Source organism: Amblyomma maculatum, chromosome 3, assembly GCF_055883805.1.
Source record: "Amblyomma maculatum isolate TAMU_Amacu chromosome 3, ASM5588380v1, whole genome shotgun sequence".
Classification (NCBI taxonomy): Eukaryota; Metazoa; Arthropoda; class Arachnida; order Ixodida; family Ixodidae; genus Amblyomma; species Amblyomma maculatum.
Genome location: NC_139346.1, coordinates 82,197,086 through 82,341,264, shown reverse-complemented (window position 1 = coordinate 82,341,264; position 144,179 = coordinate 82,197,086). Strand labels below are relative to the sequence as shown.

The window sequence follows — 144,179 nt, the reverse complement described above, 5'->3', positions numbered from 1 at the left end:
GATTTGTTTATGAAATGCCAAAGTACAAAAGCCTCCAATCCAACAGACAAAAGAAAACAGGCAGATCTACCAAATCTAATCTATAAGTGCCAAGTGTCTGACATACGGAAGTATAATATAGACAGGGGTCTTAAAACGGTGAAGAGAAAACTAGGCACCGGCAAAAATCAGATTTTTGAACTAAGGGACAAGCCGCGCAATGTCGTACCTGATATGGCTAACACAGTATCTGAGGGGTAATCTGCGATTCGCTGACAACTTTGACTTGCTAAGTAATCCAGGGGATGAACTACACGGATTGTTGACCTAGGCAGCAAAAGCAGAAAGGTAAGCCTAGCATTATCTGCAGAAGGCTTAGGCAACAACACTGAAGTTGGTAGGCAAATACGTCTACTTAGGACAGGTAGTGATTGCAGATCCGAACTATGAAAGGGAAACAACTAGGAGAATAATATAAAAATGGGGGACATTAGTTAGGTACTCGCCGAATAAAAATAGTGGCTTACCAGTATCGCTCGGGAGTAAGCTATATAAAGTTACATCGTACCTGTACTCACGTGTGGACCTGAAACGCAGGGGCTACGAAAATGGGTCGACATAAGCTGAGTACAATGGAGAGAGCTATGGAAAGGAAAATGGTACGTGCAACGTTGCCCCGCCGGGGTGGTGCAGTGGTAAGACGCCCGACTACTGTGCCGGAGTTCCCGGGTTCGAACCCGACCGCGGCGGCTGCGTTTCGATGGAGGCGAAACGAAGAGGCGTCGTGTGCTGTGCGATGTCAGCGCACGTTAAAGATCCCCAGGTGGTCGAAATTACACCGTAGCCCTCCACTACGGCTCCTCTTTCTCTCTTTCCACTTTCATTCCCACCTTCCTCCCTTCCCTTACGGCGCGGTTCGGGTGTCCACAGAGCAAGTGTGACAGTTACTGCGCCTTTCCCTTCCTGTGAACCAATTTAACTTTTAACTTTACGTGCAACGTTAACTGATAAGAAGCTTGCATATTGAGTCCGAAACATAACAGGAGCTTATGACATTCTAGCGGAAATCGAGACGTATTGGGCATGGGCAAGGCATGTAATGGAAGACAAAATAACCAATCGTTGCTAAGGGTAACAAATTGGGTTCCAAGGAAGGGAAAGCGCAGCAGGGGGCGGCAGAAAGTTGTCTGGGCGGATGAGGCTAAATGAGCTATGAAATTTCCAGAAAGGCCACTGATAACCGTTCTGATTGGGTAGAACGTGTGCTTCCGAGCGTTCTCTTGAGATAAATTCCCTTGAAATAGAGACAGCGATTTATTATTATTTTTAAAAACTGCGTTTTTAGAAATTCACGGGCTGCTTGGTTCCCGCGTGGCTGTTAGATTTGGAACTATTTTACTGTGAGTACATACGTCACAACTACAAAGAGCAACAGGCTGCCATTGGCTGCAGGCACGACGTCAACTACGTCACGGACACACTTCCCGTAGCCGCGAAAGTCGTCTGCTCGAGTGCTGCATGCACTTTATGCACTAACCCCTGAGCTTGGCGCTTCGGTCGGCGTCGGAGTGCGAAAAGAGATCCAGGTGGTCCGATTCAGCATAGTACCGATTGTACACTTCTGCTTCAGATCATATTTCAATAGCAACATATAAATTAGGCGGCGTCAACCTTCGTGTACCGACCGACGGCGCAGGAACAGCGTACTGTAGTTCCGTTTCGTCTTTGCAGCACGGATCATTTGTACAGGGTGTTCATAATTAAATACAATTTGCGTCAAAAAAGGCCTGACTTCTCCTGCATCGGGAAAGTACACAAATTCGCTTGAGTAAGATGTGTTCTCGGCCTAGTTTGTGCAGCACTTCAAACACCTTAAGTTGCGCGAACAAAGACACACACAAGACAGGGACGAGCGCTCGTCCTGTACCCTCTCTTGTGTATGTCTTTGTTCGCGCAACTTAAGATATCTAAAGTACAAATTCGCACCGGTTAGGTGAAGCACCGGGCGCCGCCAGGTTAGCGCAGAGATGCCGTTCGCGAGAGCTGCGGCCGACGGCACTCCGGTCATGCGCTGCTCCCTGGTCGTCACTGGGCCTTATTTGTTTGGCATCGAAGCCACGGCGAACGGCGTTTTGTAATCGCCTGCTTCCCTGCCTCTCTAGCGTTGCCGGTCGCTTGCTCCACGCCTGCATGTTACGCATTGGCACTTTGTAAACGATATGCGAAAAGACTTAAAAAAGGCCTGCAGTACCCTTTTTATGAATCCCAATTCTTAAAATACGCGGTCGAGTAATTCGTGCTCACCTGTAATCCGACATACAAATGTAGCGACCTTTAGAAATAACAGTCCGTGCTCACGCCGAAGATACGTGCGTATTCCATTCGTTGTGCACCACAATAGGTACCTCCCCTGACTGAAAACGACGATAACAACTGGCACGCTTGTCTACCAGCATACATGCAGAGTCGTTTTTATCGCGTCAACTCCGCGAAGAGACCGACCGCCGTTGGTTAAACCGCTGACGACGGTACCAAATCTACAGACACCGGAGACTCACCGGCAGTGCGAGAGAAGAAATGGGTCTTGTTGAAAGCCGTAATAGGCAGGAGCGCAGGCTAATTTGCGCTCAATTGGACAGGGATATGAAGGGAAGTGCTGCTCCGCGACAGCCGCCGGTGTGTGTGTGGACAGCAGCCTGCCCACCCGTAGGCATGCGCTCGCGAACTACCCGGATCGTTCGGGCTACTGTCGCACACAATTCCGAGTGGTAAAGAAACCGCAAAACTCGGCGGCCAATGAAGACACGTGACAAGGTTGAAAGCTATGCAAGCGCAGACGGGACGGGAAAGGCAGAGACCGATCGATCTTTGGGAGACGCTCGGGAAAACAGGCGCGACAACCAGAAGTCTCAGAACACAGCATCACAGGATGACTTTTCATGGGCGAGGCGGAGTTCCCGAGGTGTTTTCTTCGGTTTTTTGTCTTCTTGTGTCTCAGAAGGTTGAGTTGAGGAGTGAAGGAAGGAGCGCCATTTTAATCGGCGATATCTCAGATGGTAATGAAGCGAGATGGAAAATGCTTGCATTGTATTGACTTATGAGGAAGTGCCTATTTCTCGAGCAATTTGCTTTACCTCATTTTAGGCATTTCATACTCCCTTTAAGAAGTTTGTAGGGATCAAGTGGATTCAGCTCGCACAGGGCCGGGATGAGTAGAAATATGAGATATTTCTTCGACCTGTAGTGGGTATGCGTCTGGCTGATGATGAATGACGCTTCATGTATCTTCTGTGTGTACTTTCCGTTCTATCATTTCAGAACCTTCATGTTGGTGGGGGCTGGTACGCAAAAGCATTTGCTGCAGTATATGTGCAGGTTGCTGCCTATGTCTGGGTTGACTGACATCGAGTTTACAGAAATGGTCATTCTTCTGATCAATAGGACTTTTATTCCACGAATGTTTACCAACATATTGCATAAGTCTGCCACCATGATAATTTTTTGTAATGGGGTGAGGGTGAAGTTTTCTTGTGCATGGTAATGAGCTATTAAATAAGATCGCAAGAAATAGATGATTGCTTCTAATTATGCTGCATGTGCAACGAGTATTTGCAATGTTCTGCATATTATGCAAAGATAATAAATTGACACGGATAAACAAAGGCCGACTATTCATTATCGTAGTTGCTGGTGTTTTGCAATTGTCTGGTAGGGTTAAGGTAGGTAGCATAAGTCCAGCCCCAGGGTTCGAAACAGTACGAAAAAATGGGTGCAGATAAATTCAGAACAGGACGTGCGCGCTTTGTTACTGTCACTGCAAACACGAACTTGTGAAAAGGCGGGACAACCAAAGGCTAGCTTGGAACGAAGCGCTGTAGTTTGGTAAATGCAAGCGGGTACTGCCCTCAGACAGGGACGGGAATTTAATACAAGAAGGGTAGACTCGCGACTGATTTTATTTGAATAGTGAGGCACCATTTAATGCTTCAAGCGATGATATCACACATTATGCGCAGTCCGAAAACTGACCTTCATTCCAAAGTTTTACTGATGGGTCGCTTACACATTATTTACTAAGGCCTTCTTATACAGTACGATTCAGCTCAGTCAAATTACGTGCCATCTGGTTACGGCTCCTCCTCAAAGTTTGGTATCCGTCAGCAAAACAGACATGGCTTATCGCGTGTAGTATACGGGCATGCGCCACAGTGGAGAGGTAAATTCGACTCAGTTCCTGATTTCAACAAAAGCTGATGTTCTTTTAAGCGCTCATTTAAACATCGGCCCGTCTGACAGATGTGTACTCTGATACAGGTGAGGAGGAGCTCATACACAACAGCAGTCGGGGACATGACGAAACCAGTGGCATGGCGCTTTACACCGTCCGCCTAATGTTCCCTCCGGTCATGTTCTGAGGGCACTATGAGACCAACTAAACGGGTAGAAAAAACTAACTGTACAACTTAACGTTGGCCACACTCTTGAAATTGTGGGAAAGTGTGTGCAATTAGGAAAAATGGGCCTCCTTTCTTTAGTCATGTCATATCTTTCACATTGTGCAGAAGTTTCACTACCACTGTAACTATGATAACAGGTAAGCCAGCCTTCCTCATCCTATCGCCTTGATTATTGAAGCTCTCATGAACATGTGTGTTCCAGATTCGGACATAGCGCCCTGCAAGTAAGACGTTCCAATGGCTCGTTTAAACTACAATATTAGAATGTGTTGACCTGAACGTCAACAGGCTTCTTGTGGCGTTGAAGAGTACATGCAGCACACCTGATCTGGTGTAAAGTCAGTTAATGTCTAAACTCTGTAGCTTGTCATAGTCCGGTAATTCGTTAGTAAAGATTAGACCCTTCCCATGTCATCTGAAAACCGATACGGCCTCTTCCAAGTTAGAGTGTACGTTCCACCTGATTGATAGTTAAGGAGCACAAAATAGTCGTTAACGTACCTAAATATTTTCAAAGTTATCTCGTCGTCCAAAAAGTACAGCGGATCATAGTCAATATTGGACAAGGTGATGTCAGCCAGTACAAGTCTCGCTCACAAATACCTTGACCCTGAACAATAACCCAATCGTCATAAAATATAAAGGTTGGACGAATATAAAATTCAATTATTGACAAGAAAGTGTTAGCATTACCACGCAGGTGTTCTGACATGCTATTATACCGCTATCTTTAATACAAGACATGGCGGCGCAAAACAGGGCATCATGGTTCATGGTAAAAACAGGTTTTCGATGTCAATTCAAAAAGCAGAGCCTATAGGCGGAGCACCCAGTTGGTTACATCTCTCAAGCTCCTAGTCAAGAATTAGCCTTCCACGACCATCACCTTTAGACACTTTTGAAGAAACCCGCTTATTTCCCACTGCCATTTTCCACTTAATTACTATGCACCCAAAGGGCTTGCTTCCTCATGGGTTTTTACAGTAATAACCACTTCTAAGCTATCACGCTTGCTGTTAAAAACTGCTCAAGAACGTTTATCTAAGCAAGGTCCTTGCATAGCCCAAAAATGTGGGTTTTTACTTTGGATGGTGGTACCTTCTTTTTCATAGCCCGCGATGCCCTGTTTCGCGCCGTCAGGTCTTAAATACACTAGCATTTATATGCATCAAAGAGAAGAATTTATCTACCAATTGTTATGAAAAGAAGCGAGGAGAAGTTGCAGTAACTGCACAAACGGTGGACAGTGAGAAAATCGACTATGAAGTTGATTCCCGCATTTTACTCATTTATTTCCTCGTTATTTGTTACTGCTTTCTGTCAGAAAAATTCTAACCAACGGAAGCACTGCTCTTCTGAACTCTCCTCTAGATGGCGATGTCTTCGGAAGCCCTCGAAATTCTCCATGCGCCATAGGAAGCGGGATTCGCTACTAATATAGATATGTAAACAAAAAGAAGTATGATGCTGGAGCGTTGATGGCGCTCTTTCGGATTCTCGTTTAATTCCCCTTAAAATCACCCGACGTATCCCAGCCTAAAGGAAGCCCTACTTACATAACAGTAACGTTGCTTTGTTCGATGGTAGTGTCGCCCATCTCGAGGTCACACCAATACCAATACGAGTGAGGTCGCACCAATACTAGAGCCGCGCACATCAATTTTCGCTCAGAACAAAAGCATGTTTTCTGAAAGAGTCATTTAGCGCTTTGCCGTTAAAAGTCCTTTTTGTAACTTGTATAATATACTTTGTTATAATATTTCGTCATAATACGCACCTAGCCTCGAGGATAGTGAAAAAAACATGATACGTGTAGAATCTTACTTGACCATTGGCCAATTTATTTTCTACGTCCTCAGCTGCACATAATCGATATGAATGCCAAAACCACTAATGCGAGAATAGAAACAAGGCTTATTTAAACGAGGCGCCTAATTCATCCTCTATCATTGCTTTTTTTATTGTTTAGCAATTTTATTCTAGCTAATAATTTTTATTACCATCGTCATTGATATTGTTTAGAGATGCATAGACGCAAGCCGTACGACTAAATTAACCAACCATTGTAACTAATCCAAAACGCCGCCGCTGTCTTTGACGTCATATCCTTGCTTGCTTCGCAGCTGTGTCGCCAACACAGCAGCAGTCACTGTCAAGCTTCGCCGGCACCTCCCGCTCCCCCGTACGTAGCCTGATGCCACATCTTGGTCCTCCGAGTGGGAAAGAGTCACGCGTGCACCAACGCCAAGGCATGGTTAGCAGTCCAAGTGGTTCGTCGCTGTCTTCGGGAAGCCTTTCCCAGCTGTCACCGTCGTCGGGACTCTCAACAGTGCGAGTGTTTGGGGACCCTGCAGCGTCGCGCCTCAAGAGGCCCGCGCGGTCTGAAGATAGCCCGGGAGTGTCTGCCGCTCAATCCTTACTCAAGTCTTTCGGTGGAGTGAGTCCCGTTTTCTCCAAAAAGCCGGTCATGTCACCTAAGGTTAGCCCGACCCTGTGGCGTCCTCCTCTATCGACACCCTCGCCTAGGAGTGTTGTCCCGAAGTTCGTGGTGAGTTTAGGAAGCATGCTTCTTTTCATTACCTCTCACGAAATATGCAGTGACCTCGGGTTTTGCAAGAGTTCAGTGCTTTTGCTCAAAAAATCTTCATCATCATCATCAGCGTGACTATACCCACTGCAAGGCGAAGGCCTCTCCCATAGTTCTCGAATTAACTCGGTTTTGGGCTAGCTGCATCCACTTGACCCCTGCGAACTTCTTATCCTCATCCGCTAATCTCATAGTCTGCCGCCCCCAGCTACGCACAAAATTTTAGATTAACTTAAATGATGTTTGCCACTGGATATCATGATACCAGTTGCCAACTCTGCTCCAGTGCACTCCATCATAAATGCTATGTAATATATTGATGATAGCACCTGGTCTTCCATGACGACCAAAGCGGTAGCAGCAGAGCTTGTGAATCGGCTTGGGGGTGCAGTAAGTGGCATGGTATCATCGCATTCACACACTGTGGACATATTCTGGGAAGGAGTCCTTGAGGTAATTTTTAGCCCCTTGTATCACATTCATCCATCCATCCGGGCCATGAAAGGGGAATAACAATGAGAATAAGATTGCGATGAAGCGCATTTTGTAAGCACTCCCAGATTGACTACCAGCTTACCGGTATCACTCAATAGGAAAGTACACAACAGTTCCACCTTACCTGTACTCACCTATATATGGGGCTCAAACGTGAAGGCTAACAAAGAGGGTTCTACCTAATTTGAGGACACCTCAGAGGGCCGTGGAAAGAGAAATGGTAGGGATAACGTTAAGAGTTAGGAAACGTTACTTTTCTGCTTTGCTGTCTAGGTCATCAATCATTATTTGCAGTCCATCCCCTGAGGTTCTTATCAAGCCTATGTCATCAGCTAATCTCAGATTACTGATGCATTCTCCATCAACACTCATCCCTAACTGTTCCCATTTCAAGTTTCTGAATACTTCTCTAAGCAAGGTGTGAATAGTTCTGGGAAGATCTTGGCTCCTTGCCTAACACCTTTCTTTATGGAAATTTTGTTGGGTCAATTATGCAAAACTATGGTTACTGTGGAGCTATTATAGATATCTTTCAGCAGTTCGACATACGGGTTGTCTACACTCTGATTTCGCAATTCCTGGAAGACTGCCAAGGTTTCTACTGAGCATTCAAAACTGGCCTGATTCTGTTAGCAATTACCTTAGTAAACGCCTTATGCGCAGCAGACAGTAAGCTGGTTGGTCTGTAAGCTTTCAAGTCCTTAGCGTCTCCTTATGAATTAAGATGATGTTAGGGTTCTATGATTGCGGTACCGTCGGTGATACCAAACATTGCATATCCTCCTGAGACCCGGCTATGGGGATTTGTCCAATATATTGGACACTAAGTAACCAGACAGTACTCCTATGCCAAGGCATTCATCCTCATAAAAGCCTGCAGTCCAATATATTGGACAGCTGCTAGCGCCATCTATGCAACATAGATGAAAACGCATTGTTCAAATTCCCGCCAATACTTTTCGAAATGGCGTCATTCAGCGGCGCGGCGTTTTATGGCACCTGTCGGCGAAGTAAGTACTGTTTCTCGTATTTATACCCACTTTCAGAGCATGTCTTTAATTTTACATTAAAGGTAATACAACAGTGAATGCGCAGAATCAGAAATTTAAACTATTCAAGCGCTTACGTTTATTCATGCGTCCTCTGATTTCGAGTGTCCACTGTGTTGTGCGCTGGGACTCAATCCGGTCATTTTGACCGCGCTTTTGCCGCTTCCTTATTATGAATAGCAGACGAGTATTGTTGGTATTTTGTGGCTTGCGGTCGAAATCGCCTCTCTTTGTTGTGTAGCAGACCGTCCTCGCGTGTCTGCTGAGGCAGCTGACGCAATTTTATAATTTTATAATTTATAACTTTAATTAAAAATAAAATTTATAAATTATAACATCATAAATTATAAATTTAAAATTTTATAATTTTATAACATAAAACAATGTTCCTTTGTATCAAATGCCGGCTCTCATTCTGCATCACAAAGGACAGAAGATGTTTTGAAATTGCCCACAGAAAGTGAAGAAGCGAGCGAAAGTCCTTTTTTTTGGGGGGGGGGGGGGGCAGAGGAAGGCTCGCTTTTACGTTCTTTTCACCACTTTATCTTTGAAGTTAATAAAAAAAAATTGCACACGAGTTTGAGAGCAATACCTGCGGCATGTAAATACATGCGCGCTTGATGAAAAAGAACGGGTAGTATCCCAGTGTCCAATATATTGGACATCGCACTGAGTCGATACTATCAGGGCTATTGAAAAAAACGTTTAATACTTTTCACCGTCATAACCATACTGACTTATTCTGAAAGTTAAAGAAAAATCTGTGCACCCAATGTATTCCCGGTCCCAGGAGGATATACAGGGTTTCTAATTTTCTAGTGCGATATACCCCCATCCTTCAACAAATTTGTAGTTTCCTAATTCCAGCTGATTTCCCCCTTTTTTAAATTTCTAAAGCTTTCTTAACCTCATCATTGGTCACTACAAGAACGTCTGACTGCTTTCCACTACTGCCAATCTCATTATTATCCTGACTACTTCGGCTACTGTATAAATCAGTATAGAAGTCCTCGGCTAGTTTGAATATTTTGTTTATATTCGTGATGACATTGCCAGCTTTGGAACAAAAAATTATACCAGTATCAAAAGCACACAAAAACTGGTACAAAAAATAAATGTGTGATTAAAACAGAAATAATTACGAGAAAATCCGGTCGCTAGCGTGTGGTGTCGATGATACCCAAAAGCGACTTCAGTTGCCCACAGAAACAGGTTCGGAGTCTGGACTAGGTGGAGGTTGGCTACTCCTTGCATACGGGGCTGGGAAAGGTAGGCCCCCGCTGTTTGCGGCAGGGGCTCGCCTACCACGGTCGATTTGTACCCGTTGTAGGCCGTTAATGCACCTGCCACCGACCTGTGACCGCTCACCACCACCTAGACTAACTAGTCTAGGCGGTGTTGGACCGTTGCGGTGGTGGACGACGGCTGCTTCGACGTGAGTCTTTCTCTCTCCCTCTTTATTGCGAAAGCAATACTGCTAGCATTTCGAGCCTTTGGCGTGTCGTGGCGTCTCCATACATGACATTTCACGTGACCGTGTGACGTCATGACAAACCGAGGGACGGGGCCCCAGCTCGCGCCATCGGATGGGGGCGGCGAGTCCATACACGGCGCTGTGTCGCAGCCGAGAGAGGGCACTTGCTCTTTGTGGCGTCACTCTAGGAGGATAAATGGGGCTGTGGCTCGGCTTCTCGCAGTAGTCGGGGCGCAGTAAGGGCAGAGTCGTTCAAAAGCATTGAAGGACTCTGGTAATGGTAAGGCGCAGTATCTGTCAGACTTGCTTCTGTTGTCGTTCTTGTTGTTGCGACTGTAGAAAAAAGAAAAAGGAAAGGAAAATGCACGGGCCTGCTGACTTAGCCACCTCCGCTGCCTCATGCGGACAGAGCAGAACTGATTTATTTATAGGAAGGGAAAGGCGCGGTAACTGTCTTACTTGTTTTCTGTGGACACCTCAACCGCGCCGTAAGGAAAGGGAGGAAGGTGGGAGTGGAAGTGTAAAGAGAGAAAGAGGAGCCGTAGTCGAGGGCTACGGAGCAATTTCGACCACCTTGGGGATCTTTTACGTGCGGCTGGGAGAGTTAGGTAAGATGGAGGCGAAAAGCAAGGCGCCCGTGTGCTGTGCGAAGTCAGTGCACGTTAAAGAACCCCAGGTGGTCGAAGTTTCCAGAGTCCTCTACTACGGCGTCTCTCATAGCCAGAGTTGCTTCGGGACGTTAAACCCCACAAACCAAACCATGTTGTGCGATGTCAGCACACGTTAAAAATCCCCAGGTGGTCAAAATTATTCTTGAATCCGTAACTACGGCACCCCTTCCTCTTGTTCCACTTACTCCCACCTTCTTCTCTTCCGTTTGGGCGCGGTACAGGCATGATCAGAAAAAGTGACAGATACCGCACCTTTCCTTTCCTATGAACCAGTTAAAAAAAGGAAGGAAGGAAGGAAGGAAGGAAGGAAGGAAGGAAGGAAGGAAGGAAGGAAGGAAGGAAGGAAGGAAGGAAGGAAGGAAGGAAGGAAGGAAGGAAGGAAGGAAGGAAGGAAGGAAGGAAGGAAGGAAGGAAGGAAGGAAGGAAGGAAGGAAGGAAGGAAGGAAGGAAGGAAGGAAGGAAAAACTTTATTGAGCCCTATATTATTGTGGCAGTTATTGGGACGCCTTCAGAGATGTCTGCTTGTTGCATATACAAGAATCTTCTCGGTCGACCTCGTCCAACTTCTGCACAATGGTCGGTTGTCGGCCGCCCGTTGAGCTCGCTGTACCAGACCTTGCTGGTCTGCAGCGGTCGCTGGACAGCAGAGTCATATTGCTCCGCACTCCGGTTTCGAATTTTGGGGACCACGTCTGTATTTCAGCAGGCCCATGTAAAATGTGATATAGTGTTGGTTTTTTATCGCACCACGGACATCTGTCAGCGTATATGGTAGGGTGCATGTTGCTTAGTATGTGTAGGTGTGAACCCATCTGTAATGGTCTCCAAATGACAGCTTCCGCTTCTTTGAGAGAACTGTGAGATGGGGGATTTCGCATTATTCTTCCTCTATAGTTTTCTAGTACGACCGAGTATGCCTTGGGTGTTGGCAAAAGTTCCGGGGACTTGTCGAATGCTCGGAAAGTAGTGTATGCTCGAGCTGTCCTATCGGCCTCTTGGTTCCCTGCCACCCCCATGTGCCCCGGTACCCACATAAATAAAAAACATGTGGATTTAAAAGTTGGTGTGGAAGAGGCTATCGCTGAACACACAACTTTCGCTCTATCACTAGGTTCAAGCCATGCTTAAACACTCTACGATTGTATTTTACATACATGCATGTTTTTTCAATTTTCTTTTGTCTCAGATCTCCATGCCAAAGGACAATGGCTAGATGAGGAAACTTGAGTCCTAAATTAACACCGTGAATTTACGCGGGAGTAAGTTGCGACTGCGGCGTATGAAATCTTACACTCAGGACACTTTTTCGGCCGGGTAATTGATAGGTACACACCAAGAACAATTTTTCTTGAAAACAATGCTCAGTAGGGCGCAATTCCGACTGAGGTAGAATTTAAGTATATAGTTTCTTGTCTTTTCGTAATTTCGCCTTTTCCTTTGAACAAGTTGCACTTAGTCTTAGGCACGTTGATCCTAACAATGTTCTTGTTAGTCCATTCTTCGAGCGCAGCCATTACTAAATTCGCGGTGCCAAATAGGTCTACAGAATTATCTCCCGTTAAAAAAGTAGTGTCGTCTGCGTAAGTGAAGGATTACTCAGTGGGAGAAATGTTAGTTATGTCATTGATATACACATTGCGCAGGAATAATTCCAGAATGCTACCTCACGGAACGCCTCCAGAAATATATAGTGAATCGAATGGGTAGCCATAAATTTCAGCTATTTGGCTGCAGTTCTGTAGATAAGGTTTTATCAATCTTGCCACCTTGCCGCGAAAATCATACCGTTCCATTTCTAGAACCAATAAGGGATGATTTAGTTAATCTTCGAAAGCGTTCGATAGTTAAAGAAACATTCCGAGTACTAGTTTGCCTCGTTCTGAGGACAACAAAATGTTTTTTTTTCGTTCTCAAAGTGTTTCCTCTGCTGAATATGTACCAAGTGTCAGTTGAGAAATTATACATTTATTCAAAATTTAATAAAACGATTCAGCAACATTTTCTCAGACCTTTGGGAGAATGGAAAGTAGTGATATTGTTCTGTAGTTGCCCAAATCATTTTATCCGATTTCTAAACACCACGGTTGCACGCGCAACTTGCTTATTATAGAAAATGCTTAACGTATGGACAAATTAAGATATATATATATATATATATATATATATATATATATATATATATATATATATCCTATGAACGGGAAAAAGTGAACAACATAGTAGGTTTCACCTGGCAGTCATGAATGCCTACAGTGCTCCTGCTCTTTAGTACTAATATTATTTCGTTTACTTTATTTTCATTAGTAGGATTCATAGCCCGTTCGATAGCCTATTCTTTATTTTAGAGGGATGACTGCACAGGTTTGGAGAAAGACATCTACAAAATATTTATTATTGGCTACAACCTTCTAAATTCTTAAGTTAAAGCTCAGCTACTTTGGTCATCTGATGAGAAGAGATTGTCACTGGAGAAAGATTTGATGTTGGGAAAGGTTGAGGGTCACTGGAGAAGGGGTAGGCAGCGAACGCGATGGTTAGATGGCATCCTCGAGGCGCTGCAGATGAAGTTATGTGATGTTAGGAAGATAGTGAGAGAACGGAAAACGTGGCGTGATATGGTCCATAGGGTCACGAAGAGTCGGACACGACTGAATGACTGAACTGAACTGAATTGAACTGACTAGCTTGTCAGTCAACTGTATATTATTTATCTGTACTTTACGAATGGCGATTCTCGGAACGTTGCATATCTTATAAGGGAGTTAAGTATTTTCTATGTTTCGGTATACCAATGAATGTTAGTTTGATTTAGTGTGCAACGTTCATTAAAATCTTCGTAAAACATCTGCCGCACGGGCAATTTTTTTTTTTCAGGTGGTCTATGTGACTGCCCTAGAGGATGTGTATATTAAAGTACATGCTTAGAGGTTTAACTGTCTAAGCAACTACTTTTCTGTTACAATAAAGGGTACTGGAAATGTAATAGGTATATTGATAATCCTTTGTCCTAAATGTACCGCCTTTGTTTTATTGGTGCTTAGTACTAACACGGACCTTATTGACCAGTGATGCAGTTTATTTGAAATCAGATTATCCTTCCAGATTAGTTCTTTAGCGTCGGTGCCTGCCTGATACAAACATATAGATTTCGTCTATATTATTATGCACTAGATACTCCCCGCACTCCCAACCTCCAAGCCTGGAAAATCTACGACCCATTTCATTACCGTCACGTTTGGGAAATGTATACGAAAGAATTGTGCTTCAGAAGTTGCAGACCCACCTGGAGGACAAAGAGCTCATGTTGTACGCTATGTTCGGATTCCGAAAACACCTCTCAGCACTGGACGTCTTCCTGCAGATCGAGAAGGTTCCGAACACTGTCCCGAAATATGGAGAAAACAACTTGCTGGCGCTCGACCTTAAAGCAGCATTTGATAATGTCAGTAACAGGGCAGTGCTAGACGGGCTCTGCTACTTACACTGCGGGCAGAGAATACAAAGCCACGTGAAAGCCTTCCGAGTAACAGAACAGCCACCAATAGAATAGGAGGCATGAGGACAGACACCTCCCACACCCCCAAAAAGGAACACCGCAAGCGTCAGCGATATCCTCTATGCTCTTTAACATTGCTCTGATCGGCTTAGCAAAGAAACTCGAAGAAATTGAAAGAGCCAGGCCCGCAATCTACGCTGATGACATCACGATCTGGGTGACCAGGGGATCTCTAGGAGAAAAACAAGACTGTCTGCAGAGAGCAGCAGATACTGTCAACGCATACACCCGATATTGTGGACTTGATTGTTTCCCGGGGAACTCTGAGGTGCTCAGAGTCCATATAAGATGGTACGATCTGCACACCTCTATACACGTCTTCATAGGGGCAAAGAAGATCCCGGAAGTGTCGCAAATCAAAATCCTAGGCATGCGGTTACAAAACAACTGCCGTATAGATCAAATAATCAGGCATCTAGCAAATACCAGAGCCCAGATCACGCGAATGATCGCAAGTCTCCAACCGAAGGCGAGGATTGTCCGAGGAAGACACATGTAGTCTGGTACAGGCCCTAGTTGTAAGTCGCTTTGTACATTGTGTCCCCTACCAAATTACGCTCGAACAGGAAAAATAACAACTGTAGCCAATCCTAAGGAAACTACAAATGCGCTCTTGCACTACCGGCCAACACCTTGACTGAAAATTTCTCTAAACTGGGCATAAACAACACAGGGCAAGAGCACATTCATAAACGTTACCCCAGTTGAATATTAAGACGGCATTATAAAAGCAATGTGTCATTGGGCAAGTGATCTGCGTTGTCGTAGATGTAGCGTTGCTATTATTTCTTGATAGATTGTTGTTATCGCACGCAATATAGACAAGGAGATGATCACTGATGAAATATGCTAAGAGTCATCCATGCTAGAATGGAAAGTAGAGTTTGTCATGAGTAAGTCGAAAACTGATGCTGATTCAAATGTCACACGTGTAGGTAGAGTTATAATATTTGATAAGGAATACGACTGAAGTAGGAGCTGTGACCTATTACTATAATGTTATTCTTGCTTAATGTTAGTGTTAAAGTAACTACCAAAAACAAATAGTAGTTGTTTCCATTACAGAAACAAAGTATTTTTTTCTAAACGCTCGAAACATTACAAAGTCGATTCTCCCTTTCATAATGTTGGTTTTCACGAACAAAGCTGCACACACCACCCCCTCTCCGGCCCTGGCGGTTCAGAAAGAAAGAGTTGTGTTTTCAAGAAGAAAAGCATCACTGTTGCCAAAAATACATGTTGCCGTGAAGATTAGCGCAGCGAAACAAAAATTGAACTCTTGCAAAACCGCTTAAAAAATCTACTGTTTTCCCCGAATCGATTGAATTATTAGATGCAACAACGATAAACAGGACAATGTGTCAAATACTAAAGAATTCACATCACTAGGACAATATTTACAAACGGTTGGCAGAGTTTTGAAGCAACGACAGTACACAGGTAGCCCGATCAAATCTGCAAAATGTTTGATCAACTGAGCGGTAGCACCGGTTGCTTATGCAGACGGTGAATTTAAATGTTATAGCTGTGTGTTGTTGTTTTTTTGAACCCTCGATCCCTCGCACATTGGTTTATAAAACTCAGTATATTACCAACATCATTTCTAGGTTTCACGGGAAGCCTGTGCATCGCAGCAACATCAGTTGACCAGAGTTCAGGAAGTGCTACAGTTTGCGCGATGTCTTTCACTTTATCGAGTAGATTTCCCCGTCAGGAACTGGAATTCTATGCATCACCATGTTCCGCTGCTTGTTTCCTCATTCTAGTTCCTTGATATTGTCACGCCTCTCGAGCCAACCAACGCTTCGTCGTCGTCGGCACCAAACACGGCAGTCGCGCGGCGCTAGGCACGTGGCAATATTAAACCTTAGCTCATAACTGATTACTTGGAATCACGCGCCTCAACACACTCAAGACCCCTTATAAAATCTTTCAACGGAGAATAATGGTTTGCCGGCACCTTCAGGATTTAATCGTATTTATCGGACGTCGTACTGATCGACTCTCTGATGTTACCCACTTAGCAAATCCATCTCGTTTCTTCAATATTTCATCTATTAGGTTCACATTTACGTATATATCAATGTATGGCCATTCCTGGGCATTTTGTGACCTTCTCCCTTGAGATAAGTATACAGGTTTGGCATTTGCAAGCATCGTTAAAACCCTTTTCTTTGTTCTTAGCCATGATTTCGGTTACGCCCGACCTTTTCTATATTATACTCATATAACTCAGCACATTCATTCAGAACACTTCATGGCCTAATTCTCCACTGATAGTATAATGAAACTCGCTGGACACTGTTAATCTTTCCCAGCCGTTCCGCAGCAATCGTCACCAAAAATATGAATCGGATTCCTTAGCACAAAACACCTTGGCAGCACAAGTTGCATAAATAAAACAAGAGTAAAGAACAAAATATTTCATGAGGAACCAACATTTTTATAAACCAAATGAAGGGCGCGCGTTAGGCACCAGCCCTCGCTGCCACCGCCACTGCCAAAGTGATCCGAAGTGAGCTTCACGGGACATGGCGGACTTGATAACGGTACAGGGAGATTGTTGACGTTAAGCAGAGCCTGAGCGCCGATACTGACGGAGCAGCCAGCGACATGGTATCGCAGATAGCCGCCGCAAGTAGAGCAGATCAAGGGAAAAGCTGCCTGAGTGATCGCCCGCAATGAAACCGGTCAATCTGCCGGCAGGAACATATGTCATGAAAACTGCAAGAAGGACGCTTTTGGCGCCAGCCCTCGCGGCCGCCTCCGCTGCCGAAGCATTGCAACGTTATACAAGTTAACCTCTATAAGCCTAACGTAACGAAACCTGGTCATCTCAAAATCTTGCTTCTAAAGTCTGCCATTTCTGTCTCATGGTTGTGTAGTCAAATATGAGATAAAAAACCGACGAGATATGTTCATGTTAGTAGACAACAAAAAGGCAAAATCCTGCCAAGAGAAAGTGCATTCTTTGGTTTGGTGCAGTTTTACGATATATGAATATACGGTCATTTCCAAGCAACTTGCCAGAACTTGTCCAGAATTCCAGGTTACGGAACGACTCCAATAAAGAGAAGCTAAGAAAGTGTGAAACGCATGTGCATTGCGTGCGTACTAGTAGTGCTCAGACCAACTTGTGTAAGAAGAGTGAGATCGGTTAAAGAATTTGAAATTCAAAACCCTAGCTTTGGATGCTTTTTTCTATTTCTAATTAAATTTCTTGTGTGTGAGACAGCGCGTTACGTCGCAGTCCATGAAAGTGAACACACGCACTATATGCGTATGCAAGCAATTTAGTGTCATGTGAGGCGAAGGTGATGGAGCGATCTGGCCAGCAAAGAGCGGCAAATGCTTTTAACCTTAAGCATTATGCATGGCATGCATCTTGTGCCATAAAAACGTGCCATACAGATACTTATAGTAGCTGCACAGCAACCTTAGTTCTGCATAATCCACTTGTCGAAACGTTGGCTCATCTGCGAACTGAGGCGTACCCCATTTACCTTTGCTCAGTTCTTCTTCATACCATAAAGAATCGTGTTAGACAAGGAGACAGATCCCACAGTACTATTCACAGCTTGCTTAGAGGAAGTATTTAGAGACTTGTAATGGAGCAGTTAGAGAAAAAGGTTGATGGATAATACCTCAGTAATCTGCGATTCGCTGATAACATTGCCTTACTACGTAACCCAGGGGATGAACTTTTGTAAAGCATGATTGAGGACCTAGACAGGACAAGCAGAATGTTATGCTTGAAAATCAAAATGCACAAATGCTCAACAGCCTCGGGAAAAACAGCAGTTTACAATACTTAACGAAGCACTGGAAATGGTAGGGGAGTACGTGTACTTTGGACAGGTAGTAACCGCAGATTCGGACCATGAAAAGGAAATAACAAGAAGAATAAGATTGGGATATAGCGCACTTGGCAAGCACTCGCAGATGATGACTAGCAGCTTACCGGTATCGCTCAAGAGGAAAGTATACAACAGTTGCATCTTATCTGTATTTTCATATGGGCCTGAAACGTGGATGCTAACCAAGAGGGTTTTACTTAAGTTCAGGACAACGCAGAGAGGTACGGAAGAAAAAATGATGGGGGTTACATTAAGAGATAGAAAGCGTGCAGAGTGGGTCAGAGAAGTAACTCAAGTTACTGATATTCTAGTGGAAATAATAAGACATGGGCATGGGCAGGACATGTAGTGCGAAAAGAGGATAACTGATGGTCTTTTAGGGTAACAAAATGGATTCCAAGGGAAGGAAAGCGTAGCAGGGGGCGGCAGAAAGTTGGGTGGGCGTATGGGCTTAAGAAGTTTGCAAGGGTCAAATGCATGCAGCTAGCACAGGACCGTATTATTGGGAGGAAAATGGGAGAGGCCTTCGCCTTGCAGTGGATAATCGGCTTATGATAATGGTTATCCTTGTGTTATTTCAAGTTCAATATGCTCTTTGTTTGATCGAAAACCTTTACTGGAATATCTCCAGTTTTGCGAAGGAATGTTCGAGGTTTTTCTTGCACTAAGCACCGCAACTGGTTTATGTGCATTTAATGTCATCTGCCATTTTCAGCACCTGTTTAATGTTAATTCAAGCCCTCTGTTTACTATTTCATATTGCGACGTATATGAGTTGTTTTATGCTGATTATCTCCATCACAGCGATGGATGTAAACGTGTTATCACATTGCAACTATTGCATTATCATCACAGGTCAGGCAGAGGGGTACCAGTGCGCGAATCCTATTATGTTATCTGTGCGAGCAAGAGTGCCAGAATTGAGAGCCCTTTCTTCCGAAGCCCAGTGCATTGATGCGTTTAGCGTCTGGCATCTTGTATGTAATCAGTATAAAGAGTGCCTCATTTCTCTAGCATTTGTAGCTTAATGACTGTCTCGGCTTTGGCTGTCTTCATGACACAGGTAGGCTACCTCAGTCGAGAGAGTATCATAAGCGACTTGTGGAGGTTGTGTTGATTCCACTGGTGGGATATGACTGTCGTACCTGCTTTCTATTGAAATATTTTTCATTCATGAAATGGTTTTCGTTGCATTTTTTCAATTTCTCGCGCATTACCATAAAAACGCCTCTAAATCTTTTCTTGGTTTAGGCGACTCTGCTTTTTTCACGCGTCTCTCTTTACCACAACCTTGCCTACTCAGCTGAAATAACATGTTAGCCTTGTCGATTTAACACACTGTTAAATCCACTATGCATGGTTAGTACTCGTTGCATGAATTCTGTACTAGCAATTATTTGTCGTGACGAGCATGCATTCTGTATATTCACTTGCAGCGGGGACCTTCTTCAGCTAGGAGAAACGGGATGGTTGCTGCGTTCGTCGTCATCGCGACATTGCTCCTGCTTGCGGCCGTCATCACTACTCTCGTGGTGACTTTGAGGAACTACGTGCCGCCTACAAGAGGGAGCAAGCTGTGCGACACTATGCACTGCCGGCTGCATGCCTCTCTGCTCACGACCCGGCTAAACACGAGCATTGACCCGTGCGAGGATTTCAGCGCGTACGTATGCTCCGCGTGGACGCCGTCGGGGGACCTCAGGGAGCACGCCAAGACGCCCGTCGATGGCGTCGCTCTCTCCCGGCTGGAAGGAATGGGCACCATGCTTGTGCAGGGTACGCTGAAGCTCCCCGCGGGAGTCAAGGCGCTGGTCATGCACGAGTCGTGCCTGAGCGCAGATGATCATGACGGGCTGCAGCAGTTCCGTGCTCTCATGCTCGAGATGGGCCTCAGCTGGCCGGAGCCTCCTCAAGAGAGCAAGGACGCCCTCAACGTCCTGCTGGCGCTTTGGTACAAGTGGCAGGTGCCCATGTGGCTCGAAGTGCACGTGCTACGGGGAAAGTGGCGCCTAGCCTTCCGGCCTGCTTCTGTCTTGCCCGTCATCTTGGACCACTACGAATCCGTAAGAGACATATATGCGTCATACTGGACCGGCTTCTACGAAGGCTTGGGCCTGAATACCACGGAACTGATCAACGCGTCCATGCTCGAAGCTTCCGTCAAGGAGATTCACGATATGGAAGGCGTCATACTGACCAACCTAAGCAGATTTATATTTGCTAAGGTGAAAGCGCCAGCCGTTTTCCCTCTGGGAAGCATTGGTGATCGCTCTTATCCGATCACTTCCACTTCCTGGATGGACGCGCTTAAAGAAAATATTGCGTTGAGTCCTCGACTAAGTACCAACGACGATGTCATCCTCAGCGACGAGAACCTTCTGGCAACTATCGGAAGCTTCTTTCTAAATTACACTGATCAGCAAATTCTCAGCCACTACGCTTGGTTGTTTGTTCAGATGTACGCACCTCTCGCTGACTCAAGGATGCTGTGGCGGCTTTTCGGCGACATGCACAAGGTGAACGCTTACCGCACCATATTTTGCGGCGCACAGGTGGAATCCGTCTACAAGGTTCTCATCCTCTCGCTGAATGTCGCCAGCCGCATCACGAAACACGACGTGGTGTCCATTGGCGCCGGATTCGAGCAGCTTGTCTCGGCGGCGGTCGAGAAGGTCAACAAATCCAAGTGGCTAGATAGCCACAGCAAACGCGTCGCCTATGACAAGTTAATGTCAGTAAAAATGCGAGTGTGGCCCGATCAGCAATTGATGAAGAACGAGGAGCTCGAAAAAATATACAAGGCATACCCGAGCACTGGACACTGCTTCGCGGAGATCTGGATGGAAGCGCGTCGCAGTATACGTCACTCTAATGAAAAGACGCGCCACATGGACTCGTACTATGAGGCGTTAGGGCTCCCACCCAACATTGCGCCTTCGTATCCAGCATACGACTATGTTTCGGGCAACCTCTCCGTGCCCATATATTTGCTGGACCAGCCGCTGTACTACAGCCGAGGAACAGACGCTATGTTTTACGGTGGTTTGGGATACTTGCTGGCGGTGAACTTGGTTAAGGCAATAGATACTGTAGGCATTCGTTGGCTCACAAACGGCACACAGGTGGATTCTATTTTTTCTGAGGAAGCGACAAGAGCATTTCTTGAAAGAGACAGCTGCCTCAAAGCCGACGGGATTCAAAGCGCGTTTCCTGAGCTGTCGGGCTTTGAAATTGCCTACTCTGCTCTAGAAGCCGCAGACAAAAGTGGCGCTGTGAATCGTCCCCTTGAAAAAAATCTTTCGCCAGCCAAGGTTTTTTTCATGACTGTTTGCTACATGGCCTGCACCATATCAGGATACAAAAATCCCTTCACGGCAGACTGCAATAACATGGCACGCAATTCCGCTGCCTTTGCAAACACGTTCAAGTGTTCTCGCGGAGCTAAGATGAATCCGGAAAAAAAGTGCCGTGTGTTTGACTGACAGCGTACACTATTTTGACAACCTAACCTTATATTGCATTCCAAAACATCGCTTATTTTATTCAACGTTCTCTCTTTTACGGACCTCTTTTGGTGATTTTTGTGCATCGTGGTCTCGGCTTTGTACGCATGGTTAGTTCTGTGTAGTTAATGCTGCGTCCTTTGCTTGTTTAGGTTAGATACCGTTCAAAGATTGTGGAAAATCTTTGCTTCATATATTTTTATGGGCAGGTTGTGACATACACCACATCTAGATGACTGGCACCGCTCACACTGTACGCAAATTTGGACCCATACTAATGCAGCGCGTTTAGGGACCGCTCGCGTCTCTTTATCGAAGCAGAGCCTTATATTTTGGAAAGGACACGTTTTCTGTGCGTGTACGAAGTGTGATAGCAAATATTGTGGCAGATAATTACAAATAATTGTCGTTTGCATTTCTGTACGTTCTGACAGCGCCGCAGCTTGTGACAGCCGTTAAAACTGACTCATTGCCAGTGCGCATTTTTTTGCCTCGATACTCAGCTGTAGTACATAAGTATCTGTTGCCGTAAATATCTATAAATGGATATTATGTTTCCAGAAAGCATGTTGAATGATCTCGTGAGCTTTGTCTGCTTGGAGACTTCTTGCGCGCCTTGATGGAAACAGGCCTCCTAGACATCTGTGACTCATGAATAAATTGGGAGCGCAAGTATTGAAGACTCTTAATGATTTCCGTACCACGATGCTTTGAACTTCCTGAACGTTTTCATGCTATGCTCTCAGCCAGCAACAAATTTTCTTGCTGCCGATTCACAGTTCTCAAAGCGGGAAGCAAACCGTTCATAACCAGGATCCAGTATTTTTCGTTTTGTTTACTTAATTTAGGCTTTCGGTGTCCTTAGCTGAAAGGCAGACGGAAACTCCTATTCAGCCTCTCTCTATTTGTTAGGGCAGAGACGGAAGCGCAAATGCAGAAGCTGTTAATTGTTTTGACCACAGGGGTATATACGAGTTCTAAATATAAATAGGGGTACTATATTGCAATTCCTGTAAACAAAAATTGCAACGTGAAGAAGTAAATATGTCCGTCTGACTATGTGAAGCAATCCTTTGTCGTTGTCCAAAAAATAAAAAAACAAATCAGTGCTATTCTTAACACGTCGTCACCACAAAAGCTACAAGAACCAGCGGCGCACGACAAGTTCGCAAGAGGAAGGCGAAAATTTGGTCACTCAGTACTCTTGCCACAACCGACGGCGCCCAGAGAGATTGCAACCACTCCCTCCACGTTTCGTAACGTTGTCGGTAACGTACCTCGACAATGCAAGTTTTGCATGTGAGCCAATCCTGTCAACGTTAAGGAGCGCGTATTTAAACACCACGTTGTAGAAATAAAATACTGATCAATTGACTCTGCATCTAAACCGCAGTGTGAATTTAAAGGTGACAACTGCAGCCGACCATTCCGATTGATGCGGTGAGGTCTACGGTAACACTGAGTCAAATCTTGCGTGCAGAACTGGACTGATGAGTTCACTTGATTCAAAATTAGTTTGGGCTTGCAAACTGCGTTGTTTGCGTTATGCATTTAAAAATTCTTAACCTTAGTGACATTGCCAGTCGAGACTAGCGGCGTGACAGTTTGGAGAGATCTATACTCGACGCAGAGCTGTAGTAAGCCACCGTTCTGTCTCTAAAGGGTTTACCCGGTTTACTGGTTTACCCGGAAGATGCACAGCATATTGAACACATTCAGTTGAAGTTTACCTGAGGTGATTCATAGTTTTGCCAGCCCCTACCATGATTACCAATGCCCACCATACTGGAAGTGACATTTCATTTTGACCATACAGCTTCTGTTAAAATAGCGTGGCGGGGCGTCAATGTGTGCCTTCTGCATAAATAACTGTCGGAAGCCGCGCCTAGCCAGTCATGTGAGAGGAGCCAGCACAGCCCGGTTGTCTTCATCGTTACCGCCGGATGGCGTAATCCGGTTTCCGTGGCGACACTGATCGCAGAGACACGCAATTGGATGCAGAAACGACCAAAGGAAGCGCGATCAGAAGCGCCAGCTTCCAGACGTGAAAAGGCCGGAGGCAATGAGTTTCTAAGCGCGTCGCCGAAGCCGCTGCATTGAATGACGGTTTGGCTTACGCGGTGTAATGTTCCAAAGTGACTAAGGTTAGAGGGCTTAGGAAATTTCGACCATCCTAGGGTTGTATGACATGCACTGATATCGCACAGCCCGCGGGCGCCTTGCCTTTCGCCTCCATCGAAAAGCGGCCGCTGCAACCGGGATTCGAACCGGCCTCAGCTGAGTTCCCTTATATGAATAGGTGGAAATGGACGAGTGGCTTGCACACCAAGCTGAACCGTTAAAAACAGGGCTGTTGCAACTAGATCCAACTGTGGTTAAACACCGCCTAACATTTCGTCACATAACAACACTGGGGACAACAGGCGTGCAGTTTCTGTTGTGCTGTTTCGTGGCCAATCACAATTAACTAAAGAGAGCGGTGACTACTGGAACAAACATGCCCGGTAGTCGTCGCAGAAAGATCATTGTCGCTCGCGGCCACGCAGAATTAAAGCTTACGAAGAACGTACGAGATAAGACATAATCTAGTGACATCACAAATAAATCTGCTAGAACCAATTAAATAAATCTGATAGCGTGCCCTCGGGTACGAACATGTAAATATTACACATGTTTCCTACATTACCATGATCATAATGCAACGCACCGATCCTTAAACTGAAACGAAAGGCGCTCAAAGCATTGAGCATGTTCTCAAGTGCCCTTAAATGCACACAATGCGGCTTTAGGCAACTAACATGATTAGCTTCTGAGCAGGCCTGCTCATCGCTGGGATGCAGTCTTTCCGGTTGGTCCACCAAGACTGGCTTGAAATTCACCTAGTCGACGTTGTATTTCCAGATCCACACACGGCCGCCCAGCTTCTCTTCTGTGTGGGCGAGCGTGTCGATTGTGGCTTCGGTTACAACCCACGAGACGAGCTGAAGAGCTGCTTCTGTGCTGTATGTATAGGCACCAACGGCTGGGTAGTCTTTAGTTTTAGAGCGCAGCTCTTCGGCGTCCGTTCCTGCGTTTCGAGTCGTCGCTGCCGTAGGCGTGGCCATCGCCGTTTCGTAACCAGCTCTGCAGCCTCATATTTCACATGCCACACTATTCGGAAAGTGATCAGTGTCCTCTACCCGGACTCCAGGATTGCTGCTGATAGCAAGGTGCATCGCCTCCCATAGAAACTGCCACGTGCTGATAAACGCCTCCTGCTCCGTCTCCGCCATAGCTGTTCTTGGACGTGCGCTCCTCTTGCAGCGCCAATGAAACCGTGAATCATCTCTGTTTCTGTCTATCCCTGGTCTTGGTCCGGCTGGCTTTTGGGGCCAATTTTTTTCAACGGACTTTCCCTGCTCCGCAACTTCCCATGTCCTGTTTCTTGCCCGATCCTAGCTGGCCACCCTTCGTCATCTCCTGGCGTTGCTGAGCGCCAGTAGACTACATGGTAGGCTCTGAGCCGCGACCCATCCCTGGAGCACTGCCACGCCCCTTAAGCGTCTGAGGTCATTCTTTCCCAAGTCATACCTGCCTCTCCATTGAACCAAGAGTAGGTGGCAGTTTATTTCGTCCTCGCCATGGCTTCTACTCCAACTCGGTCTTCTCCGCCCGGACTACCCTATTCCCCCAACGGCTCTAAGCAATGTTGACATGACAATGGACGGTAGAAATCGAACCTTTCTCCTCAAGTAACAGACAGGGAGGCAGAAACTGAACTGGGCAGCGGGGTATCGGTACCATGCCTCTGCTCCTGCTGCTTGCCCGAGATAGGCTTGTTTGCTGCCCTCTGTGGGGCTAAAGAGAATGCGAACTAGAGATGTCCGCCGAAACACCGAGGCTTTCCTTAGCACCTGAACGCTCGTGTTTAAGAAAGGACGGAATGCGTGCTTGTCATGTCTCTGGCCAATCGCCCCATTTGTGACTCAAAAGTTTGTTTTATTTATGTTAACGAGTGCGTCTCTGTTGCCGGCGCTCCTTATTGAGATTCATGGGCGCACGATTCAACTGACCATATATGGAGCTGTTCGTAGACTGCGCAAGCGGAAAACCACACCTCGCACGTCGTGGCAGCTCCAGCTTATGTCAGAAACCCAGAAAATTTTCCCCTAGTACCCTTTATCTGAGTCACATCTCGCTTTCGTCGTTTTAGGTTGTCAGATGTTTGTTCTTGTTCGGTAGGAACAGAGACTGAGAAAAGAGGTAAAGATTTTTTAACAACTCTGTGCGAAATGTCTAGTTAGACGTCACACGCAAAACAGTGCGGAGCAAGTGATAAAAATTCTTTCGTCTTTCTTAATATTTATCTTCCATGCTTTGAACACTTTGCCATGTCTGAGTCATCTCTTGTGTTAGGAAACACGTTGGTTATCTACAGTTCGTTCACGAGAGAAATCACAATAGCTTTCTCTTCTAATCCAGCAAGTCAGTAATGTCTAGTTTACAGGCAATTTACCAAATTTCTCCACAACCTGCAGCAATGCAGTGAAATATTTAAATATTGTTGGAATCCAATCGTTTTTCCCACTTGAGCCACTGCAACCAGTCGGAATACCTTTTTGCGGCATAGCGGCAGAAATGGCTAGCGTGTTCATTTGCATTTGAAATAGCCTTGTAGAAGTGTGCGATGTTTTCATACTGTTCTTTTTGCATGCCGATGTTTTGCGCATATAAATTACTTCAGGTGTGCAATGTCTGGTTCTAGGTCATTCTGCCAATGTTTTCTTTCCATCTTCTCCTGGTTGTATTGTTTTATCCCACGGTGCATAATGCGGAGGGACATAGAATTACTGCTTACTTTCAAGATTTACTTTAAAAACAAGGCTGCTCTAAACTCATGCGTTCAGCGTATGTAGAAACCTATGCTAGCGTATTTTCATAGAATTACAAAAAATGTCCAAAGAAGCTCAAACGTGCTGTATATCATATATGTGGTAAAAAAGTTCCCTAATTTAGAGAATCAAACTTTTGCATTGATTTTGAATCTGTTTATTTCGGTGTGCGACCCGGCAAATTCAGATTTAAAATGGGAGCGATTATGTACAATGCAAAGGTATATTTTCTTTTGCTTAGGTATGATTCCAGATACCACGAAATATTCACTTTTTATGGCACTTCATATATCTTGCTGCAAGGTGTTTTTCTTCTCTCTCATTATGCCATAACGTTTTGTAAGGAGTGAGAACTGTGACCTTGGTGTAACACCAAGAAATATTCACTTTCATGGCATTTCATATATCTTGCTGCAAGGTGTTTTTCTTTCTCTTTCATTTGTCACAAGACTCATTATTTGTAAGCAGTGAGAACTCTGACCTTGGTGTAATTACACAGTTATCCGAGATTTTACGGCTGGATACAATTCAACTGTGAAGGCCAGATACCCTTCAAGCAGAGCAGAGGTCCTCAAAACATTCGAGCCCCCTGCTGTCAACGTGCTGTAGACAATCGCTTTGCACCAGCCGGCAGCCTGCAATGTAACCTCGACCAGCATACCTAACTAGGGCAACAATCTACATCATTCATGGTCACCGCGACGCAATAGCGATAGGTTCACACAGTTTGAACCCCAGGTGGTCGAAATTTCAGGAGTCCTCCACTACGGCGTCTCTCATAGCCTGAGTTGCTTTGGGACGTTAAACCCCACAAACCAACCAACCAGTTTGTTAGATGATCTGTGAAACCTTTTAAAATGTACTGGTCGATGCTTGCAGTATCATTATTATGCTGCTGCTTTTGTTTTGTTTCTATGATTTGAACAATCAACCTGATATCTGCTTGCTACACTGAGGCCTGTGGTTTGTTTGGCTTTTATACAGATGCCATTCGTGACAGCAGGAAGGGAAGTTGTTGATTCCCAGGATTTCATCCGCAAATGGTTACTGGGTTCGTTACACTGACATCGTTAATCGGCTATAAAAAGCGGTTTGATATGCCAGTCCGCTCTTTCCATCCAGGCATTGTTCTCACCTTAGCAGAACCTCTGAACATCTTGCTGCGTCATAGCAGCGTAGCTACAGCTATCTGGACAACCCGAGCTGTCCCCCAATAACTCTTCCTCTCCATTTTATATATATCCAAGGACTGCTTATCAGTATTAGGCTACTTTAAAATACAGGCAGCTGGTTAATTTGTACAAGAGGGGTATATTGGTTAAATAAATATACATAGAATATTGAGAGGATGTTTTCTTCTGTCTGAATTGCTAATAGTTGAACTTAATAGTTGAACCTTCATACCTCTTGGTATTTTCCTAGCAAAGCATCTATCTGAAGGCATGTATCTAAGAGTCAAGCACATAATAAGGTAAAAGCCTTTCTACGCTCATTTTACGTCGGCAGAAAGTGACCAACGAACGTGCTATCAGAACTTTTGCGCCGTATTAGGACAAATTAAATAAGAAAAATGATTGATAATGAGAGTCAGTAATTAATAGACATAAAGATTTTTAGAGCTTATAACTAATAATGACTTGTAATGGCCCATACATCTGACAACTTGTACCGACTATGATTGATTAGAAATGGCAAAAATTCTTAGTAATGAGTAGGTAGTGATGATTAATGAGAAGAGAGGAATCGCTGGAGAAAGATGTGATGTTGGGAATGGTTGAGGGTCACCGGAAAAGGGGTAGGCAGCGAACGCGATGATTAGATGGCATCCTCAAGGCGCTGCAGATGAATTTACGTGATGTTAGGAAGATAGTAGGGGGTCCGAAAGCATGGCGTGATGTGGTCCATAGGGTCACGAAGAGTCGGACACGACTGAACGACTGAACTGAACTGATGATAAAAATTACCAATAACGTTTAATGACCAATATGTCTAACAACGACTTCTATCGGCAAGTAGAAATGATAATTAATGCTCGGTAAAAAGTAGTGATGGGTAAATGACTACTAATGACTTGTAATGACTGTACTTCGTTTCACACATAGAAAGTCAATGCACCCAAGCATGCGGTACCAGTTCGCGCTACTCGTTAAAATCCTAATGTAGTGCGTAGAAATATGAAATTGCAATGAAAAAAAAAACTGAATATTGGCCAATATTGTAATAGAACGATGCATGTGTTCTATATCGCAAATAGATTACTTTTTCTTTCATGTCCATTAAACATAGCGACTTAGTTTCCTGGTTGTCTCAGGCTTTAGATTTTACGTCGGCCAAAGCCTGCCAGCGAGCTTCGTCAACCTTTTCGTTCACCTTCTTCACAAACCACAGTAGCTCGTACCAGACAAGAACTTGCCTGGCATACAAAATGTGCCAGGCAAGCATTCAAGCTCTGCATACGGACGCAGTGTAAAGAGTGGCAAAGCTCTGTGGATTAGGATCGTCAAAGTTAAAACACGGAAAAGAGCCCTGTGCAACAGAAATGCATTGAAGAAGGATGGACAATTGGGCAAGTTGGTATTGGTTCATATTGGAAGGGCACACAGTAAAAATACAAAAGACAAAAAGGAAGAAGATGAACAGACGTGCGCTGATTTGCAACTAGAGTTTATTGGAAACACACATATTTATGCAATTATTTTAAGTGATAACAAAGACTCTAGAGTACTTGAGCGAAGCACATTGCAAGGTGTTCAAAACATAACAGAAATCAACCATCACTGGATGTTAACTTACTCAGAATGATGCCCCCCTCTCCCTTGAAAATTAAGAACATAATTATGAATTATCAAGAAACACCACCTCTTTATCGACTAGTATAACAGAAGGCTGGCTTACAAGTTACGACTGCCGCTTTCAGATGAAGTAGGCCTCCATCAACTCTCTTGTTTTATACCGATGCCGAAATGTGCTCACAACTGAAATGCGGCAGTTGTTTTGTTGTTCTTCTTTTCATCTTTTTCACGAAAGAAGTTTCAGTGTTATTAATGCACTCGGCTAATTAAGCGGACATGTTAATTCTTGTTTCGATGCCAGTCCTATCATTCATTTTGCGGTTAGGAGCTTTGTACCTTTTAGTTCTGTGAGATACAACTCGGAAGAGCCAACTGGGTAGAGCGGCTTAAGTCGACCATCCTTTCGATCCATTGAGTCCAAGTTAGCGGCTGCTGATTACTGTTCAAATTCTTCCGCTTTCCGTCACGCGGCGCTTAGGACGGTGCTCTTTTCCATAAACGCGGAGCGGAGGTTTGCCGACAGGTAGAGTAGGCGAGTATAATAGAAGGAGGCTCCAGAATACAGTATCAATCATATCTGGCAGGTGTTTCAAAAGAGACGATTCTTTGGATAACAGCAATTATTGATGCAAATGACCACAAAGCCATCACATAAAGATTTCTCAAGTTCATAACAAATTTTTAATAAGGTTCTTTATCGAACGACCCAGAAAAATGTAATGCAAAGTGTCCACCATAAATATTTTACGTATTTTTAGAGAACCGTGCTCATTGAAGAAAGTCGGAGATGGCCCAATGTCCGCTCCGGATCGAATGTTAGGCTCTCAGGGCATGACCATATATCAGTGATCATATATGATCATATATATGTTAGCCTCCCAGTGCATGATCATATATGAGTGAGCACCGGTATTTCGTTAGTTTACATTACTTTACCAGCAACCACATATGACAAGCAACACAAGCCCGAAACACCGTTTGTATATTATTGCAGTAACAGTATAGCCCACTAAAATAATATGGCTTCATGCAGCTAGATGGAAAATCATTCATTTGTTATTTACTTGGCCGGATGCCCTAACTTGCGTTTGTGACACCAGGATTCAAGTTTTACTTTCAAGGTTTCTGTTAATTGAAATGATTGGTGGATGGAAGGATGGATGGTGAGATGGAGATGGTTAGATTGTTCTTTCGTAAATTCTGAACGCGGACGCTAGGATGGAAGTAAGTAATTTTGTTCTCGCTGAGCGGTACTTTATTCACTCACACTGATCTACATGCAACTGCAAATGAAGAGGACGTATTTTTACATTTTATATACTAAGATGAAGGGACGTGTGAGGGCGGTAACTAGAAGGCGAGATGAACGGAACATTTGGCTTTTCACTAATGTCTGTTGTTTCCAGGTAAGTTGGAAATATATAGCTCCAGAAATGCAACACAGTAAACTATTCCGATATGAAATGATTCTATATATATATAATCTAAAATATTCTGCGAAACTACCACTACAAGTTTAATAATATTAAGTCGAAGCCGAACTAATATTTGCGCAAGTAAACCATGCTGGTGCAAATAAAAAATCTTTGTTTAATAGTACTGACGAACTAGCCTTTTTCTTGAATATTAGAATATTTGAGGCGTTATTATGGTTATTGCTACAATTTATGGCTGCTTGTTTTTTTGTCACCTGATTAACAAACCCTCCTTCTACATAAACATAGGTGCAAACTTATCTGCAAACAAATAGGCAATGCATATATTATCATCAAAATAAAAGTCGCTAAAATATATGTATACAGTTAGCTAACACATGTAAAAGCGATGTCATCCGGGCAGCGAGGTGTCCTGAATTTCTCTTTTCACATAAAACCTTCATAGCACTCCTATCATTTTCTGTTCAAAATGGAAATCATGAGTGAAAAAGTATAAAATCAAGGAGCAAGAAAAAATAAGTAGAAAACAAAAGACATGCGCCGATTTCTATATATATGTTCAGCGAGCTCTCCAGAGCGTGCACACGCATAGTCCGCTTATTACATATCTTGATAAAACTTGCGCTATCAATGATCGCTTTCGGGCGAGTACGCATAGGCGTTAAAACATGTTCTTTCCGAAAGGCGTTTTCGCCAGCGTCACCGCGTCGTCGCCGCCACTCAACCCAGCCGCGGACGACTGCTGCTGCTGCTTCGTGGACGATGGAGCCTTGGTTGTGGTTCTCGGGAGGTCACTTTCGAAAAAGCCGCATCGCCTTTCGGGGTTCATCGCCGTGCTGACGGGGCACTGAAAGGCGCCGGCGAACGTGCGGTAGTTCTTGAGCGGCAACGTACAGGACAGGCGCTGCCGCTCGTTGCGCTCGCGAGCGCAGTACGCTTGGCAGAACGAGACGAAAAAGGCCTGGTCCTCGGAGAGGCCCAGGAAGTCCCGCCGTTTCCACCAGCGCGTCCGGTCACTCATAGACCGGATAGCGTTGAAGGCCGCGTAAGCTGTGACAGAGGCGGCACCGGTCAACTTTGTTAGTGCAGTCTCGTAGAGCGAACAAACGATAAGGCATCGAGAAAGAACAAGGCGGTCAGGGAATGAAATGTATATAGAAGTGCCCGCAGCGACCATAGTTGTCATGTGTTCTGAGAGCGTTATCTCTATCTGCTTATATGTCCCGGTTTCTCGCCCGTTTCTCTGTCGCTCATAGATTCAAGATGAGATGTTTGCCTAGTCATGTGATCATAGCTACAGCATTGTAAATACTTTCTTAAATACCACTCGACCACCCATGCAATGGAGGCCACCACTTGGTCCAGCATGTGTGGCGTCATAATTCCCAAAGCCTCATGAACGAGGCTCCCCCTCCCACCCCTGCAGCATTGCCTACTATACACAGAGCAGCCTTGCAGACTCAACCTGGGAATGGATGTGTAAAATCACTTAACATCACCATTGGTAGCAAAATTGTGGTTCAGTAGTTTGGGGCACAGGTTTCTGAATGTTGTCAAATAAATTGGCACCATATGGCGCGCAGAATTGTTTTTCGAGCTAAGTCCTAACATGTGCGAAGGATTCGCACTGACGTCCTTTGTTCTTTGAAATCCTAATGGACTGCGTCCTTCGAGGGCCGCGGCGGAAGAACCAGTGCACGTAGTGTGCTGCAGGCGGTGCCAAACGAATCTACGTTTCGTGACGTACCCGATGATAACAGAACTGACGACGCAGGTTCAAATGCTGTAAATGCTTAGTGGGCTCGGCGGCTTAGTGGGCTCGGCGGCACCACGGAAATGGAGCGCCCTAACTGTCTTCACTTCGTTACGCAGTTCACCCCACTTTCCTGGTCCTGGCTGCTTTCTGTCCTCGGAGTGCTGTCCACCTGCACACCATCCACTGTCAACGCTTTGCCTGTGCTTCCGTCTGCGCATGCCTTTGCGGGTACGGAACAGCAGCTGCCATATCATGTTCCGAGAGCCAAGTGCGAGCCATTGCCTGCAAGCGCGGATACCTGGTTTCCGCATCAGTATCTACAAAGTCCCTGGCCATCATCACTGCTATCTGAGACAATCGCCGCACCCTCCCCTAGATTCAGCCATATAAAGCCCGACCAAACCATCGCGGCGCTTAGTGGGCTCGGCGGCACCACGGAAATGGAGCGCCCTAACTGTCTTCACTTCGTTACGCAGGTAATGAATTGCCATAGCCTTTACGCTAAGCGCTCCAGTGACCGCTGTCTCTTTGTGCTGCCGGGCCCACGGCGATCTTTAACAATATTTTATGAGTGTTCATACATGCTGTTGAAACTACTTCTGCTGGCCGGTGATGTAGAAACGAACCCTGGTCCTGACCCTACCGACAGCTCAACTGAAATACTTGCCGCGCTTACAGCTTTACAATGCGGGCAGTCAACTATACTTGAGCAATTAGGCTCTATCAAGTCAACCCTTGCAGTCCACGAGAAAGCTTTCGCGGACCTAACCACTAGGCTTTCGAAGATTGAGTGTGACTTCCAGTCTATTTCAGATGCAAAGTCTCAGATTGACAACATTCAAAGTGCTACCGCTAATTGCTCAGCTCAGGTATCTGCTCTGACTGCTCGCATTGACGACCTTGAAAACATGTCCCGTCGAAGCAATTTAGTGTTCTATGGGCTCAAGGATGCAAAAAACGAAACTTGGAGTGAATCCGAAAAACTCGTAACAGATCTTTGTATAGAGCGGCTCAGCATAACCCTTGAAAGTGAGGATATTGAGCGAGCGCATCGTATAGGCACATTCAGTGACGGAAAACAGCGCCCGATCATAGTAAAATTCTTGCATTTCAAAGACAAAGAACGCATTTTATCTTCAGCCTATAAGCTAAAATCCACCGATTACGCAATTAGTGAAGATTTCTCTGCTAACACCCGTCTCGCCCGTAAACGCCTTATTGAATTTGCGAAAGCTAACCACATGTCTTACAAGCTGCGTCACAACAAACTAATTTCTAATGGTAAAACCTACATCTTTGACCACGCAGCCGGGAATGTTCTTGAACGTAAGTCATAGCAGTTACCAGTTCTCAGGGAACCCAAAAATGATCATCTATCACTTCTTTACACAAACATTCGCAGTATAGTACCCAAACGTGAATCCTTGTGTAGTCTTATCAGTTCTTCGTCTAGTAACATCGTTTTACTAACTGAAACATGGTTAAAGTCCTCTATATCGGATTCTGAAATCATGCCTGATTTACCCGAGTTTCATATATTCAGGAAGGACAGACCTGACGGCTGCCGTGGCGGTGGTGTTCTGATCGCTGCCAAACGCTCCCTAAATTGTTCTATTATTAACATAGTCACCTCGTTGGAAATGGTTTGGGTGTGCTGCCATGCTTCGTCTCCCCGCGTACTCATAGGTGTATGTTATCGACCACCTGATATGGACAGTTCCTTTATAACGTTGTTTCATGAAGCGCTTGAGTCGCTTATCTCTTCTTACCCCAACACCCCTATCTTACTCTTCGGCGATTTCAATTTTCCGTCCATAGATTGGAACGATATTGCCCAAACCCTAATGAAAAGTCACGTATCTAGCGAATTCCTGAACACATGCCTAACGTTCGGCCTGACTCAAATGGTTTCTGAGCCGACCCGCACTACTAATCATTCAGCTAGCATTCTCGACCTTGTGTTGACTACTCACCCTGAGGCAATCTGCACTCCTTCGTATATTACGGGCATTAGTGACCACGTTGTAGTTCATACTACTTTCTCTGCCAGCTTTCCCAAAATCCCTAAATCCAAAAAAATACTAATACTACGACAAAGGTGACTACATTAGCATGAATCGTGACCTCCTTGCATTCTATAACGACTTCGCTTCTACGTATCCCTCACGTACTGTTGAGTCGAACTGGTCTCTCTTCAAATCGGAAATGTTGCGCTTGATAAGACTTTACATCCCTACCATCAGTATAACAGAACGAACACGCTCGCCTTGGTTTAATACAACATTAAAACGTTTAAATAACAAGAAAAAACGCCTTTTCCGTTCTGCCAAGTTATCTAATACTAAATGTGCATGGGACAAATACCACACCATTGCTAAGCAATACTCCGATCTTACTGCCGAAACTAAACGCCAGTTCTTCTCCAATACCCTCCCTGAAATGTTACGAGCCAACCCAAAGCGCTTCTGGAAAACAATTATCCCTGACAAAAATACTAATATTTCACTATGTGACAGTAGCGGCTCGTCAGTAGGCGTATCTGACGTGTCCCGTGTATTAAACTACACATTCTGTTCAGTTTTTACTAACGAAGAGTCTCATAATGTTCCCAGCCTCCCACCATTGCCACATCCACCAATGGACAGCATCGCATTCAACCCGCATGGTATTGTTAATATTATTGATTCGTTAAAATGTTCATCTTCCTGTGGTATTGATGGAATTACTTCCAAAGTATTGAAAAACACTAAACATGTTTCCAGTCTTATTCTTTCACTCATTTTTCAGCAATCTTTTGATACTGGCTCCGTTCCACTTGACTGGCGAATAGGGAAGGTCATTCCAATCTTCAAAAAAGATGACCGATCATCGCCAGGTAATTATCGACCCATTTCACTAACCAGTGTATGCTCTAAAATCATGGAGCACATCATATGCTCTAATGTCGCTACATTTCTAACTTCAGTTAACTTCTTCCATCCAAACCAGCATGGATTCCGGAAAGGCCACTCATGTGAAACCCAACTAGCTTTGTTCCTGCATGATATTCATTCCAATCTAGACCGCAATATCCCAACCGATGCCTTATTTTTGGACTTTGAGAAAGCATTTGATAAAGTACCCCATTCCCGCCTCTTACTCAAACTGTCAGTTTTAAATCTTCACCCGCTTGTCTTCAACTGGATCCGAAGCTTTTTAACAGACCGCATGCAATTCGTTTTCGCTAACGGCTTCTCGTCTACTTACTCGCATGTTCTTTCAGGAGTACCTCAAGGCACAGTCCTGGGCCCATTACTTTTCTTAATATACATTAACGACTTGCCTTCCACAGTAATGTCTACCATACGCCTTTTCGCGGACGATTGTGTAATATACCGCCCTATAACTAACACCGACGACACTGCTGTCCTTCAAAATGACCTTACTAGCATACACCAATGGTGCTCAACGTGGCTAATGTCTCTAAACACTACAAAGACAGTACTACTTTCCTTCCATCGCCGCCGAAATTATACTCCGCATGCTTATAAAATTAATGATTCTGCCGTTACTTCCACTAACTCTTTTAAATACCTTGGTATTAACCTCACTAGCGATTTATCATGGACGTACCACGTCAACCACATAATAAATTCATCTAACCGAACAATTGGCTACCTTCGTCGTAATCTACGCATGGCTCCTTCTTCCTTAAAACTGTTAACTTACAAAGCACTTGTGCGACCGAAACTTGAATACGCTAGTGCTATCTTTGATCCTCATCAAACTAACCTTATCACAGCTCTTGAATCTGTACAGAACCGTGCTACTCGCTTTATCCTATCAAACTACTCAAGATATTCTAGCATATCTGCATTAAAGCTTCAACTTCAACTTCCTTCTCTTGCTTCCCGTCGCCAAATTTCACGCCTCTGCCTTTATCACAAGTTCTTTCATAGTTCACCTCGTGACAGCCAGCTCATCCAACCTGTACGTCGAACATCCCGCACAGGCCATTCTAACAGCGTCATCCCGCATCGTGCCCACACTACTACATTCCAGAAGTCTTTTTTCGTATACACAGCTCGCGACTGGAATGACCTTCCCAGCAGCCTTGCCCTAATCTCCGACCCTGCTCATTTCAAGACTGCCATCGAAGAAGCCTCATCATCTTTGTAATCACTTCACAAAAACTATTGTTAACCGCCGTTCAAGCGCCCACCCCTCATGTAATGTCCCATCGGGGGGCCCTTGAGGTTGTAATAAATAAAATAAATAAAATCGATCTAACGCTCTTAATCGTACAGCTGTGGCGGCCGAGCTCGTTTTGTAAAATTAACCAAGATAGTTTCAAGTAGTTTGAAATTGTTTTCTAATGTGTTGAAATTTAAATACAATATTTTACTCTGGAAGAGCTAAATCTCAAGACTAGCACTGGCTTCGGGGGCCACCAAAGTTTGACCTACCTTTAAATGGTAGACTAGCCAGACGTTTTATCTGACTCTCTGGATGATACTTCTTTGCAAAACTAGCTAACTGCTCAGTAGAGCCCAACATAAAGTGAATATTGTAGGCCTATTTTGTTGAACAGCCATTTCACAATTCACTTTTCTGTCAATACGATAGTTAGTTTTCCCCACGGTGCTGAATATTGCTATCGACAACAGTCACCCCTGATATTACCGGCAGAAACTACGAAGCATTTTCTAAGAATTAGTCCTAAATAAAACATTTCCGGAACCTTGCCTGAATAGTTTACCTCATAAATCCTATAGTAGAATCTACTAATGTTTATCAAACGAATAACGAGCATCAACTGAATCACGCGCTCAGTTTACTTGCAAAAGGTGCCCGTGTAAATGAGCTTTTCTGACAGGCACTTTAAAGGCCCGCTGAAGACACTACATAGGGTTGGACATAAGCCACTATATAATTGTTTGTTAAACAAACAATCAATCAAACAAACGAACAAACAAAGCAATGCTGATGGTGAAGTTGCACTCATTAGCAAAACAACCAGAGATACCATAGCATTTTAAACCTTGAATTGAGTACAATAAAATTGCGGTGAAATTCATGCAAACGAAAAAACACAGCGGTAGGAAATGAGTCGACAGAGTGAGTCTGCATATTTACAGAAAGTGTGGCGATTCAAAGTAAGTTTATGATGCTGACAGAAATAAAGATGATTCTGTCATCGTGGCGATTCTGGGCTGCAGTTCATTCCATTATTTTATTGACGAGATTAATGGTGAACATTTTTACGTTTCCATACTGGCGAAAATTGGGGTTAACTTTAGGGGCATTATCAACACGATGTGACGTATGAGGGGATGGAAAAATATGCGACCGGGTGAACAGAGTGCTACTATGAAAAGTGTATGAAAATACAATAAACGAATAAATTTTATGCGCGCTGATAGGCATGTCATGCTGAGTGTTTCCATCAGAGAGGAAACGCTTTGATATCGCGAATAGGATGACACGATGAATCGAGCAGGTCTATTTTGAACGGATTCAAGAATGGTATGGTGCTTTAATAAGAGTATTAATTTATTGATGCATATTCCTGGGAAGTACGTACAAGGAAATAAGAAACCATAAGCCATGGGAGGATATTTGTCGGGGTTAAACTACTAGCTAACATGATCATCTTGTCACCAATCAGAAGAAAGCATGACAGCGTCATCCTGCAAACTAAACTGTGTCTAATTTGCTTTTTGGTACTTATCTGTCTGTGAGTCAGGCGGATCTATTTTATTGCGAGGACAAATGATGGATTATGGCTCTGGCGCTCTCGCGACGTTTTCGCCCAAAATAACTTTTGGAGGTCTCTGAATTTTATAGCAGCACTTGATCTGGTCCACATATTTGATTTTCCTAGCAATGAAAACAGACTCACAACTGGTGTGGAAAAATATGCAAAACCCACAAAACACAAAGAAAGGGAAGACTAGGCACAGACACTCTTTCTTGTGTCCCTTTCATTGTCCGTTGGGGTACTGCGCCCTTTTTGAGCGCAGAAAACACCCAAATAGCACAAATGTATAATAAAGACAATGCTTAAATGGAGAATCTAGCTCTTCTGGTATGTTTTTTTTTCGTGCGCTATGGTGAACACGCACCTATCTCTATGGCGGCGACACCTTCAAAGTGCTCCAAGGTACCGCTAGAGCCATTAGAGGGGGAAGCTGTTGCACAGGCGGTGGTTCTTCGCTCGTACTCGTGGTAAGAGGCCCTGCCCCACCAGAGACCGGATGCCGATCCGCGACCTTCCAGCAGGATGCCTCGAGGGTCGAACGCCCGCGCTAAGGCAGCCGCGTACTGGGCTCCCAGTCCGGCCAGGTTGACGGCCGCGCCGCTCCCATACACGAAAAGTGGGCTCTGGAGGGCTTGCAGGGAGACAGCTAGCTCGTTGGCATAGTAGTGGTACCTGCCACCGCATCGTGTGCAGCGTGATTCAAGCGGTCCTTGTACTTAAAAGGAAATGACACACGGGAATAACTATCATTTTCGTAATGCCATTAACTTTAATATTTTAGATAAAAACAAGGGTGTAGACTCAAAACGTATAGAAGAGCGGCAGCCCCGCTTTCGTCACTGTGGCATCGCTGGTTCTAATGGCTTAGAATCAACACTGAAGGAAATTTTAGAACGGTTGCGCTGCACATAGTGGCACCACGTTTGTGGTTGGCTCCCGCTTCACATTAGCCATCAGTATCATAATCACTATTCGCAGCATTATTATCACTGCTACTATCACTGTCATCATTATCACTAAATGCATCGTCACTGGAATCACTACCATAATCCTCACGCAAACATGAATTACGATGTGTTTCTCAAGAGCCTGGAGTGGTGTAGTGGTTTGCGCGCTCGGCTGGGGATCGAAGGGATAGTGGTTCGGTACCCACTGAAGACAGTTTTCAAGTGTCCATATGGGCTTTGTTTTAACCAATTTTCCAATCAATAGACAAAGCTCATAGTTGGTGCGACTCCCCACGGATGGTGCATGTTCTTTGCTTATAGCCACAGCTTGCCCTCGGGCTGATTTAGGGTAAAACGTGAACGGCGGCTTACGTTGGCTCGAGGTGGAGTAGTGAACTTTCGCTTGAGTATGTTGTTTCGGCAAATTTTCTACTATGTCGGCAATGTTAGCACCAGTTTCAAACTGCAAACAAACACCAGCTACTGGCACACTCCCTGGCATTCCGGTGAATTAGAAGCTGGCGCTCTCAGGGGTGTGGAAAAGGCACTGATAAAAAGACTCGCAGGCTTCGAGGTGTCATTGTGTGATTACATTGGCATCGCAACATATCATGTACTTCGTAGTGCTTTCACTTGTGATCATCCCGCCCAGTGTCGAGCAATACTGAGACAACGCTGGAGGTCATAGGTACGGAAACGCCACATATAACCTGCATATGAACCCTTTATTCACGGTGATGCTTTAATACACTGAAACATCGCTACCGGGATACGGATTAAAGTGTCCCTATAACTAGAATCCCGAACGACGAGGAACTCACCGGTCCTTCAGCACGTGTACAAAACAATGTATCTTACCTGCCTATTTTTTTAAGTATATATGTGCAAAAGGTTTGGTTTTCGCAAGCTGAAGTTTGGTCCCACACATGCACTATCGAGAAAAGAATAATAAATATTGGTGAAAAAGAGATTACCTTTATTTAAATCTGGGCTTATTGCGCTGGCAAATCGCAAGAATAAAATTTGTCGCCGAATGAAGCTTACAAAAAAAAATGCCCGGTGCGAACTATACACATAGAAAATCAAAAAGTGGGTTCTGACTTTCAGGCCAAAGGACTGCTGCGGAAATAAGCATAGACAACTAGAGGAGCACCACATCTATGAGGTAAATAGGACAAATAAGAAATAAAAATACTAATATGCAATGCTGGGAACGCCGATTTAAGTGTGAGGGTAAAGGTTAAACCCCGGAGAAGAAATATTCTCCGAGAAGTTGCTCGCTCAATTAACTAACTCGATATAAAAAGTAGCAACTATCGCCGCCCTACCACTACGCTCCTGTTGAGTCAGTTCAGTTCAGTCGTTCAGTCGTGTCTGACTCTTTGTGACCCTATGGACCATGTCACGCCACGCTTTCCGGTCTCTCACTATCTTCCTAACATCACATAACTTCATCGGCAGTGCCTCGAGGATGCCATCTAACCATCGAGTTCGCTACCTACCCCTTCTCCGGAGACCCTCAACCTTTCCCAACATCAAATCTTTCTCCAGCGACTCCTCTCTTCTCATCAGATGACCAAAGTAGCTGAGCATTAACTTTAGAATTTAACCCTCCAATGATCAATCAGGGTTTATGGTCGACAATATCGACTGATTTGATCTTCTGGCCGTCCAAAGAACTCTCAAGAGTCTCCGCCAGCACCACAATTCAAATGCGTCAATTCTGCGGCGGTCAGCCTTTTTCACAGTCCAACTCTCGCATCCATACATCACAACTGGAAAGACCATAGCACGAGTTATACGGATCTTGGTTGGCAGACTAATGTCTCTGCTGACTAGGCGGTCAAGGCTAACCATTGCTCTCCTTCCCAGAAGCAGGCGTCTCCTAATTTCATGGCTGCAGTCTCCTTCCGAGGTAATCTTGGAGCCCAAGAAGAGAAAATCTGTCACAGCTTCCACTTCTTGTCCATTGATGCTCCAGGACTTGATAGGACAAGACGCCATGATCTTTGTCTTTTTAATGTTCAGTTTAAGCCCAAACTTCTCACTCTCTTCTTGTACGCGCATCAGAAGTCTCTTGAGTTCCACTTCACTTTCTGCTATTAAAGTGGTATCATCCGCTTATCTAAGGTTGTTGATACGTTTTCCAGCAATCTTCACTCCAGCTGAAAACTCGTCCAGACCGGCCTTCCTCATGATGCACTCTGCATGTAGGTTAAATAGGCAGGGCGACAGTATGCAGACTTGCCTCACTCCTTTCTCAATCGGAAACCAATCAGTAAGACCATGCCCAGTTCTCACTGTGGCCTCTTGCCCTTCATAACTGGCCATAGGGTTTTCTTGGCAGTAAATACTGGAGTGGGTTGCCATTACCTTCTCCAGTGAATCACATTTTGTCAGAACTCTCTGCCGTGACCTGTCTATCTTGGGCGGCCCTACACAGCACAGCTCACGACTTCATCGAGTTTCGCAAGCCCCTCCGCCACGACAAGGCAGTGATCTATGAAGTGGAAGAAGAGTTTAGCTCGCCAAATAGTATCCCCCGGGCTTACATGGGATCGCCCAGGCCGAGCCCCTTCCCAAGAGCTAAGTCCCACAAAATGGCGGAAACTCACGCCGGGGACCACTCTTGTCCCAGTTGACGCCTGGTCATCGTCGAGCTGAAAACAAATCCTGCAGCTCTCCCAGCGCGCGTGGCGGACTTGTCGACTACTGCCACCGCGTTGGTCGCGTTGTGGGTCGCACCCACGTGCTCGGGCAGGCGGGATCGCAACACCCGTGGTGCACTCCCATGACGTGCACCCCTGCCAGACGCCTTCGCGCCCCCGACTTCGGTAACTCTCTTCGTGCTGCGCTCCACGCGAGAGCCCGATTCTACCAAATTTTGTGAAGCGTCTTGGATTGGACGCCGGCCCCGTTGCGAAACTCTTTAGGACCTACCGCCTACGTACCGAAAGCGCCAGTGGAGGCTTCATCCTCCACCCCTCTGGTCTCACAGCGGTACTACTGACAGACTCTCAAAGGGTGCTTGCACCAGTTCTGCTTTCGCTTCTTCTTCACTCTCTTAGCTTGCTGAGACGCCCGCAGGCCTCAGTGTTTCCCAGGACGTCCCTGGCGTACGCCGGTGGGGAGTGAAGACAGTCTCTTACAGCGCCCCAATGCCTCCTCGCGGGCAGGGTTACACAGGGTTGCCCCTACCCCTGATGACATTAGTCAGCGGGGATTCCCCTGCGGCGTCCTTACATAGAGACTTAGCCGGCACAGCCCATCCCCGGATTGCACCGGCAGGTGAAGAGACTCCCGCTACGAGGAGTGGTCACCTCCAACTCCAGCGGCTTCCACCTTGGATTACAGGGAGTTGGGAGCTCCCCAGCCTTATCCCTAGTCCCGTTTATCAATAGGGTACATCATCGGTAAAGGCTGTCATTTTCGGTGGGCCCCAACGTAGCAGTTCCTAAGCCCGAGAATCTACCCCACTTTAGTGGGATAGACTTCCTCAGAGTGCACAAGGCTCCGAGGTTCCAGTCGGCCGTCTGAGCATTCACCGGCGGGGCCTCTCAGGATTACAGGAGCGCGCCATAGCTCCCAGCCTTATTCCTCAGGGCTTCATCGCCAATGGTAGCACCCCTCTCGGTTACAGGAGGACGCAGCCCCTCCCAGTGACCAACCAAAAGTCAATCCACCCATCATCGGAAAAACTGCCTTAGTTTGCTCGATGACAAATCAATGCCACCAGGCTGACCTGTCCCTGTTCATCAGGTCACAGCTGAGTCCTCTCCGCTTCCGCGGAGGGCTCTTGAGTGTCTGTTCACCCGTGTTGTAGTCCCGCTCCAGCCACCCAGAAGCTTGGATTTACGGGCGCTCACCAGTACCTATCACTAAAATCACAACCGTGTTTAAGGACTGACGCTGGACTATAACGGCACGTCAAGGGTGTGCGCGATCATCAAGATAATCTCGGGAAACTGTACTATTGTTAGAGGCGGTCTTACATTACTTCCTGCTGCCTCAGTGCTGGGTAGAACGCTAAATCCTTCACGTGCAGTAGAACGCATTTCTGCTCAACGTTTTGCCCCATCGATTATCGCGAGAATAGCATTACGTGCTCACGGCAAAAGCAAAAATTAGCAGCACAGGGGAAGATTAGCTCATGGTTTTTAATAGCGCCGGAAGCATCGAGCAAGGTATAGAATAAAAAAAATTCAAGAATATTGGACGAACTCAAATGATCAGCTAGGGAGTCTATTATAATACTTTTACACACAAAAAAAACTTTGCTTCAGAAAGAAGAAAATAACTAAAAAGTAATCATAAGCAATAAATATTAACATGCCAAAAACGGGGACGTGTGATTAGACACAGGGTAGAAAGGTAAAAGGTATGAAGCCGAACACGTCGACTAAAAAAATGTATTTTTTCTTGTGCAGGAAAATGTAAAATGAGGGTCAGAATGATTTGTTGTACCATAATTCAAAAGGAAGCACTCTACTGTATGATGTAAGATCAGGGACAGTAAGGCCAGATCAAGCAGCAACAACAGCTCATTGCAGATAAATACAAGACGTTGTAAGTGTACGCGCGGAAGACTAGCAAAGTAGTCCAGTGTGGATGCTGAACGAGAGGCCGAGACATGAAGGTGTCAACACGGGGAAATTGATAGCTATGATTCAAATGACCACGCTTCGATCATTGCAGGTATTAAACGCTTGATGATTGGCATATGGCTCTGTCCTTGCATTCATTGCCGAACTTAGAGGACAAAAAGGACAGCGATTGTCTGTCCCTGCTTTAAATACAAACGTGGGACACTATCAAGCCTAATATTCTAAAAACATCTCCTCTTAATATAAAATTTCCAATTTTGATGTTTATTAATTTCTGTGGCTTTCAAGCGACGTCTGTCATATTTTAAAAATTTAATGTTAATTATAAGTGTTTAGCCTTTGGCAGTGAGCGCAGCTCACTAAAAAAGCTGTCATCTAAGAAAGGTACGAAATTTATATATTTTTATTCACAATCTCAACAAAGAAAAGGCTTCCTGGAAGTTCATGCTGTCAAAACTATTTTCCTGCCGGGCTTATGGTATTGGAATTGAATATTATGAAAGTTCCAATGTCTATTTCGACATTTCTGATCCTCCTCCCTCCCTCCGTCCAACTGTGTACGTAAGAACATTCCTGTATCATGGAATTAGCGACTATGATCAGTTTGCGGTTCCATCCTCAATGTTTCGAAATAAGATCAGAATAAGACGTAATGTCATCATGGCATTCCGGCTTTGCCTTCAGTGTAAGTAGTTTTCATCCCGAGAAACTCAGCGATTAACATTGCGTTTATTGTTTCTGGCATTTAATTTATTCCTTTCGTTCATTTATTTATTTAAATAAAATTGCAGATATGAGCTCAAACATAAAAGGCGTACATTGCAAATGAAGCTGCACAAATCGTCCCAAACCTTTTTTGTGCAAGTGGAATATCTGGCTTGCAGAAACTATACATTAATGATCACGCCAAGAAGCATGAGGAGGGATGCATAACAAGTAATGAAAGAAAATGAAAGTATTAATTACCAGCGGCGTAAGAAAACAAACATGGCGTGGGTGCCACCCGCTGTCTAGATTTGCGCATCATATTTAAAGGTTGAATCCAGATATCAAGTAAAATGTTCCAGGTTTAAAAGAGTGACAAAAAAAGGACCACATAAATGAATTGGTCCCTGCAACGCAATCTGTTAATGGACGTGGATTTCACAAGCCGGTAGGATTGAGTAAGCAGAATTACTAACATCAACACAGAGGCATTGGCGAACGAAGACACGGCTGGGCTAACCGGCTCGCGAGTGACTCCTCCGACCGAAGACTAGCGCGAGCTGCTGTCTCCCGAGATTGACAACATGGCGGCGTCATTGAGTATTTAACAATGCGGCAATATGTCAGATCTGCTCAGTATTGAACGGTATAGCGGGGAACTGAACTTCTCGCCTTCTTAGCATAGAGAAATCGCTACTTGGAAATTCATGGGCGCACCTGAAGAGGGCGCGCTGCGACTGCACGTCCTCGGTGAAGAAGGCGCCCTCCAGGTCTCGCCTGCCAAGCAGCCCACGGCGCGCTGTCAGCGCATCGAGCCAGTAGCGGAAGAGCTCGTCCCTGGGCTCCGGGAAGTTCTCCAGCAGGGCGTCGGTTTCGGAAGCGTTCAGCATGACGTCGGACGGCCATAGCACTGTGCTCACGCGTCGCAGCTTGTCGACAGCCACCTCGCGGCTATCGGCGTCTATCCAGGTCGCCTTGAGGAACAGGTCGATGGTCGTCTGAGTGACTTTGGCAATGACGCTGTCGGCAGCAGAACGGACGGGCTCCGGATACCTTGCGTTGATGTAGCTGCAAAGCGACGTAGTGCTCAGGCGTGATAAGTTGAGCGCACATTCCAACACGAAGCGAGATTGGCCCTGCACTGCTGTGCCGTAAAGTGCTGGCACAGAATAAATAGTAATAGATGTCACGATGCTTCGAAGATAAAGTAATTGTACAAAACTATAGTGTTGAAGTACTTTCCAGCTTTGCTGTGCTTAGTCAGAGGTGCACCCAATCGAAAAACTAGAGAAACATTTGCAGTGTCACATCAAAATTTTCATGTTTTTGACCATGAATCCCTTGTGAGAACAAGCATTTCTGTAGTAACATCAGAATTTCATGTAGCTGCAGCAAAAAGTACTACGAAACTGCAGAGTACAAAAGTACTGCAGAAAAAATACGAAACTAAAAAGAAAACTACGGAAAACACCACAGAAAGTTTGCCGTTTACGAGAAAACTACAAACTACTTTGTCGTATTTTTGAGCTAGTTTTACTTTTTCTTTCGCTGGACAATACAATTCCTCTGGATTAAAGCCAGCTATTATTCTGAATGCATAGGGCATAAATAACGACTTCCAAATACCTAAATGCAAGTATGCGGGCTGACCTACAAAGTCCCTTGTATCTATTACTGATACTTTCAGTTCTTTGCATTTAGCAATTACTTTTCTCTTAACTACTTCCGAAACGTTGGCAGCGGAGCCTAGTCTTCTTCGCCGTTTCACTTTTTTTCATTGGACCACCACTGCAAGTTCTTCGCTTCGAAGCAAACCACGCTCGGGAACGAGTGCGCAGAAAGTGGCCTTGCAATCCGCCTTCGGACATTGCACCTCGAAAGGAAGGCTGTCCCGAATGCCCTGTGGGAGGCCCAGAAGCAGTCGGCGTGGCGGCTTTCCACCAAGCGCACAGCAGCAGGTCTGCCGGGTAACATCGGGTCCACCATCCAGCCAAGAAGTTGCACGAGTGTCCAGCCCAATTGGTGCAGGACCCTTTCCGCAGGAAGAGAACTCAACAGGCTATCCACCGCCTGCAGAAGCTTCACATTTGTCGCCAGCACACGATCGTTGTCGGTCACCCTGCAAATTAAATGCGGTTATACTGACTGCAGTTCAGTAAGAGCATGACGCTCAAGAAGAAACCTTCAGAATTAAGATCCGCAGTCCGTCAGTTTGCTGGAACTGGTTATTCCAAACACGCAGAAGAAAATAAATAAACGACCCGTCTTTACGACTAGTGTTATATTAACATAAGTGTTCGGCAAAACCACCTGTCATGCATGTTTATATCAAGTGTATTGGCAGACACTTTATCTGCTAGGAACTCTGCAGAAGGACCTATGTATTTTTTTACTCCATGTCTCAAACGCATTAACTGAAATATGGAGAAACACAGGAAAAGAGCAAGGCGGGTGAGCCTTTACGCTTACCACACATTCCAAGCAGACCCATAATTGAACTAAAGCACTGCGCGAGCTCTGTTCGGGCCTTCGATTAAAGGTGGGTAAAGCGCGGCGAGGAGGTTGTACTGCACTTGTGTAGCACCATGATCTTACTGCTATAATTCTTTTTGCTCTACGCGCGGAGAAGACTCTTCAAAGTATATCCATGAAACATTAGATTTCATAAAAAATGTTTTCAAGTTTTACTTTTTTCACAGTTGTAAATTGTAAGTGATATATAGGTTTATAAAAGCTCCCTTGCAATAGTTTGGCATCGTTTTTTCTGCTGTATCTAAAGCTTGAGGGCGCTAGCTGTACACAGCTGTAGCATGCGAAGAATAACATCATGGCTGTGAACACGATTAGCCAAGGGGTGGAGAGGGTTTAAAGGGAGTGCCGCCGGCGCTTTCGCTCTAGTCTTAGTAGTAATAACTCTATGTTTATTAGGTGTTCCTGAGGCGGACAAGGGCTTACATTGGCGGGCCGGACGGGAATCGAGACTAGAAGCTAGACGCCTGGAGTGCTCTACCCCATAAAAAATGGTATATGTGCGTTAATGCAAAAGTTTATGGTTAGCTATGTCTGTGTGCGCAGACAAAGCTAACCATGGATCACTGCCTTGGGTCACTGCCTTGTCGTGGCGGAGGGGCTTGCGAAACTCGATGAAGTCGTGAGCTCTGCTGTGTAGGGCCACCCATGATAGACAGGTCACGGCAGAGGGTTCTGACAAAATGTGATTCACCGGAGAAGGTAATGGCAACCCACTCCAGTATTTTCTGCCAAGAAAACCCTATTTCCAGTCAGAATAGCATTAATGATATGACGCCGGAACATGAGCCCCCAGGTTGGAAGGCGTCCCACATGTTACTGGGGTTGAACAAGGGGCGATTCCTAGTAGCTCCAGGACGAATGAAGCGGCTGGGCTGAAGCCAAAAGGACGCTCAGTTGTGGATGTGTCGGGAAGCGACCGGAAAATCCGATGTTGCAAGGAGATATATCACGTAGCAACATGGAGTGTCAGATCTATGATGCAAGGCAAACTGGATGTCGTCAAGCGAGAAATGGACAGACTGAACATTGATATCTGGGGTATCAGCGAGCTCAAGTGGACCTGAATGGGAGAATTTAACTCCGGCGACCATTATGTCTTTTACAGTGGGCACGAATTCAAGAGAAGGAACGGGGTCGCTCTCATAGTAAACAGAAGAATGGGCAGAACAGTGCTAGGGTACAACCCCAAAAACGACCGAATGATTTCACTTCGGACCCAAGGTCACCCTTTCAACATAACAGTTATCCAAGTCTACGCACCAACCACTACTGCTGAAGAAGCTGACGTTGAGAGATTTTATGCGGACCTGCAATGCCTTTTAGACCGCACTCCATCATCAGACGTCGTTTTTCTCATAGGAGACTGGAATGCTAAGGTCGGGAGTGAAGAAATATCCGGAATTATAGGCAAGTTCGGTCTTGGCAAGCCAAATGAAGCTGGGCAGAGGCTAGTAGAGTTTTGTCAAGAAAACAACCTGACCATAGCGAATATACATTTTCAACAGCCCAAGAGGCGCCTGTGCACATGGACTTCACCGGACGGTCTGTACAGGAATCAGGTCGATTATATTCTTTGCCGGCCGAGATGGAGAAGCGCTATACAAGCAGTAAAAACAAGGCCTGGGGCCGATTGCGGCACCGATCATCAGCTTCTTGTCGCCAAAATTAACCTTCGATTGAGAAAAAACGCAGAAAACAAGAAGGCCTTTCAGGTATGATCTCGATCAAATTCCATCAGAATATGCTGTGGAAGTGAGGAATCGTTTTCAAGAATTTGATCTAGATGACAGAGAGCCTGAAGAGATATGAACTGATCTTCGTGATATAATACAAGAAGTAGCTACTAAGGTAGTTCAAAAGCAAAAGAAATGCAAGAAAGCAAACTGGTTATCTGAAGAGGCTTTGCAAATAGCTTGCGAAAGGAGGATGGCAAACGTTATGGGGGAAAGAGAAAGATACAAGGTTCTCAATGCGGATTTTCAGAAAATAGCAAGGAGAGATAAGAATGACTTCCTGAACATACAGTGCCAAGCAGTTGAGGACAACAGTCAATTAAGGAACACAAGAGCTCTGTATAAGACAATCAAAGATATCAAACGAAGCTTCTGTGCTAAGCTGGGCGTGATGAAGGACAAACGAGGCAAGGACCTCACTGAAGCCTATGAGATAAACAAGAGGTGGTAGGAATACACAGAAGAACTGTACAAGAAGGACCCGGATGTGCAAACCCAACATAAGACTGTTGTGAGTACTGATCTCGAGCCGGGAATCCTGAAGAGTGAAGCTGAATGGGCCTTAACCAGCATTGCTAAGAACAAAGCTAGCGGAATTGATGGTATTCCAGCTGAATTGCTTCAAAACCTCAACACGACGCTGTTAACATTCTGCATAGAATATGTCAGAAGATTTGGACAACTCTGCAGTGAAGGAGGTCGGTTTACATCCCCATTCCAAAGAAAGGCAATGCCAAAGATTGTTCCAACTACCGCACGATTGCGCTTATTTCGCATGCTAGCAAGGTGATGTTGAAAATCCTCCAAGGTAGGCTGCAGCAGTATGTGGATCGGGAGCTTCCAGACGTACAAGCTGGGTTTCGCAAGGGCAGGGGAACTAGAGACCCAATTGCCAACCTTCGCTGGACCATGGAAAAAGCAAGAGAGTTCCAGAAACCCATCTACTTCTGCTTTATTGATTATGCGAACGTGTTTGACTGCGTAGATCACAGCAGATTGTGGCAAGCTCTCCAAGAGATGGGAGTTCCAATTCACCTCATCTGTCTCCTCAGGAAGCTTTATGAAGGGCAAGAGGCCACAGTCAGAACTGGGCATGGTCTTACTGATTGGTTTCCGATTGAGAAAGGAGTGAGGCAAGGCTGCATACTGTCGCCCTGCCTATTGTAGGGCTCGTGGCGCGCCGCGCATTCGAAGGCCGCGCCACTTCCCAATGCTCCCTGCGCGCGTGCCTGTTTCCCTCTCCCCGCTCGCGCGGGGATAACCGGTCCCGCGCGAGGGGGCTATAAAAGAAGGCACGCGCCGCCGTCGCGCGCTCTTCTTGGTCCCTGGCGCTTCCTGGCCCCTGGCTCGTCGCTCCCGCTTCCCTCCCGGCTCTCCACGGAAACGACCCGCAGCCACCCGGACGACAAGATCCCTGTGAGATTAAATATGTTTGTTATACGGCCCACTGTGTGTTTGTCGTGCGCATCCCTCGGGCAGAGGAATCGCCCACAACTGGCACCCAACTGGGGCTGAATTAGCACCCATGTGGACGATTTTTCTGCCAACGTGGCAGCGCACGGCAACACGACGGGCCGGTCCTTTGTATGTTAGGCGCGACGCCATTTTGAGTTTAGGGCTATCGTGTGTACAGATGACACGGAGTGTAGTATAGTAGTGTTTGTACAGTGTTTTATTTAGTTTTGGGTTATGTGCGTGTTTGTTAGTGTCGGGCGGTTTGTGTTTTAATTTTTTTTTGTGCATATGTTAGTTTTATGAAGTGTTTAGCCTTTGTGACTAGCCTCTTGATGCGGGCTAGGTGGTAGTCGTGCGCGTTTAGGCTCCCGACCGGCCTTAGTTGTTGAGTGAAATGCCTCCGAGAAAAGACGTGCCAGATAGGGCCGCCGCTTCGGACGCCAGTGCGTCCGGAAGTGAGGTAAAGGACGCGGTAGAGTCTGTGCAGGTTACCGATGCGGCCGCCTTGATGAGGCAGATGAACGAGGTGTTGTCGGTGTTCGCCCTTCAGCTCGGTTCGGTGGCTAGCGCCAACCAAGCCACAGCTGCGGCGGCAGTCTCGCGTCCGCGGATAAATGTAGAGGTTCCCTCCTTCTCCGGTTATACGGACGTAAAGTCAGTCCACGAGTTCCTGCAAGAACTCGAGGATTATCAGACGGCACTGGGTTCCCCAGACGACGTGGTGCTAGCGCAGGTAATCCCCGTGGCACTTGTTGAGAGCGCGGCGCGGTGGAGACGCTGCCAGCCGGCCTTCCAGTCGATGGCAGACTTCACAGATCGCTTCCGCGCCGAGTTCTTGCCGCCCGATTACGAACGCCGGATGCTTGAGGAGCTAGCGTTGCGCACACAGCACCCAGAGGAGAGCCTCCTCGAGTATGTACGCGCAATGCAGGAGCTCTACAAGAGGGCAGATCCCACGGCAACCGATCTTGAACAGGTCGCGCGCGTGATGAGGCAATGCCATCCGCGCTTCAAGCCGTATTTGCGGGGACGTGGTTTTGCAAACCTCGAGGCCCTAGCACAGGAAGCGAAGGTAGTACAGGCGGATTTACTCGCTGAATTGCGCTACCAGCCACCCCCCAGGCCAGCCGAATCGCTAGAGCCGCAATGCGCCTGGGCCGGAGGCCATGACTCCGCGCCGCGCGCCAGGGGCGCAGACGTAATGACGGTAGGGCAGGAAAGGCCAGCGGAAGGCTCCGATATTCCTCGCGCTCTTGACCCGTACGCGTTCGAGCAGCGGCGTCGAGCTGGGCTCGCCAGCGACGTACGCACAGGCGCGGAGAGAGGGGAAAGACGTCCCCAACAGCTTCGTGGAACGCGGCATCCCCCGTCCGCGCGGCAGGTGAACGACCGGCTTTGCTGGAATTGCAACCAGCCGGGCCACGTGGCACGAGAGTGTCAAGCAAGGCGTATGCAGGGAAACGCGGACCGCCGGCGGCCATAATTGGTAACACCAGCCTGTCGCCGTCGGCGGGAGAATTTCGTGGTAGCCACGGCGGAAAATGGGAAATGTACTCCCACGCCGCGTCACCGGGCGCTGAGGCTTTTGTCCCCCTCGCCTGTAGAGCGCAAGGAATGTTGTCGCGCTCGAGCCCTTTTATGCTAGTGCGGTTAGCTGGTCAAAGCTACTCGGCACTCATTGACACGGGCTCAACTCTGTCACTGGTCGGTGATGATGTGTTCGAGGCCTGCCGTAGATGTAACATCTGTGTCAGGCCAGCAGAAACCCCTTTGAGCTTAGCAGCAGGGACGACAAAAGCGGAAGGAGCGGTGCGTCTGGTCCTGCGTTTTGACGGCAGGAAGCGGAGGCATCGCTTCGTCTATCTGCCCGGCTTAACCATACCAGTTATTCTGGGAAGAGATTTTCTTTCGAGCGAAGGCATTGTGCTTGACATGGGGGAGAATGGCTATCGCTACAGCCCCTTCACCCCCCTCATTCCCTTTGTTAGCGCACCCAAGCAGGAATGCGTCGCTGAGCGAGCGAGCGTTCACGCTTTTGTCGCAGAGGGCTCCCCCGCGACACTGAATGGTAGCCCATTAGAAGCAATTATCGCGTCCTTCTCGGGAACCGGTAGTCAGCGCCGAAGGCTCGTAGAAACTTTACTCCCGTTTTCGGATTGTTTCACAGAGAAACCAGGCAGGACCGACTTGCTTCAGCACGAGATCGAAACGGGTGATGCGCGCCCTTTCAGATGTAACCCGCGGCCGTTAAGCGCGCATAAGAGACAACTTCTCGACAGCGCCCTTGACGAGATGATAGATACCGGCGCGGTGAGACCCTCACAAAGTCCCTGGGCGTCCCCAGTGGTTCTAGCGCCAAAGAAAGATGGTTCGGTCAGGCTGTGTGTTGATTATCGAAAGCTCAACTCACTGACGCCTACGGTTGCGTACCCTTTCCAGTCGATCGAGGCTGTGATGTACGCGTTAGGGAACGCAAGGTTCTTCACAGTCCTGGATGCAAGCAGAGGGTACCTGCAGATTGAGGTGGCGGAAGGTGACATTCAGAAAACCGCATTCACCTGTCACCGCGGGCTCTTCGAATTTACTCGACTCCCGTTTGGCTTGTCTAATGCACCGAGCACGTTCATGCGATTGATGGACATCGTGCTGGGCGATGCAAGGTTCAACTACGCGATGGCGTACCTCGACGACGTCGTGATATTCTCACAGTCGTTCGAAGAGCATCTCATTCACTTGAATTCCGTTCTTGAAAGAATGAGACGTGCGGGTATAACGATCAACCCAAAGAAAGTGCAGTTGGCATCGAAGAGAGTTAACCTCTTGGGATTTGTGGTTGATGATGGCACTTTGAGACCGAACGATGACAAACTGCAGGCAATTCTGAACTACCCCTGCCCGACGGACGTGAAAAGCTTGCAGAGGTTTTTGGGAATGGTTGCCTTCTACAGACAATTCATCCCTAGTTGTTCAGAGCTCGCTAGGCCGTTGAACCAGCTGTTGCGGAAAGGCTCGAAGTGGGTCGGGGGCAAGGAACAGAACGACGCTTTTGTTGCCTTGGCTCGCGCGATAGCGAACACCGCTAGTTTGCGCCTCCCCGACCTGAACAAGCCGTTTGTCTTGCAGACAGATGCTAGTGATGCCGGTGTAGGAGCTGTTTTGTTGCAGGAACACGAGGGCAAACTGCGCCCTGTCGCGTTCGCTAGCCGCACGCTCACATCGGCGGAGCGGAATTACTCCGTGACCGAAAAGGAATGCCTGGCGATAATGTTCGCATTGTCAAAGTTCGACATGTACCTAGACGGAGCGGTTTTCACCGTGCAGACAGATCACCAGGCACTTTCGTGGTTAAAGAGGCTGAAAAACCCCGCAGGCAGACTCGCGAGATGGGCGCTGACGTTGCAACGTTACGCGTACGCCATTGAGTACCGCCGGGGCAGCATGAATAAGGTGGCCGATGCTTTATCGCGCGCACCGTTGAAGGCAGGCAGATGCGCAGAAGAGGCGCAGACCAGCATTGCTGAAAGCGGCGTCGCCGCCAGTGGAGAGGAGGAGAGGGCGGACGCGAGTGTCGCGCCCTGCGTAGGTAAAAAGAGAAAGGAGGCGGACAGAGTTGCCGCGCGGTGCTGCGAGAGAGAGAAGGCGCAGCAGCTGGTGGCGGCGACTACTCGCCTGCCAAGAAGTGAGGCAGAGAGAAATCTGTCTTGGAGAGTAGCGGTCAGTAGGGAAGAGCTAATTGAGGCCCAGAAAGCAGATGGTCTATGCCAGCGGGTGCTGACAGAGCTTGCGAGTAGTGCAGCTTGCACCGGGAACGCTGAGGGCAAGTACGACGCGTATCTGCTGGGCGAGGATGGCTTACTGCTCCGCTACATCCCCCAACTTGACGAGGAAGAGGCGATTGCATCCCCCTTCCGAGTCGTGGTCCCGAGGAAGTTGCGGAAACGATTCCTCCAGTACTTCCATGACTCAGCGCTGGCAGGCCATGGCAGCGGCAGTAAGACTTACGATAAGTTATGCCGTGTCGCGACCTGGCCAGGTATGAGAAAGGATGTGCTGGGTTACGCCCGTACATGTCCTGTTTGCCAGGTAGCCAAGCCTCGGGCGGGGAAACCCGCTGGCATGATGAAGCCGGTAGTTAGCAACTATCCGTGGCAAGTGGTCGCGTGCGATATCATGGGACCCCTCCCTCGCTCCGCGCGCGGACACCAATATATCCTGGTAATAACGGACCACTATTCCAAGTGGGTTGAGGTTTTCCCCCTTAGGAAGCTTGTGTCAGAACGGATTTGGGAGAAACTGTTGGAGACATTCACTCGTTTCGGTTTCCCTTCCGACCTCATTACAGACAATGCTTCGTATTTCACAAGCAAAGTCTTTGCTGATTCCTGTCGGGCGCTTCAAATCCGCCACAGGAAAACGAGTCCCTACCACGCTCAGAGCAACATAACCGAGAGAGTGAATCGGAATGTTAAGAGTATGCTGGTCGCGACGACCGAGCAGCACAGAGATTGGGACGCACGGCTGTCCGAACTGGCTTTCGCCACTAGAACAACCGTGAACAGGTCGGTAGGTATGACACCTGCTTACTTGAATTTTGGGAAAGAGATCGCTTTTCCGCTAGAGAACGCCCTACTTGACGCGGCGGGGCCCGCGCCCCCTCCGCTTACACAGTACGCGGCAAAGCTCCGCGAGCGCCTTGAGGCAGCGCAGCGCGCGGCTCGTGAAAACCTCGATGTCGCGCGCATGGAGCAAGCGGATCAGTACAACAAAGGTCGTCGTCACGTCGTTTTCAACACGGGCGACTTGGTACTGAAAAGAACGCACCCGCTTAGTAACGCAGCGCGTGGTTTCGCCGCGTCGCTAGCGCACAAGTGGGTTGGGCCGTTCGAAGTTACGGCACGGACTACGCCACTCACCTACCAGCTGCGGTTGTTGGCGAGCGGTGAAACCGCTGGTCCGGTGCACGTCGCAGACTTGAAAGCTTACCACCTTCGCAAGGACGATAACTGCGAAGCGGGGGAAGCTCAAAACGATGCAGGTAGCAACCCGGTTCGCAACCGGCGCTATAACCTAAGGCCAAGGTAGTGCACTACTTTGTCTAACGTCTTTGCTTCTTTCAGAATGCATTCTGATAAGATTTTGCAGCAGCCAGATGAACCACCGTCGCTGGGGCGGGAAACCGCACCCAGCGCTTGGTTCAAGGAGGGGCCACTTAAACAGGGGGTACCCCCCTAGTTTGTGGCCCATTATTGTGACCAGCGCGGCCATGCTGGCCGTCTTCAACGCGTCTGGAGTGGAGCCCGCTGCCCAGGCCTGGAGTACGGGCCTCAGGAAGCCAGGTGTGCCCGGGGCGAAAACGCCTGCTGCAATGTAAATCCAGCACGGCGCCACGTGGAAAGGGGTCAACGATGTAGAGCAGCAGCTCAGGGCCGCTGCCAGGCGTATCCAGGGCCAAGCCCAGCTGCGCTGTGACCCCGAGGATGTGGCCGCTGCTGGAGAGGGACCAGCCGGAACAGCCCCGCCATGCCTGCTGCTTCTCCCGTCCCACGGACCAGCTGAGATGGCATCCCGCCAGAGCCAGGCGACAAGCTTTCATATTTTACGCTGACCCGGGCTCGGACATGGACATGGCCCGGCTGTTGGCGGAGCCCGGGTCGGACGCTGAGGGGGGGGGGGAGATGTAGGGCTCGTGGCGCGCCGCGCATTCGAAGGCCGCGCCACTTCCCAATGCTCCCTGCGCGCGTGCCTGTTTCCCTCTCCCCGCTCGCGCGGGGATAACCGGTCCCGCGCGAGGGGGCTATAAAAGAAGGCACGCGCCGCCGTCGCGCGCTCTTCTTGGTCCCTGGCGCTTCCTGGCCCCTGGCTCGTCGCTCCCGCTTCCCTCCCGGCTCTCCACGGAAACGACCCGCAGCCACCCGGACGACAAGATCCCTGTGAGATTAAATATGTTTGTTATACGGCCCACTGTGTGTTTGTCGTGCGCATCCCTCGGGCAGAGGAATCGCCCACACTATTTAACTTATATGCAGAGTGCATCATGAGGAAGGCCGGTCTGGACGAGTCTTCAGCTGGAGTGAAGATTGCTGGAAAACGTATCAACAACCTTAAGTATGCGGATGATACCATTTTAATGGCTGAAAGTGAAGTGGAACTCAAGAGACTTCTGATGCACGTACAATAAGAGAGTGAGAAGTTTGGGCTTAAACTGAACATTAAAAGACGAAGATCATGGCGTCTTACCCTATCAAGTCCTGGAGCATCAAGGGACAAGAAGTGGAAGCTGTGACAGATTTTCTCTTCTTGGGCTACAAGATTACCCTGTAAGGAGACTGCAGCCATGAAATTAGGAGACGCCTGCTTTTGGGAAAGAGAGCCATGGTTAGCCTTGACCGCCTAGTAAAGAGCAGAGACATTAGTCTGTCAACCAAGATCCGTATAACTCGTGCTATGATCTTTCCAGTTGTGACGTATGGATGCGAGAGTTGGACTGTGAAGAAGGCTGACCGCCGAAGAATTAACGCGTTTGAATTGTGGTGCTGGCAGAGACTCTTGAGAGTTCCTTGGACTGCCAGAAGATCAAATTAGTCGACATTGTCTATCATAAACCCTGACTGCTCATTGGAGGGTCAAATTCTAAAGTTAAAGCTCAGATACTTTGGTCATCTGACGAGAAGAGAGGAGTTGCTGGAGAAAGATTTGATGTTGGGAAAGGATGAGGGTCGCCGGAGAAGGGGTAGGCAGCGAACGCGATGGTTAGATGGCATCCTCGAGGCGCTACAGATGAAGTTATGTGATGTTAGGAAGATAGTGAGAGACCGGAAAGCGTGGCGTGACATGGTCTATATAGTCACGAAGAGTCGGACACGACTGAACGACTGAACTGAACTGATGTCTATGTATTGACTTTGATAGTCAGCCACAAAGTGTCATAGGAATAGCGATAAGCAGTTATAGAAAAGTCTATACCACTTTGTCTATAGCTTCTGAACCATACAAAATCATTTCGCTCTCTATAGAAAACTGTATGCTATTATACCTATAGACTGTTTTATCTTGGTACAGGAACGTGTGCTCCGGAATCTTTAGACTAGTTTCCATACAGCAACCTTTAGCTGTCCATAGAGATGTTAATGGCCCTAAAGCGGCAGACTGGAAGCCATGTAAGCGGTTTTAGCTGGCTATAAAAAACTGTATACTCACGTAGTTCTAGACTAGTAGTCATGCATTTATCGTTAGCTGTCTATAGTAAGGTGAATAAAGATGCGAATGCCTATAAAGCTATACACTGAAAGCCATAGAGACAATTTTACCTGTGTATAAAAATATATGTTCCTGACACTACACCTGCATTCATAAAGCTACCTTTAGCCGCCTACAGAGGCGGAAATGCTTTTAAAGCAACACACTGGAAGCCATACAAACTGTTTTAGCTGGCTGTAGAATATTGTATATACCAAAAGTTATAGACCAGTAGCCAAACACCTTTCTAGGAGGGTACATATATTGTCGGTTTGATTCCAGTACGGGACTTGTCCTCTAACTTGACTAAGAGTTGTGTGCTGTATGCAACGAGAAACCGTTTGACATCAACCGCACGACAGACGGATTGTGCAACAGTGTTGGTATAACTAATAGGAGCTCTGTCGCTGCATGGAAGTCCGCCTGCGGTGAGTACCTCTACCTATGGTGTCTTTAGTCGTGGGGACTACTGACCAATTTTCAGTTTTTAGGCATCGAACTGAAAATAAACATCGAAAGATGTAGAACTGAACCACACACATGCACACATATGCAGGCACGCGCGAACTTCTATAGCTGACCATAAAAAATGCTAAAGACTGCAGAACATTAGGAAACCAGAAGTCCATAAATTATGACTTCTATAGCAGGTTTTAGCTTTTTGGGCCAAATATATATAGCCGCCCATACAAGTTTTTTCAGTTGCTTGCTAGAAACGTTTACACGTGACCATAGAAAATGCTGAGTACTACAGTACATAGGCAACCGCAATTATATAGAAACGGTTAAACACTTCTATAGCACAGGCTATAGCAAAACCTAACAATTACAATAGGAATGGCTATAGCTTTTTGGGCTAAATATCTAAAACCAACCGTAGAAAGCATTTTCTATAGCCGACCACAAAAGATGCCTGACCACAAAAAGTGCTAAAAACCACAGTAAATAGGGAACCATAGGTGTATAAAATAGGTTAAACACTTCTATAGAACAGACCATAGCAAAACATAAAGACTGCCATAGGAGCGGGTATAGATTTCGGCCAAATATCTATAGTCGGCCATGCAAAGAAGTTTCTCTAGCTGACCATAGTAAATTTTTGTATGGGATAAGCGAGTTGAAAGAAAGAAGGTAACAGTGGTAAGTGAGAAATATAATATTTAGGGACCGTCATCTCATACTTTGATGTCAGTTATTCGTTGATGGTGCTCGTTGTAACGGCGTTATCGTACGCCCTAAAATAATAATAGAAAATCGATGGGAACTTCCCATCGATGTTCTATTAGCATTTGAGGGCGTACGATAACCCCCCCGCTCCCTTGAAGGGGGGGGGGGGGTGTTACACTTCAGGTCTGTCTTTAATGGCTTGGCTCCACAGCATCAATGACTACTTTCTGTAACTCCCTTTGTGGAGCGTCATCCGCGTACATCCGCGTACATCCGCTTTTCTAATAGCTCGACCACAAATCCCTTCTTTCTGCTTTTATTATCGCACACATATTCATTAGCATTCAATCCTACGCTGCTAGAGTATGTGTGAGACCACAGGATAAAATACAAAGCCCCGTTTTGATGAAATCATAAGAACATCCTTGATATGGCAACAATAGGAGAAACATCTCTGACTCGGGATCCCCGGGAGATGTAGTTTCCATCTCACCCCTCCTTCAAAAATGAGCTACCCGAGCTAACAGCTCTGCGAAATCAGCCGCAAACTGGCCATTCTATGTGTCTCGTGAAATCACGGGACCCGCACTCAGTGCCCGGCCATGTATATGCGGCCCACCACTTGCAGGGGGCGTACTCGCGGTTTCTCGCTAACTACGCGAAAATATTTCATAAGAATGGGCTCTTAAACGACGTTTCACTTAAATGTAATAGTTTGGTATCCCGCTCACAACACATCGTAGATCAAAGAATCCCGGCACTAAAATAGCTCCAGAGATGCCTTCATTGCAGTGGAATAAGAGAAAGACTGCATCTCTAAACTCAGTTGAAATATGCATCATCATTCACACAGCAAAATTTAAGCGAGCTCGACATCGTACGGCCGATCAGGTTGAATTCAGGAGGGGAATTTAGTTTGTATTTTTCAGTGCTTGAACTCCAGAAATGAAGGGCTGCACTTAACGGTTTAAAGTGCAAAGTCCACCAGAGCGAAATACTGCAGCCTTTCAGTCTATCATTAAAAGGCCTCAACAGGCTTCTTTAAGCGAGCTTTCTTCCGTAATTAAGTGCACAGGACTACCGGTTCGGCTGTTTAACCTGTCAGAGAGCACAGACTGATTCAAGAAAAGCGTTCTGAGCCTACTCGCTTTTGTGCTACCACTCGCACTCAATATTCACAGCCTGCAAGAACCGCAGGGGAAGGGCGTTCGGTCGACTGCTCGGCAGGCAGCCGTCAGTTTCAAGATCGCCCTTGACTGCCTCACCTTTATGTTCCAGCACGACCTCTGTACTTTAATAGAAACGTCATTGAGTAAGTTCTTAATTGTTTAGACTGCTTCGGTTGCTTTAAGACACTGCGCACCAAAAGCAGACATTTGCTTTTCGCTTGGGTCAAAACGCAGCCGATGCAGCCGATAAGTCAACCTGCAAAACTCTGCAAATTTAAAAAAAAAAGAAATGCCATTGCTAATGTAAACAATATGTTTTATCATTTCGCCATTATAGGTCGTAAGAAAAAGTGTGTGAGTAATTTACGGCAACAGAAAACACAATACGTTTTTGCTCGCGTGTAAGTACAAGAGCTCTGTATAAGACAATCAAAGATATCAAAGGAAGCTTCTGTGCTAAGCTAGGCGTGATAAAGGACCCAAGAGGCAAGGACCTCACTGAAGCCTCAGAGATAAAGAAGAGGTGGCAGGAATACACAGAAGAACTGTACAAGAAGGACCCGAATGTCCAAACCCAACATAAGACGGTTGTGATCACTGATCTCGAGCCGGGAATCATGAAGAGTGAAGTTGAATGGGCCTTAGCCAGCCTTGCTAAGAACAAAGCTAGCGGAATTGATGGCATTCCAGCTGAGTTGCTTCAAAACCTCAACCATGACGCTGTTAACATTCTGCATACATTATGTCAGAAGATTTGGACAACCCTGTAGTGGCCACAGGATTGGAGGAGGTCAGTTTACATCCCCATTCCAAAGAAAGGCAGTGCCAAAGATTGTTCCAACTACCGCACGATCGCGCTTATTTCACATGCTAGCAAGGTGATGTTGAAAATCCTCCAAGGTAGGCTGCAGCAGTATGTGGATCGGGAGCTTCCGGACGTGCAAGCTGGGTTTCGCAAGGGCAGAGGAACTAGAGACCAAATTGCCAACCTTCGCTGGATCATGGAAAAAGCAAGAGAGTTCCAGAAACCCATCTACCTCTGCTTTATTGATTATGCGAAAGCGTTTGACTGCGTAGATCATAGCATGTTGTGGCTAGCTCTCCAAGAGATGGGAGTTCCAATTCACCTCATCTGTCTCCTCAGGAACCTGTATGAAGGGCAAGAGGCCACAGTCAGAACTGGGCATGGTCTTACTGTTTGGTTTCCGATTGAGAAAGGAGTGAGGCAAGGCTGCATATTGTCGCCCTGTCTGTTTAACCTATATGCACAGTGCATCATTATGAAGGCCGGTCTGGACGAGTCTTCAGCTGGAGTGAAGATTGCTGGAAAACGTATCAACAACCTTAGATATGCGGATGATACCACTTTAATGGCAGAAAGTGAAGTGGAACTAAAGAGACTTCTGATGCGCGTACAAGAAGAGAGTGACAAGTTTGGGCTTAAACTGAACATTAAAAAGACAAAGATCATGGCGTCTTGCCCTATCAAGTCCTGGAGCATCAAGGGACAAGAAGTGGAAGCTGTGACAGATTTTCTCTTCTTGGGCTCGAAGATTACCTCGGAAGGAGACTGCAGCCATGAAATTAGGAGACGCCTGCTTCTGGGAAAGAGAGCAATGGTTAGCCTTGACCGCCTTGTAAAGAGCAGAGACATTAGTCTGCCAACCAAGATCCGTATAACTCGTGCTATGGTCTTTCCAGTTGTGATGTATGGATGCGAGAGTTGGACTGTGAAGAAGGCTGACCGCCGAAGAATTGACGCATTTGAATTGTGGTGCTGGCGGAGACTCTTGAGAGTTCCTTGGATGGCCAGAAGATCAAATCAGTCGATATTGTCGACCATAAACCCTGACTGCTCATTGGAGGGTCAAATTTTAAAGTTAAAGCTCAGCTACTTTGGTCATCTGATGAGAAGAGAGGAGTCGCTGGAGAAAGATTTGATGTTGGGAAAGGTTGAGGGTTGCCGGAGAAGGGGTAGGCAGCGAACGCGATGGTTAGATGGCATCCTCGAGGCACTGCAGATGAAGTTATGTGATGTTAGGAAGATAGTGAGAGACCAGAAAGCGTGGCGTGACATGGTCCATAGGGTCACGAAGAGTCGGACACGACTGAACGCCTGAACTGAACTGAACTGAATTATTTGATTCCACCGATCTCTCCATCTTGTTTTAGAAACTTGAGTCGTACGGCATATCAGGACCTCCACTAATGCTTTTGAAGAGCTTTCTTCGTGACCGAGAGCACATAGTCTGTATTAATAACCATTCATCTAATAAAGCTCTAACTAACATTGGGGTTCCACAGGGTTCTATTCTAGGCCCTGTATTGTTTCTACTCTACATTAACGATTTACCATCCTGTTTTAGGCATTGTAATAGTATATTATACGCAGATACCTCTACTATGATAACATCGCATCATGACATTTACCAGCTCTATATCTAACCTTCAAAATGACAATAATGTGCTTGGGCATTGGTGCCATATTAACCGCCTTACTGTGAATGTTACTAAGACTTGCTTTCAAATTTTCCATCCCCCTCAGAAGTCATTGCCCGTCTCAGCACTGCTATACTTCAATTCCACTGCCATCGTGTCGTAAGACCGAATTTCTTTTCTAGGTTTGTTATTGATTCTCACCTAAAATTCCGTTATCATGTAGCGAAAACTTGCAAGAAAATTTCATTTGGGTTACGCGCACTAATCAAAGCCCGCTCCTTTTTTACAATCCACACGTTACTATCACTTTACTACGCTTTCGTCCACAGTCACTTAAACTACGGAATTTCATCCTGGGGTAACGCCTATCATGTTCAGCTTTGGCCAATAATAAAACTGCAAAAGCAAGGCATACGCATCATAACTTCCTATCCTCGAATGTCACAGTCGCAGATTTTGTTCATAAATTTAAATGCTCTACACCTCTCGGCTCTTTATCTTTTAATATCGCTGTTCTATTCTTTAAGATTCTACACCATCAGCTCCTGCTTATCATTTTTCCTCCTGGCACGATCAAAAACAACAGCGTTACACGGTTCGCTCTACGTAATAATTTTCTACTACCTAAGGTCAGTACCTACTACGGGAAACAAGGCCTTCGATTTTCGTCCATATCATTTTATAATTCTTAGAATTTCGACATTAAGCAAAGTAATACACTTTCTTTGTTCAAGTTGAAATTTTAAAATCTTAATTTGTGATTTCTTTATTTATCTTGTGTGTCGCGGATTTCGTAAGTGTTTTTGTACTTTTTTCTGTATTCTATTTTTGTATCTAAATCTGTCGGCAATGCACTCTTTACTATGTATTTCGTTTGTGAAGAAGAAGCGCACGAGAAACATTTCAGTCAGTGGCATCGTGATCGCTGCGCGTGCTGGACCTGTCTGTGTTCGCTGCCGCTGTGTTCGCCGCTGATCTGCCCAGTCCTGCTGATCTGCTGAATGAACCCCCCATTCTTACATTTGGTGGAGCTGCCGGTCAAGATCTATCCTCTCGCCCTAGAACTCTGCAGCCGTACATTACCACCTCCTGCGATGCCTGTGGACGTTAACCACCAAGCTGTACGAGTTGGCTCGGCCATTATCTGTCCCGGCTCCCTCCGCCAGCGAGACCCCGCCATCTACAGAGGCACTGACGACCACGACGTCGAGGACTGGCTCACATTCTATGAGCGAGTGAGCGTTTACAACAAATGGGACGCGGAAACGAAGTTAAGCAACGTGATTTTCTATCTCACCGGCTTAGCAAACCTATGGTTTCGAAACCATGAAGCGGACATTTCATCATGGTCTGCATTTAAAGCCAGCTTCTCTGAAGTTTTCGGCCGACCAGCTGTGAGGAAATTCCGCGCTGAACAGCGCTTGCGTGCGCGGTCTCAGCAGGTTGGCGAAAATTTCACGAGTTATATCGAGGACGTCGTCGACTTGTGCAAGCGCGTTAACGCACAGATGTCAGAGGCCGAGAAGATTAAGCACATTCTGCAAGGCATCGATGACGATGCCTTTCAGATGCTGTCGGCTCGAGATATTCACACCGTCGCGGAAGTGGTCACACTGTGTCAAAGGTATGATGAACTGCGGAAACAAAGGGTCATAACTCACGCGAACACCATGCACTCGGAGTACCTTGCTGGCCTGACAGATGCAAGCGAACATTCTGCGCTCCTGCTATAAATTAAGAGCCTCATTCGGGAAGAAGTTGCTCGACAGCTCTCCCTTATGTCCTGCCATCAAGAACCTTCCTCACACCTAGCTCTCAGTTTGCGCCACATTATTCAAGAACAGGTAGCTAAATCTCTTCCTCCAGCCCCTCAATCCATGCCTGTTGAAGCACCGTTAACATATGCGGCTGTTTCGGCCCCACCGCCACCTACATATGCTCCACCGCCACCTGCCTACGTTCAGCCGCCTCCTGTGCCTGCGCGAGAACCTGCGCAGTTTATGCGACCGGCTCCAAGACCACGTAATCCCTGGCGCACGACGGATAACCGGCCAATTTGTTACACTTGCGGGCTTGCTGGACACATTTCTCGTTATTGCCGCAACCGTCTCCCGGTGTCGGCACCACCTACTTGTGGTTCTGCATACTGGTCTCCGACGCCTCAGTATTCCGCGCCTACTGAGCCTCCAGCCCGCCGTAATTTCTCCCCAGACCGCTTAGCCATGTCCGACCACCGTTCACCGTCGCCGCGACGTCGACAGAACGCTTCACATGAGGAAATCTAGAGGCGTCAGTTCCTGAGGCGAGAACTGCAACCCCGTCGAACTTCCCAAGTCCTCATCTGTCACCGACAAACCTAATTGAAGTTTTCGTCGAGGGTGTTGCTGTTATGGCTCTAATTGGCATTGGTGCGGCGATTTCGGTAATGGACGCAAAACTATGTAGCACTTTAAAGAAAGTGAAGATGCCAATTGCGGGACTTTCGTTGCGAACGGCCAGGGCTCAGCATATCAAGCCTTTAGCAGCGTGCACCGCTCGAGTAGTTATCCAGAATTACCTTTATACGATTGAGTTCGTTGTGCTGCCAAGTTGCTCGCACGCTGTAATTTTAGGCTGGGATTTCCTGTCGCGTCAGGCTGCTATTATCTATTGTGCTCGAGCTGAAGTGGGGTTCTCGACTGTGCCCGATGCCTTACTAGACGCTGATCAATCAAACTCCAGTGCTAAAGCCCTCGTCGCCGAAGATATCGACCTTCCTCCCTGCTCTTCAGTGCTTGTTTGTGTCGCTTGTGCCTCTATTAGCGACGACACCGTTCTCTTCACACCAGCCCATACTTTCCTGGGCCGCAGGTGCCTTCAAATGCCCTCCGCAGTGCTCGCTATTTCCACTGTCCTTTCCATGTTATGGGTCTCTAACCCATTTAACTCCCCTACTGCTTTGCGCCATGACGAATGTCTCAGAAGTATCCAGCCAATCGCATCTCTTCTGATCTCTGAGGAACCTGACGACTCGCGCACAGTGCAGTGACTACGTCAGCCCCCCTTCACCTGCGCCCGCTCCCCCCTCTACAGACTTGTTCCTCCGCTCCATCGACGCCGATCTTCCTCCAGAGCCGTGCACTAAGCTTTTGAACCTACTACATCACCTTCACTCTTCCTTCGACTCTCATCAAAGTTCTTGGGGTCAAACTTCTACAGTCACTCATCGCATCGACACCGACACCCACGCACCACTGCGACAGCGCCCCTATCATGTGTCTGCAACCGAAAATGGCGTGATTCAGCCCTCAAGATTCCCTTGGGCCTCACCTGTTGTCCTCGTAAAAAAGAAAAATGGTTTTATCCGCTTCTGTATCCGCTTCTGTGTCGATTATCGCCGCCTTAATAAGATTACGCGAAAGGACGTCTATCGTCTCCCACGCATCGACGACGCTCTCGATTGTTTGCAAAGCGCCGAGCTCTTTTCTTCCCTAGATTTACGTTCCGGGTACTGGCAAGCCCCTTGGAAGCGGCTGATCGCCCCAAAACTGCCTTTGTAACTCCCGACGGCTTGTACGAATTTACAGTTATGCCGTTTGGCCTTTGTAATGCTCCGGCAACATTTGAGCGGATGATGGACACCATTTTGCGTGGCCTAAAGTGGAAGACGTGCCTCTGCTACCTCGATGACATTGTCGTCTTTTCTCCTGACTTTGACACACACCTCTACCGTCTGAAGCACGTTTTGACCTGCCTATCTGATGCGGGACTGCAGCTGAATTTGAAAAAATGTCGTTTTGCCGCCCGCCAGCTCACCATTCTCAGCTACGTTGTTTCCAAAGAATGTGTATCTCAAGACCTTGCCAAACTTTGTACTGTAGCAGCCTTTCCCAAACCGACTTCCATCAAATATCTACGTAGCTTCCTCGGGCTGTGCTCTTACTTTCGCCGCTTTATTAGGAATTTTACTTCCATTGCTGCTCCCTTGACAGAACTTCTGTCCGGCAGTTCCGACCTTTCGTCGTAGTCGCCAGCGTGCGACGATGCCTTCAATGCTTTATGAAGCATCCTCACGGCACCGCCTGTCCTACGTCACTTCGACCCCACAGCGCCTACTGAGGTCCACACAGACGCCAGTTGTATTGGTGTCGGCGCTGTGCTCGCTCAGCGCAAAGCAGGTTATACAGAATTCGTGGTCGCCTATGCTAGCCGTACACTCACGAAGGCTGAATCCAATTACTCTGTCACTGAAAAAGAGTGCTTAGCGATTATTTGGGCTCTTACTAAATTCCGCCCTTACCTCTATGGTCGCCCTTTTGACGTAGTGACGGACCACCATGCGCTATGCTGGTTTTCCTCACTGAAAGACCCGTCCCGCAGACTGGCAAGATGGGCTCTTCGCCTTCAGGAATATGATGTCCGCGTTGTTTACCGCTCTGGCCGCAAACATCACGACACCCATGCGCTTTCCCGCGGCCCCCTTACAACTGAGGTCGCGAGCCTTTCCTCTTCCGACGATTCCCCGCCATCGCTTCACATCAATGACATGCCGTCAGCGCAGCCGCAAGATCCTTGGATAAACTCTATCCTCGATTTTATCTCCAATCCTACAGCTGCTTCTCCATCGCGTGCTCTCCGCCGCCATGCTTCCCACTTCGCCATTCGTGATAACCTCCTCTACCACCGCAACTACTGCGCAGATGGCCGCAAGTAGTTGCTAGTTATTCCCCGGCAGCTCGATCGCAAATTTGTGACTATTTCCACGCTGACCCGCAATCCGGTCACGCGGGCGTCTTCAAGACATACACTCGTCTCCGGCTGCGTTACTACTGGCGGGGTATGTACACCTTCGTACTCAAGTACGTTCGCTCATGCCTCACCTGTCAACGTCGCAAGCCATCTCCTCAGCGTTCTGCTGGAGAGTTGCTGCCGTTACCCAGCCCACCACGCCCTTTCGACCGCGTCGGCATTGATTTGTACGGGCCGCTTCCCTACACTGCGGCCGGCAACCGCTGGACTATCGTAGCCGTTGATCATCTGACGAGGTATGCAGAAACCGCCGCACTTCCATCTGCCACAGCGTCAGAAGTAGCTTTCTTCATTTTGCAGCGATTTGTTCTTCGCCATGGCGCACCTTGAGAGCTGCTTAACGACAGAGGACGCGTTTTCTTGAGTGACGTTGTGAAAGCCTTGCTCACCAAGTGCAACATTATTCATAGAACCACATCCGCCTATCGTCCCCAGACTAATGGCCTCACTGAGCGTTTCAATCGTACCCTTGGCGACATGCTCTCTATGTACGTCTCCTCCAACCACTCAAACTGGGACCTCGTCCTTCCGTATGTCACGTACGCATACTATACCGCAACGCAGTCTACTACTGGCTTCTCTCCTTTTTTTCTCCTCTACGGCCGTCACCCCTCTGCTACAATCGACACCATACTCCCGTATCAGCCAGACATATCAGAGTATACACCTGCGTCTCAAGCAGCCCAGCATGCGGAAGACTGTCGACAAATCGCCCGCGCATTCACGGCTAGCACCCAGCACTGCCATAAATCCAACCATGACAGCCAACACTCGACACCGGTCTTCTCGTCTGGCACTCTTGTGTGGCTATGGATACCTTCCAATGCCCCTGCACTGTCTTCAAAATTTCTTGCTAAATACCATGGCCCATACCGAGTTCTGGAGCGCACCTCTCCGGTTAATTATGTGGTGGAACCTGTTACGCCGTCCCATGATCTACGCCGGCGCGGACGCGAGATTGTTCACGTCCAGCGCCTCAAACCCTATTACGACCCTGCCGTCTTGCTCACGCCGTAAGTCGCCAGGATGTCTCCTCTTTGTCCTGCGGGTAATTGTGAAGAGGACGAAGTGCACGAGGAACATTCCAGTCAGTGGCATCGTGATCGCTGCGCGTGCTAGACCTGACTGTGTTCGCCGCTGATCTTCCCAGTCCTGCTGATCAAGTCCTGCTGATCTGCTGAATAAACCTCCCATTCTTACACGTTATTTATTTTCAGTGTTGCTTCATAAAGTTTCTTAGAATAATATGATTTTTTATGTTGCTTATCGAAATCTATTACCATGGGAGGTCCCACCTGCGGTCTTGTACCATGGGCCCTCTCGCTGTATATTTGTGTACGTTGTTTTTTTTATTCGAAAATAAACTTCAACTTCAACTTCAACCACTAATTGTAACCACGAAATTACCGAACAACTAAGGGAGAATATTAGTGGCCAAAATGCAAGCGTCAAAGCTCGCCTTGTGTTCACTGCTGGTTTGTAATTATCAAGGCAAATGTATTCCGATTATTGAGCTATTGCTATTAAAGTGCCTTTATGAGCCATTTCTTTTCTTGCGTGGTAGGAGTTGACTTGTACACGTTGAGGAGTTTACATATTGGATTCCTGCGGGAATTGGGCGAGGAAGGCATGAGCCATTCGTCATACCGAGCTTACGCTGCCGGTCTCTGTACAGCAGTAAAGTATCAACAAGACCAGGGAATGTGTGGGATATTACCATGAGCTTCAGACTAGCGTCGAAAGGGGGTCTCAAACTGAGGACTGTGAGGCGCTTTGAAATGAATAATATCTTGCAAATTTCTTCTCAGATCAGGCTCCTGCATAGTAAGAACGTATCAGTCGCGATAAAATTACTTGAAATTCATACTGTCACAGCCACCTAACGATTCAACATGTCTACAATAGAGCTATGACGTTCTCTTAGAGGGCTCAAAGACTGTGCGGGCCCTTCACTGGAAGGGCGCTGATGATTTTCGGGTGGCTTGAATGGCGCTGTTTGCTAAAGAAACTTTGAATGCCCTGCTTAGGCACTCGCTCATACCGGTGATGCATCTTGAGGTACCGGTTCAGTAGCGTGGTCCACAGGGTGGCGCTAAGACCAGGCGTCGCTAGCTTATGCATCTGCTTCAAAGCGAATGCCAACTCCCGTTGGCCGCCACTGGCAGCCTCGGAAAGGGCCCCGGCGACAGCGTACTCGTCATGGCGCAGCTCTTCCATGTCCCTGCAACAAAGTTGTTCTTACGGAGCGCAAGATATAACCATCTGTTCATTGTGTATCTTTATATAATCAACCTCATGCTTTTGTACGTTCTTTATCTAAAAAAAAAAAAAACCGCCGTGTTTGCTTTTACTTTCCTTGCACGGTAAAATATATCTCGACAACCATCGTTTGCCTCAGAGACAGAGCTAAAAGTTCCGAAGCTGTAGTGAAACACCTTGTTCCTTTTGTCCACCCTTGCAAGTATTCATGTTTCGAGAATTCATATGAAGTAAGTAATGATTGAGAAACCACCAATGGCTCATGAACATTCAGTTGCACGACGACTGCTCGCAATGATTCCTGATGGGCGCAGCGTCCTTCTAACAAAGCGGCTTGCCGACGCTTGGTGTACCGTTTTTGCAGAGGGAAACGGTTTTGCAGCTGCAGTGGGAGGTAGTTACGGCAGTGAGAAGCATAATTATTTGAAGCGTTATTAGGCCATTTGTACCTACGAGGGATAGAAAGAATATGAATGAAGACAGCAAAGGCACATTCAAGGATGGTGAACGCGAAATCGTGTGGTCACTGCGCTGAACGTGATCCTCGTGTCATCATTTATTGAGGGATTGACACTTCAGAAGTAGAGGATTTGAGACTGACTTTGAATTCAGAATCCTTTGTTATAATTACCTGCACTCAGCTTATACTTTTCTGTCCAAATAGAGGCCCCCCTGGTATGTTACAACAATCTTCTAGTGAATTTGACCTTGAAGATTTTATGTGGAAAGTAACGAGAACATTTGGTTTAGCGCGTGGTTGATTCACAAAATAAAATACACAATACCTCTTACGAAGAGGACAGCCCAAATTTGTCATCACGCCAAACTATGTTAGGTTTTGAGGATTATGTACTTAAATATAAACAGCGTGTGATAGAAGAACCAGAACTACGAACGCAGGACCGAGATTTCAGACTGAATGCCCACGGTACCGAAAATACTCGCAAAATCAGTTCAAGTTTATTTATGCTTGCTGTTACCATCGCTTCAAAAAGGCACCATTATGTTTTGAATGCGCGTAATTGCTTTGGTCTGAGCTTGCGTGAACCTGAACAAGCATCAGTTCGCAACAGGTGACTTCATGACGAAGGCAGCTGATATTCTGGTTAAATACAACTAAGATAGTTCCTGAAACGCAAGACAGTGTACAAGCCTACACCTGAGTGAGACTATCACAAAAATTGTAGTCACGAATACGGGCTTCTCACGATTCGTGATAATATTTTACGTGGATTGTGTTGTTTGTCCCGTCCAATTAACGCTTGCCTCCTTTACATCCAAGATTTGAGCTTGAGCAGTGACCACAAGCGAGATTTATGATGCGGCATAAATTGCCGCCATAAGTTAAACTGAAGTTTTTGATGTTCCATATCGGCAGAAGCCTCAGCGGTTTTAGTTGTTAAGTACCTTTCCTGACCAATTATTCAGTCGTTCTGGGAATGAACAACAGCAGTTTTGCTGCCAAAGTCCACAAAAGTGACTTTCTTTTTTGGGGTAACCATTACGCTACAGGTGGCACCTACCTATGCTAAAGAACCAAAGTGATGAACATTACAAATATGGCCTCGGAATAAAGTTATGGCTCTTTCAATTTATTGTAGAGCAAGGAATCAGAGCGCAGTGAATGCTGTCATATGCATTGTACACCTGAACCAAATGGCTACTTTCTCTACATAGAGCAGCGCTCCACATAGATCCGACATAGAGCCCCTATGGATGTTGGTCGAATATATAGAGGAATCCCCCAAGATGAAGTAGATCTGTAATAAGGGAGTAATTACTCATTGACACCCACCTAAGCGCAGATACGGCTACAAAGGAAAGCTTTACAGGTTTCTCAGAAACCTCATAGTTAAAGAAATATTTGTCCTGGTCCTGGGATCGAACCCGTCAACACGAAGTTCAATGAATAAGTTTCTGAGAACTTAGCCGGAGAACTAGAACCGGACGAGGACGAATTTCTCTTTAACTACGAATTTTCTGAAAAAGCTGTGCAGCTTTTCTTTGTAGCCGCACGGCTGTGCTTGGGTGGATGTCAATGAGCAATTACACCCATATTAGAGAGGTGCTGCAGAGGACGGCTTGCGAAGTCACCATTAGTAGAAGCCTGCTCGTTTTATAACTTCACTGTACATTCTCACTTGTTTTAGGTATTTATAACCTATTTGGACCGAATACTGTAAAGAAATAAGCGATAGACAAACAGCCAACCTGTGTTTGGCCTTCGAAAGCGGCCAGTGCCAAAGAAGTAGAGGTAATGTTACATACGCACTGTGAAAAAGACTTTAAAACCAGTAATATTATTAGTGATGACCTTTGCTGAAGTGGTGATTGAAGAACCAGGATCAGGTAAGCTAGGTCTACCAAATATTTATTTATAATGCTAACTCATACAAATGAAGCGCGAAAAGTTTGTATTCGTTGAAGAAAATTAACTGCTGAAGCTGAGCCCCTTTTCCTAGCTTTGTTTCTATATTTTGTTGCCTGGCGTATACATTTAATAGAAATACAGCGCCTAGAGAAGCAGCTGAGTAGCAGCTCCCACTTTCGTCGCAGCAGCTTTCAGAAAATAATCACGGAACAAGCCTGAACCAAAATGGAGGGTCGCGCCTTGTTCAGTTTGGAGTTTTTTGTGGATTCTATTATTAATTAGGTACCACACAGATCAAGGTAGTAAATAATTAGTGCGCATAGCAGTTCACAACTCCTGAAAAGTTCGAACGAAAGCCAAAAAGAAAGTCATCGTTTGCTATGCCCGTGCTGTCGCATCCCAGTCGAAAAACTACAGAACTGCGTTAACATATAAAACAATATTATGTAGGTCTGTCATAAGCATCAGCATTTGCTGTAGTTTTGTAGTGCTTTCTGATGTAACCAAACAAAATCCTTACGTTACCAAAGAAATGTCTGTTGTGACATGTTCCTGTCGTTTCTTTTGGAATGGGAATTCCGCAAACTAGTATCGTATTCGCTTACTTGTCGCTGATGGACACGAAGTTGTTGGTGCGCATAACGTCGTAGAAGCGGCGCACCCGGGCGTTGTAAACGCCGCGTAGAACGACGGCGTCCAGGGCCTTCATCCAGGCGCCAGACACGATGCCCGGCCCCACACGTAGCAGCCGCCGCCCGTGGTGGCTTCCGGAGAGGCGCACCGAAAACCAGAGACCTAGGTTACAAACGATGCAAAAAACAGGGTTCATCAGAAACATGTGCAACCACCACTGAACATGCGCCCATATCTGGGATGCACCGCTGTCAAGACTGTATAACGTGCTCATTCGGCCGCACAGTTGTAAGGCACCATCCAGTTAATGTGGCCTGTGGCTCAACTGTGAACTGCATGCATCAAGACGGAGCACGCTGAATCCACTTCGGGGATTCCAAGGAGTTTCAACCTCCACGAAAGCGGTAAATAAGAAGCACTAATGCACACGCGGATGATGCTTAGCGGACGCTTTCTGTAAAGACAGGATAACAGTGAACTTGTGAATTCAATTTATTTCAATACGTTATTGTCCGCTTTTTTTGCCGCATCGGTATCTAAATATAGCAACCAACACCACAAGTGGAATCTTGTAAAAAACGTAGTCTAACATTAAAGTGACCCCTTTCGACGGTTCCGCATTTTCGTTTAGCAAAGTACGACTCTCTAACTGTTGAACTTTTCCTGAGATTTCCCAGTCCCCTAAGAGAAAAAATCTGATTACTTAGTAAATGTATTTCCAGCTGGGTCATAATTCAGTATTTCAATAAAAAGTTCAGTATTGAGCAAAAAACAGGTAAGGTGTGGCTGACGCAATCAGATTTTTAGGAAGAATGCTCCTCGAAACCTTCGTTTTGTTAGGCGAACAGAAATTGATTCATTTCTAGAACGAAGCCCCTCTTTCGAAACATCTTTTTAGGCCCACAACAACTAATATTTTTCTCTCCTGGGAAGCGTGTAATAGCTGTGAAAAGTATTTTTCGTGTCTCCAACACTTCAAACTAATTAATGTCTTTTTAATGTGTACCATTTGGAGACGATTTCATATTTTCTGCATGGTTTGCATTCAGTTGTGCATCAATATTTGAATATTTCGAGCTTCAAAATTTTATAGTTGCATATGCATGTTTCATTTGAGAGATAATACTTACTATGTTTATTCTTGATCACAATAAAATGTAACGTATTGTTAACAAGAATCGCATATATACCTGTCCGAAAAACGTATAAAAAGATCCTGTGAAGAGCTCTCTTTTATTGGAAAGAAAATAATTAATTACCATAATTACTACTTGGAAGGTTCAAGCGGCGCCGCCTACATCCTGGTTGAGGAGGAAAAGCATAAGCCTGCCGGGATGCTCAAGTCGTATTTCGGGCGAAGTCGTATTTTGACACGTAATGTGCTTAAAAGGGGTCGGATCTGCAACTCTATGAAGCGCCGGGAGTGGTTTAACAATGCTTTTATATAATTTCCCGATTATATCTAGCTGTTATTTTAATGTCTCAAAGAAGAATGGTGAGTGTTGCTCGCACGGTAAGAATAACAAAGCATAATTTTTTGAAGGAGTACTGCTTTTTGGATGCCCGTGACCATTTATACTGAGTTTAAGAAGAGGTTTTCGATAACGGAGCATCTGAGTCACAACCTTAAAAGGTAACTTTGCCGACATTTCGACATTATGCTAATAAAATGTTTACAGCAGGTATTACTTCCATTAAATATGCTATTTACATAAATAGCGCACCGTGCAGTGATTCATTCGTGCCCTACTCGATTTCTAAATGTGAAGCTCTCGTCGCCTCAGTTCAGACGATTTCTGCATCACTGCACTGCGTCACTGCATTTCACTTCAGCACAGCAACACTGACGTTTCACGTACTGCGTCATGATGTCCAAAACTTTATTTCCACCACCCAACGCGCGTGCGTGCGAGTGTTTTTCCAACACTGTATGTGACATCGTTTCATCGTCAGCTGGAGCGTCGTTTCTTGCCATGAAACCTGTTTCGGTTTCAGTTTGCTGGTCGTTCATTTTAAATATAATTCTACTTTGAATTTCTAAAAACAGTTTTTTCTGTCGCTGTCAGGGCAGATCAAGGAATGCAGTGCAATCAATAATTCAAAACGATGAAAAAAGTTCACGGCGTTGCCCTTTAAGCTCAGCCGCTGAGAGTATGACGAGTCTTAAACACTCCCGTTTGCCGGATCCCCTTTAGATCCTCGATCTCGTCCGTTCGCTTTGGTACTCGACTATTTAGTAATCTCATGTGTGCCTCTATTATCCCACTCATGTCCAGTAATATACAGTAATAGAATACCGCCCTATTTCGAACGAAGACCATCGGATATAAGTAAATATCTGCGCTTGAACCGAGCTGCGCCAAATTTGGTGCATGGCCTAAGAGCGCAGTTTGTCTGAATCGGGATTCATGGTACCTAGACGGCAGGAATCCCATTTCACCCTCCCATATGAAAGCAGCTATTCAAGTTAGATCCACATCCAATTCGTCCATGTAATTTGGTCTCGTTACATGAACAACCCGGCGGCCATCACTGACCATCCATGTCACCTGCCAGAGGGATGCATACTCTTAATTTCTCGCTCAAAAAGCCGCTTTTTCTGAAGAAAGATGGTTTTAACGCTGTGACGTCAAAATACCACGCCTGCCAGAATAGAACTCGTAGGAGGTACAGCCGATGCCGGATACATGGGACCAGGACGAATCCAATTATTGCTTACAATGGAGCTCTCGAAATATGACGTTGACAGTACCAATCAAGCGTATAGGAGGGGTGTTCACCTTTGTCAAACTCCATTTCAGCGGAACATTCGATATATCGAACGCGCCGGGCCCCTGCAATGGGCGCTTTTCCTAATGGTATTACACGGTCATTGTTTTGCTCGCGGAGTCCGGACAGGTGCGCATGCTTGGCTGCTTGCCGGCAGCGGTAACGCTGTAACACTGCTGGACGAAGGGAAAATAGATTCCCATTCAAAGTGGACTTCGGTCTGCATGGCAGTTTTCAACGCGACCCTGCTGTCACGCGGAGAAGCCAGGGCACGGCGCACTGGTTGTTCGGCGGTGAAGACAGCCTTACTGACCGATGGCTTTTGAGTGGCCTGCTTCGTTGCTCAAAGAGAACAAAAAATGAACTGAAACGTGTTTCAACAGAGTGATTGTTGCGTTTATAGTGTACCAGTACTTATAATTAGACCTCTTATGCAGAGCAGTTGCTTTTCTAGAAAACCCACCTGCAGTAGCTTTGGTGTCACATTAACACCAAAGGCATTTATACCACTGAGCTCAAGACGCGAGCCCTGAAACTCCAATAGGTTCCTATAAAACACAGAACACGCGATCGAGCGCATGGTATGGCCCGCATAGCTGCCCCCTTTTTCATCCCCTGTCGCTACGTGACGCTCGACCAGACGTGCACATGGTACAGAAACTAAGTACCCGATTGCAACTGCAATTACTCCGTCTGGAAGTTAACTAGTTACAACACTGAACTGCAACCCAGAAAATAACTGGAAACTTCAAACCAGCAGTCAATTACAATTGCGTTAATTTCCACCGAACTTTATTTCCATAACAAACTCGCTCAAACAGCAAATAGTGCGGCTTTCTTGACCATCATTTACAAGGCAGTTAAATTTCAAAAATAGTTGTTTTTCAAAGTTGCGTACCTGATTTTGCAAAGTTTCATTATGAAGACATCATCGACTACATCGAACACTTCTTTACAAATAAGTCTTAAAAGGTAGGGCTGTGTAATAACGTACGTATATCTTGCACACTCACTCACAATTGCGCTGTGTTTCCGTGGCAGTTTCTGGATCCTCTATGACCCGCCGTAGCGGCTCAGTGGTTATGACACTCGACTACTAAGTCCAAGAATGCTAATCGAATTGCAGCCATGGCAGCCACTTTTTGATGACGCCGGAAAGCAAGGCGATCGTTAACTGGGTGATATCAAAGCACATTAAAAATTAAAAGCGGCCTATATTTCCGGAGCCATCCACTTTGGCCTCCCACGTGGCCTATCTTACTTTGGAGCTTTAAACCCTGCAAACCAAACCAAACATCGCCTTTGAAGAACCGCGCTTAAATGCTGGCGTGGTGAATGGACACTGCAGGTAAAGTCGCAAAAAGGCTGCACAATTGTGTAGGTATACTTTCTTTAACGTCCCAAGTTGCTTCTCGTGTGGAAACATGACAAGGCTGGTTTAATTCTTCAGCCAAACGACGTTTTAGCTCTTGATGTCGTCGTTCACTGTAGACACATATTTGGCCTTAAACCGCGGAGTTGAAACAGATTCCAGCACAATTTACACCAAAACGAAAGAGCACGGAGAGCGCAACATGCCAGGCAGCCATGCGCACCATCGTTCAGCCGAAAAATCTAAAGCAGCCATCGTCACAGACGCTTCAATGAATCCTGTAGTTATTTCTGCAGAGAAGAAATTAACTGGTAATCAATTACCATCAAAAATATTTTAATTACCCAAAAAGTTACTGCTTCGAAATATTAATAATATAACAAAATTACTCAAAAATCAAATTAATTATATATAATCAATTACGTGTAACTTGCACTACGTGCGGATGCGCGCGCGTTCACCTCGTAATAAGCTGCTCTCGCGGCAAGTGATAGGCGGCCAGCATACCAGGGCGACGCGTATCGCCGTAGGAAGCGCTTCTAGAGTGGGAGCACGATGTGCCCTCTTGTGGATTGCAGAGAAGCTGATCTGTCGTGCTATATCGAATTATCGAATCTCGAAATATTTCTCAATCCCGTCCGAGTTCAATTTATCCGGGATCGACTGGACATGTAACATACATTCGTTACGATAAAATAGATTATTACAACTTTAACACGATGATGAGGCCGGATACTTTGTAACGACACCTATATGAGTTCGCGAAACCAAAGATCGCATTGGTTGGTTGACATTATTATAAAAGATTAGCGCGCCCCCTTCGGCCCACCGAGATTCCAGTTGATGTCGAGTTCCAGGAGCACGTCCAATGGGTGCGCTGAGGCCGTGGTCTTTTCGGGCCACGACAGCGACCGGTTGGCGAGGAACTGGTGCAGCAGCGACACGTCGCTCACCTGGCTGTAGAGGCACACACGGTACGCACGCTCGGCGCGGTTCCTTTGCAAAGGCGCCGGGCCCTGCACAGGTGTCACACTTCACCTTGAAGGTTTGGAATCGCTTCCTAGCTGGCTCAGAAAGCTGGCCTCGCATCGGCTTGAGTTGTTATTAGATTCCTTTAGCGGACCGTGCTCCATGTTGCCGTCTGCGTTATTGGAGTTGCGGGATCAGTCAGTGCGAACGCGTTTCTTTGGTCCCGATGTTTAGAAGTTTGCCTTGAGGCCGCCAGATTGCGTTAGCTGCGCATCAGCTTAGCGCATGCCCACAATGTTGGCACCAATCAGTGCGGAAGCACTGCCGGTGGGAGATATTCCGGAACTTCCATAACTCAGAAAGCAACAGGCAACACGAGCTGCTCAAGACGTATATTAAGCGCAGTTGTTATGGTACGGTATACGGTGAAATTGCAGTTTAAAAGCAATATGAGCTCTGTTAAGTCAAAAATAAATATTCCCAGAAGCACTAAATGCATGAATACATGCTGAAAGTGACAAGGTAGCCCGTATGAGGTTTTCCTAGAAGAACTTGCAGCTATTCCCGAAATAAAGCCTGGGTTTCAAAGGTATTTTGAAGTAAGTGTGCTATCTCATTAATATTGTCTTAAGCTAAAAACATTACTCTGCCGACAGTAATCACAGCATGGGGATAGTATGTATAAGGCCAGGTAGTAGTGGGTCGGAGGCTGTAGCTTAGCACATTTCATACGAAAGGCTGCAGTGTTTAGTGCACACCAAGAGCGACATTACAGTTTAATGCAATATAAAAAGAACCCTAAAATACTGCACTTGGTAGTTTATAGACTATCATTTTGATATCCCTTCATTTGCTCGTACTGCTGTGGACAACTCCTTAAAGGGACACTGCAGCACTTTTTGTAAAAATTCGGCTTTCATCATAAACCCACAGTGTTTCATGCTGCGAAGTCGAATATCAGTTTTAAATCAGGCTGAAAAAAAGCACAAATAGCCTTCTTCCAGCAGAAATACGCAGCCCGCGCGAAAGGTTTCGCCACGGGTAGCGCCGCCGCCTGTGATTGGCCAAGAGGTCGCCTGACGACATTTTGAGGCCCGGGGAAGCTGCCGATGCCGCTGCGTCGTTGCTCTGCATGCTTTCTGCGGCTATCTGCGGTTTTGTGAAAGTCATTGTGGAACGCGATTCCCACTCTAATGTCCATTGGGTTTTCCACCGCATGTATCCGTACTAGATGCGCCCACAAGCGATGTAGCACTTCCGTTGTGGGGAGCGCAGTCTTGCCATGAAATCTTGCTTTAGTACACAGTAAGGCATTTTTAAAAGTAGTGTGTGTCATTATAAGCAGAATAAACATGGCCCTCAGCGAACCCTCGGCGCGCATATTTCTGAGGAGGAAGGGCAGCGAGCAACTCACTAGCCGATTACTTCCGTCTCAGGCCTCCCGCCTTGAAAGAAAAGCCATTGTGGGAAAAAAGGGTCCAAGGCGTAGTATACCAAACCCTGCTTTGAGTGCCATGCTTCGTAGCTTGGTGAAACGAAGAATTTTATGGAAAGCGTGAAGCAGTACATTAGTGCCACCAGACAAATCAACTGTAAGCGAAGCGCCGTTGCCGACCTCTGCGATGCACGCGAGGCATTGACGGAGCTATTGTACTGGAGACAACGTTCTGAAATGTTTTCTTACAAGAGCCTCGTCGGTTTCATTTCAAATTTCATTTGCATCTCCAAACAAGACAGAATTATGTAAAATGACGAGGCAGCTACGAGTGCAAAATCACGGGGTCATATATGAACTTCCATTATTTCGTGCTTGGACGCATCGAAGGAAACCTCGCCCAGTGCGCTCCATACTTGAATGCGCCCATACTCAGCTGAGTGGTACGCATCTTATCTTGCAATAATGCTCTCGTAGGTATCCCACGAACATATCAACTACGTGTTGTACTGGAAAGGATCTCGCAAAGCCGTCACAACCTAGCTGCGACACAACAGTGGGCTCTCTTTAATCATCTGCTCGTTAGCAAAGGATCATCATCGCGTGCGGCTGAGGAGTTGTCCGATGTTTAGAAAAGAAGCCGCTGCTTATACCTTTGCGGAAAAAAAAAATGAGACACGCACTTACAACCACGTGCTGATGCTGTATGCCCATCTCACCGCGAGATTGCATTCCGTGAACAGATCGCAATCAACACTAAACCCGACAGTTCAAACACAAATGGACCTGAACATTCAGAAATTATTGCAACTACGGTCAGTAGTACAAGCATTACAACCACGTGCTGAGGTTGTATGCTCGTCTCACCGCGAGATTGCACTCCATGAATAGTTCGCAATCAACACAAAACGCGACAGTTTAAACACGAAGGAGACCGGAACATTCAGAAAGTAATGGAACTACTGTCAGAAGTACAAGCATTACCTTCCTTTTCGTCCTTCAAGAAACGCGGTTCTGGGGAATGATGACTGGCACGACTCTAATATACGAGGAAATGGAAGGAGCCATGTCATGGTTCAGCCATGCCTTTTTCACAGAGCCCTATAGAAGTCGCATTAAGAAAAACCTGCACGTTGCCACAGTCGCGAAAATGCTTCAAGTAGAATGTTTTCTTTAATCGGTTCGAATTTATCTCTCTTCTCGGCAGTGTTCCATTGCGCCTCGAGCGTTTGACAGTGCAAGAAACGATGGAAGACACCTACTCGCGGCCACAGCTGCTCGTGCATCCGATCACATGCAGAGCAGTGTTGTATCGGGCACATAACAGTAAATTGACATGTTTTGTACCTCCACAACGCAAGCAAAATGAGGAACAGCACACGTCGAAAGCTCCCTCGGGTGGCTCTGAATGCCTCCGGATCCTCAAAGGGATGTCACAACAGACGGAGGAGCGCGATTTCTCTCTGCCCTCCTCCTCTGTAGCAGTCGCGAGAGGCGTGGGAGATTTGAATCGCGCGTTTTTAGTCGGCGATTGCGAAGGTGGTTTATTTATAATCGAAAAAATAATCTCATAGACGTGATCAACAAACAACCTGCTAAAAAAAATAGGGCATTACCACATTTGAAAGCCGCCACAGTGTCCCTTTACATATAACATATATTTGAGGTGAACACGAGTGTCTGTGAGAATAGTGTGCTTCGTACGGCATGAACACGCAAAGAGCACTACCAAAAAAAATTGTGCTTTAAACCATCATGTACATTGCAGAAAACATGTAAAGGCTAAGGCGTCTGCTTTTCAATAAATGCCACATCTAAGATTTTTGAAAGCAAAGATTGAGGAACACGAACAGAGTGATCAGCCTTTGGGGCCGCATGCGCCGTTTATATATCTCCCTTTCTACAGGCGATCTGTGGGGTACTGTAGTGTAGGTAGCCGATAGCTGCCCAGTTTCGTTTTCGTGTGTCCCGGCCTCAACTGTGAAAACAAGGGCAGACATGGTCCATGAAAACACGTAGAAACAATGTTCTAATATGTCACACTATGTGCTACACTATATGTAACTCTAATGATCATAGCAAGCCGCAAATATCACTGACTGCGGTGCACAGAGTCCTTGAATGGCTTTTTATCGTAAATCAAAGCTAAAATCTCTGAACTGCTATCACAATGTTTTGCTACTCGGTTCCTAATCATCTAATGTACGCCGTGCGTGTACTGATGTGGTAAATGATCTACATAATAATGGTTCCTAGAATATTTATCCTTCTGACCCCAGTCCCTCACTTCAAATATGGACCTTCATGAAAAAGATCGGCTGTGTTAACACCTGAGCCGCTTTATAATTTCAAAACCTAATTGGTTTTATTTTCCAGTACAATCCAGTACAAAAAATTGGTCTTCGATATATTTTGAGTCATAGGGGTAGGAAAACTAAGATAGAGGAAGTCTTGAAAGGCAGCGAGCGAAATAAAACTGTGGGAAAGGAATGACACCATACGTTGGGTGACATGGTCTTAGTAATCATGCGATTAGCTGCAGCGCGCTCTTAATTCTCGGCCATTGTTCTTTTGTGATTCCCTTAAAATTCTTTAATTTTATTACCCACTGATTTATGCAGATATTCGTGCTTATGTCTACGATACTCTTGGAATACGCCTATTGGAATACGCCTTGGAATACGTGGACAGCTGCACGGTGATATATATTCTTAGATTCTACTTGTCCTCGTCCAAACCTTTTTAAACAATATGACTTTACTTTGTAGCATACAGTTCAGTTGTTAATAAAGGCAAATAAGAGAGGAGTTACCGTAGAAAACTCGGATGCTGGTGAAGATTCAGGGACACAGGAGAAGGGTAGCCAGTAAACGCGTTGATTCGATAGCTTTCTCGAAGCATTACAGCTTCTGAATCTGTTATTTTCGAAAAACAGTGGGCAACCAACCCGACAGATTGTCGTTACGTGGTTTATAGGGTAACTAAGAGTAGGGCAGGACTGAATTAATATTTATTATTAGGACATGAAGTTTGTGTAGTGAAATCATGCTCATTTAATTACTTCATCCTGTGCAATAAAGCTAGTCTTATCCCCAGTTACCATATTAGAAGTATTTATTTAGGCCCTGCGATCAGTCCAGCGAGTTATATTCTACATAAGCTATCCAACTATGCACGACAATAAAAGTGCGATTTTTGTTCAAGGTGTCCTAACTTTAATTACAACGCTCACAACTAAAGCGGTCAGTTATGTGGTCACGCGTCAGCTCACAATAAGACCCTATAATTACCGAGACTCGCGGTTAGGCATGCGACCTTAACTTCAACGTTATTCTGAGATACCACAACAGTATCTGGATTTTGTATCTGGAGTGTTAGAGCTACCACTCTAAAACGATAGTCATTATACCAGTACTTACGTTTCTCCTGTAGCCTTTTGTCTATTGGTCGGTTCCTTTCTTTTTCCTTTACTTTTTTTTGCCCAAACGAATTTATGTGCGCAACTGAAAACTGTAGGCGAAATAAATTTTATGGCTAGGAAACCAAATTGGGTTTGCCCTTTGGCTTCATTCAATATAGAGCCGCTGATGGCCAAACCAGGCCTGTGTCTTCAGTAGCGTAGTATAAAGAACTTAATTTGCACTAAACAAACAATTCGCGAACAGTGCTGAGTGGCGTGACTGACGATGTAAGGACTATCCTAGGAGCTAATGTTCAGGACTGGCGTGAGAGTAAATCGGTAACTTGCATTAGCTGGGAAAAGCTAATCTGACGGGTCATATGTTCTCCAACATGTTGAAGGAGACCGTAGAGCACTCTTTGTAGTAGTGCTCCCAAAGTAAAACGGCGCTCAGCGTCCACCAAAATTTTGTTTAGTGGCGCGCCCTGCAAGCGCATGAACAGGTCTATAGCTTGGGATCTTCAGCTTGGCAATTTTAGTGTTTACCTCATTAGCAGCCCGGACTAAGGATAGCGCGTTTTGCACAGTTCTATGCTTTAATTTATTTTTGAGGCACTGGGGGGTGCATTTTTAATGGTTTTTTTCTTAGTACAGAACAACCATCAGGGCTAATCGCATCTGTCTGCGCTTACTGCGTCAAAACAAGCGCAGGGTGCCAGGTTTGATCCTTTATAGGCGTAACTTTCAAACATTCAGATACAAGGCTTATTGTAAGCAGTGCGAAGTTAGTTTCGGCTTTCTAGAACTCCCAGCAGTGTTGAAATAAGCTTGTATGTTACCGAATGCTTAAAAGCTGCCTTTTGCAGGTTTTACACAAAAAGGTGAATCCCACTTTTCGCTAGAGCAACCTCGAACCCTTACCAAATCGCCGAAAATGTCGCAGAAAGCGAAGGACGCGCACAAACCTTAGCCAAGATTCCGCCCCTAGGCAGTGTCATGTTCACGTTGTGTGCGGCGCCCAGGTAGCGGATGGCGTCCATCTGTGCCACGGCAAGGAGGTCCCTGAACGAAGTTTGTGCCCCCGCCACTCGAGGCTGCCAAGAGCCACACGCGAACCGGTAGAAGTCCTCGCAAGGAGCGCTGCTCCTGTTCAGAGAGTCTGGCCACCGACGGCAGCACTGTGATCATTTTTTTGTTTCTTGAAACTGACCACTTACTGTCGCCAGTAACCCATTTTAGGAGCAAGTAGTCCATCTTCAGACAATATGCAAACAATATTTGATTAACGGAATGCGTCTTGAGCTTGCAAAGGCCTTTTATTATTATTTTACAAAGGAAAAACATGTTTTTTATGCGCCCTTATGGCAACCAAAGCACAAAAAAGAAAATAAGTGGTAGTACACGTGAAAAAAAAAATAGTTATGGTTTAAGTAAGGTTAACCCTAGTTGAATTGTGAAAGCAACGACAGAAGCTTCTTTTGCCTGCTACATTATTCCCCTATCACGCCCTATCAGAGTAAGGTGGTAAATTATTGGGGTCACTTAAGCTCATCCTTCAAGGGTATGTATGACACGAGAGCGTATACGCTACCGGCAAATATATAAAGTCACGCTTCAACCAGGCCGTATGAACGTGCCAAGGGTAACGAGAATACAAAAGGTTCTGGCAGGTTGATTCTGGTATCACCCTCCCATACGAAAGGAGCGACCGAGTTGTCTACTCCTGTCCATAGCATAGGGGTAACGTGAATTCAAATGTGATGGCAGGCTGATTTTTTTTAGGGGAACGTAGCTACGTCTCTTGACGGCGTAGCTGCCTCTTCACGACATAGCTGCGGCCACCCGAGGTCTCGCTTTGACTGTCGTAGTATTGCTTTAACAATAAATGGAAGCTAGAGTAGCAGACAAAAATGGACCGTGTAAATACTGGTCAATGTACAACGGCCAGGCGTTTGTCCTTTGCCCCGAGGAGGGCTCAGTCCGCCTAAGGCAAAACGTTCACGCGTGAAAACGCAAGTCGAAGCACATATTTTATTCCAAAAGCAAAGCATCGGATGGCCGCAGCTACGCCGTGAAGAGGCGTAGCTACGGTCTCCTCATAGGGAACCCAAGCTCAAGTTTCGCCGCACGACTATAGCGCCGAGAGGGCGAAGCGGCGTTAGCTCTCCTTCACACTTGAGACGGCTCGTGTGCACACGCACTGTTCTGTCCAGCTGGGACGCAGCGGAGTCTCCGCACGGGTGCTGCTTCGACAGCAGTGTAGAAGTAGAGTTTTCGCGATGGCAGGAACGGGCCAAAGAAAACAGACAAGTGAACCCAAGCTCAAGTTTGGCAGCGCCACGCGGAACTGCCTGCCAGATGCCGGCGGTAGCATCAGTAGCTCGCGCGCGCACGCGCCCTTCAGTCCAAGCGGGGAATAGGAGAGAAGTGGCGCCTGGCACGCGCGCTCTTTCAGTGGATGCCTTTGTACAAAAAGATAAAAAGATTTGATTCAGTAGGTATTCGTTCAAGAATGGTGGTCTCCTTGCCAGCTATGAAAGGGAGATCAGAGGTGAACAGGCTAACGGTTCGTTCAGACAGGGGAAGCTGCCCATTAAATTAAATGTGAACTGTTGCTCGCCTGAAAGCATCACTGAATTTATAGCATTAATGTTTTTCCAACTCGTGGACGAAGAGGTTCAAACCATGGCTATTGCCACACATGGTGGATATGAGTGTAATTCACAATAATTTAAATGAAGACCACTGCAGCTTCGTTTTGAAATGAGGGTAAGTTGCACCTTTTTCCTTTCTTTATTTAGAGATTACCACGCAGCGCCCAAGGCGTTACATTTACAGCAGGGGGGTTACAGCATAGAAAGATGCAAGGGCATCTTCCGCCTAGCAAAAAAAAAAAAATCTCACTTTTCATGGGATGACCATGCCTAGGTGCTATGAATAAGCAAATGTGAGCTAGCATTGACTTTTATCGCTCTCTTAAATGTGCTATTAGCTTTCCAAACTTTCCTCTGAAAATGCTAACCTTATTAGCATCCATGTCATATTTCAGGGAGCAGATATAAGTAAACATAAAGTGCTAGAACCTGTTACACAATTTCTTAACATCGTTGCGCATGTGTTTGCGCTCTAGCTGTCTACGCGTGTGCATCGCGTGCACTGGTGTGGCCTCATCGGCACCGAACACTGTGTTTTCAAAATCAGTTTCGCGCCAATATAGCCCATATTCTCAAAAAATTCAAGTTCAACATGGCGTGAGAACCGAAATAGATTACACAAGCTTCTTCAAGCTAGCTTCCCAGCCTAAGCGTTCCGATGCCGCGTGAACAATTAATTCCGTGGGGAATATTTCAATGAAAGAAAAACGCGTGTCTATTACCTACCAGGTCTTTTCAGTTGGTAGATACGACTCCAGCAAAAAAATGTCTACAGTACGAAGTTACTTTTCATTCCAAAGAGACAACGTTTACTTATTCAAGTATGTGGTACGAAAACAAATAAAGCGTATCTTCCTATTCGACAGCGCAGAACATAGATCGAGTGTGCGATTGAGTGCTTCGATTCGTAGTGCTCATAGAGCGTCGAGTATTTCGAGCATATACTGAAAATTAGATTTTCGATGCACGAGGAAGGAAAAGCAAGGTGCCTGTGTGCTGTGCGATGTCAATGCGCGTTAAAATACCACAGGTGCTGGAAATTCCTGGAGCCCTTTATAACGCCGTTTTCATAGCCTGAGTCGCTTTGGCACATTAAAGCCCATAAACCAAACCAATCAACCGAATATTAGGGGAAATTAAGCTCCGGCATTAAAGGTATGACTTGATAGCGTTTCGCGCACACAAAGAGGGTGTTTTTACTCTTTTTATTTATATTGTTATTTTTTTGTTTATTTGATATCTGCCATTCAAGAAACACTGGCTTTCCATTTTGAGCAGCTTGACACCTTTGAATGCTTTTTTTAACTTTTTCCATTACTTGAAACAAATAATTATCCGTCACACATTTTCACATTTGCACTACATTGTTTAATTAGCATCACGAAGCATTGGCGTTTCATTCTGAGAATTTTGACACATTTGAAAACCTTTTTCATTCCTTTTATCTCTTTCCTCTCATTCATCAATTTATTACATTGAATTCATAAACTCTTCATCGCCTTCCACTCAATCATCAGTCAGCAGAACCATAAATTATTTTTGTGTCATTTTATACAATGATAATTTTTTTTTTTTTTTTTTTACGGAGCCTTCGATTAAATAATTCCGACACGTGTTGCGGCTACTACTACTATTACGTCAACGGCTTTTCGAGTGAACGAGCTGTATCAGCTATCGTTTAAAATCACGAAAGCTGGAACCGCATGGCGTGATTTAGGGCGCGATTGCCGCGCGGATGGTGGGACCCGCAGCAGCACGAAATCGCGCGTTGCATGGTTCTACACGAAGCAGAAAAAAACGCCTTGCGCGGCGCGCCCACAGACGTCACTGCCGGCGTCCACAAATCAGCGTGGACGCCGGCAGTTTGGTTTTGTGGTTTTGGTTTTGTTTTGGTTTTGTGGTTTGCCAAATGATGGCTCTGCTCTCCGCGCATTTCGGCGGAACCTTTTTGGCAGAACTTTGTTGTTTCCTCGTCAAAGCTGGTGCGCACGTCCAAGAAGGCACGTACAGTCGTGAGCAAAAGTGGAATACAACACTAAGCCGGTGACGGATCTCCAGAAAACTGCATTCCAACTTATTCTAGCAGCAGTTATCTGAGATTGAGGCAATAGTGGCGGTGTCGTATTTTATCCACATGCATGTGTCGCTATCACTATTCCTGACGCTGTCGCTAGATTGCATTATAATGCAATTTTCCCGAGCATAATCACCGGCTGAGTGTAGTATACCACTTTCGCTCACGACTGTACATTCACGAATCTGTTCGTTCGCGCGTAGTGTTAGGCCAGAATGAACAACAGAACCTTTAATGAGGCCCTAATCACCGAAGTGGAAAAGCGTCGCGTCTTGTGCGACTTATGCGACCGAAACTATAAAAACGACATAACCCTGACAACCCGGCGTGACAGCACCCCTCCATTTTTCTCGTGCGGGTGCTCGCGCGTCGGCGGTAACGCGGCCGTTCGCCGCGCATTGCGTTTTTCGCTCGCGAAAAACGCTCCACGCGGTTCTGGCTTAACACAAAGAATTCGGCGTTTGCAATGTGATCGTTGACTTCCAAAGCGCACATTGCGCCCGGTATTTATCGTAGTTGTCTATGATAAATACACATTTTCAGAGAATACATATTGGCAACGAACTTTTCCACCTTATTCAATTTCGATTTACGAAAAATAAAAGTCAAGCAAGCAGATTTTTATAAGCCGCGCCGCTGACGGTATTCTGTGACGCGTTGCAGATGCAGCGCTAGAGCTACGTACGTGCTCGGAAGGGAGCGGAAGTGCGGCAGTGTAAGGAGGACGCGCGGCCGGTGCGGCCCCCGTATTTTCGATTTCTGTTTTTCTGAAATAGATGACGCTTCCCGTCAGGAGCAGCAGAGTGTGGAACTATACCGAAAGTAGAAAAGGCAGATCAGGAAGGAAGCTTTCTTTGATAACTGAAGAGGCATTGTCCTACTTTTTGAAGCTAGAGCGGGGTGCCTTAGAACACGCAGCTACAAAAAGAAACTTAACCATAAAGATGACACATGTGGATTTACTACATACTGTAGTAAATCCACAGAAACAATTGACCATCTTATACTCGAATGTGATGGTTCTATCCGGAAGTCGATGTAGGCGCAGTAACTCTTCCTGAGGCCCTGGGGTTCAGAGATACCAGTGGCCGGGTGAATGAACCTGCGGTGGAAGCTAGCAAAAACGATTGGAAGATTGGTGGCTTAAAAGCAGAAAGTAACATAATGTTAGTAATGTAGAAACAAAAAATTCGATAAATAGAATGAGGGTATAGTTGACTGATCTAAAACAATAATCAAGATATAGGGAAAAATGATCATGATAGCAACTGCTACTACCCCGTTTTAGGTATTTCATACATCCATATTCCATACATCGATCCAGCAGCGCCGCCGTGCGTTGCTTTGGAAGCCTATAAAATAAAATCAGCCTGCCATGACATTTAAATTCACCATATCCCTATGCCACGGGCAGGAGCTACCAACTCCGATCACTTCTTTTACACGGGAGGGTGATAGAATCAACCTGCCAGAACCGTTTGCATTCTCTGTACCCCTACTACACAGTGGCACGTCCATACGGCTTGGTTGAAGCGTGACTTTACATGTGGGCTGGTAGCTTACACTCTCGCGTCATACCATTAAAGGATGAGCTTAAGTACCCCCCATAATGTAGCACCTTACACTGATAGGGCGTGATAGGGGAATAATGTAGCACGCAAAAGAAGCTTCCACCGTTGCTTTCGCTATTTAATCAGTGTTAACCAGAGCTAAACCATAACAAATTTTCTTCACCAATTCATGAATAAACTAACAATAAATATCTTCAAACGTCAGTTGATCATCTTCTCTTGTTCTTATAATGTAATAAATAACCCAACTGCCTTGCGAACGAGCGCAAATGTCTTTGAAAGAGATCAACATGTATATGCTAGAGTAGCCCTGTGTTCGACTTTCAGTTTTAATCGTCACATTATTCGAGTATGTAGAAAATTAGGACAAGCTTGTTTTGCCTTTGTAAATGCTCGAACGTTTTTTCCCCTTCATAGACTAAAACTCTGTATTATCGGCTGTTCTACATCCACTTGATATACTGTATAGAGTCTTGGGAGCTCACCTATAATACCTGTCTGGATCAAGTATTTGAATTAGAAAAAAAAAAAATAGACGTTCGCATAATCACACACAGCAAACCAACAAATAAATCTGCTCCGCTATTTTTGACGTAAATATGACATTTTTTGTATGTGGCAATGCGCGTGTTAAATTATAACATCTGAATGCCTTCATCTGCCTTCATCTTCTAAACCGCAACGAATTGTTAAGGTGTTTAAAAGTGCACATGCAAAGCACATTATGCCGCCCCCAATACCCTCACTGCGGCCACATAGTCGGCACGCTTCGTAATATGTATCACTGAAGATTAGTGCACAATAAACTACTTTAAAGAAATGTATTGACGTAAAAGGTGCTGAAAGTTGGCGTTACATACGTAAAAAAAAAACTGCTCTATGCTCCTGTCATTGCGTTTTGCTTTGTTACAGCTTTGCTAGTTTTAGGTAGGTAATGCAGTGGCAGCTTCTTACATTTAGATAATTGAACATGAGGTTTATCACTATTCTGTGCATCCTTACGATAACGGAAGTGTCTTTAATAGGAGGCAACGTAGTAGGTTGGGGACGGTGGGTGCTGAGTATGGTAGAAGAATTACATTCAAATATTGCGGGCTGAAGTAGGGGCATATATCGGGTGTTCAAAAATAATTTCAGCCAAGGATTAAAAGATAGGTTTAAAAGACATTCGAGATAGGCCAGAGAAACCACCTGTATACAGCTTCCAGTAATCTGGCTAACCATGGACATTTTTTCATTCTTCAATTAACTGATAATTTTAGGATAATTTGTATAATTTCCTAATGATTGCCTCTAGACAATAAATGTTATTTGCAAAATTTGAGAGCACCTTCTCAAACCCACATTCCATTTATTAATGCGAAAGCATAACGTCGCTAGGTTCATAAATTTTTGTCCGCATACAGCGTTCACAATCCGTGTCAGCAAAATCTTGTCCGCAGAAGTTGTTAGTAATTGAGAAGAGGTAGAGGTTAATAAGAGGTGCCAATCGATAGAGGGTGAAGTAATGATGTGCCCAAAAAATTATTTAAGGCAACAATTTAATTAGGCAAATAATTACAGGCAGATCACGCAAAACCGTGTTCGCAGCAGTTCTGAGTAATTGAAACGTGGTAGAGGTTAATGAGAAGTGTCAATTGATAAAGCGTGACGTAATGTTGTATCCATAAAAATAATGAGTCCAATAAGTTAATTAGGTAGTTAATTAAAGGTAAAAAATGTAAAAGCAAAGACGAAAATAGTCTCATTAGCAAATGGCCTGGCGCCACATTTTTATGTATAAATTATTAAAATAGTTAATTAAAGCAGTCAACTAAGGTGACATCAAGGACGTGACGTCACGAAATCTGAAGTCGAACCAAAAAATGGCATAGGAAGGGATTGGCGCGCAATTTGAAAATACCAATGACTAAAGTAGTTAAGGCAGTCAATTAGGGTTACGTCAAGGATGTGACGTCACGCAACCGGAGGTAGAGCCGAAAAAGGGTATAGAAAGGAAATGGCGCGCAATTTGAAAGTACCGAAGAATAAAATGGTTGGTTGGTTTGTGGGGTTTAACGTCCCAAAGCAACTCAGGCTATGAGAGACGCCGTAGTGGAGGACTCCGGAAATTTCGACCACCTGGGGTTCTTTAACGTGCACTGACATCGCACAGCACACGGGCGCCTTGCTAGGCGCCTTGTGACGTGAAGGTTGCGACCTCACACAACCGGAAGTAGAGCCGAAAATGGGCATAGGAAGGGATTGGCGCGCACTTTGAAAGTACTAAGGACTAAAATGTGTAAACAAAAAGGGAATTAAGCAACTAGAAGCAACCAGAATCAACCAAAAGTAGCATCCGTGCTTTCGCATTACTCCAATGCAGATTCTGCAGTGATTTTGTAAGTTTTTTTTCGATTAAAAAAGCCTTGAATGTATCCTCTCTCCAAAATCTAAAGACAGTCGGCGAAATACAAAAAAAAATTATTGGGGCACTTTCGATCACTAAATTTTGATTAGGCTAAAGCCTGTGTCGCGTGGTGGCTCGAAGACCTCCACTACGGCACAACTTTCTGTGTGTTTTCATTCCAACCTTCGCAATGACGCAATAGCGTAAGCTATCAGCCAACATGTAAATCCCCGCTTTATCCGAGCCGTATGAACGTGCCTGCGTGCCCTAGGGATAACCTGAATTCAAGGCTCTTGGCAGGCTGATTTTGATATTACTCTCCCGTATGAAAGGACAGACGCGAGTTGGTATCTCCTGCAAACTGTAATGCCAGAAAGCCGTACGTCCAGTTAGTGCTCTGCTAAGTCAGTTGCCAACTGCGTCTTCCCACGTAACGAAAGCGTTACGGATGAACGGACGGATCGACATGATCCGCGAGCAGAGTCAATAAAGGCTATCACATTAAAATATCACGTGATTAGCGCATTCGAGCGCCAAAATTGTGGTATTCTCAATCGTGGTCTAAATGAAGGAAATTAGCTGCGACCGTTACTCGACAGCCCAGACCCAGTGGTAGGCTGATATATTTGCGATGGTTGCAGCCAGCACGGTGAACTCGCTGAGACTTGCATCGTCACGTGCGCCGACTGCCTGAAGTGAACCAAGAAACCACCGCAAACATATCGGCCTGCCACTGCAACGGGGTCGTGGAGCCACGGCAGCAGCTGATTTCGTTCACTGAAATCTAGGTTGAGAGCACCACGATTGTGGCACACAAATGCTGCAGTCACGTGATATTTTTTTTGGGGGTATTTCGCGGACTTTCATTAGCGCTTGCAGAAACCATACACGTGAGGCTTTCTTTATCGGAAGCGCCAGATGGTTGGTAGCTGTATAGAGCTTAATCACGTGACGTCATTGCTTTTTTACTGGCAACTATGGCATGCGCAATACAACATGAGAGAGGAGAAATAAAGAGAGAGAGAGAGAGAGAGAGAGAGAGAGAGAGAGAGAGAGAGAGAGAGAGAGAGAGAGAGAGAGAGAGAGAGAGAGAGAGAGAGAGAGAGAGAAGGCCTACGACGAATAAGGGTGCAGTGTTGGTCAAATGCGAGCTCTGGTTGGACGGTGTTCTAAACAGCGCCTCAATCCTGGGAGGACGCAGGGAAGGAGCAGGGAGGAAGAGGATGACTTTCGAACCGCCCAACGTTATGGCGTCTCCGCAATACAGGGTTGCCACAACGGTCGCCTGCTAAACCTGATAGTGAATAGGGTCTATACAAGTGGTTTCTGTGGCCTGCCTCAAAAGTTTCATTTTTTTAATCATTGGCTAAAGTTAACATCGACACCCTGTGTATACCTGCCTGTAAGCAGTGCATATCGGAGGACAATACCGTAGGCTGCTGCTCTGCAACTGAAATATTTGGGCTGATGATGATGGATATCATGATGATCATAATGCGTAGCAGCCTGGCGGAGAGTGCGACATGGATCTATTGCGGGAATTTTGAGTGGTTTGGCAGAGAACAGGGGCGCACAAGCAGTAAAACGAGTACCAGCAAGTACTGCGAACACTCCCCTTTCAGTCAATGTTAATAGCTTGTATTATACATTATACTTCTTCACTCTTCCCACATCATTAAAACAAATCTTTTCTTACGAAGCTAATTACACTGCAGTATGTATTATACACGCGTATACTTGAGCGCCAAGTGAAGGCAGCCTTACTGCACCCCATGATGCAATGCTCAATGAGGATTAGGGACCCAAATTATTCATTTAGTTCCTATTTATTATAATTGATACGGAGGCCATTACAAAAATAAGTTGAAGAAGGAACAATTTACCGCCCAATGACAGGTAGAAGTATCGTAATTAGCAACCACGTTGAGGATGCTTCCGGTCCGGCCAAACAACAACGACCTTGATCCGCCAATGTCTTAGCACAATCACATCAAAATTTCTTTGGTGAGATGGGCTCAAGGCGATGATCGTCATGCTTCGTCATTTGGTGGCGTTTGAGCTGTCCATCATTCTAGAACAAGCCTGGGCCCAAATATTCGCACTGCGGGCATTACAGCCGCATTTCTACCGCCAGCACCTTGACATGAACCCGAATGCAAGATGCTGGAAACAGCGATCAGTGGAATAGGAATGAAATAAATGTAAACAAAAATATAATTTGCATCATACAGCCGCCGGTTTTTTCATGTCTACTTTCACACCTTGGATTACGTCCAAGGACCCTCTTATAGAAAGCCTGCAACGGCGCTACAGGTGCCGCCAGTTTGTCGTCAATAAATAAAAGCAAAAAAAAAAGGCTTCAGGCCTAGTTGCCTGGCTTGTCGCCACCTGCTCCAAATTGCAGTGGTCCAGCTAAAAGGTGTACCCTATAATGGCACTCATAACATCACATGAACATATTCTGTACAAGCAGCAGATCTGAATAGAGACAAATGGCGACCTTCTCAAAAGTTGGATTAGAAGGTGTGTGCTTAAGTTCCAGAAATTAAATGCATGCTACTGCAGTTTCCCTAATGCTGTTGCGTTGACTCCGAGGAGCTATCGTGTTTTCATTGGATTTTAAATGTGGTACTGTCGACGCATAGAAGGGAAAAGCAGTAGAATGAGTAGAATGGAGGTGCCAGGTACCTTCGAACCTTCGAAAGTGCATGTGGCAGACCTTGGAGCGGCATTCATTCCAAGAGCTGCGTCCCATGCCGAAGAAGCTCCCGCCGTTGCGGTAGTTGAGCACTGCCAGACCGATGGTTATGGCGCTGAGGGTGACAGCTACTCCAAGGAACGAGGACGCCAAGGGCCCCAGACCTGATTCCTGTGACTGCTGCGTGAACGACACTGGTGTTGTTTCTTCTTAAGGACAAAATTACAGATTCACATCGTAGAAAGTGCAAAAGAAAAAGCACAGTTTGGTGGACTTGCAGCGTAGGGGAGTGTTCAGAGCTTCTAAGATTCCCACGAAGAAGGACTTGTTCAATCATTATCACTGCATTTAGGCGTTTCTTTTCACGTAATTTGCGAAGAGAGGCTTTGGATGGTAAACAGACTCATATGATCCAGTAATGAATACTCTTTACTGAGGTAATTGAATGCTAGGCTTGGTGGATGCCGACTATACGTTCATGCAACCGCCGAGCAATAAAAAACGCACACAATAACTAGCTGAAGTTTGATTCTAAGTTAGAAAAATATGTGTGACGCCGGGCTACAAATGTACCAAGTGCTATACCTGCTTGACAAACGGCTGAATACGCTTCAAGAAAGTGTAAAAGAGACACAAAAAGGAGCAAGCGCTTCATGGATATAGTCATTAAACAGCGCTATCGACGCCCATGCGCAAACTCATTTCATCATCACCAACAGCGACAGTATTTATATTTTTTTGCTCCTTTCTGCAATCCTTAAAGTATGTGCAGGCTATTTCCAGGGCAATTAGCGGTCAGCGCAGTTGGTCTGAAACTAACATTTTGACACTGACATTCTGACACTGCCGCTGATTTTCTGGCACTGAAATTTTGTGCAAGCACTGACGAAGTTCTGCTCAGGGCGTGTGCATATTTTGATGATGGAAATGTTTGAATTAAAAAGATCTGTTCAGAATTTTTTTCTTTAGTGCTGCAGATTTTCACCATACGAAACGGGCGATTGCATTCCCAATAGGATGCATTTATTTTACATGCCTGAAATTCACACCTTCTCAGGAACTTTTGTAGCAGTTAAGCTTGAAAGCTTTCGTTTGATAAGCAGACGTGAAGCTCTTTTAGCATAAATTCGAGCCGAAGATACCCATTCTTTGAAATGATCCATTTTGAGCTAAATGCAAATAACGAGACCCAAATAAAAGCGGTTCGACAGGTAAATAGTTACCTAATGTTGTCTGTCAGTAAACGTAATAGCATGATTATTATTGTCACAGGTGCACAAAAAGGCTTCGTCAGCATTCGATGCAAGCCTGTCAGCTCACTGGTCAATTTTACTCTTTTCAATACCAGCACACTATAGCCGTTTGCTGTGGGTGATATCAGTAGGCCCCTCTTATACGCTTGAAGACCATTTCTCTGGAGGGAAATCCGCAAAGGATAGAGTATCTACGGAACAGACTACTTGCAACATCTTGCACAAGAACCAGTTTGATTCAAACTGCAATGTTTCGCTTAGTCACGATTTGGTATACGTATCACTCGGACGTCTAGTGAATGTGCGCTAATTTAGACATGACAAAAGAGCGACTACGAAAATATCGGTTGTTTTACCTCGAAAAAAACTGCCAAATGGTTGTTCCATATCTATAAAAAGAATAAAAGGCACTTTGTAAGCCTTCTACAGGCTGTATTAAGGCACGAATTGTTCAGCTATTTATGCATATGACTTTTCCATATTCGAAACTGCATATCTCTGAAAAATATTTATAACGTTAATTTCACTGTCCCCTGTATTTCGTGTTAAACAGTAGCTAGTCAAAATTATGTACTGGATCTTATATTGGTATGTGTAAGCGTTAATTAGAATTGTTCTCTCCATAACTATACAGGCCTGGTTTTCGTCTGTACTGAAGTCGTTGCATGAAAAATGCTATACGACAATTCTATTACTGGGGCTGCACAACATTGATTTCATGCGCTGACCAATCAAGGAACCATCTGAGCCGCAAACTAGTTGTTTCCCAGGTAGCACAAAGTGGGCTATGAAGGTGGGGCCCCGGTGGGTCATATGTAGGCAATGCAGGACAGCCGCGGTGGGCTCAATGTGGGTGCTGCAAGAAGGGCCGACGTAGGCCGGAAGGGGGCTGTCGACAAAGCCAAGATGGGCCCCACTAGGCACCGATGCAGGCAGCCCTTGCGGAGCTGCCCACATTTTTCCCGCATTGCCAAAAGGGCACATCCCGCCAACTCCCCCCGATGGTCCTACTTTGGACAGATTCGGGCAGCTGCTCTGGATAAATATTTATTTTTTATTTCGGTTAGCCCCTCAGGTGACATAAGACTATGCGGGTTCTGTAACGCAAGCTGCCCTTGGGCTTGCTCACATTATTCTCATAGAGGTCCGACGCAGGTAATTGATGGGAAGCCCTAGTCCAAGTTCTCCCAATCAATGTATGCCCACGCATAATTAAGTAATAATTTTATGCATGTCTGCCCTTTTTAAACAACCACAATATTAAATTTTACAAAAATTCCTAACATTAATCTATCCTAAATGGCGTCATGTAAATGTTGTTGAGGCTATTGAGATGTGTGTTCTGAACAGCGATATTGTGCTGAGAGTTTCAGACTGTCCACAGCTACCGCATAAGCAGCAACAGTTGGTAATCAGCATGTTTTAGTATTTTACCGCAATTTGCATGAGCGCGAGAACTAAAGTCATGTAATATTTCTAGCGATTAAAAATGGCAACAACTGTTCTACAAAATATCTGTAATAGTAATTTAGGAACACATCTAATACAAATAAAGGTTGGAAAGAATGATTGCACAATTGCACGCACGCCTTCTAGCCCTATTACGGCCCATGTTGGATCTACAGCGGTTTTGTGTGGGCAGGCATAATTAGGATGGGTGTTTTTTTTTGAACCTCAAGCCCACTTGCTGTTGCATGTGCCTTCAAATTCCCCACAAGGGACCGATTTTGGCACCATGCGGGCACGCCCGCCTTCCATCCCCATTACAGCCGATGTGGGACCTAAAGTGGTTTATCTAAGGCTGCCTCATATGGGCTTCACGGGGGCTTGCCATAATTGAGCTCTTATTCATATTTCACCTGCCCTCAAGTAACTTACAAGGGGCCGATTCCGGTTTTTTTACCCCAGTACGCCGATGTAGGTCCCACAAAGATATAATGGGGCAGCCTCATTTTAGATCTATGAGGGCTTTCCCATGAAGAGCCCAAATTTAGGTTGGTTTGCCTTTAAATATTTGACAAGGGATCCTTGTGGTCTAGATGCAGGAATGTGCTCTGCATTAGTCCGAGCAGTGCCGCTATGGGACCCATGCAGCAGCAACAGTGGCAAGCCCAAATGGGGCTTGCCCACGTTTGCTCCGTCGAGGACCGATGCAGGTTTTATGGTAGTTGCCCAAGCCCCACTTGCCTATACAGGACCTACTAGGGCCCCACATTCTGTGCTACCTGGGGTGCTAGGATGCCTGATACGAGCTTCGAAACATCTTAACCAAGACGCATGGCAATTCAGGCATAACGATGTTCGAACTCACCCTTCTGTCCAGTTCAGTGATGCAAGATTCCGCTGAGCCGGAAGACATTCTCTGGAGCAGTCGGAGAAGTCAGGCGAGGAATATGACCGCAAAAAGTTCTTTGCTATTCGGTACTTATTTGATGTCGAGTCAAGCTACAGTGTGAAGCTCCACTTCCTCTTCTTCTTCTTCCACTTCGTTGCCTTTGTAATTGCATAATCGTCACAAATGTGGCTTAATATGCGCGATGGCGAAAAACTGAAACCATGTGATATGATTTTTTTTCTCGTGTTTCCAACTCGAGATTCAGAAACGCAACATTGCATGAATGAGGCTACGGTTCACAAGAATATTCTTCAAGATGATTTTTTTCTTTTCAGCATACTGTGCTGGCGTTTATGTCTGCGTACACACGGTTCCTGCATTGCGTTAAGAATCATGAGATAATTCTCTAGCAAATAAATGTGACTGTCGATGACTGCCTGAATTATGTTAAAAGTTGAACTTTATATCTTGTGATAAAAACTTGCTTAGAAAATAAATTTAACAGAGATAGAACTCCTGTGAATAGATTGAATTTCTATGTCATGTAGAAAATTAAGCATATGCGCTCACGATGCCCCAAATTTAATGTTTTAGATACAGTAACGCTATTCTTAACTGCGGATTATTCTTCTTCTGCCAAAACAGGCCTATTTGATCTATTTCTCAAGAAAACCACATACTCGCAAATAATCTAAATGACATTTCATTTAGTACGATACATTTTTCGATATATTGAGGAGCATATAAACGCTGTACCTTCGCCGCGAGTTAAAAGGACTCATAATATCTCGGTGATTTCGCAGAGTATGTTTATTCATTCGCTGCTGGAAAGCGTGTCCGCTATTGCTGTCGTAAAATTTGGTTGGCGCCCCAATTTATTTATTTGAATCCTCATCATCGTTTAGTATACCCCCTTAAAGCCCTTTTTGATGCATTCAACAAGAGGAGATGGGGTGAAATACACTACAACAGGTAAGACCACTATGATAATACAAAAAAGACATGTAATACAATGAAATGTCGCAATAATCATAATACAATCTTGGTCAGTTTAAATCAGCGGAAAGGCGGTGAGAGGCGGCGACAGTAAGAGGAAAAGGAAACCCAACTTTGTACACTTTGTATTCGGCGCAACGATTCATTACTCCTTACCGAAATTTACTATGCTCGCGCTCGTTCCAAATGTAGCCGAGCAGCTGGTTCCAGTTTTATACTACAACTGGCATCAAATATTTAATAAATAGCATTCCTGATCCGTGTACACGCTGTATGCTGAGGGAGTTCAAGAGGTGGCACAATGTTTTCACGGAAGCTAATCACAATGCATAATAAAGCACAAATTATTTAAATATAATATTATGAGACACGCACAGCCGTGCAATTTGTCGTCTCTGCTCGAGACTTTGAATGCTAAGCTTAGATAACCCTGGTGTTGCTGTCATGTCTGTCTTAATTTGAGAAGATGAAACGAGCTGCTCCATTTTGAATGACTTCTGAAGCATTTATTAAGTTTGCTAGGTGAGGGATCCACAGAGCGCCTGCAAAAGCAAGTCTGGTACGGGTAAATGGTTTATATGTCATATTTTGAAGGGAAGGAAGGGCTAAATATAAGAACCTTCTGAGGAGGCCGAGCTATTTCGATGTACTGAATGCTAGTTGGAAGATGAGTTTCGACCAGGTTAATTTTCTCCTGATAATTCCAAGGTACCGATGTGACAGGAAACTTGCATGTACCTAAACTTCAAAACGTTCAGCTGCATAAACACACCTGGACGCCACCACTTGATTATTTTTAAGCCGTTCTGAAGCGATAGTTGACATCTTTTAGTAACACTGCTACTATAAGGGATGCAATTAGGACCAGAGGCAAACAGTGGAAGAAATACAACAATGAGGATCAATAATGAGTATCAGGAAAACATGACCAAGAACGCGACATTGGCAAACACCAGAGATTGCTTTAGTAGTACCAAAAGTCTGACTGCTGATTACTGTGTATTGGGAACGACCTGTAAAACGGCAGTGTATATATTAAATAGGAAGTTAGATAAGCAGTTAAGAATTTTAAATATGGGACATAAAATTGGGTGTCCAGATAAATGGTTTATAAAAATCTAAAAAAAAATGTTATCTCAGTTTGAAAGCAATAGTTTATAAATTTACGGGAAGTTCAGTGGTAGAGTCCAAACGCTGAGCTTTGACGTGAAATCCGAATTAATATTACTCTGCTTAGTAAGAAACAAATTGCCATGAATAAGGTGTGCTGCGCCTTGTAAATATAATACGTATTCTAGGAATTTGCAAAGAAGCATTTCACAGCAATGGGGCAATAATCTGATGAATTCGACCTGTTACCTGTTATGAACACTGTCACAACGTTGTTTATTTTTCAATCTTTTAGAATAAAGCACGTTGATTACGTCTTCTCGAAATCTAGTTGTAGGAATAGGTACAACTTTGCTTAGAGCTCTTAAGATATTTAGCCGGCATTCCGGCAGTGCCATCTGCGCTCGATGTTTTAAGCCCATCAGCTGTTTTCACTGTAACCTCGGTCATAATGCAAATAAGGGGGGGGGGGGCACGTGGAAGCAATCTGAATTGGGCAATGATAGCATGTATTGGGGGATTACTCAGGGCAAACACTGATCAAAACTATCAATTCATGATATCTCAACAGCGTTCTTGAGAAACAATACACTGTTTTCTTTTTTTCAGCTAACGCAACGTCTCGTGCACGATCGGTGCGTGACGCTGAAGGGTTATTACAAAGAATATACAGAGGTCGTGATGGAAAAATTTCCTTTAACTATGTAGCTCTGTATATAGGTGAAGAATTTCTCGACATTGCTTTTACATTTGAATGAGAAGGGGAATTTTTCTGTCAATATTCGAGGCGGGTTGTATATAGCCTGCTTGGTACATAAAGCTAGTCGTTGTAAGAACAGACACAATGAAATAAAATACGAAGCACTACGCTTACACTATCAGCAGCTGTATTTACGTGACGTACCAAACAAATTAGCGGCGAAATCACTTCGTATTTGTGCATTTCTTCTGGGGGGCGAAGCAGAAATTCAGCGTCTTTGCCACTATATTTCTTCGTTGTTAGATTGGCCGAAAGTGCTACAGTGTGATCTACCGCCACAGACCACTTTTTCTCGCGCCGCACCTTGTCTGTACTCTTACCAGCCACTATGGGCTGCTTGATTTTCACTGTGCATTTGTGATACCTATGATGCTTGGAAGGTGTTGGAGGGGACTCCGTTGAGGGATATTACCGACAAGATCGGCCGATGTAGTGTCGTCCATAAGAAAGCGGAACCTCCTAGACAATGCCTTCTTGGTATTCAAAAAATCGCGTCCGTTGTTTTTTTCAGCAGGTGCGATGAACAGTGTTCCCGTTGACTTCTCGGCACACCTAGCAACCCTTGTTAGGGGCACAATACAGGACTTCGACAACCAAATTTTGAGGCAACCTTCTTCCTTTTGTCTTTGTCTACTACGGCTTTCTGCCGAGTTTTACGCATTCTTATAAAAACATTTGTGCGCCTTCCTTCTCACATTCATAATTTCTTTCTAAATTTGAAAGATAGGTATACAGCAATTCATTTCGGTTCGAATTCCTTTCCCCGCGATCTGAGTTCAAGTGATTTCTGCCAGCGACGCTGAGTTTGCGATACTGCAAAATATAGTTCCTGTAGTTCAAGTACTATCAATTCCTCATGCGAACAAGCCATTTTGATGCGAGACTGCTGTATTAGTCATCGGCGGCGAAAACCAGCATTGTCCCGACAAATTTGTAAAGGCCTCTTCGCACATACTGCGTCAAGCAGGCTGATTGCAGTAGATTAGAACTAGAGTACAATTAACTAGTTTGCAGTAGGATAGATTGAGCAGGATTAAGTTGGAATGCTTTTCATTAAGCGCTGGTTCTGGTGGAATAGAATTAAACTTTGCTATGATGGGTTAAGGGTTAAGTGGTCTGCAGTAAGTTTACGTCAGTCAGATTAGGAGAAAAGTTGCGGTATCCGGGGGGCGCGGGGTTACTTGACTTGCAGTGGATTAAGGAAAGGAATTACTGTAGACCGCGGTGGAATGCGATTGATTACGAGAGGATTGCTCTAGAATATGTTTAATTACTGTGAGTTAAGCTGGACCACCATACAATACTGCGGGTTCAAATTATATTTCGGCCAGTCGGCCGTTAGATGAGAAAGTGGTCAACCCTTTCGATTTCACAACACGTAAGTAGTTCCCTGCGGTTAAGTCCCAAAGTAGCATTTCCGGTCTTACTTTAGGTCGTCTCACAAATTTTCTCATTCCTGTGTTCATTTTCAGCTATATCAGCCATTATTTCCGCTATTTCAGTACGTACGAATGTTTCTGCAATAACAACTATGATGTCATGGCTGCGTCAACTATAGCATCATCAGTGGTCAGGAATCAAGTTGCAGTTTCGGTATGCTATAGTACTTGATTTAAAATAGTACTGGTATTTTGAGAAACGGCTTAGTGCGCCTGAGAAGGAACTCTTGGTAATATGCAAATATGTGTGAGGTATGACGTAGCTAAGCAGCGTCGGCTATGACGATGGGACGCCGCATTGAAGGCTTCTGGGAATTTCGAACTGTGAGGTATTCAACGAGCGCTGACATCCCAACTACACTGCAGAATTGTGTTTCGCCTCCATTAAACGTTCCTGCAACCACCAGTATCATCACCCGCCTCAGTGCAGCCAAGACCCGAGCACCTTAAGTAATATGCCTTATAGACGGAAATCCTAGTAATATGACGTAATTATTGATTTAGAGTGCTGTAAAACCGCTAAAATTTCCATGTATACTCTGACGCGGGCACCAAAACTGTTGTCGCTGCTGGGGCATAATTTGAAGACAAATTTTACACAATATTTCAGGATTGTAATAGAACTAACTTCGGCTTTACTTTTGGTGAGTAATACTATATAATACACACGTAAACGCACTCCTGGGAAGGTCAATAAGTAAGTAATATTGTACAAGCTTTTGTCTGGATAATCAGAAAGGGTATTTATGGGAAAAATGTATTGCCTTGTTTTTAGCGGCTCATATTCTCGGTAAATAAATTTAGATATCTGGGTTTATAGTTAGCTGAGAATGGTGCTCAGAAAAAATTACAATGTACCCCTAGAAGCATAGAAAGCAACCTTGCATAACTGTAGGTACCAGGATTAATATGCACAGTAGAGAGGATCATTAGACTCTCATTAGTAAAGAAATTCTGAAAGAATGAGTGGAATCAATAAAGATATCTAGAAACTAGGTAAAGCAAGCCTAAAAATTTTAATACAATAAAGTAAGCACAAAATGGGCATAAAATATTTTATATATAGCTTAAAATATCCGCATTTCATTTCGATCAGTCTCTGTTTTCCGCTCATAAAAGACGAAACTAAGTGAGAATGTTCACAGTCAGAAACCCTCCGATTCCGCCATGCACTAGTGGATTTGGTTAGGAGATTTTCTGTTGAGCTCAGACTACAACATACCGAATATTGTTATCAGTTTTCTAAATTTCTTCTTTACAGTTCGGTGTAAGTTTTTGCAACATGACAGTTGCATCTTTTAAGGTGAAAAGACATTGACTAAAAACTCTATTTTATTTTATTCAAGATTGTCTTTCCCACCTCCCCTCATATGCGTTGTGCAAGAGCCCTGGTGCACTGCTTGAAAGGAAATCACATGGTTTATATACTTCTGGCAATGATGCGAAGAGGGTAGTGACACAGATTGGTAGTAATCTTTGAATTGGACATCGTCGCCTCATCTTACTCGGTATATTTTAGAATAACTATAGAATAACACAACTGTTAAAGTTGGTGTAACTGGTAAACTTGGTTGAGTGTTAAAGTATTTCATTTGGAAACATTCAATGGTAATAAAAAAGAGAAACAATTACTCGAAAGAAGTAAGAAATACGCTCAACATAACGCGGTGAGCGCGTATATGAATAACATAGTCTTCTTCAATGAACGGAATTCGACTGATTTAACCACATGTTTCAAGAAGAGCTCGTAGTCGTTCCGACAAACAGTACTGTCTTCATCTACGCCCACAGAAACAACTTGTTGCGAACTTCGTAGAAAGATCGAACTGGCGTCAGCCTGCTCCAGATATAATGTAATGCGTTTATTCTCCTTCGCATATTACTGAATCAGTCGCTGTATTAAAGAAAGTCTGTTGCAGCCCCAACAAAATGTACTCCCAGCTGGGCACAAGCTCGACGGGCACTTCAAGAAGAACCGTGAAATATGGCTGTAGAAAGGCAGCACAACGAGTTGTTTTACGTACGCATCTGGCAGCTCCCTTCATCTTCGACTCCTCCGTTTTCGAGCGTAAATGGCCAATCACTGCCCAAGTACTCTTCCACAATAACACCATTTGTTCACAGACCCCTGCAAAGATGCATATTACCGCTTTGAGCATGTTCAACTTGTACTGGGTGCCGCGCTCGCTATCAAGTCGCGTTTAAAGATTCGACGCGGTGGAGTAGCGTTCACCTTGAGCCAAAAGTTCGCTCAGAGAACCGCACACCGTGAAGCTCACGCGCAAGACATTGCGGATGTTACCGTGGGAGTGATGGTTACATCTGCATATGAGATCACGCCTGGCTTCGTGAAGAAGGGAGGTGCTGCAACGTTCTGGAGACGAGGTTGCACGACAATGAAGTTTAAGCGCGGTGTTCAAAGCAAAGGTACACATAAAGTTGCGGCAATGGCCACGCGTGCCAGTGCGATTTCCGCGGTCAATCGATTTCTAAATTGACGTTGTGAGTGGCAACAAAGTTCCAGAAAAGCCCTTGGCGTTAAAAGGCCCCTAGATGCCTTGACCGAGCGTTTTTGAGCCGTGTTTGCATAAACACGACGAATGAAGCACAACTTTCTGCTGTCACTGATGAGGAGTTTTTCTGCCAAAGACCTTCAGCTGCTGAGATTTTTAGTAGCCATCTTCAATGCATCGTAGTGAGAAGAACGAATGTCTTAGCGGCTCTTTTAAGAAAAAGTAGCAGTCTGCCCGAACGAATAAGGCTTGTCTGCTTTAGTCATGTGAAAAGTTGTTCAATTCTTATCTCGGGAGTCTGATGCAATGTTTCGCTTTGCCAGACTTTTTAAACAATTCTTTACATGAACACATCACTTGCGAATAATATATAATCAAAGCCTTGGGGTTATAAGTAGGAATAGTTGGCAAAGCTAAAACTACTATCGACTTTCTTCTTAATATGGACGCTGCTGTTTTAAGAGCTTTTCTATTTTTGTAATGTTCTTGTACTCTTTTATTACTGTTATTGTCTAATATCGTGTACAGTAATTATTGTACTCTACCGTGTTTTTATTCATGTTTCCCGGATACCTCAAAATGGTTTAGCTTTCTTATTACCCGAATAGCTTCGCTGCATTGATCGACAAATATTTCATTATTTGAAAATCTAACACTGTAAAGTTTGTAAGCTTCCAAAACAAATTAAAAAATGCGATCTTTTTTACTTGTTTAACTCTACGCCTTTATAATGTTTTTTATTATATTTCATTTTCGTTCTGGACATAAGATATTGTTACAACAGCGGTAGGCATCGCGACAGTTTTTAACCTTTCAGAAACTTGGTATTGCTATAAGATAATTGGGTTAGACTGCAGGAATCACCTAAAATAAATAAAAAACACGCGAGAGTTTATGTGCGCAATTGGCAGTTCGCAAGCCAGTATCTTTCTGGGCCTAAGATTTGTTGAGAACTACAATAGGCTATTCATTTTATTGTTTGTAACGAGCATATTCTGGGCAAAAGCCAGCGCGAAATCGTCATTTTGAGATTTGACCAAATCCAAACATTGCTAGCCTCACTGGAGTACAAGATTAGAAGACGGCACAACGAGCGACACAACGCAGCGCTCGTTGTGTCGTCCTCTAATCTTGTGCTCCCGTCCACGTTCCGCGCTGTTACATCAAGGTGCATAACTAACATGCCCAAGCTGCTATTCTAGCTCACTGGAGTGTCGCTGTGACCTTCTTCAGTGGCTTGCAGCCTGTTTTCAGGTGTTTTGGCAGTAGCAGTATAGTATGGCAAATATAAAGCTTATCTAAACGCATGACCACTCAATGGTTTTCCAGAGTACAAACTATCATAATCATCATCAGCTGAACTATACCCACGCAGGGCGATGGCATCTCCCATATTCCTGCAAAAAACCTGGACCTCTGCTAGATGCATTTACTTGACCCCTTTGAACTTCTTGACCTCATCCGCACACCTAACTTCACAAGCTACAGAGTACAACAACATGCTGACCTGGTGCTTGTATTTATTGCTATGAAACCATTGATAACATCTGTGTCCCACCGAAACTCGTCGATATCTAAAGTACGTAAGCCGCGACACTGTTTGACTAAGCTACAATTGTACCCTGATAGTAAATAAGCCCGAGAGTTGTTGCAATGCTTTCAATGAGAAGGCTGCACTTTTCCCAAACATCATGCTTCAGAAGCTAAGAGATGTGCATACTGCGATGGTGTAATATACTATTAACACCTAGCTGATAATAACATCACGGGATGCACTGCATGTTTACCGACCCTGTTGCAATTCAGTCAGCTTTCTTTCCACACCCTTCTCCCTCAATATTTCGGACTTGGTTATCCTCTGACCAGCTGAAAGACCACTTGTCCTTGGTGACCCTTGCCCAGGACATCCTCGACGCTTAATACAGCGTTTCATTAAACTTGTTTCCTCCTCCTCAGGTGCTCATACAAGCGTGTAACTTTTGCGGAGCGTGCGTGCGTTTCCCGAAGGAGCGGTCCTAGAGTCGCTCTTGGAAACAGGAAATACGACCCGGAGCACAGCTGCTATGCATCTTGTGCACGCGTGGGTCCCGGCGGCCACAGATAGGGGCAGCAGGTGCCATATGTCTGCGCCCAGCGCACTGCTCGAACGAGGAGCAGTGGGGTGCGAGTCCTTGACTGGCAGACGTGACTGTCGTGACCGGACCACGTTCCGGCTCGAGACGGCGTTGCGCACGACTCAACGGACACGCCGACTGGGCCGAGTCAGCGCGCGACGCCGCTGCATCGGGTGAACTGTCACGCGGCATTCGCGGTTGCGCTGTGTTACGTCGAAGTCTGTTGCAAATATCCCACCGCAAGCAATCTATACTTCCCACTTGTAATTTTTTAAGACAGTGAGATAAGCTACATAGCCCATGGTAGCGCAGTAGAGGTCACAAGAATCTGTAGCTGTTGCGTGCGGTGAAACAGATTTGGACTGATTTTGCTACTAAGTGCATTAACGATTCAACAACAAGTACGCTAATTGCAAACGATGAATATGGAAGCCATTTTCAAGTTTGCAGGTCTGGCAACAAAGCCTCAACCCCCGCGAGGAGAGACGCTACATTAGAGAACCGCAGAGACTGACATTGCATCATTTTTCACAACGGCATCAACTAGAAATTAGTCATAGTCTTCACAGGTCGTGACGATCCTGAATCGATAACGAAATTTCACTGCTTCTTGAAGAAGCGGTGGAAAATTCAGAAGCACAAAAATGAATCATAGCAGTAGGAAGTATTTTTTTTTGCTGATGTATCGTCTTCATTTCCCGAGGGTAGCAACGTTAGTTATATTAGACATTCGTCTTATAAATAATAACATGAATGCTTTGTACCAATAATATGAGCAAATGAATTGTCAATAAGGCTAGAGTGCGAATGTTTTTTCACGCGTGTGAAGGAAATGCGCGTGACTACAATATATAGGTTTAACTTTTAATTATTGCACCACATAGATTGGCAGTATGCCTTAGTGGGCTTTCGTTTGGATAGATTTCGGACAGGTGCGCGTAAAACGCGAAGCGATGCTGCCAATGCGCAACAGCTTTCAACGCACAGCGTTGAAAGCTGGGTGTCGCCTCTCCATATTTTATTGCGAAAGCAATACTACGCAAGGTCTAACCGCCCGCCGCTGGGTGCCGTGTCCGTGTCCTTATTGAAGAAGAACAAGAAAAATAAGAAGAACGCTCGGTCACCCGCAGCTAATGCTTTCGCTCCATATTCAGTTCAGCAGCGTTGAATTCTTCTTAATTTTGGGGCTTCTTGTTCTTAACATGAAACATTTCCATGGCTCATTAGTACTTTAGATATGTAGTGCCCGCCGCGATGGGCAATAAAATGCCGTCATGCTTCGCTGATAGTCATAACAACTACGGTTGGACAAGTGAAGGGAAACCATGACTGAAGAGGGTGCCATCAGAGAAGCAATTGGAGTACAGAGGGCATCGTGCTATCAGTCACACGGGGGCGAACAGCGTGAACGAGCTTTCGCCTTCGAACACGTACGCGGTCCTAAGTGTATTGGCCGAGTTTTCACAGTGCTTCCCAATACTGAGTGCCAGTGAAATATATTTGTCTGCTGCTGTCGTACAGACTGTGGTTAGTGCGAGATGGCGCGGCGCTATAGGGATACTTGGATTTTATCTGGTAAGTGGAGCGCGGGGCAGCATTTTAGGTATAGGTAATAATTGGTGGTTTTCTTGGGTTTATAGGGTTAAATGTCCTAAACCATTCATTCTGTGAGGTACGTCGCTCGGGGGGAAGGGGGGGGGGGCGGTAAGGAGTTTTCGGGATTCTTTAATGATCAATAACGTCGCACAGTACGCGGGCGCATTGCTTTTTCACCTCCATCAAAAAGCATTCGCCGCGGACAAAATTAAATGGTGTTATGATAAGCAGAGCGTTTGACAAGACTAGGTTAATGTTTTAGTTTTGCCGTAGAGCGCTAGTTTTATACTCTAGTACGCTTCTTTGTTTCTTCTATATGATGTTATTCTAGCAGTTATATCGCGGGTGCTAGTTGAAACGTGTGAGGTAATTCCATTCAATGCATTTCAAGTGGACGCTGAACGACCTTATAGGCAACCCGTCGTTTTTGCTTTGGCATTTAATAAATTATTTTTGCGCACACCCATTTTTGTGCACACCCATTCCCAAGCATGGTTTTTAATTTAGAAAATAAAATAGAAACAGCTCCGATATGCAGGTAATGCAAAAATGCTAAATACCAAGCATGTGCGTCAAAACAAAGAATTGGAACATTTATTTCTTACGAGCCCAATCTTCTGCACTCTACCCAAACAACCATATACTGGCATTATGATATTCTCGCCAAAGAGGGCACTTATCACTTTCATCTACTAAAGTAACTGGAACTGGGAAAGAACCGCATCCGATTTCTCTCCGCCGCCGCCCCAAGCCGTGCTTCCGACTGATTTCCCGTTGTCACGTGGTCACGCGCCGCCATAAGTGTTCCGTCAGCTTCCTGGGCGCTAGTGCTGTAGTAGGGAGATGGTTTGCGCCGTGTGCTTCAGAACGTGTCCTCTCGCTCTTATTGCGAAACCACGAAAAGGGATGGCAAATGCACAAGTATATGCCCGGCTGCTGCGCGTTAGGGTTCATGAACCGTGAGGAATTCGAGAAGGCCTTTGTAACAATTCCGAACACTATTCGAATGACAGCGAACGACCTGCTATTTTGGCTACAAAAGATAAAGCGTCATAAATTTCAACACACGAGCAACACAAGGCTTGGCGAGCCGAATATTTGAATATACCTTGGGCTTAATAGCGCTCTGCATGTGAAGAAAAGAATTAATGTTATAAGATCAAGGTGATATTTTAGGGGGCTATGTGTGTTGTAATCATTGAATATAATTCGTGCCTCATCTATAAAAAAATACTACTTTAGCGACTAAAGTAGTGAAAGATGAAATCCTGATGCCGCATTAGGCTAAGCAACTAGCACTAACTAGAGGTTAATTAATAATTTTAAATTATTAGATAGCAAGTAAATAAATATATATAGTCCTAATATTCATTATTCATTAAATGCTGGATTATTTAATTGGTCATCAGTTAGTTAATATTTAATTAACCATAAAGTATTATTATTATTCAGCCATTGATTGACATATGACCATATAAGGCACCCATACCTACAGCGCGAACGTCAGGACAGATATGAAAGAGGGACACCACGCAGCGTTGTGTGCGGTCCCTCCTTCATCTCTGTCCTGTCGTTTGCGCTGTAGTTATGGATCATCGAAAACACCAACTCGCTCAACAAATGCTTTTGTCGAACATATAAGGCACGCATTCACGCATACTGTGGTGGTGCTCTGAATGGTGGAGACCTCTATGACGTCGTCCTGCCTCGGCCATTCAGAGTCGCCGCAAAAGCGGACGCATTTTGTCCACGACAGCATGAGCCATTAAAGGCTTTCGCCTTAATATAACATTCGACAGAGACGTGTCATGATGGGAAGCACACTTATAACAAGAAGAATGGTGAGACAGTAATTGAAATAATATCGGCCATTTCAACACATCGTTTTGTGCTTTCTCGTGGTTCAACTGCCGCGTAGGTTCCTACTTTGTTAAACTTTGTTCTCTTTCGCGGAATTCTTCGTTTTCTGCTTGCACGACTCCGCTGAGGACTCGACGGGCTTAATTCTTCGAATTAAAAGGAATTGAACAACGCACTGTGTCTCATATTTTGAATAAATTGAAGAACACACTGTGTCTCACCTTTTAAATAGCGACGCCCGGAATGGCAGTGACTCACGCGAAGGTGAACGCGCATTTGTGTTTCCACTCTTTTCCCCGGAATGTAATGATAATTAGTCCCTGCTTGTTATTGTATCTCTTTCTCATCTCCTGTTCGCTGGCCGCATGACACACGTTTGGGCCTGCTTTCATCGTTTTATTCCGTAATGCATCCCAAATCTATAGCAGGTTATATATAAGCAAGGAGTGAAACAATTACTGATTTGAAGTATTTTTTGCTGAGCTGTGTACTGCTTGCATCTTTTCTCAGAACATGCACGGTCAGCTTTTCAGCCCTTGTTTATTATTGTATATCTTTCTCACATGCTGCTCGCTGTCAGCGTGACATACGCTTTTCGAGTGGGCTTGCATTTAGAGCACTTTGCAGCTTTGTTTCATGATGTAGACAAAATCTAGCTACCCAGCTTGCCGATAACAACGTATATCTTGCCATGTTAAAACTGTTCAGCGCCAAAAAAATGTCACTTTAAGGGCATCAGAATGCGAGCAGCTGCAGCAAAAATAATGTGAGATAAACTCACAGAGTTACTACAATGTTAATTTTATTTTTATTTGTCTTTATACTTCTGCTTTACATACAGCATACACAAACCTAACGTGCTTGCAAGAGTGAGCATTTGCTGAATTTTCTCTTTTTTGGCACCTCTAAATTGCAATCGAGTAATTAAACGAAGGAAACGGGAGTTTATGAAATATGTGGTATATCAGCATTTACTATGATATTATCAACAACGTTCATGAATTTTAAGACTGTAATGCAATCTTAAAATGACACGCGGACTGGACAACATCAGAAAAAGCTGTTGTCTTTAACACAGCTCTAAAATTGATTAAGTGTACGCTTAAGTATGTTTGCCAACCCGGGATAATTTCTTTACCTACTCGGATATTATTTTTAACCATAAAATGTATATAGTCAATGCATTTAGCTACTGCCTTCATTACACTCGCATTTCACAATAAAGTTTATTCGCACAGGAAATGGTTTCTGTCTCCTACTTATTTCCTTGCAATCTAAGCGCGACTTCTTAAACTTGTTGACCGAAAGTTTGAAGAAATGAGCGAAGCTGCGAGAAACAAGCGCAGCCATGGGCGCGCAAGCTGAGCTGGAACAAATATGACGGCCGCAGCGGCGCCGTCCTGGTGGTTGCAGTACTTTCCCAGTTCCAGTGACTTTAACATCTACAAAGCGCCATCTTCCTGAGAATAAAATGCAATAACCATGCCCAAAACAGAATGTTTTCCTCCAATATGGTTTATATTTCTCGAGCTGCCGTATTGTACTTCTTTTGACTGAGCGATTTTGTGAGTAAAGTAAGGCTTCCCCGAATAAGTAATGGAAACTATGGACCTTGTGCTCTTGCGCTCGCTTATGAATTATACACCGCTTCTTCAAGGACATTGCGATCATCATATGGTGGTGCCATCTAGTGCCTAGATCGATAACGACCGCCGCGCTGGTACGCGCGGTACCATTCGCGATGTAGGGCCAAATAGGAAACGTCTGCCGTCAAACAGCATTTACGACCGTCAGGGAGTGGTTACTCATCGTCATCCACCTATGAGCAGCGTTAAGGCTACAAATTAAAGCTATACAGCTTCTTCAGAAACTTCCAAGTTGAAAAATACGTCCTAGTCCGGGGTATGAACCCGAGACCACCGTTTTTCCGGGAAGGTCGCACTACCAACTGAGGTAGCCAGGAAGGCATTCACTTTATATCACTATGAACGTTCTTAAGAGAAGACTTTTAACTCTGAAGGGAAGCTGTCTACTGAAAAAAAGGCCAGAACGTTTTCGAATCATAGACAACATACATACAGCGTCGTGCCTATTATTTTTGCGAGTAAACTCTGACCACAAGTGATGTGTACTCTTCATGGCAAAAAGGAAAGGCGCGTGCCATTGGCAGTACCATCGAGCGCGATATGCGGACATGCAGAATGGAACCTGCTTTACTTTCGACTGCGTGCGAGTGACAAACTAGGATACCTAATAGAACTAATGGAAGGGATAGTGATTTCGTGACAATTGCTTCTCGTGTATGGCCAGAGCACGAGCACTGTTTGTAGTTTACAGCACCACCTGCGTTTATTTGCCAGAATGTGTCTCCTGCAAGTCTTAACCTGAACGACAGTTGCCCTCATAGACGGTTTTCTTTCAGCTTTATCTGCAGCTGTTACGTATTAGGGGGGGGGGGGTGTATTCAGGGGAAACAAGTTAGTAACTGAGGCAATGGAATCCCTATAACACTTCCCGGTGCGCAGTATCGTTTCTTGCGCATGCGCTACGGAATAGCTCGTCAACTTCCGGTTCTCCTCTTCAGATGTATCTGTGAATGCGACTGGAAGCAATCAGTGAATATAACACGAAGCAACGGTAACGAACTCAAGAGCACTGTAAGGCGCATTCTTATTTTACCTTGCGGCTTCAACTGAGCAACCGAGTTGGCAGCTTCTCCAATATTATCTGTCAGACTACGCAACTAATATTTATTGGGTGACCTTGGTATGGGGGGGGGGGGGGGGGGGGACCCCTTAAGAAGATGCGACACGATTTACATGTACGCAGATAGTCTGCTGACCCCTCTCAATCCAGCTTTGCCTGACGCATTTTTGCGATGCGCTTTCCTAGCGCACTAAACCTGTTTATATCAGTGCGATGCGCTAGTTGTCGCATTCATGTAAATACGACTACGGGGCTGCTGCCCCTCCTAGGAAGAGGAACTCAGTTTGCGTAATTGCAGCAGGCGCCCTCCCAGATGAAACAGGGCCTCTTCGGTGACGGATGCGTAAAGTCCTCCGCTTTAAGGATGAGACTCGATGAGGATGATGGTGATGCTGATGATGATGATTTGAGGCTGCACCCTTTGTAACGGGTGGACATTATAAACTGCGTCCCAGCCAAAAAAGAAAGAAAGGAAAGAGAGAGAAAAAAAAGAAGAGTTAACGGTGGACGAGTGCCCACCACATGCGGAGACAGGATTTTGTTACTGACGTAGCACTGTCACTGCTGCCACTGTTGTCGCAGCGTTCACCGCACTCCATGCCGCACTCCGCTGCTGTAAATCCAAGTGCTAGGGGTAGCGTATGCGAGATCAGCAGAGCCACTCGGCGGCGATGGCACGCGCTTGCTGCGCAGCTTGGTCTTCGAAGTTGCCGGCAGATGGCGTGCGACGGCGTTTGATACTAGAATCACTGGAAAATTTGCAGAGTACCGCACATGTGCTCGCGGGCGCCATCTTACTTCAGTACCGCCGAACCCAGCCGCCGTCTGAGCGGCGAGTGACCGCATTCGTAGGCTTCTCACATATTTTGAAGGTAGCAAAACTGAAAGGTTTTGGTGTGTTTATTGAGAACAGTACCACCAGTGATTATGTGGGCGCAAACTTTATTCTTTAGTCCGCAATCGATAGAAAATATTGATGTGTGTAGGTGAACCGGCGAACACTTCAGGGCACCTGCCCTTGTAAATCGCCTGCCATTTAGGTAAACACGTGCTCTGTGCGCAGTGCAGTGGTGTTACATGTGTTACATTATAAAGTGACAAAGTGTGAAATAGCATGTCTGCGAAGACCGCAGGAACGTGTGCGTATATTTTTAAGTTGTTGAGAATGCTGTCCGCTGGCGCCACTGTGCCAGACAGATACGTGGAGGACGAGGTGCAGTTCATTACGCTCTGAGACCATGAATCGCTGTGAATAAGCAACACAGAGTGAAGCAGCCGGCTCGCCGAGACAACGCAAACAGACTAACGTACAATTTAATATCGTCGTCGCTGCGCCAGAACGGCAAGCAGTCTTTGTTGAAGCATATTGTTTTGCGTGAACTTAATTCTTCTGCGGCGCCGTTATTAAGGGCACGAAAAGTAACGCGCTGGTCGCACCCATTTTCACACCGAAAAAAAAAATGCATGGCCTACTATATCTACGCTATCACCACGCGGTTGTTAATATTATACTTTTCATTGGGTAATTGTATCGCTTTATGTTGTTTCATCGGTATACGCCTCGTGCCGCCAATTTGCTAGAACGTCGCACATTCATCATCATCAGCCTGATTATACCCACTGCAGGGCGAAGGCCTCTCCCATATTTCTCCACTTAACCCGGTTCTGTGCTAGCTGCATCCACTTGACCCCTGAGAACTTCTTAACCTCATCCGCCCACCTAACTTTCTGCCGACCCCTGCTACGCTTTCCTTCCCTTGGAATCCAGGTTGTTACCCTCAGCGACCATCGGTTATCCTCTCTTCGCACTACATGTCTTGCCCAGGCCCATTTCTTCTTCTTAATTTCCACTAGAATGTCGGTAACCTGAGTTATTTCTCTAACGCACTCTACACGCTTCCTATCTCCTAATGTTACCTCTACCATTTTTCGTTCCATAGCCCTCTGGGTTGTTCGCAACTTAAGTAGAACTCTCTTGGTAAGCCTCCACGTTTCGACCCCATGGGTGAGCACAGGCAAGATGAAACTGTTGTATACTTTCCTCTTGACCGATACCGGTAAGCTGCTAGTCATAATCTGCGAGTGCTTGCCAAATGCGCTCCATCCCAATCTTATTCTTCTTGGTATTTCCTTTTCATGGTCCGGATGTGCGGTTACTACCTGTCCTAAGTAGACATATTCGCCTACTACTTCCAGCATTTCGCTACCTAATGTAAACTGCTGTTCCTTCCTGAGGCTGTTGAACATTACCTTAGTATTCTGCATATTGATTTTCAAGCCTACCTTTATACTTTTCCTTTCCAGGTCACCAATCATTATTTGCAGTTCATCCCCCGAGTTGCTTAGCAAGGCAATGACATCAGCAAATCGCAGATTACTGAGGTATTCTCCATCTACCCTTATCCCTAACTACTCCCATTCCAAGTATCTCAATACTTCCTCTAAACAAGCTGTGAATAGTACTGGGGAGATTGTGTCTCCTTGCCTAACACCTTTCTTTATGGGAATTTTGTTACTTTCTTTATGCAGAACTATGGTTGCTGTGCAGCCCCTATATATATCTTCCAGCACTTTCACGTACAGCTCGTCTACCCCCTGATTTGGCAATGCCTGCATCACCGCCGAGGTTTCAACTGAGTCAAATGCTTTTTCGTAATCAATGAATGCTATGTATAAGGGCTGGTTATATTCCGAGCATTTTTCTGTGACCTGATTGATTGTATGAATATGATCGATAGTAGAGTACCGTTTCTGAAACCCTGCTTGATCGTTTGCTTGATTGCAGTCTAAGGTTGTCCTGATTCTATTAGCGATTACCTTAGTAATAACCTTATACGTAACAGACAGTAAGCTGATTGGTCTGTAATTTTTAATGTCCTCAGAGTCCCCTTTCTTGTGAATGAGGATAATGTTTGCATTCTTCCATGGTTCCGGTGCCGTCGATGACACCAGGCACTGCGTGTACAGGGTGGCCAGGTTTTATAGCATGATATCCCCCCCGTCCTTCAGCAAATCTGTAGTTATCTGATCCTCTGCAGCTGATTTCCCCCTTTTCATAGTTTCTAGTGCTTTCTTGACCTCGTCCTTCGTCACTGGTGGAACGTCTGATTGTTTTTCCTTATCACCAATCTCATTACGGTCCTGTCTACTTTGGCTACTGTAGAGATCTGTATAGAACCCCTCGGCTACTTTGACTATCTTGTCCATATTAGCGATGACGTTGCCCGCCTTGTCCTTTATCGCATTCATCTCGTTTTTTCCTATGCCCAATTTCTTCTTTACCGCTTTAAGGCTTCCCCCGTTCTTTACAGCATGCTAAATTTTCTCCATGGTATACTTCCTTATATCGGCCACCGTGCGCTTATTAGACTGTTAGTATAGCGTATGGACGCTTTCGTACGATAAACGGTAAAAAAGTATGGGACGCTATTCCGTGTATTGCATCGGCGCTTTTAGTTGGCCGTACCAGCGCCTCCTTTATTTGCCGTACGAAAGCGCGAACGGAAACTACAGCGGCGACATCTAGATTTAGAATAAAAAAAACACATTCGGGCTTTTGTTCTTTACTTTCAAGCCAAAACTAGCCAAGTCGTACCGGAGCCAGTTTCTTTGCTGCGGCAGTTTTGTTGTACTGCTTAACGTTGATATTCCTGCGCTGACTACTTTTACCTTGTATTGCCGTCATGGTGCATACCGGCCTCCTTTTAGTCCCGTACTTCCAAGCATATTTTTACGGATACACGCGTGTAAGCAGTCAAGCCAAGACGATTCACTTCATGGCGTTGCCATACCAACAAAGTAACGCTACTCGCCAGGCTTAGGGACTCCGCTGCCGCGGTGCAAAATAAAAAATAGAGGTAAATATTCGCTAATTATTTGTGCTCAATGCTACATGAGGCAAAGCGAAAACCCCGTGTGCTATTTATAGGCAGCAGCGCGTACAACAACGCGGTAACGAAGACAAATTCACTCTGAAGCGGGCGGCCTGGACGTCGCTATCTTGTCAACGCTGATCTCCCATCGTACGTGAGGACCGGGCGCGATAAACTCAAGTTTCGGCGTACGCTGGCCGATCGTACGAAAGGGCTCGGTCTCGGCTATCGTATAGCGCATGCGCAGTGCGTGTCACGATATATTTGGCATGCGCTATTCCTCTGCGCGTGTCTGTGTACGCTATACTAAAAGTCTCTATTGATTAGCTTTGATATCTCGGCCAATTCGATCTGGTTTGTTGGATTGGAAGCTTTTATACACTGGCGTTTCTTAATCAAATCTTTCGTCTCCTTAGACAGCTTACTGGTATCCTCTCTAACTATCCTACCGCCTACTTCTACCGCGCACTCAGTAATGGTATCTCTGAAATTATTGTTCCTTGCCTCTAGGGTAATGTCGCCATCCTCAATTAGAGCTGAATACTTATTCTGTAGCGATATCCTGAACTCTTCTGCCCTCCCCCTCACCCTCTAATTGGTTGATCTGTTTCTTTCTTACTAATCTGTTGCGTTCATTCTTCAGATTTAAGCTAAATCGGGGCCTCACCATCCTGCGGTCACTGCATCGCACTTTCCCAATTACCTTTACATCTTGCATAATGGCGGGGGTTGAACACATTATGAAGTCGATTTCATTTTTAGTCTCTCCATTAGGACTTTTTCATGTCCATATCTGGTTCTTCCGTTTGCTGAAGAAGGTATTCATGATTGGTAAGTTATTGCGCTCTGCAAACTCAACTAGTAACTCCCCCCAGCTATTCCTAGAACCAATGCCATAATCACCTACTGCCTTGTCGCCTGCCTGCTTTTTCCCTACCTTGGCATTGAAGTCGCCCATTAGTACAGTATAGGGACCGGGCGCCCGTTGCATGGCGCCACCGTCGCCTCGGTGGAACAGCGCCGCCCGCGGCGGAGTGCCGAAACAGCGGAATGGCGAGGCAGCTGAGCGGCGCAGTCGTTTCCGTTCTGCGAGGCGTTTTTGAGCCTGTCCTTACCCGTCGTTTTGCGGTGTGGCTTTGAGAGCTTTGAGCTGCTTTGAGTAATCGCAAGTATTTTTTGATCGGGAAATCTTGAAAAAGAAAAGGGCCGTTCTCGGCAGGGCGTGCGTGTGTGTGTTTTTTTTTTTTTTTGAAACCGTCCGGCGCATGGTATTTCTGTTATATACTCGAAAATGCCGCGCGCGTGATTTCACCATGCGCTAGGAACACCTTCGTTAAGCTCTTGTTAAGGCGACTTCGAAGACGGGAATTGCGCCTGCACTGCGCGTCTAATATTAGGTCTAGTCGAAATCTGCCTGAAGATCAAATACCGCCGAGCCGTGGCGTCTTAGTAGTGGTAGTTGTAATGGTCAGCGTTCATGTAAAATGAAAAAGATGCTGCACCTGTCTTTTTTTGGTAATAGCTAGACTCAAACGATTCAGAGTAGAATAATAGCAAATGACATTCCAGTTTCAACCTTGCAACGAGAGCTGTAAAAGGAAAAAAATAAACAAGCAAGACAAAAGTAGGATCCTATTTATGGTTGGAATAACAAACACACGTATACTTCCAGGACTCCTGCACAATTACGCTACAATAGCTCACTGAACCCGGCCTTGAGACTATCAAACTTAACCATAATGTAAGCCAAATGAGTAATACCACCTCCGCATCATTTTTACATATACGGCAATGCTCTTGTTGAACACGTCGGAGCTGCTACATATAATTGACTTAGAAAATTTTATACTATACATGCCTTTCTCCCGACATGCTGCGGAGATTGTGAAAAGAAAAAAAAATTAAATTTCCTGCTAGCGTTCTCTCAGCGCAGGAAGTTCATTGCGACTGACCGCACCTGCCTTGAACATCTGAAGGCAATAGTTCAATACTGTCAAACTGTTAAATACAATCGAAAAAAAAAAAACACACACAGTGTGATGTGTTGTAAGATAAGCCACCGACAACTAAGAGAGCGTTCTGTTTGTTAAATGAATCCCTCTGTTGGCTCGTTAGCTAGGGTGGTCTACTTTCTCAGCGTACCACGAACTTGCGGGGCCGATACCTAGCTGACCTCGATACCGGATGAGTGTGAGGGGACACGACCATGTATGTAGTTTTCTATTTGCACGTAAAGGAATCCGGATAACTGAAAGCCATTCTTTTTACAACTTTGTCACTGCAGCTTGTCGGACTGCTGCTAAATCTGTTTACATTGGCCATAGAAGCAATTTCCGAGAGAGAACGGTCTTGTCATACTACGCCACAATCAGGAAGTCTCACGTTCACTAAAACGCCGATAAGAAACACGTGTATTTAGGCGGGCCAGGAAATGAACACTGCTGAGAAAATGCGCAAAGCCGTGTCAGGTGCAACGTGAATGCGAAAAAAAAAAAACTGCTCCACGCCTTGAAAAAAAAAAAAAAAAAACAATGCTACCTTTATGCTCGTTTCCACCAATTCAGTTGTATTTTTTTTTCTTGTTCGACTTTTATATGAAGCCGATAGCACATTTTGTGACCATGCGGCATTGATTCAGCTGTGAAATGAGTGATTTTATTACGCGAAATGGACATGCCACAAACAAATGTTAACAAATTCCAAGAGTATCAACGCAGAGCTCTCAGCGCATTTTCATTGGTTGACAAACGAAAAGAGGAAAAATGACAAGATCATGGTAATAGGAATTGTTCATGTCTCCTATCTGCTCTTTCTGTTAAGAGAAAAAAGTAAATTTGACTATGTTAGTGAAAGTATCTGCACAAACATTGTCTCTGCTCGTCACTGAAGATCGTGACGCAGCCCGAACGACGATGGTGGAACTGCCTTTTCTTCTGTGCACAGGTTTTCTTGTGCACAGGCGGGGAAATGCTAGCGTTGTAACTTACGCTGTTGGGTTACTTCGATTTCCAATTGTCAATAAAGTGACTACAGATGAAAGATTGCAGCTTCGACTCCGAGACTCTCGTGCCATCACTCCAGGGGAACAGAAGGCACAGAGCATCCGGTAGCAAGCGGAATTTAAAAAAATTCGGCACTTTCCATGACCACACAGTAACCAAATACGTAGATTCGTGCATTTGCCTTTCAAAGAACTATGCTTAGGTCACCCGCCACTCATTCTTCTGTGAAAACCCGTAGAAATGAACCGACTTAAAAACGTCCGACGAGTTTGCGTAGCTGCCAGTGGAGCCAACAACGCACCACGTTTCGCCAGCCTTGTTTGGCCAGACTTCATTTCACTGGACATATTCACACACAAGTAGCCCAACTTTCTGTTCTCTTGAGGATATATTCACGCATAACGTCATCTAAATCTTAGGATTTCCAATTTCCACACAAACCAACGACAAACACAAACAGTACGCTCCAATGCGCTGGCAATGCGCCGACCGGGGCCGGCGCATTCCTGTGATTGAGCGATGCGCCGAGAGGCGTCGCCACCCGTTCAGCTGTCCGGTCCCTATACTGCGTCTTTACTTTTCACATTGCCGATTCTACATCTTCATAGAAGCTTTCAACTGCCTGGTCATCATAACTACATGTGGGTGCATAGGCCTGTACAACCTTCAGTTTATACCGCTTATTAAGCATAATTACGATGCCTGCAACCCTCTCATTAATACTATAGAATTCATCTATATTACCCGCTATATACTTATTGACAAGGAAACCTACACCTAGTTGTCGCCTCTCTGGTAAGCCTCGATAACACAGTACATGCCCATCCTTCAGTACAGTATATGCCTCATTCGGCCTCCTAGCCTCACTAAGCCCTATGGCATCCCATTTCATACCCTCTAGTTCCTCTAACAGCACTGCTAAACTAGCTGCACTAGCTAGGGTTCTAGCAATAAACGTTGCCAGGGTCAGTTTCCAATGGCGGCCTGTCCAACGGAGCCAGGCATTCTTAGCACCCCCTGCTGCGTCACAGGTCTGACCGCCGCCGTGGTCAGTTGTTCCGCCGCCGCTGGTGACTGAGGGCCGGGGTTTTATGGAGCTTATCATACCTCCTACGTCGCACATTAACTGCCGTCAAAAATTAAAATGACATCGCACACTGATGGCATGTCTGGTTGACACACATTTGCCAAAAGTTTTCAGCTGCGAACACACAACTATGGTTGGTTGGTTTAGTTTCTGGGGTTTAGCATCCCCAAGCAGCTCATACAATGAGACATCATGGTGGAGAGCTCCGGAAATTTCCAACACCTGGGTTTCTGTAGGTACAACTAGAAATAAATAACTAATAAATCTGTGCGTAGAGTTTCATGTACATTGACATCAGCAATAAAAATAAAAAAGAAAGAGCGCCGGGCGGTCATTGATCCGCACACGAACACGCAGAGTGTGCTTGATTTCGCAGACCTGAATATAGAGGTATCTGATGCGGGCTGGCAGGAATTTAACTTAATGTGAGGGTAACTTTTGCAAACTTCCGCATGTAAAATGGACGCTGTATACAGCTGCGTACGTGCGGCACACAGCATTGGAAGGTAAACACATGTTGCCATTAGGCGAACCATGCCATAGGCGAATGTTGAATATTTTGTGCACTTCTTTCGCGGCTAAGCAAACAAAATTTGAAACGAATGAACCATTGTATTTCGCACAAGGTGTTCCTTGATGGCACAAATTTTTCAGGCACAGAGAAAACACATTTTTAGACTCAGGCCTGGCCCAGCACCAGAGGCACAGAAAATTTCTCGCGTGTACACTGCGAAAAACAATTGGAAAAAGAGAAACTCCCGCGCAAGACACGTATCACGCGCGAGGGATATGGCGACGCGCAGTCACGTGACGTGGATCAGCCAGTAGGCGAGCCAGCGACGTGTGGAAAACGAATGCAGTACTCTGAAAGTTTTCCAGTGACTCTTTTTGATTGCCAGAAGTCCGCATTCCTCTTCTTTCGCCGCCAAGCAACTGTGCAGCACCGTGAAGTCACCCTGACGGGCACCCCGGCTGCATTGCATCGTCCGTTGTAGGTACGACATGCCGCGTTGTGTGCAAGCTGTAGCGACGGCGACCTATTTCGATTAGGACAGCCAAAGTAATTTCTTCTCGACTGTTTTCCAGTCTGGCTGATCGACAGCTGCAAGGACAACGTATGGCTTCGATGCACAGCTTGGTTGCATATGCGGCGCCTTCGCGCAACTTTATTAAAGTCTATAAGTAACTCTATTCGATACTATTTGATACAACGCCTGTGCCCGGCGCAGCCGGTACCTCACGCCCCCTTCCAACTCAAGTCGTCGGTGAGTATCCAGTAACTGCCGCGTGCCTTTCCTTCATAGCCACCGCCGAGACACGGGATTCCGTTGCGGCGTCATGGAGACGGCAGGCTCACCAGCCAAGGAGAACTACGATCTGTGTCTCACGAGCCCGGTGTGGATTTGTTTTCTGCTAGACCTGTGATATTTGGATGGCGACTTTCAAAGAAGGTATACGAGCCGTGTTTACATAACAAGAAGAATAAGACAGTTTGGTGCTAACCTTCCACTTCTAGCGCGTGCCTAGACCATGCCGTTGTCGCCAGGTTTTTAACGGAGCACGACATATATGTATTCGCCGCGCGATTGACCTAGAAGTGGCGCCTCCGTCGCTCTAATAATCCGGATCGGCAGTCCGCGGCGCTCGCAGAAATACGCGCAGTGGCGGTATAGTTTTCAAGTTTACGGCGGTGTGAGTACCAAACAAAAACGCGCAATCTGCCAGAAATAGTGATTTATTGCTGAGAGTGTTTCATTGCTCTTTTTTTAGAAAAATCGTAGAATTGGCGATACTGCTGAAAAGAAGCGAGAATTGTAGGAAAACAAGCACGCAAGCACCCGCGTCTTTTAGTTATGCTGGCGTTGTTTTGCAAGCATATTTTGTTGGTTTACCGCGCTCCCGAGCCTGATAGTTTGATGCATTACACTTGAACAATGACGTCATATTTCTCTGGTCGCTTTTTCACCTGCACGCGCGAGCGTAGTAGAAATAGGGGTGTAATGCAGACAAATTTATTGTCCTCTACAGCGAGCGTACTTCTCTTCATGAAGTGTTCCTGTTGTGACACGGTGCTACAGTGTGAAGAAAACTGCCAGTCGAAATTCACTTTCTGCGAGCAACGTAGGTGGTACTAATGCGCTTTTCCTTACCAAGCCTATTTTTTGAGACAAAGCCGCTACGCCTGTTTTCAAGGACTGGCGCACTGCAGAGCACGGCGAAGTTCGGGACGATAATAGTTGCGGTGCGAGCACCTTCCAAATCCACGCAGATTCAATGCTTTTCCTCTGCATTGCCTTAGAAAAGGAGACATGGCCTCTTTCGCCACGTATATTTTAATTCAAAGAATAATCGAATTAAACACAGCACAGACAGCGCATACTGCTGTCCCGCCTAATACAGGAATCCTAGCCGTACAGGAAAGCTCCCTAGGCATGTCTAGAGCACCTAATGGAGCGAGCACATTCACTGAATTCATTAAGAGGTGAGCGCTTTTTGCATATAATGTATGCGAATATGATAGTGTAAATAGAATATAGGAATCGAAGAAAGCATACGGGAATTTTAATGTATATACTTTTGAGTAATTGATTATTTTTATATCATTAGTAGTGTAATGATTGATGAAAATGCCACAATATTGGGCGGTATAATTAAAAATTCTCCCACTGACAAAAATTAAGTGCCTTCAATCTTGTGCAATTAGTTCTCATTGAAACGCACGCCAAAAATATTAGGCGCTGCGAAGCCATAACAAATAATTGAGCACGGCAGTGCTTTTGCTTGGGCAAGGCGTTTTGAGAGAATGAATTCGTTACCGCTGTAAATATATAGCAGTGACTTAGTTATGCAAAAACGAGTGGTAGGATTATTGTAACGAAAGCCCAACACGCAAGCGCATTTCGCGGAGCTGGGCGAAGACTGACCCTTACTGCGCACGCGCTGTTCCACAGGTGTTCCGCCGCTGCGCTCAAGGATGCGATGCGACTCGCCCATGCTTTGTGACGAGTCGAATTCTTTATTGAACTCCATACCTGCACTTGTGCAAGTATGATGAAGACATCCTGGATGTCACTCTCCGCAAGATGATCAAGAGGGCGCTCGACCTCCCGATCTCTACCTCCAATGCGAGGCTCTTGCATTAGGGGGGGGGGGGGGTGTGAACACCTATCGGGAGCTACATGAGGCGCACCTCACTAATCAGTACACGCGTCTTACCCAGATCGTGTCCGGTCGTCGCCTTTTAGACCGGCTACACATACAACACTACCATCACATTGAGAAAAGGGTACCAGTGCCAGAGCTATGGAGAGGCGCCCTCCGTATTCGACCCCTTCCTACCAAAATGAACAGAGTAGACTACAATGGGCGGCGTCAGGCGCGGGCAATTGTCATGCACCGCCATTATGGCTCTAAACACAATGTTTTCTATGTGGATGTTGTGGGCCCGCAACATTCCAGGGGAAGATAGTACACGGATGCAGTCGTTCATGAGGAAAGACAGGTGGATGGCCTCACTTATAGGGCCCCTAGCGCAACCCACGCGGAGGAGGTAGCAATCACACTGGCTGCCTCCCACCCTCAATCTAAATTCATCCTATTTGACTCAAGAGGGGCCTGTCAGAATTATGAACTGTGCTGGATAACGCATACAGCACAAAGAATACTTCGGAGAGCAGCTTGGGATCAGGATCCCCATACCCGATTTCTCATTTGGACTCTAGGCCCGCCCACGCACTCACTAACCGGGCCCCCGGCGTAGACCTTATCGATCTGGACCAGGACACTTATCCTCTCCTAACTTTTCAAGAAATTTGTGCCTATTACCGGGACTCCCACCGTCAGTACCCGGCTTCTCTCAAGGGGCTAGGGAAAGCGGGCGAAAGAATACTTCTTGAACTTTTTACTAACACTCTACTCGATGTATTATTGCGGTGTCGTGCCCCGACGGCTTGCTTCGTGGTGTGAAAAAGTGCGCTGCTATGTGGAAGTATGGTCATGGTATCCTATGTCAATGTTTACGGTTATTGCATGATGTTGAGAGCAATCCCGGTCCCGATTACGATATTCCTCAGTTTAATTCGGATAGCGAAGCTATTGCTGGGATTTACGCAGTACTGAAACGTCTAGAACTACGTCAGACGTAGTTTCGTCAAGAACCCCACATGTTTAAACAAAAGCAGAGCGCTACAAGTGCGTATTTGCAAGGCTTCCTGGGCAGTATCTCTGCACTAGAGACCGACTTGCATTTCTTACGGCAGACTGCAAATGCTCGTACTCCGAATGCATTATCTTGTGTTGACACCTTATCCAGTGATATTGCCCACCTTAAGGCCTGTTTTGATGTATCCAATAGGTCCCGCAGAAATAACCTGCTTATTCTAGGTCTAAAAGATTCCGCAACACAGAGTTGGTCTGAATCTGAAAAAAATGTGCGCGCTTTCTTTTCCTCTTTTCTTTTCCAAAATGTTCCATCTGAAAGTATCGAAAGGGCTCAACGAATAGGTCGCCTTGTTGAAGGCAAAATCCGACCTATTGTCGTTAAATTTTGCAGTTATAAGGTCAAGGACAACATCTTATCACGTGGTTTTAGGCTCAAGGATACTAAGTTTGCCTTGCGGGAAGACTTCACGCCTGCGGTTAGAAAGACATGTTTCAAGCTTTCACAGGGCTTTTCCTTGGAAGTTATGATTCGATAAGCTTTTCGTAAATAAAAAGTACTTTTTCTATGATTGTGAACATGACCGAGTTGTTGAGCTTAGAGATTAGCAAAAAGGGAGGCAACTGCCCGCTCAGCAGCATGGGCCTGATCTTCATTCTACGCCTTCGTCATCATAAAATATTGAATTAACACTTCTCATCTTGAATTGCAGGAGAAAAAAAAAATAAAACTGATGAATTCGCTGCCCATGTTTTCTCCGTTAAGCCTCATGTTATAATTGGCACTGAATCGTAGCTGGATGATTACGTTCTGAGCCCGGAAGTTTTCCCAACTGGTTATAACGTGTATCGTCGCGACCGACGCTTGCATAGTGGAGGGGTATTTATACTTTTTCAGGAATGCTTTCGCTCTCCAGCAATAACAGCACCCCTAGTTGGCTGCGAATCAGTGCGGTGCAACCTTCGCCTAAGCAATGGAAGAGACCTCACTATTGGTTCCGTCTACCGTCCCCCTTCCGCTACCAACAATGACGCTTTCAGGTCACTGTCTGAATTCTCGCCTGGCTTAAAAAATGACGTTCTGTTTGGCGGGGATTTCAATATGCCTGATTTCAAATGGGTTGACTACAAACGTCTTCGTACGAACCAATCTTCATTGTATTTGGCTTTTCATGAATTAATTACTACTAATGATCTATATCAGTACGTCACTGAGCCTATTCGGGATACTCAGCACTCACCTTCAGTGTAACCGGCCATCGGTAGTGCGCGGCACTGTTATCATACCAGGAATAAGTGATCACAGTTGTGTTGTTGCTAATTTTAGGCATTTTCCTTATTTAATTCCGAAAGGTCTTCCAAGGAAAGTTTTTGGTTTTACTAGGGGCGATTATACATCAATGAATAACGAACTTGCTTCCTTACTTCCCAATTTTATTACTGTAAGCCAGAGTGTAGACTGCAGTTCACTCTGGGAGGTATTCGAAAATAAATTGGGCAGCCTTATTGATAAATACATCCCAACAAAACTTCTTTCTGGTAAGCGGCGCCGTGACAAACCATGAATCACGCGACAAATCAGACGGTTTGTCAGGAAAAAAAATCGCCTTCTTCAATCGTATAAAAAGAATCGATGCCTTGCTGTATTGCGGTCAATTCGGGCCCTTGGCAGTACACACTAAAACTGAAATTAAAGCTCAAAATGATAACTTCTTTAATATTCTGGGTTCTAAACTGCGTAGTAACCCAAGGAATTGTAGACGTTTCTGAAATACAACGGACGGGAACCAGTCGGAATTCCAAACTTAGACGTTGATGGCGACCTTGCTACTACAAATGGTGATAAAGCGTGCCGCTTTAATGCATATTTTCAGTCTGCCTTTGCGTCAGCGTAGATTGGAGAACTTCTGAACACTCGTGAATCTGTTACCGAAACTATGCCTGAATTGGTTTTTACTTACCAGGGTATTTTAAAACTGCTTAGTAACATCAGGGCCGCTGACGAAGGCGGCCCTGATGGTGTACCTACCTTTGTTTTAAAATCATGTGCGAATGAAATTGCTCATTATTTAGTCACTTTCTTCCAAACATCGCTTAACTCGCATGCTTGCCAAATGACTGGAAAAATGCTAATGTTGTCCCAGTGCATGAAAGCGGTTCGAATACGTCTGTTGTATAATTACCGACCCATTCCTCTGACTAGCGTGTGTTGTAAAACATTGGAACATATAATTTACAGCGCAGTCATAAAACACCTTGACTCTCATGACTTCTTCACGCCAGTTCAGCATGGCTTTACAATACGTTTTTCCTGTACCATCCAGTTACTTGAGCTCAGTAATAATCTGGTTTCCTCTTTTGACCACGGATATCAAATTGATTATGTATTTCTGGATTTAAAAAAAAGCCTTTGATTCTGTACCTCATGTGCTATTAGTACATAAGTTACGTTGTCTTGGTCTGCATCCCAATATCATCGACTGGCTTCATTCATATCTCCAGGACCAAATGCAGCTTGTTGTAATTAAAGGTTGTCACTCCGATTCCGTAAACGTCTCCTCAGGGGTGCCCCAGGGGTCTGTCCGTGGACCCGTTCTTTTTCTAATTTTTATTAATGATATTGTTCTTGACCTCACCTGCCAAGTTCGGCTATATGCTGATGACTGTGTGCTTTACCATGTTGTGGAAAGTTCTTCTGACGCATTACAACTTCAGCGAGACTTAAATTTTATCCAGTACTGGTTCTCAAAATGGCGAATGTCTTTGAACATTTCAAAATGGAAACTTGTCTCTTTCACTCGTAAGCGTTTCCCTCTAGAGACCTGTTACTCATTAAATAATGTTCCCCGGCAAAAAGTTTCTGAATATAAGTATCTCGGCGTACATTTCACAACTAACCTTACGTGGACGAGACAAGTTGAGCATATTACATCGAAAGCTTGCAGAATGTTTAATTTTTTGTAGCGTAATTTCAACAAAGCGCAGTCAAATGTCAAGCAGCTCCTGTATTTCACTTACATAAGGCCAATTCTTGAATATGCATGCCCTATATTGGATCCCCTAGGTATTTACTTATCTGACATGCTGGAACGCGTCCAGAATAATGCTGTCAGATTTGTGTCTAACAATTACAACTTTTCCATCTAGTGTCATGTCTATTGAACATCATCTTGGTTGGGAATCTTTAGCTTACCGCAGAAAACATTTCAGATTGCAGATCATGTATCGTATTTATTTTGGAAAGCTCAGCATTGATAAAGACCGGTACCTGCTTCAACCTCACTTTTTATCCAGACAACTTGATCATCAGTGGAAGATCCGAGAAATTAGATGCCGGACATATGTATATAAAACCTCGTTCTTTCCACTGACGATCAATGAGTGGAACCAACTGGCAGCTGGCATCACTGAGTGCTGGACGGAAATTTTATTTCGGGCTTTTTTATCAGATCTGTGACGTAGCGCCCAGTTCTCTTGCGTGTGTTTCCTTCATCAATTTGTTTTTGAGTGTTTTCATCACTTTGTTCGTCGCGCAGTTGCCCCCTTTAATGCATGTTTCTCAATCTGCAATATCACTTGTGTCATGTGATTTTCTTCATTTTTATGTATTTTGATTGTACTACTGGGGTTTTTAGCAATGTTGTTTGTCATCTCCCCCCCCCCCCCCCCCCCCCCTGCAATAATGCCTTCGGGTGCTGCAGGAATCTGTACTAAATAAATAAATACTGTGACCGGATGTACTCAAACGTTTCGACCCTTCCTTTTCTGGCCTCTGCCCTTTCTGTGGAGAGGTGGCTGACACATTTCACATGGTCTGGGCATGCTAGCTAAATCCTTCTCTTTTACCCATAACCCCTTTTCCTACCCGCGAGGACTGGGAGGCGGCCCTCCCTGGCCGGCTGCCTGGATCTAGCAGCACAACAAACGCTGGTCCAGCGAGCTCGTGTGGCGGCCCATACCAATGGAGTCCCGGAATAACGGACGCCACCCAGCATTGTAAGGGAGAGATCCACTAAGGCTGGCTCTTTAAGCAACCTCTCCTTTTGCATTAAATGCTTTCCACCACCACCTACAGAGAGGACGAGGAAGGTACCAGCATCACAGCAGACGCGCGCGTCCGCGAAGAGAGAAAGGTAGTCTCTGCACTGCGCATGCGCGTCGCCGTGGAATTCTACCTATGTGGAGCAAGAAGGAGTCTGCCGGCATCGCAAGCGCAGGGCTTGAAAGTGGATTCTGCTTAGAACGCCAGTGAACTTTGATGCGTTTAACGGACTGCTGGTTGTGTTCCATGCAACCCAAGGTCGCCCTCAGCCAGTTTTCGCACCACATTCGGTTCAGCAGCTTAGAACCCTTATAACTTTTGTCAAAACAGGCTGGATATAAAACTGTTTTGAAAAGGTGTCCACAGAACAAGCGTCACAAATACTGTTTCTTTCCTTCCAAGTGAACCAAAAATTATTAGTAAAGAAATGGATTCTCAGCGAATTTTTTTACTGCTAAATCTGTTATCCCCGAAGAAAACATTGTGTAGCAAAGAGCTAGGGAAGGGAAATAGTTAAGCCTGTGTACAGCTTTGTGCTTCTCATAAACAATGCATATATACGAAAGAGATCAGTGACACTTAGCCGAATAGCGATTTACCAAAATGATTACCATGACGAGAGGAACGCACTCGCGCAACGTGATGGTGCATAGGGCACAGAACGGCCTGTCAATCTGCATTCCGTCGGCAAAAGTGTTCAGGCAGTCTCATGCTTCAATATAGCTACCGGATTACAAAAAGAAGCTAGAGCATACACTTTCTGGGTGGTTGCATTAAGTTGCATTGAGTTTTGTGACCTGTTCGTTTTGTTTTAAAATGGCGCCTAACAAAATCGCCGCTCTGGTTTCGACGCTAAGAGGCAGTGAGCCTCAAGCACCAAACACCGACGGAAATACCCTTATATAGTGCGTCATCCTCTAAAAGAACAATCATTGCTTTCACGGTAGCGTGGGGCCATAGCCTGCTCGTAATTTTGTTGTAAGAGGCAGACAGGCAAATAAAAGTGCACAGAAATCCCGAAGTAAACAGCACACACGAGGCCGTGCGCGAGCACGTCAGTGTTCGCCAGCAACGGCGCGAGCGTGCATCTAGACTGGGTAGGTTGCGCTGCTGCGCCGCAAGGTGGCAACTGTGCTCGATCACGAGGCCAATTGACTGGGCAGGAGACGAACGGTGACGGCGATATAAAGACCGAGAGCATGGTGCGAGATTTTGCGTCTAGGTTTTTTACCGTCGTTAGCCATGCTGTAGTTACGTCTCCTGGCTATGTTCTTTTTGTTCAGAAGTTGCCGGGGCTAGACGTTCAGGACTTCCGCGACGGGAAGATCTGCGTTTCCGACTTATCGCTGCCCGGCGCTGGGTGGCGGGGTTTCTGCGTGTACGCGCATAATGGGGTTGACGACAGTTCTAGTTTCAAAACACTGAAGTGCACATTTGCAAAGATGGAGACTATAACTATAGGTAATTTCTACTGCGCCCTCAGCACGCATACGATAAGCGGCGAAGTAATTTTCGGGCAGAAGGGGGGGAAGGGGGTGCAAAAGTACTGAAGTGTTGTCGCGAATATATGAAAGCCGTATCTTTGAGTATGTGGCGGAATGCCTCAAGAAGCGTGTGCTGTGGAGCATAGATCACCTCAGTCATTTCTCTGACCTACACTGCGCGCTTCCTATCTCTTCACTTAAGTAGAACCCTTTTCTTTAGCCTCCACGTTCCAGCCCTATAGGGGAGTACAGGTAGAATTCAACTGTTGCATACTTTCCTATTCAGCGGTACCGGTAAGCTGCTGGTCATAATCTGCAAGTACTTGCTAAGAGTGCTGCACCCCAATCTTATTCACCTTGTATATTTTTTTAGGTCCCAACGCAGCTTAGGCTATGAGAGACGCCGTAGCCAAGGATTCCGGAAATTCTTTACCGTGCACTGACGTCGCCTAGTACACTGGCGCCGTGCTTTTCTCCTTGAGCGAAAAGCGGCCGCCGAGACCGGGAGTCGATCCCGCATCCTTGAGCACTATAGTCGAGCGCCGAAACCAATATGCCAACCCAGCGGGGCATTTCTTTCTCTTATTCTCCATAAGGATGGTAAAGAGAGAAAATTTGTTTTCATGGGATATGTAGAATGTCAATAATAAGCTATTGCAGGACGAATTTTATAACCATGCAATAGAAGAAATCCGAAAAAACATACACCAGGAAAAAACATTAATATATGGCAGCAGTGGGGGCTGGGTAAGGATAATAAAATATTATTGCAATAAATGGAGCTACCTAAATATATTTCGATGAAAAACAGAGGCGGAACTAAATGCACTGCTTATTAAGTTGCTTCGACAGGAATCTGGAGCGGAAAAAGCATGGACTATACTGTCACGCAGTAGTGACAATGACGTAGGACAAACGAAAGCACTATAGCGTTACAATTACACTCTTTATTGAGTGACTTGCACCCGCAAGAGAGCTAAGCGAAACAGCAGCGGCGATAGCAGCAAGCGTGGTCAGCGGCCGTCGATATCTACAAATGCCCATTGCATTCGGCAGACTTCAATGTAAAGGCGGCGAGGAAGCATCTTGCTAAAGCAACCAAGGGTTACTGGAAAAATGGAACTGTACGGAATCACTTGCGCTTGTCTCCGATCATTCCAGTCTAATCTTGGTGCATCTCGCACTAAAGAGAAAGCGCTAAAGGAGCATTTCAAGATACTTAGCATGATCATACAAAGAGCGCAAAATCAGTCCATGCGCCACAGTCAGAGTGACAAGGCCGAATGCTGGCTGTTGAAAAGATACAAAGTTTTGAGTGGTTCACGGTAATACAAAAAACTAGAATTAATGAAAGACGATCCGTATCGGGGAGCATTATTGTTGAAAAGGGAAGATACATGTGTAGTGGACAGAGTTTCTTCAGAGCTTGCTTTGTCCATCCAAGCGAGCGCTAGTGTTGTTCAAAGCCAACTCTCAAAGAAGCCATATCGACCAAATGGAATGGGGCGGGACCTTGTCGGCAGGCGCCGATCACATAAAAGAAGTTATCAACAAACTTTATCAAGTGCTTTTTGCATCGCATACATTAGACACTCTCACTATTAAAGAGGAGTTCTTGGATTTGATACCGCGGCTGTACAATGATGGAAAAATGCGATGAGAGCTGGGCATAACTAAGACTAAAAATAATGAAAGCAATCGACAGTTTCAATAATAAAGTAAATCATCGGGAACAGATGCGTTCAGCGCTTGCTTTTAAAACACTTAATCGCTCCTAGTTTGAACGTGGTCTTTAACGAAGCTTACAAGGTGAATGAAGTGCCTCCGTCATATGCGTTATCTCACACTGCACTACTTCCTAAAACTCATCAAATAGACAAATTAGGACTGGTTAGAGCATACAGACCCATAGTGCTTACAAACGCTGAACATAAAATGTTTATGAAGGTAATGGCTACAAGGTTACAGATTGTGAATAAGGATATAGCTGGCCCCCATCAGACGTGAGGTATAAAAGAAAGGCCGATTTTTTCCAACATTCATAAGAGCGCAGTTGGTAAAGCGCTGGGCTGGGAATCCAAGGGTTGGAGGTTAGATTCCAGGTCGGGACAAGGTTTATTAATTTATTTTTAAATCTTGCTCTCTAAAGCCTGACACCTCTGCTGACAACCTTCTGTTGACAACAATAAGGCATTAAAGGATTTCGCCCTAAAAATTGTAGTGCATGTTGTACAAGGCCTACAACTGTCAACTTAGCTGATAGGCCGTTTCACACACTACCACAGCACCTGGGATGTAGATTCCTCCACCGTAGAGAAAAGATGTGGTAAAGAGCAGACACTGTTATTGGGCCCAGCGTCCCAACTGAATGTAGTTTACCAGGCGGGGACTAAAACACTACCACTCTCGATATAAGGCGCGCGGTTTTAATGCCGGTATGCGCTGCACCTCGGCGCATAAGTTTAATGCCAGCAAGTTCTGTTGTCCTGCTGCGCCAATGTTGGCACTTTATTTGAGTTCTGTATAACGTGCTATTGTTTTTCCATTTTTTTCCAGCATTGAAAAATAACGATCACTTTGCTGCTGACCGCCCATCAATGCCGCTGCGTCATAGCCTTTGTGAAACAGCAGTACTGCAAAATAGCCGCCAGGTACTTTGTGATATGGACATTTATTATGCGTCATATAAAAACAAAACTGATACAACTGTGTCATCATTTGGCGCATAATGATCAAAATGAAAAACAAACAAAAGGTAGGACATATTAAACGACGCTGACATTAAAAAAGGTGCCACGATATTTCACAATGCAAGAAGCATTACATAGGTAGACAAATGTAGCATGATAAATTTACAATATATGGCATTTGATGCGTAAGAAAACGCATTCTATATTCCAATGCTCACAATACACTCGAAAACGCTTCAGAAAGAGTACCCTATATTTTATTTTAAACATGCAGTTCAAGAAAATAACTGCGATTCGTCTTGGGTATTATTCCTCAGGGAACAATGCTGTTTTGAGCTTAAATGCACACACCCTCGCATATCGTAAATTACTTTTTGATACGATGTTGCCCAGAATTTCCAGCAGATGGTCAAGTCTTTCATCCTCAGCTTTACCTTCTTCTCAAAGCTTGGAAAGTTTCTGAAGACAAATATGTTGTAAGCGCAAAAAAAAAAAAAAATCGAAAACGTCCTGACTCATTTCAAAAGCTACTTTGTATATATTTTGCGATGAAAATGTAACTAGCACTCAATAAAGAATTCCTAGCCACATTGCACAATTTCATTTGGTTTCAGCCGTGGTCTCTTTGGGACTCTACGCGATATAAACCAACCATGCTTATCTATCACTTGGTCAATTTGTTGAAGGGCGAAAATATGCACTGGTGTTAATATCTCTCCGGAAACATCAGGGACATGTATTTCGTAACTAATAGCACATTTTTCGGGTTTATTATCAGTTAAATTGCTGTTGAAATAGAGAATCTGCACATTACGTCACGTGAAATGGCAAACCGAAAGTGGAGGCTTAAGAAAACATTAATTGAACGGGTAAAACTGCGCGAAAAAGACGGGACTTAAGAAACACACAGGCACAAACAAGGTGCAGACATCCAACTAGTTTTACTAGTTGGAAGTCTGCGCTTTGCTTGTGCCTGTGTGTTTCTTACGTCCCGTCTTCTTCGAGCAGTTTTACCCGTTCAATTATTATGAACCAACTAGCCCTTCAGAGTGTATTACTTAAGAAAACATTGCCTGGCGGGATGCGGAAGATTGCTCTTGGCATCTTGCAAGTGAGTTGCGATTGTTTACCAAAGGCAGACAACAGAAACTACCGGGTCTTGACATCAGCTGGAAAGTTTCCAGCAGAAGTATTTGTCATTAGGATTCACCTTTTTACAGAAACTGTGTAAACTGTGAATTGTGATAAAGCTGTAAAGAACTGAACTTACGAACGGGGTAAATATGATTTACCAAACATCATGTGCGAACCCACGCAAAATACATATTAAACTACACGATGAAGATTCTTAAGCCTGATTTCCGAACTATGCTTTATTATTTCCCGACGTCAATTTTTGGTTTCTAAAAGCTGCATTGACAGCCGACTACGCGTTTCCTTCGATAAATATATGTTTATACACGGGCGGCAGAAACACATGTTATACCAGCCAGACGTTCGCAGTGTGTGTTAGCAGGAATGAAAATAAATTAATGGGTGGAATACATGTTCTCAGAAACGCAGAGTACGGAATTACCGACGTGCCACTTCTTTTCTATCAAGCGTTTTAGAAAGACCGCAGAATTTCTTGTTCTATGATCACTTTTAAAGTGCATCCCGATGATGCGCTTATGCAATGCAGGTTTTGCGTCGAAAGATGACTGAGACTTCGACGCTCAAGTTTATGGTTTCCAGCTTTTTGTTCATTACGTTTTTTTCCGGCCGTCTTAACAATAACAGTCCCATACGTACTACGCAAGAACGATCGTTTTAAACAAATTAGCCTATTATTTCGATGTTCAAAATTCACCTGGACAACACATAGAACCCGAATGGAATAGTGCATAAGTTGAGGCCCTAAAAAAACACACCATGTAAAACGCAGCGCGAAACTAAGGAAAACTAACCGCTAGGAAAAAGAAGCAAAGAGCGTCACGCGTGGGTCCGCTCTTGTCTAACTGTGAACCACCGGCGAGCACTTTTTCTCCATAGCTGAACAGATAGGCCTTCACTTCAGATCCACGCCAGTCAGATTGCTGAGCTAAACTGCTTGAAATGAAGCGTAGTTTGAAACAGGAAAACATTTCTCACCTTGTCATTGCTGGAAGCTGCCGGGGTGTCACTAACTTGTCCGAAGTGTCAGGAAACGGCAGGGCCTGACACTCCTCCTGTTCACGAGCTGCTGAATTCAAGCCACCGGTCGGCGCAGCTAGCCTTAATAGCTTGAAATGCCGCGTTGTTCGGCAAAATAACGTTCCTTACCTTGTCGTCTTGACACACTGCAGTATTTGCGCTACGAAGCCCAAGAGAACCGCAAATACGATTTCTTTCTGTCCTCAGTGCGTATTGGCCGAGCGATCTCTGCCCAACGCACCGCTGGTGCTGTGTTAATGGGTGAAACCAGTGTTGGGTTCGTGAACCCCGCTGTTTTCCGGACGAATTCCATCAGGGAACATGAGCGTTCCCGGAAAACGGCACCGTCAATGCCACCTTCTCGAGGCGAAGGCGTGGCGCCAGTACTTGTGGCTACTGCGAAAACACCATTCTTCACTGTTGCGTTCTTCAATGGCGCATCCACAACGCCATCCGAGACGGGTATATAAATTTTGGGACGATGTTTTCGTCACGGTGGAAGCGGTAGAACGCAACCCCCTCTCCCTTCGTCTCGGACCTACGAAACTCGCATACGTGCCTGAGCTGTGATTGCCTCCCGGCGTGAAATGCTTAAGGCTCAAGACGGCTGCGCGTGTGTTTGTGTGAGAACAACAAATTCTAAAGAGCACCCAGCGACGGGCTTGGACCTATCCACCTCTTCGACTGTTCGCAGCGCCAGCGCCGAAGAACGAGCACCGCTGATTGGTGGAAAAGGGCGTGATCTCAAGGACTGAACTCAATATAAGAGCGCCCGACCCCATTGTTCTTGTCTTTCCCCTTTGTGGTCTCTTTCGTATTAATGTAACGTCTACTTATATGCTCCTCTTGGTGTTAATAATGAGAATACAGTTTTTTAATACTGTCTGTGCCTAAGCCCATGTCTTTTCTTTGCTAGTGAGGATTAGACCCCCAGAGGACCCGAGCCGCAGTCACTACAGGACCCTCCACACGCAACACCAGCTACCACACTCACCTTTCTGGGCGTTTGTAACGTGCGCAATGCTATTTTTAAGAAATCTCTATACTATGATCTTGCATGCTGCAAATACGATACATAACTTAAAAGGATATTTTAAAAGATAATTTACGTATTTAGTTAATTACCAACTAATTGTAGCCTTCTGCGTTTTACATGCTATGCACCGTAGCCCGCAAAATATTCCCCGGGCTAAAATTTATTTAATATCCATAACCGATCTTTCGGCTATTCAGATCTTTTGTTGGTGATATAGTAGGTTTTTCTGTCAATCAAATCAATTTCACTGAATTTCATTTGATTTACAGAAAAACCTATCACCAACAAAGAATCTGAAGAGCCGAGAGACATATATCGTGCACTGAATTTCACGCAGGCAAGTAAACTGGATTCAACTAAATTAATTTATTTTATAAATCCTACAAGATTGAGCATAGTTGTCTGCTATTGAATAGGACTGATTGGTATTGGACTCCATAGCAGACCCAGCACGCAGATTTTGACTGAAAAACATGTCAGCAAGGTCGTTAAGAAGCGCACAAACCGAAATAAACGCAACCTGACCAATACGATTCCACTTTCGACCAGGTTAGTAGCCTTAAAACTACTTGATGGTGGGTCATGCTTTAACATCCAAGATACGCATGCGGCACAAATGCTACTTGTATGTCGCGTATGGATATAGACCTCCTTCACTCCGGCTACGTCACGAAAATGCGGTGGCGCTGTCGTCGTTAGTGACTTTCGCGTGGTAGGCAAAAACACGCTTCAGTCACTTTGCCTACCATGATTGTGCGATGGCTTGCTGCTGCCGGGGAATTCAGAGCACCATGCCGACTAATCGCGTCGCTATGACATGTGTTGAAAGACAAACAAGAGGAAGTTTAGTAAGCTTGCATAGGTTTCTTGCCGACAATGGTCGCCGTAAACAGTGGTGGGCCGCCGCGGTGAAGCGCCAAGGCTGGATACCGACGCCTGCTCATCGAATATGTGGCAAATACTTCGTCACGGCTAAGCTGAAACTTATTCACCTTTACGCCAGAGCGGTCTATCGGATCAAAGGTCGCGAATATCTCGAGTTTGGCCTTTTTACGACGCGTGATGGGATCTTGGTACTGTTTTAGTGCTGGTGCGGGCGCGGGTGCGCAGGTAACATATGTACCTGCGCGTTTCTTTGTTGGAGCATGTGTAGATGTTTTACCTTTGTAAACTGTTCCTCAAGCCCGTTTTTTCGCTGTGTATGTAAGCGCAGTGAGCTGCTACGCAAGTGATCTGTGTAGCACTCCTCGATCCGTGATGTACCATATTGCATGGCTAAACTTCGCCGCGTTCACTCCAAATTATTTTAATCTACTTCCTGATGAAGATTGCCACTTCACGTTGACAGCTACTGATTTGGACTGGAGCTGCATTTTGTATTTATGCCGAGCGCTTTTATTTGTATTCACAGCGGCTGATTGTGAATGCGAGTTGCGGAGTTTATCCTACATTGAAACGCGGTCACAGTGGCCGAGACCGAACTGGGCCGCCCTAACTACGGAATCACGGGTGAAGGTAAAAACGGCCCCAGAAAAGAGTTCCTCAGAAGATACAGTCCCGAAAAAAAGGTCCCTGAAATATATAGCCCCGGAATAATCGTCCAGAAAGGTCCTATCAGGAAGCGGCCCCTAGGAAAAAATGTCACCGAAGAAATTGGCTGAAAATCTGCCCGGAACTCACTCCGCGAAAAATTGAACATCTTATTGGAAGGCTTTTTTTTTTTTTTTTTAGAATAGATGCAACTATTGTTTGGGCAGTATGCCCTCTGGGTGCTTTACAGGTTTACAGGAACTGGAGAAGGCTTGGCGAGAAAGCATTGCAAAAAAAAAAACGAAAAAAAAAAAACCAACCCCACCACTATAACATCCAGCGAGTATTATACAGTGCATAGTTCCCAGTTTCCAAGCTGGGAAATATCGCTTTTTAATATAGGTCTAATCACCCGGCTAATATTACACATTCGAGAGACGTGTTTGCCCTCGACAGCACAAATTTCGGCGCCATAACGTTTTTTTTTTTCTTTGCGAACACACGGCATCAGTGCCATGTTTTGCAAATTTCAAGCGGACGGGTAGAAAAAAGCACTGTAGCATACATTATGACGGCTAGACACAAGGAAACTCAGTCTACGTTTTTAGTAAACAGAACTACAGAACGTAAAAAAAAATAAAACGGCGGGGTTCAAATACATAATGTTCGCTAAAACAATAAACACAATGTAAGATAAAAACAGTGAATGTTGATTACAATGAGCGTAATTCATCGCTGATAATCCAAGCACAAGGCAAGGGGAAAGCTCGACTTTGCAGTGCGTTTCATTGCATCTGTTTGGGGCCATTTGTTCCTGGGACGTTTTTACCGGAACCCACGGAACCACAGTGGCCGCTGCAGCTCGTAATTGTAATGCAAGCTAACAGCGCGACTACCCGTAATAAAATTGCTACCTTTATCGACGACAGCCGCCCACGAACAAAGCAAATATAACAGATGCGCAGCGTTCTGATCTCAACCAATAACGCAATGATACGCAAACAGTGTGGTGTCAAGGCTACCGTTGCCACACTGACCTAAATCATCTTAACCGTACAGCCGCTCGACGCTAGCGAGGTGCTTCGTGCTTACCAAGAACGCTCATTTGCCGCTCGGTGTGAAGAATCCTCCGATTATGCTATGATGCTTCGAGCGGACTATTCGTACGCGGTACGAGCGCTATTTATGAGAGAGAAAAATCGCCGTCAGCTTACTCGACTCAAAGTAGTTGTAACCATCCGAAGCTTTGTAATTCTCGATGCGTTCCATGCATAATTTTCTGGGAGAAAACAGAAAATAGATGCCAACGTCGCTCATTTTCCTCGGCTGGCAGCAACGCTTCTCTTGTGCGCCTACCCAATCCCCATCGGTACGGCGTGCGGGTCTGTACGCTGCACGCCGTGTACGTAGAGTTTTTCAGTGTATCGCTTCTGTTCTCATCGCTGAGGCTCACGAAATACTAGCACATGGTCACTTCGTCTGCCTAGAAGGCGCCTGCAAATCACAATAACACTGCCTTGACAAGCTCGGCCACAGTGCCCCGGCTAGCCACTGTACACCGGCCGCGGTCGTGCTTTTTGCCTACCGTGGGATCGCTGACGAGAGCAGCGCCACCTCGATCGCCTTGTTTGTTTACAAACATGAAGGAGGTCTATACAGCTGTGTCAATTACTGGGATTTCACTTTTTTCCACGCTTGAGCTGCATAAAATCTAAACATCATTGATCCTCAAGCCACGCTGATCCTCAAGCCACGCCTTAATCGGTCGCAACAATTTGTTGAACGCACGTGTTCAGTCATTCAGCGAGACACGAAAACAAGCAGCTGTCTATGAAAGAGACGAAAGAAGCGCGAGCGCATAAGAAGTCGGCGAAGACACAGAGAGAAAGCGAAACGAAAGGATAACCGGAACGCTGACCATCCACCCATGGCATTACGCCACGGACAGTGTTTGCTGAAAGGAGGCGCTGGCTGTTTCGGCACACAGGAAAGCACCCACGCTATTCCTTCCAGAGAGGCAGTGTGTGCATACGACCGATGGTGAAGAAACAACGTGGAATGCCTGTGCTGGCGCCCTTGGCGAGACCTCTTCGGTGGTTGTTTGTTGTTGATCTGAGTGGACACTCTCGCTGGTTGCACCGGGTGAGCGGCGCGGCGCCTCTTGAAAAGGCCGGTAACGGCAGCGTCCGCTATTTGATTGGCCCCAATGCGGCGTCATCGACGCACCTCACTTTCAGCTAAGCATTCCGCGAAGCTCAGGTGAGTCCACGAATCCTACGTCCGCTGTCACTGCGTACAAAGGGAGCAGCGCGGACCTTGACAAGACGATGTCGTTTACCGCGTCGAGGCGCCTCGGACGCCTCGGTGTGCTTCGAGTGACCATTGCGTTTTTCTGTCGTTCTTTTCTGCTGGTTTCACCTACGCGTCTAATACAAGGACATCGACGTCTGTTTTGATTATCTCCAACTGGTCGTGCACAACAGCTAATCCGCTCAATGCTTTTAAGAAGAAGCCTTTAGTGGGTCATGCTGTCAGGGACAAAATGTTCCCGCTTTTACAGCGGCTCTGACTGGCCGAGGCAGGATGACGTCATAGAGGTCTCGACCAATTATAGAGCACACCTACAGTATTCGCGAAGTCCGGGCTTATATGACCATATGTAAATAAATGAACAATAACTAATTAATTACTTATTACCGACTATTTAAAAATTTCTTATTAACGTTTATATAATCAATTACCTGCTTAATACCCCGCCGGGGTCGCGCAGTAGTTACGGCGCTCGACTACTGTTCCCAAGGACGCGGGATCGAATCCCAGCCTCGGCGGCAGCTTTTCGATGGCGGCGAAAAGCAAGGCGCCCGTGTGCTGTGCGATGTCAGGGCACTTTAAAGAACCCCCTGTGGTCGAAATCTCCGGAGTCCTTCACTACGGCGTCTCTCATAGCCTGAGTCGCTTTGGGACGTTAAACCCCACAAACCAATCAACCAACCAATTACCTGCTTAATGACGAATAATTACCTAAACGATGGATAATTAAATAATTATTTTCTAATCAGTATCAGTTGCTTAGCAGAATGCGGCACTTAGGTTTTCGCCTCTGACTAGTCGCTAAACTCCCTCGTTATTTTGTTTTTCACGCATTGCTCGACTAGCCGTCTTCAGAACTGACGAAATTTGTTGTTTTTTCCTCGCGGCATGTAAAGTGTCATTGTTCGCCCTGCGGTGCTCTTTTAAATATTTGTAGCAATGAACACAATGATGACACACTAGAGCGCTTGCTATGACATGTATAGTACGGTATTCGCTAAGCGGAATGTTTTTACGTCCACATTAAAAGCGGGAGCCCAATTGGGTACTTGGGGACTAAGCTGCTTCATTGTTTTCTGAAGGCAAGCGCCTCACAAATGAATAAATCTAGGCTCTACTGAACAGAGTGAAGCTAATATGTCAGACTATGTCCCAGAGTGAAACTACAACTGCAAAGAAGGTTCGGACGAATCCGAGGACGAAAATAACAGCTCAGACGACCATGAATAAACGTCGACCAGCAATCTACTGCATATTTCTTGTGGAAAGGAAGATCTGGGCCCTCACGCTTTGTGCTTCCGTTCCAGGGATAAAAAAGCAATTTTTTAATTCTTCTAGGATATTGTACAAGTTGCGTTTATGAAGATCCTATCCCAGCCGAAGTGCCATTAACCTCTTTGGTCTCACTTCAAGACACCGATGATACAAAGAAATTTGGAGACAAAGTCCTGCCCTTCGGAGATGTGGATCGATATGGATTTTGTATATCCTCTAAGCCAGGAGCTAATACCATGCTCTGACAGATATTCAACATGAGTGAAATCGGTAGTCATAACGTGCGTATTCTTCCTGGTGCTGAAGTCATGGCGGCAAAGAAAGAAAAAAAAACACAAATTCTAAACACAGACTGTGCCCTTACAGAAATTGCTTTAGATAGTTAATACACCGACTATACAATCTTTAGACTAGGTATAAAAATATTTTTGTAATTGTTGGTTGAACCTCTGAATCAGCGCTAAAAAGTTTTCTTCTTGGCCGCTTTAAGCAGCATAAGCAAAGAGAATGCTTGTCATAAATAAATACAAACTGTATTTCAGGCAAGTGCTTCCGCAGAAACCGACATGTCGAATCGGCCATAATGCTCCAGAGCTTAAAAATATAAGAATAAAGCAACAGCATGTTTCAGTGAACTATAGGTAAGTGTGTTTCGTTTATGTCTATATTTCACATTTCATACTCGAAACTGTAATATATTTATGCATGTTTTTGTTGCAAGAAGCACAATAGCCTCAAACGCAGCGCCATGCTCCTCCTGTCGGGGCGCTCAGGAAACGGGCGTTAAGGCAGGGTACGCCTAATGTGCTGCGCAGTCTATTACAAGATGAAGCTACCAAATATTTTTTGTAAATCTAAGTAAATTGATGAATAGAGACCCAACGTTCAGCCGGCAGGTGTATAGCGGCAAGCAGCTTCAGTGGCAACGCTTTTCATCACAATAAGACGAGCGGCGCTTTTGTATTGATAGCTTTGAATTTTTGAAGCTTCTATATTGAATTTATATTTTATATTATGGAGGTGAGGTCGCTGGACAGTGTGCGCTGCTACCTATTATTCCTCCGTCTGTGTTCATGTTAAAGAACAAGGTCAATGTGATTGTTGATGGTTTGCCAACGATGGCGTTGGTAGACACTGGTGCTACAGTTTCAGTAATGAGTTTAGATTTTAAGAACCTTTTGAAGAACAAAGTTATGTTTGTTTGGGACAAAACTGCAAATTTTTTATGGAGTAAGTGGAGAGTTATTGTATCCGGTTGGGGTATGCAGCGTTAAAGTTTCCTTGGGGGGCACAGTATTTCCGGCGGAGTTTGCAGTACTGCCTCGATCTACACACGACGCAATGTTAGGAATTGACTTCCTGCGTATGTGCGGCGCTACAGTTGACTGTCGAACGGGAGAGCTAAGTGTTAGTGGTTCTCTTCCTCGTGAACTTTTGGAAAAGACATGAAATTATGAAAACGTTTTCTGTGTGTGTGATGAAGTCGTCATACCGCCACATTGAGCAGTGTGTGTCCAGGTGTCCTGCTCCCGTGCTATTAACGACTTTTTTGAGGCTACTGTGGCGCCTCTTAATTTACAGTGCGTAAAGAAAAATGCGTTAGTGCCTCATTGTTTGGTTCGCGTGAAAAGGGCCGTACCGGACTGTGAACTATAAATTGCTCATCGGAAACAGTTGTTTTTCTAGCGGGCTCCAAACAAGCTTCATGTAGCGCAACTCTCCCGAATTGTGTAGCTGTCGTTACTCCTTCCCTAGACAACCCCGCTACTAACTCACCTGCTGACGAAAAGCTTCTTCCAATGATCAGCGCATCGTTGAACACCTCACAACGACAGATATTGAAGAACCTCTTGTCCAAGCACCTATCCGTCTTTGATTTCACGCAGTTCGATGGCTCGCAACGTTTTCCGCTGTCGCGCGCACGCCACAGGATTGACACGGGATCTGCCCATCCGATCCGTCAAAAGCCGTACCGTGTGTCGCCATCAGAGTGTAAGATCATCACCGAGCCAGTCCAAGACATGTTGAACAGGGGCGTAATACAGGAATCCTCCAGTCTTTGGGCTGCTCCCGTGATATTGGTGAAGATAAAAGACGGAACATGGAGGTTCTGCATTGACTATCGTCGCCTCAACTCCATCACTAAAAGGATGTGTATCCTCTCCCACGCATCGACGATGCCATAAATTGCCTTTTCTCCGCGTCTTATTTCTCTTCAGTTGATTTGCGATCGGGTTATTGGCAGATTCCGATGGACTCTGCTGACAAGGAAAAAACTGCATTTGTTACGCCGGACGGCCTATTTGAATTTAACGTGATGCCCTTCGGCCTATGTAATGCGCAGGCCACATTTGAAAGATTTATGGACACAATACTTCGTGGCCTCAAGTGGGAAATCTGCATGTGCTATTTTGACGATGTTGTTATTTTTGGCCGGACTTTTACAGAACACAACACGCGACTCGCTGTTGTTTTAGATTGCCAACAGAAGGCTGGCATTGTTCTGAATTTCAAAAAGTGCCGTTTTGGTGAACGTCAAGCGTTGGTACTCGGGCATCTCGTCGGCCGCGATGGAGTTAGGCCAGATCCACAGAAGGCTGCAGCAGTTGCAGCATTGCAACGACCACAGACTCAAAAGGAGCTCCACAGTTTTTTGGGCCTGTGTTCCTACTTTCGACGGTTCATCCCAAGGTTTGCCGACGTCACCTACCCTCTGTCATCCCTTCTACAAAAGGACGTCCCTTTCAACTGGAACTCAGATTGCGACGCGTCTTTCCGCCGACTAAAGTTTCTGCTTACGTCACATCCCATACTACGGCACTTCAACCCCTCCGCTCCGACTGAAGTCCACACTGATGCAAGTGGGATTGGTGTTGTCGCTGTGCTTGTGCAACGTTCGATAATAGGCGAGATATGTAATTGCGTATGCAAGCCGTTCCCTGAGCAAACCTGAGCGTAACTACACTGTTACGGAGCAGGAGTGTCTCTCTGTAGTTTTCGCTGTTCAGCGGTTTCGGTGCTACCTATATGGACACCATTTCACGGTTGTGACGGACCATCATGCCCTGTGTTGGCTTGTCAACCTTCGTGATCCATCTGGTCATCTGGCACGCTGGGCCCTTCGTCTGCAAGAGTACGACTTCACTGTTTCATACAAGCGTGGCCGCAAACCCGCCGATGCAGACTGTCTTTCACGTCTTCCTCTTCCTACGACCGAATGTGACTCTGGTGATTTCGATCATTAAAT

At 45.5% G+C, this 144,179-nt stretch overlaps 3 protein-coding genes across 3 annotated transcripts; 1 reads left to right on the top strand and 2 right to left on the bottom strand.

Annotated features, from left to right (window-relative positions):
- Positions 1-19,591: 19,591 nt before the first annotated feature.
- On the top strand, positions 19,592-21,607 carry LOC146195120 (membrane metallo-endopeptidase-like 1). Its single transcript, XM_084596728.1, has one exon. The coding sequence runs from the start codon at positions 19,592-19,594 to the stop codon at positions 21,605-21,607; it is 2,016 nt and encodes a 671-aa protein (XP_084452854.1).
- A 9,781-nt stretch (positions 21,608-31,388) lies between these two features.
- Positions 31,389-69,215, bottom strand: LOC146195119 (neprilysin-3-like). Its single transcript, XM_084596727.1, has 5 exons — positions 69,040-69,215; positions 46,353-46,598; positions 45,197-45,547; positions 38,588-38,895; positions 31,389-31,777 (listed from the first exon to the last, which is right to left on the bottom strand). The coding sequence occupies exons 1-5, from the start codon at positions 69,213-69,215 to the stop codon at positions 31,389-31,391; spliced, it is 1,470 nt and encodes a 489-aa protein (XP_084452853.1).
- A 3,014-nt stretch (positions 69,216-72,229) lies between these two features.
- On the bottom strand, positions 72,230-125,653 carry LOC146195118 (uncharacterized). Its single transcript, XM_084596726.1, has 5 exons — positions 125,635-125,653; positions 93,583-93,801; positions 83,172-83,365; positions 77,232-77,418; positions 72,230-72,423 (listed from the first exon to the last, which is right to left on the bottom strand). Exons 1-5 carry the CDS (start codon positions 125,651-125,653, stop codon positions 72,230-72,232), a joined length of 813 nt encoding a protein of 270 aa, XP_084452852.1.
- Between the last annotated feature and the right edge of the window lie 18,526 nt (positions 125,654-144,179).

What these genes read in the sequence shown, in the direction of transcription:
- LOC146195119 (XM_084596727.1), bottom strand. Translation starts at nt 69,215, where the DNA reads ATGGAAGAGCTGCGCCATGACGAGTACGCTGTCGCCGGGGCCCTTTCC. An exon ending in TACCTCAAGATGCATCACCG is followed by an intron (nt 46,599 to 69,039) that starts GTATGAGCGAGT and finishes TTTAATTTGCAG; the next exon opens with GGTGACCGACAACGATCGTG. An exon ending in TCGCAGCGCGCCCTCTTCAG is followed by an intron (nt 38,896 to 45,196) that starts GTGCGCCCATGA and finishes ATGCGGTGGCAG; the next exon opens with GTACCACTACTATGCCAACG.
- LOC146195120 (XM_084596728.1), top strand. Translation starts at nt 19,592, where the DNA reads ATGGTTGCTGCGTTCGTCGTCATCGCGACATTGCTCCTGCTTGCGGCC.
- LOC146195118 (XM_084596726.1), bottom strand. An exon ending in GGGGCGGAATCTTGGCTAAG is followed by an intron (nt 77,419 to 83,171) that starts GTTTGTGCGCGT and finishes ACACCTGTGCAG; the next exon opens with GGCCCGGCGCCTTTGCAAAG. An exon ending in CGACATCAACTGGAATCTCG is followed by an intron (nt 72,424 to 77,231) that starts GTGGGCCGAAGG and finishes TTTGTAACCTAG; the next exon opens with GTCTCTGGTTTTCGGTGCGC.